The sequence below is a fragment of the Neolamprologus multifasciatus genome, chromosome 7, assembly GCF_963576455.1.
Source record: "Neolamprologus multifasciatus chromosome 7, fNeoMul1.2, whole genome shotgun sequence".
NCBI classification, from domain to species: domain Eukaryota; kingdom Metazoa; phylum Chordata; class Actinopteri; order Cichliformes; family Cichlidae; genus Neolamprologus; species Neolamprologus multifasciatus.
The window spans coordinates 31,416,696-31,560,874 of NC_140445.1; the positions used below are offsets into that span (position 1 = coordinate 31,416,696).

The 144,179-nt window shown below is 39.4% G+C and overlaps 2 protein-coding genes across 3 annotated transcripts; both read right to left on the minus strand.

Moving 5' to 3' along the window:
• Positions 1-1,211: 1,211 nt before the first annotated feature.
• On the minus strand, positions 1,212-118,967 carry LOC146514571 (leucine-rich repeat transmembrane neuronal protein 4). 2 transcript variants are annotated; one of them, XM_085165911.1, is made up of 3 exons: positions 118,110-118,967; positions 109,628-111,189; positions 1,212-10,097 (listed from the first exon to the last, which is right to left on the minus strand). In XM_085165911.1, the coding sequence occupies exons 1-3, from the start codon at positions 118,111-118,113 to the stop codon at positions 9,774-9,776; spliced, it is 1,890 nt and encodes a 629-aa protein (XP_085022037.1). In that variant the 5' UTR covers positions 118,114-118,967; the 3' UTR covers positions 1,212-9,773. The 2 variants fall into 2 exon arrangements, 1 of the variants encoding a protein (XP_085022037.1); XR_014875021.1 differs by lacking the exon at positions 1,212-10,097 and adding an exon at positions 77,618-87,243 and having other exon boundaries at positions 88,416-111,189; positions 118,110-118,966.
• LOC146514572 (uncharacterized) lies at positions 23,768-26,922 on the minus strand. The gene has a single exon (XM_085165930.1). It carries the CDS (start codon positions 25,992-25,994, stop codon positions 24,492-24,494), a length of 1,503 nt encoding a protein of 500 aa, XP_085022056.1. The 5' UTR covers positions 25,995-26,922; the 3' UTR covers positions 23,768-24,491.
• Positions 118,968-144,179: the final 25,212 nt, after the last annotated feature.

Consider the following 144,179-nt stretch of genomic DNA (forward strand, 5'->3'; position numbering starts at 1 on the left):
AGGGGAACAATTGTGACTGAATTTTGCTCAAGCTGAATCCAGACTGTGGCAGGACATAGAAAAGCCTTTGTAGGTTGTATGAGGACAAAACCTTTTACATCCCCGGGGAGCTCCATTACTTACAGTGGACGTAGGGCCAACAGCACCATAGAAATCTTTGAGAAAGAGCAAGAGTAAGTGTAAAGTGAGAGAGCGAGAGACATAGAGACATAGAAAAAAAGGGAGAGACTAAGCAAAAACAGTCCAAAGAAAGATCCTTTGAGTATCTCAAACCAATGAATTCTCCACTCTCCTCCAGTAGAGAGTTTTCAGGCCCACAGTACCATCACACTGCCTTAAAGGTCACTGAGAATCAGACACTGCATACTTACCAAGCCTCCTGACCTGGCCAATCAACCACCAGCCAAGAGCTTCTTTTTTTTTTCTTTTTTTTTTTTTACACAGACTGAGATCAGATGGGCTGTGTGCAATCAACTGAGAGAGACTGACCCCTCAGCCATGTCAGACCTTTTTTTTAACCTTTCAGTTAAGGCGGACCTTTGTTGTGGAGAAGCGGCTACCCTCAACGCAAAGGAAATTGGTCTTTTTTTATATGATGCTGTGCAAACATTGTGCAAAGTGTGCAAAGAAATACACATATTAATGTATACCATATCCTGAAAGAAAATATAACTCGTAAGGGCATTGGCATGGGACATTTGTTGGTGTCCTGAGGTCCTAGAAGTTGGCAGGAGTTATTTCATGTCATGTGAATGACAAAGTGAGATCTCTACAGAGCAGGCTTGTTGCATTCTTATTCTGAACTTGCTCAACTGGGTTTGGGTTTGGGTAATGTGAACAAGTTGCCATGAGTAGCGGCACTTGGCCTACAACAATGTTGAGATGGGTTCTGTATACCAAAGCAACATTTCCTATTACACTCTCTGTCCAGGCTTCTGGTGGAATTAAACATCTATTTGGTTAAAGCTTCACAATTTTGTTCAGGTAACCTTGATGACCTTGAATGTGCATCTTCAAATCTGTCGGTGTCTGAGGCTCAGAAGCAACAATTACCTAATTACCTTTGTGTGTGTGTCTGTTATGTAGGCATGGCCTGAAAGAAACTCTACAAATACATTTTGCTAAAAGGTTGCAGCACATAAATCCACTGGACTTTTCAGACACACAATCTATTAATCTGTGAATTGTGAATTCCCAGGAGAGACCCCCACACCTAATAATTAGCTGGGTTTTCATCATGACCCTCAGAAGAGCCTTGTAATTGATGAAAGTGCAGCTCCCATACATAGTATCTGGTTAGATGCTCTCATTAGACAATGTATTACAGGCCAAGGAATATTTCTGACTAGGGCTGGGTATCGTCACTGATTTCTAGAATCGATTCGATTCCGATTCACAAGGTCCTGAATCGATTCGATTCAAGATTCAATTTGATTCGATTCAATTTGATTTGAATCTGGGAAATTTTACCTCAGACAGTCAGAAATATTATAATTAAGATCAGTACATTTGCATATTTTTGTATCTATAAAAAGGAAGCTGACACTTTCCAGACTTGATCAAAGGTGTGAGCATCACAGCAGAGGCATTTGTGTAAAAGTAGCTGAAGATAAAACACAGAAAAACATGAAGGTGATTTTCCTGGCCTGGGATTTTATAAAAATATTCTGCAGTACATCAAAAATGAAAGAAAACCATTAATCAACATATGAACATTACCTCTGAAGTTACAGCGGTTTTATTAGAGACATGGCTAAGCGTTTTGCATTTTGCATAATTTTAAAAAGTTAAAATTTGTTCAGAAGCCTATTGAACGGCAGAAATTGGGCTTTCTTTTCGGAAGTAAGTAAAAGGGAAAAAAAACAGCGGCCGACAGCGCTGTAAATAACTGTTCTTGAAGTACTGTACACTGAGAAAGAGAGAGAGAGAGAGAGAGAGTTGTGCATGAAGTGTGATTTTATTGTGGTGGAAGCAAAACAGCAAAAGTAAGAGGGAGTCCTTGACGATGTTTATGTGAAGCTTAGTTTGGATCTTCTTTTGCTGCTGGTTCAGTCAATATTGTTTGGAGAGAGATAAAACAGCTTTAGAATCAGCGAAAAAAGGGTGTAAACACAAAGCGCGGACCCGCCGAAACATCAGAATCAGCGAGCTGTCGGCTTTCAGCCCTGACCGTGTCCATGCCGTCGGGTGAGAAAGGCGATATCTCACTGATTCTGATCCGCGGGTCTGCGCTTTGTGTTTACGTCTTTGTGCAAAAGCCGTGTACCTGCTCTCATTTACTGTTTTTAATGTTTGGTGGTTGTCAACATTTTGTGACGTTTCACCTGAGATTCTGGAATTTTGGGCAAAATACATTTATATAAAAAAATTGATTTTTGATTCTAATGAATCGATATCACGTTGTCCAAGCCAGAATCGATTTTAAGCGATGAATCGATTATTAAAACCCACCCCTAATTTTGACATACCAAGCCTTCATTCTGGGATCTTTGGTTTTGTCAAGATTATAACTGATGTGTTATTTTCCTGACTCAACCTAGTCATGGCCATTTTATGACATAGTACTTTAAACCAAGCATGATTGTGTCATGAACAAACAGAACTAGCAAGCTTTAGCTGTGTGTGCCCTCAAATCCAAGTGTGAACAGTAGCAACCCTGGGACATTACCTCAGTTGATTCCTGTGTTGAGGAACAGGATGAGCAGAAATCCTGACACTATGTTGGGCTAGCTTGACAGCTGACAAACCTGCTTGCCTCCTGAAGCCTAGAAGCTAACGAAGAGAGTGGAAAAGTGCAGTGACTTTTTTTTTTCTTTTACCAAAAAATGTAGCAGATCTGTTATCTACATCTATCAGCAATTAGTGAAGATTATAGTCATCTGAATGCAGGTCTAACTTTTGTGAAAAAATGCAGCGTAATTTCCTCTTGATGTTATACCAAAGGGTGTGCAATCATTGGAGGAGAAAAAGTAAAAGATAGCAAAACCCCATGTCCTGAAAACCACAGTGAGCTGGACTGTGAGTGGGCCTGTCATGTTCCTCCAAGGCAGTGATAGCATGATGTGTGCATCTGAACTGACAGCGGGCTGGAGCAAACGGATCTCCCATCTCTGTGACACTGGCAGTGCTCCTTTGCCACGGGTATTTGGTTCACTTTGAACATGTCAGCTGCATTCATCAAGTTGACTTTATGATCACTTGTACACCAACACAGTCTCTGAAAAGTTTGTAAAATAAACAGCAACTTTAAAATGTAGGTTGCTGACTTTGCATTGCTTAAAGGTATGCATACTGTTATACATCATGCTTTAAGTCAAACTTGAAGAATTTAGAAAACTTGATGCACAATTTATTTTGAACTATGTTATTTAATTTCTTACACCTAAAATTTGTGTCTCTTGTAAGCATCATTATCATATCAAACTGATGTAATAGTGTGCATGCATCTTCAGATACATGTACAAACACAATTACACATCCGCTGCCAAGATGTACACTGCGTGCTGCTGACTCTTGTTTGGGTCACATTACATCGCTGTACTTGTTCCATATTTGTCCACATTTAACTCTTCTATTGAAGGGGATTTTTTTTTTCATTTCTTCCTTGACATATTTTGTAGAACAAATGTCTTCTTTTACTAAAATTCTTAGTTTCTTGCTCTTGTGTTGACTCTTCACTAAGCTTAACAGTGAAGATACGACAGCTACGTTTTGGTAAGTACACCACTGATGAGCCTGCCACAAGCATTGTCTCTGCATCTTGACAGGTTTCAAAAAACACCAGTATGTTGTACACAAGGGATGACACACTTTGTGACAATCTCACACATCATGAGGGTATTGTCACCATGTGATCGCAGATCACAATGTGTCTCATATTGTTGTTATAGTCTGTTTTTATGGTAGTCTCTGTGAAGTGTGTTGCTATTTTGAGGAAACCCCAGGCTGCCAAAGCCTGCTGAGAGTCATTCTGTCCCCCCTCTTAGGACTCTGTGATTGCAATCCTGCATGTGGTGAAAAGTCCAGATTAGATTGATGTTTAGAAGTTTGAGTATGAATTTAAATTTCTTGCCAACTGAGATGAAAGATGGACACTGTTTTCTGGGGAAATCTTCACATTACAGGGAAACGTGTAATGTACGGATACTTACACGCTTCAAAGAAATAGCAGTTGTTTAAAAATGGGCCCCTTCCTAAAGAGTTAGGAGGAGTCACTGTAAAAAAATTAGAAACACACCTGAATCGATGAGAAATTTTTATTTTGCCATCAGTGTTTCCAGTGGATATTATCAACAATTTACATCAAAAACTGCAATAGTAAAGGTTCCAAGTACAGACGCCAGCCACGCAAGGCTCTCAGTTTTGCTCCTCTTGAAGGCCCGAAATTCTGTCTCTGCAGGCTGACTAGCACTGGCCATAACTGGTGAACTCTTGCTAATAGGTAAGACGGGTAAAGTAATCTATTAACTACAAACTACAATTGAATTATAAAAAGGACAACACAGTTTCCATCTTTAGATGTTTATTCATCATCAAAATTTTTACAAAACATTATCTGACAATAATATACTCAAATAAGAGCCATATTTTTGCGCTTGGACCAGGTCTCCACAAAAATGCTTTAGGTCTGATTACAGTAAAAAAGGAAATTAAAAAGAAAAAAAAAGAAAAAGAAAAAAAAATCAACAACAAACCGACTACCAAAGAAAACAATGCAGAGCATATTTACAACCTACAGAAGTTGAAGCTGTCTGCAGGATATGAATGAGGGGGAGACAGTGGGAATCAAAAGATTTGTATGAAAAGTATTTTAAGAGGCAACAAAAAAACATGGGAAAGGACTTGGGCCTGCAAGGAACACAAAGACTAATTATGATATTGCTTTCTTTCGAGCTCCTCCTTCTTGCTTTCTCATTGCACTGTTAACTGAAAGCAAAGAATGCAGCACATTTAAATAAAAAAACATGCTCTCTGCAGTGCCAACATTAAATCCAATTAGGTGTGTAAACGGGCTTTGTCAGACAAACGGAAAAGTGTGTTTCCCCAACAGAGGTTAATGATCATGTCTTCCTTTTCTGTGTCCCCGCTGACATGAGCAATGGTAGAAAAACAGAGTTAGGACAATGTAGGTCATAGGTTAAAGACTTCTTGTTAATGTAAAAGAGAATGGAACAATAACAATCAATGGGGACCGGGCTGGCCTGAACATCAGTAATGGTAATGCTGGTTCGGAGGAGGTAGAGGAGTAGGTGCTGCTATAGATACACAAACCCACACACACGCGTGCACACACAGAGGCCCTCTGGGTACATGCGGGGAAGCTAAATCGCTAGCAACACTTCCAGTCTCTCTTTTGCATCACAGAAGTTATTGATTCTGTATAAACACTGATGACAGAGTAACAATAACAGGAACGCAAATCTAGAAATTGCAAATGAGGAATATTACCATTTGTCTTTTTTTTTTTTCTTTCTTTATTTTAATTTTTTTTGTTTTTATCCTATTTTTGTTTTTGGAATGAGTGTGTGCTATATGGGAACGTCCCAGTGCTGCTTACTAGAAAGACACAAATATATGGCAGAGGAAGGAAAGCTACAAAGCCATGTCTGGCTTGGAATTAAATTTTCAAATCCATTTATCAGATAATGGATTAGAGTCCACTGTACTGTTTGATGAACTGGAATGGGGGTGTCAAACCCTGCTGTACCTATATTATCCTTTTATTAAGCACATGTGTCTTTTTATGTGTTTGTACATCTCCGTCTGTGATTGTTTCTCCAGCAAAGACTAAGAAGTGGATTACTGGTAACAGTGTAAATGATAATTCCTTTTCAGATAAAGTGCATCTTTGTATGAGCGCATGCATAATACATACAGTTCAGAGGATGCAAATATGTCGTAGCTTAATCTGTGTGCCATATGTGCCTCTACAGAGTACAGACTGGATGTGTGTTGCAAGTGTGAGAGCATGGCTGAAGCTGTTTGTGTCATTTCTTGCAGTGGAAACAAAGCTGCCCTGGAGCATTCAAAATATATCACAACGTTTTCCTTGTAACAGAATAAAATGTCCTCACACTTACCCATTTGTCCCTCTATGTTCTCCCTATTAAACAGTATCTCTGTCTACCCTTCTCTTCTCCCCTGCTTTTCCTGTCCCCTTGGAGATGTGCGTTTAGCTTTTCCTCTAAGCATAAACACTGAAATATAAAAGTTTTTTACTGCAGTTCTTCAGACCTTTATTCACCCCACCCAAAGCAAGAAGAAAAAAAGGCGAAATTTGAAAAAAAGAAAAAAAAAATTTTCCCAATGGGGAGTTGAGCCCGAACACAAAGAGTGACAGGGACTGGGGAACTCGGGTAGTATAAACCCATAAACAAACGAAGCAGAAGAGAAAACAAAGCCTACTGGCATTGCGGGGCTAGCACAGACGGTCCTGGAGTTCAGCTCAAACATGCATCATTAGCATGCACTGCTTGTGCTTCCAGCTCTCTGATGGCAAAATAAATGGACAAAAGACTGAATAATTACTGGCAGCAGAATTCAAACATTCCACTGAACATATCTGATTTTATCTGGGAGGTAGTCATGATCAATTGATCATTTATTAGTAGCTGATTTAATTGTGGATATACAAAGATGGTATTTGCATTTTCTAATTACACATGAGGGCAAGGAAGCTTTGATCTTTACGTTCAGACTGAAATCAACTATAATCACTGTTCTGAAACCTGCATTAATTAGTATGCGTAGGGTACTAGGCTTAACAGGAAACTATTAAAGGGAATGCCTGTCCCAGGTGTGAGTGCTCGACACAAACCTATTTCTCTATTTAACAGCCTACAGTGCCAGGGAATTCTACTTTAATCGAGACAAGGGCATGAATGGGTCAGCAAACAAGATGCTTTAAAAACAGTGAAGTTGTCCATGACATGTGCTGCCGGTTCTAGGGCACTCCGGACAGGAATTATCTCCCGTACTGTTTGTCTCTGGTTCAGTGCTCCTCCCTAAATGGGCACAGTTTCCTAAAATATCAGCATGCAGACAGAAATAGAACATTGTTAAACAGGTTCACCCGAGTCACCAAGCAGCAGACATGAAATTCAGGCCAAGGAGTTATCAGGGGTGATATACAGCAAGGCAGGACAATACATGGATAGAATTGAGAGAGCTCCCATTATAAAGACATTGGCACAGCTGCTATTACAAAGTAAACTCCACCATCACTATTAAGCAACCGCACTGAGCGAATCAACTGCTTTTTTTTTTTAAATGCAATGTCCTGTACATGAAGGGACCGAACCCTTCTTAGTTGTGATATCATGAAGCATTTCGGGTCAGTTGTTTTTTGTTTTTTGTTTTTTTGTTTTTTTTTGATAAAACATTTAACAAAATAATGGCACATTATAAAGAACATCCTTCACAAGTTAAACTCTTGGTATAAAGAAAAGCACACTTCTCCCCGAGTAGACCTTGAAATGGCTGATAGTGTTAAAATTCTTGAACAAGAGGAATGGATGTAACTAACAACACGTTATTTGATTACCCCCTGTGAGATGGCTTCTCCAACATGCCTGATGGCAGAACAGGAAATATGAATCTCTGTCAAGTTTGGCGCTTGAAGTACATCACAATAACAGGGCTCAGAATCTTCCCCTCTTCGCGTTATTGAGTAAAATGACTGGATTTGAGAAATAATGTCAGTAACATATTTTGTTTTTAATGGTAGAGTGGTAGAATAGTGACGGGAGCAGATAGAAAAATACTTATCATTGAAACAACGAGAGCATTACAGTAGGAACCTCCTCACCAAGTCATCTTAGTAATATATTCCCACTGGAAAGTGAATAAGGCTCCTCCTCTGTTCACAAGCAGTTTGTGTTTCAGAAGAAATTAAGTTCATACCTTTTTTTTTTCATCTTTAAAGACTCATTATTTACATCATAAATAAGTTCTATTTGATTTTGTCCTTTTATTCGTCTTATAGAATTTCTTGACATCATCTTTGAACACCTCAAAAATTTTCAAGCAAAAAAATATAATACCAAAACAAAATAAAACAAAAACAATGCATATTTGTTTGAATATGCATCATCTTTCTTGGGAAATGTTGCCCCCCTTGCAGTTTCATGTGTGGATCAATCAGTCTCTCTGTAGGAAGAGCAAGCGTAAGTTCCACAGCTCCCTAGAGTATGACCACTGACATGTAGGAAACTGGTGCACTGCTTGAGTTAAACTGAGGACATTGTTTGACAGGCCATGCAAGCCGTATCCGAAATCCTCAACAGCTCCATAAGTCAACGAGCAGCAGTGCTCAACACGGTGGCCAAAGGTTTACTGATTAGGAAAAAGAAAAAAAAAAAGAAAAAAAAGAAAACATTCCTTAATTTCGGCTCACTTTCTGGAAAAAATTGAGATGTCAGGCAATACCTCCTGTATAGTCTGTGGGATCATATGCAGGTCAAAGAGAAGTCAACGTGCTGGTTCAGCATGCCACCACTAGGCACCATTATTCTCTGTGGTGGAAGAGCACATGGCCTAAGCCTGGCCAACCCAGCAAGATGGTGCTCTTCAAGTAGTCCAGTTAATGAAAGTCAAAAATTGACTCAACAATGTTTCAAATGACTGTTTGGGGCAGTGAGAGTGGTTTGACCTAGACCTTTTCAATAATATGTACAATACATTTCATTCAAATGTTCTTATTTTAGTTTTTCTATGATTGCCTTTTTTTTTAAAGCATAGTGGATTATTCAGCTGGGATATAGTCATATACGGTACAATGACTTGTTGTTCATCTGTGTAAAGGGTCTTTATATATTTAATACATTTATGGAACATACAGTTTATGCTGCTTTGAATTATGTTTTTCATAGCAACACTAAGATCACAAGAACTGACTTGAGCTGACGTTGGGAGTGCCAGGTGTGATACCTCATTATGGTAAATACGTTCATAACCTTTCAACATGATGACCCCCTTGATTATTCTATTTCTTTAAGACAATTCTAGTCCATTCGAAATCATCAGGGGATCTAGTGGTAATTATAAATGTGAACTGGCAGAGGCTAGTTCAGTGGAACATCTGACATTTAAAAATCTCCTTAGTTAAAGTACCTTATGTGCAAAAAGAAAGAAAAAATATTAGTAAACTCTTTGGTTTAACATGCACATTAATGTAATTCAGTACAAAATATGACACTCAAAGAAACAAAATATTTATGTAATTAATGAAATTATATATGTTAACTTTCTTAATAGCTAGTGAGTAGAAATTGTAATGTTAATCACAGTAAGAAGCCTTCTGCTCTTCATATGCTCTATCTCTTCAATCTTTGATGTTACTGCCCTCACTTGTCGTGAATGAAAACTTTTGTTTATTGCACTTTCCCTTTCACTCCTGACTCAGAGTAAGCTGGCTGCTGCTCCTGTGAACAGATGCTGATATGGGATATGACAAAGATCAGATTTGGAAATAAGGTAATTCTTTGTGGCATATGCTGAATTAACCTCCCTTGAGTCAGGGACCCTTTTTTTCTATGAGTTGTTTTGGAAAAGAAAAACAAAATGATCAGCAAGAATGTCTCACCCTACTGTATATGGTTGAGACTGTGTGTTTCAGATGATAAATGCCTCCAGGCATAATTTGAAAATTTTGTCCTCTAGTTCACATACCGATGTTCTAAGAACAAGGCCCCACTGAATAACCAGCTCGCCTGCCCCTTCATTTCAAAGTCATGGTGAATGAGAGGCCCTTGCCCCACTTCTAACCATGCTCACTAGCGTCCAAATTTGAGTGTGCCAGTGCGCTCAGAAGTAGGAAAAGGACTGCTGCCGGGACCCTCAGTTGGTGGTCTGAGGGTCGATGGAGGAGAGCGAGGTCCTGGAACAGGGGCACCTATGCTGGCAGCAGAGGGCACTGCTGGCAGTGCCACTGTCTGTATAGTGCCTCTATCACATGGCCCAAGGTCCTCCAGGCCCTCCAGGCCCTGTGGGGGTCCCTCATAACCCATGTTTAGCCGCAAGGGTTGATGGGCCTGGCAGTAGTCTACAATAGGCTGTTCATAACGGTAGAAGGTCAGTGCACCCATTTGATGAGGGACCTGTTTGGTGAGAACAGAAGGGGTGATAGAGGTAGAAGACATATGGAATGATTACAGGAGAGTGGAAGAAACAAAGGAAAGAGAATGGAAGAAAAGAGAAAAAAAGAGAGAAAAATAATTAGCCATATAGCTTCAAAACAAATTCTTATTTATCTGTATCACAAAACAGGAAATGAAATTATATCTGTCAACTGAAATATTTCTCCTTTTATTAATCCTGGATATGACCTGCTTATGTTATTGGACCTTCAGCCAATGTAAGAATAAATCTTTTATGGCACTTCAAACATTTAAAAAAGGGTAGCTTTTATGAACACAAGTCACAACAGCCACAGCTGTTTAATTTTTGAATTTATATTACATACTTTTAAATGTTAAATTTTCTGAAGCATGTAATTTGTTACACTACATTTCATTGTGCCTGTGTGACTCAAAGCCTATAACTCTTTGTAATCATTCTCACATGGTGACCACCTGAGCCTGCACTTGACCAAAACCTACTGGCTACAAAGACTCTTTGAAACGTGTTCTACAACAACTGATGTTTATAGATGTAAGAAGCATCTTAAGTTAAGTCATAGAACGTTCCAAACCCACAAGTTGTAATGAATTGCTTATTGACTGTCACAAGAATAAGAAGCTCTGGATTTGTAGTGATAGACACATATCTATATAAGACAAAAAGCTGGGTGGTTTTGTGCTCAGCCTTTGGGAAAACATAGCTGGAGAACATAGGGTCTGTGATCTCTCTAGTGCCATGTCAATTGTGTCAGAGCCAGAAGCACTCATCACATTTGGCCATGTGTCTGGTCTTGTGTTCCCTCCACAAACCTTAACACAGTGCCAGACAAACAGATGAGACTCTTGCGACACTGTCTCCCTAACTTTAGCTCACACACGTATCACCAATTAAGAGTTTTCTAACAAGCCATGAAAACAGCAGCTTAGGATGGCAGCTGACCTGGATTAAACACCCCAGCCTGACAGAGCGAAAGATCATCAGATCTGTACACAGAGGCAATACGAAACACACAACTTTAGCTACATGATACCTCAACAACACGGAAGACATGAATAATACAACCCCTCTCTCTGAGGTGCTGGAAGCAGAGCAAGTGTCACAACTGTACTTTCATTCAGATTCTTGATGTTTTATTTTTAACTTGTACCAGTGATGGGAACCAGATCTTAAGAACATGATATAAACCTGTGCTTGACAAAAATTTACAGGAGGGAGACACTTCTTAAAAAAATCATCTTGGCACCGTCAGTTTAGAGTAAAAATACTACGACAATCTCCATGCAACTAAGAAAAAAATGTGGTTGCCTGGGGATTGCTATTACTTTTTTTTGGTGTTGGCAAGTACAACTAGCAACAATTAACAGATCCCCTGGTGGGATGTAACCTGTCTCCAAACAATTTTGATCCAGCTCAGTGTGACTGCAATCACTCTTAGACAAATTGGCAAAGGTTTGTAAATAATACTACTTGACAGTTGTGCCCTGGACTCGACTCAACTGGTTGTCATCAGACTGTATTCTAGGTTTTATTTTTGTAAATGCAAAGTTTCCAAGTACCTGTGTCATTTCACAGCTACATTGAAAATCTGCAAAAATAACATCACTACTTCTCAATTTCTCTTTCTATGTGAACTGAACTCTCAATGTCAGTAGTTAATACAAATTTCTATTCAATGTGAATTTCTGTGTATGCAAATGGCAACAGATTTGCAATTTTTGACAACTTAGCACAGTTAATTACCACATTATAACAAACATGCGCATGTGATCAATTGTAAACTGCTAGCAGACAGAGAGCAGGCAGAGTCTGTCATGTTGCTGTTCTACCACTGTTTTGATACTCTACAGTCACTCAACTATGTGCGAGTGGTCAAAGACCAGGTCCCCATCTTTGAAGCAACTGAAATAAAAACATTGCACACACTCACAGAAAATTGGTTGTTCCACAGTGTGCAACTACTGTTTTGTAGGACTGTAATACAGTAGAAGTCATACTGGGCAGGATAGATATTACAATTCAGGCAGACCAACCTGGTTATTATTATTATTATTATTATTATTATTATTATTATTATTATTATTATTATTATTATTATTATTATTATTATTGATGATGATGATGATGATGATGATGATAATAATAATAATAATAATAATAATAATAATAATAAGACAAAGAAGAAGAAGAAGAAGAAGTGACTGTGAAAAAACTAACGGTATGACACCTCAAATCATAATGCATTATGTAAACTGTATTGCTACCAATGCAGATTAAAATTATAATAACAACATAAAATAGAGTTTTGAATGACCAGGTCAGTAACTGTGTCTCCAATATGCATGTAAAAAATAGGCATCATTCTTGATGTAATGTCAGAGAAGAATTTGTTTTAGAAATGCAGGCTGAGAAGAAAAAAAAAAGAAAAACAGCGTGTTTGAGCGTGTGTGTGTGTGTGCGTGTGTGTGTGTTGTATGTGAGCAAAGGATTAGGGCATTCTGAGCCCCTCTGAAAATATTTACACCAGCTTTGTTTCAGATAAATAAATAAATACATACATACCTGAATACATACATATTTGGGCTTTACTATAATGCATTTGATGCAGTGGATCATTACAGTTAGCAACTGCAGAAAGTTGTAGTCACATTGAAATGTGAGTCCCTGTTTATCTGGTTTGGTAATGCTGTAGTTACCAATGTTTGTACATTCACAAAGTTTCATTTCCATAACACACTTTCCTTCCATTATGGTAGTAGACCAGTAGAACCACCTCCCCAGTGGGGCTGATTCATTACATTACAGGCACTCAGTGGATTACTAGCCTCATTCCCCTTTCACTTTAAACCCTTTCCCAACCTTGCTCGTTTAGAACACTTTTTAATGTGTGTGTGTGTGTTTCATATCTATCTATCTATCTATCTATCTATCTCTCTCTCTCTGTATATATATATATATATATATATATATATATATATATTAGGGGTGCAACAATACTCGTATCGATATTGAACCGTTCGATACAGTGCTTTCGGTTCGGTACGCATATGTATCGAACAATACAAAATTTTTAATTTATTTTATCAACTTTGCTTCTGACGATGCTGTCTGTGTTGAGCGCTCAGTGGATCTGCGCTCGACAGTGCAGCCTAGGCGGAGTAGTCGAACGCAGATTCACTGAGCACAGGGCAAGCTAGCGAGACAGAAGTTAAGCTCTCCTTGCAACATGGCAAATTGAACCTCCCCCACCCTCATTCAGATCTGGCGTTTGGAACCATTTTCATGTGACGTATGACCCTGAAGGTAAGCGCGTCATGGACAAAAGTAAAACAGTATGTCGGATGTGCCACGCAATGCTCAATTACATGGGTGGGAACTAGTGCGTTAGCACAGTTAGCTCGTTAATGTGTTGGCTGTCCAGCCCCACGCATGGGGCAATCCGCGGTAGCTCGTTAACAGAGATTTGCCGTGTTGTGGCGTTAACATCATTTCAACGAGATTAACGCTGACAGCACTAGTGGGAACACAACGAATATGACTGCACATTTACTCTGACATCATCCTAGTGCAAAGACAAGTGGAAGCAGACAAAAACAACAAACACGCATGCTGCAAACTTTACCCGAGTCATTTAGACAGCCGTTAGCACATGATTGTCCTTATGGGGACCTAATATGTTTAATATGCTGCTGAGAATATAGCCCAGAAGAAGTGTATAGTATAGCTTTTATTTTGGAAAGAGCCATTTCTCTGTAATAAACTCTCTTTTCCAAAGATGAGTGATTTCTCGATCAGATAGATTTTTTTTTTTACTTTGTTGTTTCAGCAACATTAAATTTAAAAACTGTACTTTTGAGTTAAAATATATATTTATAATTTTAATAAATGACAAATTAAAAAGGCATGAACATTTTTTTTTGTATCAAAAAAATATCGAACCGTGACACCAAAGTATCGAACCGAACCGAACTGTGAATTTTGTGTATCGTTGAACCCCTAATATATATAGTACCCTCACAAGGTCTGCTAGATGATGTTAATGCAGCACTATGGACGATACCTACAGCAACACAATACAATGCGGCAGCAGTGATCAGTGAGATACTTGGCTACAAGTTCAACAGCCACAAGGGGCAGTACCCTCCATGGAGAAGGAGGCTAGACACTAAGATCAAGGTAGCACGGAGGGAGGTTAGCCAATTGGAGTTGCAGAAAGATGCGATGAAGAAGGTGCCTAAGAAGTACAGGAAGCTGTCCATACCTGAGGCCTTGGAAACTGTCAAGCAACGACTCACAGCCTTGGCCAGCCGCTTGAAGAGGTACACCAGAGAGATCGAAGGAAGGAGAATAAACCAGCTGTTCTCCACAGAACCAGCCAAGGTGTACTCTCAGTGGCAGGGGAACAATATGAGAACAGTACAACCAAGGCTGGAGACGGAACAGTACTGAAAGAGCATATGGGAGAAGGACGCAACTCATGCTCAGTGGCTAGTGGATCTGAGGGCAGACCACAGCAACCTCCCTGAACAGGGTCCAGTAACCATCACAGTGGCAGATATCCAAGAAAGGGTCTCCAATATGAAGAGTTGGACAGCACCGGGCCCCGACATGGTTCACACCTACTGGCTAAAGAAGCTGACTGCACTCCACAAGCATCTGGCAGCACAAATAAACCACCTGCTAGTTGATGAGAGACACCCAGAATGGCTAACCAAAGGCTGGACAGTCCTAATCCTCAAGGATCCCTTAAGGGACTGGTCCCCTCTAGCTACCGACCAATAACCTGCCTCAGCACCACGTGGAAGCTCCTGTCAGGCATCATAGCAGCTAGGATGAACAGGCACATGGGTCAATACATGAGTGGGGCACAGGAAGGGATGGGCAAGAATACCAGAGGTGCAAAACACCAGCTACTGGTAGACCGAACAATCAGCCGAGGCTGCAAGACCAGACTGACCAACCTGTGCACTGCCTGGATTGATTACAAGAAGACCTATGACTCAATGCCCCACAGCTGGATACTGGAATGCCTATAATAATAATAATAATAATAATGGATTGGATTTATATAGCGCTTTTCAAGGCACCCAAAGCGCTTTACAATGCCACTATTCATTCACTCTCGCATTCACACACTGGTGGAGGCAAGCTACGGTTGTAGCCACAGCTGCCCTAGAACTATACAATATCAACAGGACCCTAAGAGCCTTCATTAGGGACTCAATGGAGATGTGGAGTACAACACTAGAGGCCAACTTCAAGCCCATAGCACAAGTCACCATCAAGTGCGGGATCTACCAAGGAGATGCTCTGTCCCCACTGCTGTTCTGCATAGGCCTTAACTCCCTCAGTGAGATCATTGACAAGACTGGCTACGGATACCGACTAAAGAATGGAACAGTTGTCAGCCACCTCCTGTACATCGATGTCATCAAGCTGTATGCCAAGAGTGAACAAAACATCGATTCACTGATCATTACCACCAGGATATACAGCAAAGATATCGGAATGTTATTCGGACTGGAGAAGTGTAGTCGGATGGTAACAAAGAGAGGGAAGGTAGTCAGAACTGAGGGATCGAACTACCAGAAAGCAACATGGCAGACATAGAGCACAGTTACAAGTACCTGGGGACCGAACAGGCAAATGGGAATCATTAGGAGGTCGCTAGAAAAGCTTCAACCACCAACCTACCTATTTATTAATCCCTAATTTCCTTCGGGATTAATAAAGTATTCTGATTCTGATTCTGATACCTGCAGAGGGTCAGGCAAGTCCTGAGGAGTCAGCTGAATGGTAAGAACAAGATCCGGGCTATCAACACTTATGCCCTGCCCGTGCTTATTATCCCAGCCGGGCTGGGATAAACTGGCCAAAGGAGGAGATAGAAGCCATTGACATCAAGACAAGAAAGCTCCTGACCATGCATGGAGGGTTTCACCCCAAGTCCACCACCCTGAGGCTGTATGCTAAGCGGAAGGAAGGAGGCCGGGGACTGCTGAGTGTCAGCACCACAATCCAGGATGAGACAACAAACATTCACAAATACATCACGAAGATGGCCCCAACTGACAGCGCGCTCAGTGAATACCTCAGGCAGCAGAAACCCAAGAAAGAGGAGGAGGGCGACAAACCATCATGGAAGGACAGGCCCCTGTACCACCGGCAGATAGCGGAGGTGGGACTTCCAGATACAGATGGACAAAATGGTGATGGCTAACCAACATAGTGGTGGTAAACAAACAGAAGAAGACGGCCGTAGTGATAGATGTAGCAGTTCCCAATGACAGCAACATCAGAAAGAAGGAACAAGAGAAGCTTGAGAAATACCAAGGGCTCAGAGAAGAGCTCGAGAAAATGTGGAGGGTGAAGGTAACAGTGGTCCCAGTGGTAATCGGAGCACTAGGTGTGGTGACCCCCAAACTAGGCGAGTGGCTCCAGCAGATCCCAGGAACAACATCGGAGATCTCAGGACCCTCAAGTTCCCAGGCCTCTGGTAGAGGACCCGAGCTTGAAGGATAGACCGCAGGGCCATCGGGGGGGATTTTGATAGATATAAGTATTCCATTTACCATTGAGACGTTTATTATTTTATCTTTTTTGATAATCAAAAGGAGTTTGATAAATGTTATTTTTATTTTATGTACTAAAAGTCCTTTGCAGTCAATTTACTGGCTTAAGTGAACAACCCATGGACATCACTAAATGCTGTTTCTTCCTTTCAGATGCCCTAGCACAACTTTGCTGTAGCCACCAGTTGTTTCTTGTTTGTGGGTCTCTTTATGTTCATTTTTGTGTTAGTAACTGAAAGACATTCTCTGTTGGATTTACATTAGGCGACTTCCTTGGTGATTCAAGAACCATTTCTTTTTCTTTGCATCAAGAAACTCTTGGATTCCATACATTAAATATGAGTAAAGAGTAGAAACCCGTACACTTCAGAAAATATTCTTCCCCTTCTCTGAGCAGTCAGTAAGTGTTCACTAGTTTTTACTGATGATCTATTTTATATGTCAAACGATTTCTTTTCCAGATCTGGGCAGGTTATTTTAGATTTAGATAAGATATTTCGTGGTAAAGTTCAGAGGAAGGTCAGTTCATCTTGTAACCAGGTTTGCAACTTGGAGTAAACCCTCTGTATTAACATTCATGATGGCTTTCTTGAAAATGGTCGTCACTTGGTGAGATGTGACAGTATGTTTTTTCTCCAAAAGGAAATAATTATGCAACTCTTTCCTTATCTTCTGTGAAGAAAAACAAATTAAAGGCTTCAGCTGGCCATAACTAGGGATGGGTACCGGTACCGGTTCTGACATAAACGGTAGTAACCAGACCGAAAAGCAGCGCACATTTCAGTGCTTTATTTCGGTGCTTTTTTTCCTGAGATGTCATACACTTTGGATTCTAGCCAATCATTTTACCTTTGCAAGCGTAGTAGGCGGGCCCAGGTATGTACGTTCTTTTAGAGTAGAGCTACAGATTAAAAATGCCCAAGGCAAAGCGATAAAAGTCTGGATGTACTTCACAGCAAAAGATGCAAACTCAGCAGCCTGCAACAAGTGCTTTAAGCTGATACTGTGCAAAAGAGGTAACTCCTCGAATCTGATAAAACACCTGGCGACATATAACATTTTGTTAAAAGCCGAGAAATGCGCTGTCTTTGATAGCTTGCTGCGAGACCTCACACCAGCACATCTACTGCGGGTGGGTTGCCTGTTATCGGACCCGGAGTTAGCAACATCCCCCAAAATCCCGAAGATGAGAGTCCTGGTCACCCTGGCCAAAAAGGCTAAAATGACCAAAGAAAAAGTGGAAAACAGCTAAACATGAGAAGTTTTTGGACAATGTGTGTGTTCTCCATTCTTTAAGCACCGGTTCGAGCACCGTTTAAGCACCGGCACCATTTCAAAAGTACCGGTTTGGTACTGGTATCGGATAAAACCTAAACGATACCCATCCCTAGCCATAACAATGCTTCTTAGTCAATTATCCAAATGAGGCACTACATATAAAACTTGTAATTCCTGTAATTCCTAAACATTTCATGCAATACTTTTGCTAAGCCTCTTGAATTAAAACTGAAAGTCTAATCTTTAATCACATCTTGATTGTTTGACTTAAAATCCACCATGCTGTTGTCCAAAATCAAAATGTGTCATTATCAATGTCTATGGAACATTCTTCCAAGTTATTACTTGCGGCACATGTAACACATGTAGCAAATTGGCCCAAAGTGCTCCCTGTTTCAGTTTTTGTGATAAAAAGAGCTATTTATATTCATGAATAATTCACCTATAAGAAAGGTATAGCTTACACAATAGAAATATTATCTTTTTTCTTTGTGCCTCCCAAATCAGTAATTCCTTAGACTCAATAGTCTGTTGACAGAAAAAAAATCATCAGTGTGTTAAACCTGACTTGTTTGACAAGCTATTTTTTTTAAATGGTAATTTTGTTATTGGATAACAATTTAAAGGGAAATACTATGCTACATATAAACTATGTGGATGCAAAAAAAAAAAGGTTTTCTAGTTAGAAAATAGCGGTGTAGTAGTAAAACTTGGTGTTTTGTATTATTTCATGCTAATTTACAAATCAACTCAATAGTGAGATGATTTATATTGCTCTATTTCAGCATAATTATAGTATACAACTGTGACTACCCACTTTTTAACATTTCAGTAAGTAGCATTCGGCTAGTTTGTTTGCATTTTATTCCATTTGCCTTTATATTTAGCTGCTATGCTCTATCTGTGACAGCAGGCTATCTCACTTAAAACCTGAGGACATAATTTATTTATTTAACCTTGAGTAGATATTCCAGTTGTGTGCCTGTGAAACACAGTAAATACAAAAAAAACAATATTTAATGCTTAATACATTGATGGTTTAGTTGTAGATCTTACATTTCAGCATGTTTCTGTTTAGAGTTATTTTCTGTGTTTTCAGTGCACCAGTACATTTAAAAAGAAAATCAACTAGTCAAGGACTTTTGAATGATCAATTTCAGCTTTTTCCTTATTCTTTTTTCCTTGTGTAGTCAGGTTTCTGTACAGTTGCTGTTTGACTTCCCAAACAATGTTGAGTCTAAAACAGCTTTGAAACTGGAACACATAAAGTTCCTTTGCTACAAGGTTAGATGTGTCTGCTGAAAAACAATGATGGAGATTATGTTGCTGATTACATGTGAGAGATTTTGTTTATGTAGGTCCACCTTTTATTGTATATGGTATACCGCGGCTTGTGCTTGTCAGAAGGTATTAGCATAAAGAAAAATGGATCTTCCCCACCATTACCTGCATGTGTTTCATCTGACAATGACTGGCATCCTGCCTCTTAGTGGATCTTTATCTCCATATGCTGGAACACAGCATAGAGTGACCTTAGATGAAAAAGCTTTAGCAGTTTCCTCACAGAGATTAAGCCATACAGTCCAGTGTCATATTTGAAAATCTTTTCTTTAATTGCCTTTGTGTTTGTGTTACATTTTTTTTTGCCAGTTTTAGCAACTGTGTGATATTCTGTTGTAATTTTCAAAGCTGTCCTTCAAATGAAGCTATTGTTATACTTTGTTGGGACATTTGTCAAATTAGCAATGCATCTCATGCCATAGCCACAGAATGTACAAACATGACTGTAAAACAGTAAAAACTTTCCTTCTGTAAACAATTAACTCTTATGTTAAATTATCACAACTGGTTTAATTTGTTACACGAAACAAAACCCATACATTTATTTTTCCAACATTTCAGTGCCTCTTAGAAGTTTTGTTTCTTTTTGCATTCATGCTTTTATGAGCAGCTAAGGAGGCAGTAACACTGCCATAGGCAGTCAATGTTAATGGCTCTGTGGGCTTAAGAAGCATTATGGTTCAAAAGTCTATCTCCGCCATACTCTTTGATCTTCTCAAGTCACTATATTGTGGCACATGGAAGCACAACAAAGTGAAGAGGAGGTGCTAAAGGCTCACACTAACATTTATATATACCTTTAAATACAAAATCATATATATATAAATTATATATATATATACAAAATTATACATATATACATGCATATATATATGTATATATATATATATATATACATATATATATGAATTTATATATAATTTTGACTGTAAAACATGATTTAACAGGTAGTCTTCATGCTGAAGAATGATCAATAAAACAAATCAAACAATAATTGTTTATTTTTTTAAAAAAAACTACAAATTTATTATCATCCCATATGGAAAAGAAATAGTAAAAACTAAAAAAAAAAAAAAAAACTTGCAAGGATGTGGCCTACTTCATATAGTGAATCATATAAGGCTTATATGATTTACTCATGAAAGTGGCCACTTTCTCATTACTTTCATATATTGTTTTAGTAAGTATCCAAAACATACAAGTTTCATTTATATAATTTTTCAAGGGATCTTATATCTGTTTTCACTCTTGTAGGCTTTTCATACAAGTTTCACACAAGACAGATACAAACTTTATAAGATTTATATACATCTTTTCCATATGGGATATTAGAGAAATGCTGCAGGTTACTTAAGACTGTATGTATGAAGACCAGAATGGTGGTTACCCTGTTTAACTGTTTTTATCACATACCAGGTCTAATCTAATTTACCCTGCACTTACTTTTGCAGGTATAATAGTCACAGTAGAAGAAGTAATATTTGTGGCGGTAACTGTAGTGGTAAAATGAAGAAAGAAAATAGTGAGATAAAACATTGTTTAATAGTGGTAAGCACACATTACCCAGTGAATATATGATGAATGTAAGGTGTGTAAATAAGTGTATAAAAATAATGCACATTAAGATGTATGTTTTTCATGTTTTGAAGAAAGTGATTGTCTGAAATGAAAAATAGCCAAACTCTAAAAACAGTTAACATTTCAAAACAAATAATCCACAGAATCTTCAATTTATGCTTTGTGAGTGAACACAACAAAATAGTTGCACACATGTTCTTTCGCATGTATGTCACAGGGCATCACCATGTGGGTAAATACATGTAGTTGCTCTGGTAAGTGTTGAAAGTCAGCAAAGATGTTGCTAGGCGGGCATCAACGACGCAGAGCCCACCAGTCAGGTTTCAGCAGAGCGGTGTGCATGGACGTGAAGCTAAACACCATCAGTTTGTTTTCAGACAGCATATCCCGAGAGGAAGACTTCCCAGTTGCTTGTCTCTTTATGTGTAGTAGTGTAGATCAGTAATGTTAACATTTATGGTAATTCATGTAATTGTCATGTATTGTGGTTCTTGGTCTGCAATATTCATACTGCATGTTGTCTCCCATACAAGTCAACATAAGTGCTGACCCTTAAGGATGCAAAGTTTTATAGTGGACCGCTGCATTGTAACAAAATTGTATCTTTATCAGTTCACCTGTCAGATAATGCTGTAACTTATCAGAGTATATATGTGTGAAAGAATTTCCCAAATCTGAGATATATAGACCATCTTATTGCATATTTAAGTGGAAGTGAAGATAATGTATTTTAAATATCAGCATGCAAAAGAAACTGTCTGTATGTGTTAGCTAATAAATGCCAACATCAAACTAAAATCTGTGAGCAGTTTAATCAAATGTTTACTGCAATTTAATATTGCCTTCGTAGTCAAAATGTGTACCTCATAGAATCCCATTGTCATTTTACTAACTATAAGATCTTCCACATCTTGGGATTCACAGTCTCACAGGACCACTGTAGTTTTAGAGGCATAAGGGATCAGTTAACTTTAGAGGCAGAACGTATAACCTTGACTTTCCCTCATAGAGCTGTGTGAGAAAATGAGCCCACATGTCCACATTTTAAGCTAATTGATTCTCTAAACAAGCCGTTAGCCTCCCACTAATTCCTTAATGACTGGAGGTCCCTTTATGTGCAGTGACTCTTGATTACAGGTCTCTGACACCACACACACACACACTTACAAATACATGCACAACTCTGCTCAGAAAACAGGAAGAACAGTACGGGAGAAATCTAGCGATAGACAGAGAAGGAGAGCGGGATGGAGGGCCCCTTCACGCACCAGTGAGTGCCCACTGTGGGCTCATCACAACATCCTCCCATTCTATGGTACATGCAGTAAAGGAGCTTCTGCAGACCACAGCAAATGGGCCATGAAATGTTACTCAATGCTCAACACGTTCCTCTGTCTGGTTTGTTTTCACACAAACATTTAGCACAATACACAATTACAACAACTAATTGAGTGTGTGTGTGTCTGTGTGTGTGTGTGTGTGGGGGGGGGGGGCTGAGTATCTCTCAAACAATGAAAATTACAGAGCTTGCATTGTCAGTTTTATATGCTAACTGTTAATTTTGGACTCTTGGGTTGCTTTATTTTTGTTGTTACAGATCAGGAATGCAGCGAACGATTATTGATTACTTTATGAGTATCATTATTATTACTCTATCAAATGGTAAAACTTGTTAATGACAAGGTTAAGTTCAGAATTCAAGAGCTGTCACCAACAATTTTTAACTGTCATAGCATAGATGGGCATTATAATTAGCAGACATTAAAAACTGCAGTGGATCATGATTATCATTTTTTTATTTATTTGTTGTTAGCACCAAAGAAAGTCACCTAACATACAGCTCACTGGTAAAAAGTAAATATGTGAACCATGATATAACACAAGACCAACAGCAGAAACCTTGTCAAGCTAAAGCCACATAGATCATTTTATTTTATGTCATCTATATACATGCAAATGCTCAAAGCTGTGACATGCTGATGCTATTTCATGGCCTAACAAGCAACCCTCAACTGCCTCCAGCACCATGTATACAGTAAATCTTCTGCACCCATTGAAGAGTGCCCGAACGCATATTAAGAAGGCAGAATGACAGGTTGTGTCAAAGGGGAACAATTTGTAGTTCCATTTCTACTGTCACATAATGAATTCAAAGTTCCCAAATCTCTTGGCTGGTGATGTCTTGCATTATGTGCTGCTTCCAGTCATGGTGGCACTGGCAGTGTGTCTGAGTAATGAGCATGACCCAACATAAATGCTGTGTGGCCAACTTGGCTCTTCACTGGGAGCGTCAGTCGCACTTTAATCAGTGATATTGGGGAGGAGTGTGCCTGGGAAGGTAGGCTGAAGCTTTTAAAGACCTGACTAATAAGACATGTCAAAGCAAGCTGGCCACCAGCCAGAACTGATATGCAGACCTTCCCTAACTGCTCCCGATCCTGCCTCGCTGCAAACAGCCTCAACTGCACTCGGACACAGATGGCCTTTTAACAAAGCTGGATACTCACTGATGCAAGCAAACAATGCAGTGCATCTCAAAGCAGCATGTGGCACCAGGATTAATCATTTTCTCTCTTTGTCTCTTAGCTTTGAGCAGAATTTTTATAGTTGTCTCACTATTAAGGTTAAAATCTTGTCAAAATCTTAAGCCGTTTCTCTTGTATTAGAGTTGTGGGTAGCAGTTACATTTTTTTTTAAATAAGCTACAACTTGATGTTGTTTACAGTGATAGAAATATTTGCTCAGCAATAAGAAAATAATGACCTTCCATGGCCTGCTTACACCTTGAGGACATTTTTTTCCTTCTTATCCCTGTAATGTGTTCATGTTTTGATGGAAAGTTGTGGTTGATAGGTTTGTAGCTTAAACCTATTCGCTGGAACGTTAAGGACAATTTGCTACACAGCAAAAAGCAAGACACAAGACACCAAAGTTCTTCGTGTTACTCATGCATGAGGGAGACCTGCCTGGAGCCAAGTGTCGTTCCACCACTTGACCTCCGTCAGACTCTCAGCCAGGTTCCCCATAGCACTCCTTTTATTGTGGTTACATGAATATGCATAGGGTCATTAACATATAACATCTTACATAGGTATACATGTGAACAAAGAATACTGTGTGTGTGTGTGTGTGTGTGTGTGTGTGTGTGTGTGTGTGTGTGTGTGTGTGTGTGTGTGTGTGTGTGTGTGGGGTCAGAGTGTGACCCCATAAATGACCTCCCTAAACCTACTGGTCTGGAAAGTCCAGCAGTTCATCTAAACAAAAGGCACTCAGACTAAAACAGATATAGCTACGTTTATCCTACCATAAAACAATAAAACAATGTACGACCTTTTCCCATGCTCCCAGGATGTCGGTGTAGATTCCAGAACACTCTGGAATGCGCACCAAGCCTTTGCAGCCTCCTAAAGATCACACATCCTATCACTACACAATTGATTATACATCTCTAAGCATATATGGTTAAATATTTCCTAATACAAATGACAATAATAAAATCTAACCCCATCATCACCACCCTGTATTGTCATTTTTTAAGGCTATACGGCGTATATATATATCTTCAGCTCTACACCACTTGTCAACATTTTCAGTGCAGGCTTCATTTCATACAAACATATTAGCCTTAACATCCATATCACTCTGCTGCAACAGTATGTAATTGGTAAAGGTGTTAGCAATCATTTTATTCACCATCGATCTTACACATGGCAAAATGCAACCTGTAAACAAGCAAAGCAACGCCAATAATGTAAGAATGGGAGTCAAAAACTTTAAGAACAAATTCCACCATGGTCCAGATGTCAACCAGGCTATCCAGCCTTTTGACACGTCTCCTCCTGATGTGTGGTCCGCCACATATTTCTGCAGAGCAGTTAAGTTCTGCAGTGCCTCATAGATGTCTCCTCCAGTCGTATATCCATCTGGGATAAACGTACAACACGTCTCTCCAATCAGCTTACACACTCCTCCTTGTGATGCTGTTATCAAGTCCAGGGTCAGCCTGTTCTGCAGTACCATCGTTCTGATGGCCTTTTGCTCCTCCGCTAAGACTGTTCCCAATGTCTTAGTGAGATTAATGTGTCGCAGTAGGGCATACCGGTTGATCTCCACATGATCCCGCACCTCTGCAACTCCGATGTTTGGGATCAAACTTTGGAAGAATTTAGCTCCTCCACTCCAAATGCGGAATTCTCGCGGCACTCCAGTGTCTACTGTCACTCCAAAAAAGTTCGGTGAGGCTATATCCACCTCACGCTTCCGTCGGTTGTTAGGGTGATGTTCAACTCTGTCCATGAAGAAGACATGATCCGATAACTTCACTAAAGCACACAATCCTCCCCATCCCTCAGGGAGTGATAGATAGGCTTTATGTCCACACAGAAAATACCAATCAGCCAAAACTCTTGTTCCTTTACTGCTCGGCACCGTCCTTGCACATCCTGTCCACTTCTGACTTTTTGCTTTTACTGGTATTCTGTAAGCCAGGTTGAACTTGCATTCAGTCCTCCTTAATGTCAAGTTCTCAGCACACTTCGCACTAGTCAAGCATTTCATACACCTGCTCTCATTCTCTGGAGGGCAGTAGGTGTATATGTATCCACATAAGCGAAGCGGCAGCTCCCCCACTGACAGTGATCCATTGTTCATCACACACAACGGCAGGTGAGCTGTGTTCAGCTTGTTCAGCAATATTATGTCTGACACTTGAGGCCAGGCCAATAAGTCAGTTTGCCCGGAACAATTCACGTTTAGAAGTGGCGACTTACTCCAGGTGATGTTCAGAGGTGTACTATAGTTGGCCTTGGACCAGAGGACTCTGTTGCCAGGATGAGTTGCTAAGCCCAACAGACACCAACTCCTGTCCTCTGGTATGCTGTACGGCCACAGTCCAGATGTATATGCCGATAACGGCATATGAGCACACACATAGCAGTCTGTCCTATTGTTCAAGTGAGCAGTTGTATTCATAAACTGCCACCAAAAGTTTGTAGAATAGCCATGAGGGTATTGGGTGTGGTTTCCTTGGACATACAGGGTCTCCACAGCTGACCAAGATGACATCAAAGCCATCACACTCAGCAGGGTAGACAACACTTTACCAGCCATTCTGATGAGTACCTGTGGCTCAGTTGATTTCTTCACCGGATTGAGACGAGGGGCCCTGGAGGCTTTCCCCCCCCTTTGTACCCGGTCTTCCTGCCACTTACTCCGAGCTGGCCTGGATGTGTGTCACCTTTTTGCAGTGGCTTTGGTGTATCCAGGTGGGTCGTTCTGCGATCTTCACAGCTGTTGGTGTTGTCAGCAGAGCCTGGTATGGTCCGTCCCACCGTGGCTTCGACCAGCACTTCCTCTTTATGACCTTTATCAGCACCCAGTCCCCTGGCTTCAGACGTTCTTCCTGTACAGAAACAGAATCATCTGGCAGATCATTTGCACTCATGACTTCTTTGCTTTTCAGCATTTTAATCATCCAGTCTGCTAGTGTGTTTTCTTCTTCTGCTTTATCATTATCATTACAAAACACTGGAACTCTAAATGGCCTGCCATATATTATTTCAAAAGGCGTTAGGCCATTATCAGTTGGCGTGATCCTCATATACATTTTCACTAGCTCAATGCAGTCTACCCATGTTCTGCCTGTTTCCTCCATTGTTTTCCTGAGTCTCAGCTTTACTGTGCCATTAGTCCTTTCAACCAGCCCTGCACTTTGTGGGTGGTATGAGCAGTGGTTTTTCAGCGTTATCCCCAGATGTTGTGACATTTTCTCAATTACTTCATTCACAAAATGAGGACCATTGTCACTGTAAATAGTTTGGGGGATCCCATGCTCTGGGATCACATTTTTGCATATCGCTTTAGCCACTGAAATAGCATCTGCTTTCTTAGTGGGGACAATTTCTACCCACTTTGAGAACGGGCACACGATTACCAGGCAGTACCTGTAGGTGTTACAGTTAGACAACTCAATGAAATCCATATGGATTACTTCAAATGGGTAGCTGGGTCTAGGAAACCTTCCTCTTTTAGGTCTGAGGTTCCCCTGAGCATTATGTTTACAACATATCAAACATGCTTTACAAAAATGTTTTGAATAAGCATTGAATCCCAGTGTGAAAAACTGCCGTTCGACTGCTGCTAACATCCCGGCTGTTGAGACATGGCAAAGCCCATGGCTCAAAATTGCAGCAGTCCTATATAAGTTTTTAGGCAATATGGGTTTATCACAAAGATAGTAGACATCACCTCGCAGGCTTGCTCCTTTAGTGAGCCACAGCTGCTTCTCAGCTGGAGGTGAGTGTGACTGCATGTCTGCTAACACATCATGTGTGATGGGCATAGTTTGCTCCTGAGATGCCAGAATATGAACCCCATGTGTTCCAAGGGCCGCTTCCTTTGCAATTTTATCTGCAAAGGCGTTGCCTAGTACAATGGGGTCAGTGCCACGTGTGTGTGCTGCACACTTACAAACCGCAACTTTACTAGGCAGTAAAACTGCTTTCAACAGGGCCTGCAAAAGTGTCGCATGCTCCACAGGTTTCCCTGTTGATGTTGTCATGCCTCGTCTTGACCACTGAGCGGCAAAGAAATGGAGTGTGGCGTATGCATACTGACTGTCTGTATATATAGTCACTACCTGCCCCTCAGCTGCTTTGCAGGCTTCCGTCAAAGCCACTATCTCAGCCGCTTGGGCAGACATGGAATGTGATAACTGCCCAGCACGGATGACCTGCACATCATCCACAACAGCAAAGCCCGTTTTAGTCTTTCCCTCTGCTGTTTTAAAACTGGAACCATCAACAAACCAAACCTTGCCCTCAGTGAGTGGTATGTCCGTTAAATCACTTCTAGGTTTACACTGTGTTTCTACATGCTCACTACACACATGTGGTGTACCCTCCTCTTCTGTGGGCAACAGTGTAGAGGGATTCAAAGTTGTACACCGCTTAATAGTTATGTGTGGCTGGGAGAGCAACAGTGACATTAAAGACAAGTGTCTTGCAGGTGACAAGAATGTCATTTTAGTCTGCAGCAATAAAACATCCACCTCATGTGGAACTAGCAGGGTCAAAGGGTGAAACAAAACAATTTCACCAGAACACTTTACGGCTTCAGCGGCTGCACACACAGAACGCACACAGTGAGGTAAGGCACAAGCCACTGGATCCAGCCTCTTAGAATAATAAGCTACTGGCTTCATTCCACCTCCACATTCTTGTGCTAACATGGATGTCATAAAATGCCCTTTACAGTCAACAGTTTGAACAAAAGGCTTGTTATAATCTGGAAGTCCCAGAACCGATGCTCCTGTCAGCATCTGTTTCAGCATGCACAGAGCTTGCTCCCCCTCAGGGGTCCAACTTAAACTTTCTGACATAGCTAAAGGTTTACTGTACATCATATCTAACAATGGCTGCGCAATTTCAGAGTAATGGGGCATCCACGATCGACAGAAATTTAGCAACCCTAGGAATTGCATCATGTGTTTCTTTGTCACTGGCCTAGGTGCTGCCAAGATAGCTGTTTTCCTCTCTGGATGTATGCTTTTCCCTGCTGCACTAAGCAGATGCCCTAAAAATTTCACTTCTGTCTTCACCCACTGTAGCTTTGAAAGTGAGGCCTTGTTTCCTGTCTCAGCTAAGTGAGTCAGCAATGCCAATGATATGTCTTTACAGTTCTTCTCTGAATTGGATGCAATTAAAATGTCATCGACATATACCAACATCTGTGAATGTGATGGAATCACAAAATCAGACAATTTGTAATATTCTGTGTGAAAATTGTAGGACTGTCACAAAAACCTTGCGGCAATCTGGTGTATGTGTATTTTTTGCCTTGATACGTGAAACCAAACCAGCCTTGTGAATTCTCATGTACTGGTATGGAGAAGAAAGCATTACTTAAATCTACCACAGTGAAGTGTGTCTTGTCTGGCTTAAGCTGATTTAACAAGGTGTGGGGGTCGGGGACGCATGGAGCTATACTCTCCACTGCCTGATTTACAGCTCTTAAATCTTGAATCATGCGCCACGACTGTGAATCAGCCTTTCTAACTGGGAAGATGGGTGTGTTACATACTGCTTGTGGAGCTTCAACTAGTATCCCTGCTTTAATCATATCCTCTATTACTGGTTTAATGCCTTCCACTGCATCAGGCTTCAAGGGATATTGTTTCACTCTTGGCCTAAAAGACGTTTTGGGCTTTATTACTACTGGACTCGCTGTTGTTATTAGCCCCACATCAGTCTTCCCAGTAGACCAGAGCTTCTCTGGGACCTGTTTAAGCTCCGGGTGATCTTTGACATCTATAACATATCATTCTGCTGTGTCATTCTCACCCCCCTTTAAATGTGTTTGAGGTGTAGTATGTGTCACCCATCCCAGCTTTTTACGAAAGATGCTGTGGTGCACGTCTGTCTCCCAACCCCCTCCAGCTTGCTGCCACATTCCAACACTCTCCCCCTGTCTCACCAAAGATGCTAAGTCTGTCCACTCAGCTGTGCCACTCTTTGTCAGTGAAATATGTGGTGTTTGCCCTGTAAAAAGTTGTTGTGCAGCTTCAGAAAGGATAACACTACATCCAGTCATGGTTTCACCATCAGTATATATTGCCTTTATGGTGATTCTCTGTGGCCCTAATTTCAGCACTTTATCTGTGTAGGCCTCATCAGGCCCAGGCATAGTCTTAAATCTCAGTGTGACATGCAAGTCTTCTGGTGGCTGTATGTCATGGTTAGTTGTCAACATTTCTTCAGCTGCAGCTAACAGTTTACAGTTTATTTGATCAGGTCTGGAGGCCGACAGGTCAAGTGTCCAGTAATAATGCAAATCCCCACTGTCCTCATGAACCATTGTCTCAGCAGTTTCTCCTTTTCCTGCAGCTATCATCCCAATGGATGTTGGAATTATTGAAATTCCAAGTTTCATCATCATATCTCTTCCCAAGAGGTTCACCGGACAAGTTGGGCACATTACAACTGAACTCTGAGCTGCCTCTCCTGTGGTAGGATCTCTAATCCACACTGGTTTAGAGATTCTATGCTGATTTAACTGACCATTTGCAGACTTCACATAAATTGTGCCATTTGAAGGATCAACTCCTGACACATGATCTTTTAAAACAGTTTTATCTGCACCTGAATCACACAGAAATTGAACAGTTTTGCCTTGCACAGTTAATGTGCGAACTGGTTTTACTTCTTTTCCTGACAGATTTAACAATACTTCAGTCAAATCTAGAGTCTGAAACACAGGCTGTTGTAAATTCTGGCAAGCTAAGGGATCATTTGTACATGTATGTGTATCAGCAGTGTCAACAGGTGCTAGTCATTTATTATAATAAGGGTTTCTTGGATCAGGGCGTTTATACTCTTCAGGCATGCGTTCAGGACACTCCCTTGCATGATGGCCCATTTCTCTACATTTATAGCATTTATCAAATCTCTTATCCCGTTTCTCTTTAGGGCCCCAATTTGTTCTACTTCTCTCACCTCCGCCTCTATTTCTTCCCCGTCTGAACTGTCCCTGGAAAAAGATTTCATCCACTAAGAAGGCAGCGGCCTCAGAGCTTTGTGACTTCTTTTTTTTATTTTTAATGACTTCCTGTGCATGGCGGGCCCAGTTCATGCATTCAACGGACCCGTCAGTGTTATGACTAACATTTTGTTTTCTGATGAAATCAGCAATGGGTGAATGAAAGCCATTCATCAAAGCATGTTTTAACTGCTGCTGATATGGGCTGGCCTTCTCTGCACTCTCTTCAAGGCCGCTATGTTCTTTGAAAACTTCCTCTAATCTCGCCCTGAACTCATGAACATCCTCTCCTGCTTTCTGAATGCATTGGGCGATTTTGTTGTAATCTACAGAAGCTTTAAAGGTATTTCTAAGACGCTCATAAACCCCATCAACTTGGCCTCTTAAATTTGCATGGCCATAGGGTAGGACGGTATTACCATCCCTCCCTGTGTAGGTGCCTCGCACCCGAGTCCAATTATATGTGAGACACTTCCTAAAAGTGGCTTCTGTTTCCTGACCGTTTAAGCGGTACGAGGAGCAGAGTTGCTTGTGTCGGGCGATAAATTCATCAACATTAGTCAACGGGTTTCCTAAACCTTTACATGCCTCTGCACATTCAGATTCAGTCCATGGCCTGTAAACACAAATAACACGGCTTTGGTCATTTTCAACACCAAAATGGGGGTTCGCGACCTCCACCATGGGAAAGGTATCATGCAAAGGGTAGGCAGGCATACCAGCTGCACTCGCCTCATCCCTTTTAGTTTTGGATCTAGTTCCATAAGGGCTTAAATATTTTGCTGCGGCATCCCCAAACTCCTGCCGTACTCTATCCTCCTCCTCTCTCTCTCTGTTCTCCTGCTCCTGCTTTTCTTCCTCCTCTCTGGCCTCTCTCTCCCTCTCTAATGCTGCTCTACGCTGTTGGTCCCTTAACGTCAGTACCACTGAAGTAGACCGCACCGTCTCATCTTCAGGTTTCACAACTAATGCCTGCAAAGCTGCTCTCTTCACGTTCGCTGCCTCCTGTCTTTTCTGCGCCTGCTCTAACCACAGTTTAGCGGACGCCAGTTGTAACTCTCCCTCCTGTTTCAATTTCCCTTTTGCACAAGCTGCCTTTACTGTCAACTGGTCTACTAACATTTGACATTGTCCTACAACCAATTTACCTTCAAAATCATATTTTTTGCGCCAATGTCCTAAATACTTTGCGCTGCCGGGAGCGAATTTCATCATAAACTTCTCGTCACCCTCTGACACACTCTTGGTTGCTTGGGAACCCATAATAACAACAGCTGCTGGCGTCACAGACCACGTGTTCTGTTCCGCACGCACTCACACAAACACACTCACACAACAACAACAAAAATTAGGCCTATCGTCTCAACGCAGTCTCACACAGTGGCTGCGTGCTTTGCCTCACACAGTGGCAAAGACTTGCATAGCAGTGATCACGCGCTTTATCGCACACAGTGATAAAGACCTCCAACGCAACCTCACACAGTGGATGCGTGCTTTGCCGCACACAGTGGCAAAGACTTCCAACGCAACCGCACACAGTGGATGCGTGCTTTGCCGCACACAGTGGCAAAGAATAGTCGCACACAGTGACTACACACTTTATCGCACACAGTGATAAAGACTTTAGAACTCAGCCTCACACAGTGGCTAAGAGTTTTCACATACCTACTTGGTGTTGCTTATTGTGAGTAGCATCAGTCCCGAATCCCATCAATCGTCATCCATCGAGGAGAAAAAAACAGACGGCTAATCCACCGGCCCGATGACGAATTCTCACGCCTCGGGACTTTGCTGCAGGACCTCTATAAGTCCTGGCTGACGTCAGTCTGTCGGTGTGTCTCTTTTCCCCTCGGTGAATGTCGACTCCAGGGCTCCGGCTCTCGAAGGACCAATTAATGATAGGTTTGTAGCTTAAACCTATTCGCTGGAACGTTAAGGACAATTTGCTACACAGCAAAAAGCAAGACACAAGACACCAAAGTTCTTCGTGTTACTCATGCATGAGGGAGACCTGCCTGGAGCCAAGTGTCGTTCCACCACTTGACCTCCGTCAGACTCTCAGCCAGGTTCCCCATAGCACTCCTTTTATTGTGGTTACATGAATATGCATAGGGTCATTAACATATAACATCTTACATAGGTATACATGTGAACAAAGAATACTGTGTGTGTGTGTGTGTGTGTGTGTGTGTGTGTGTGTGTGTGTGTGTGTGTGTGTGTGTGTGTGTGTGTGTGTGGGGTCAGAGTGTGACCCCATAAATGACCTCCCTAAACCTACTGGTCTGGAAAGTCCAGCAGTTCATCTAAACAAAAGGCACTCAGACTAAAACAGATATAGCTACGTTTATCCTACCATAAAACAATAAAACAATGTACGACCTTTTCCCATGCTCCCAGGATGTCGGTGTAGATTCCAGAACACTCTGGAATGCGCACCAAGCCTTTGCAGCCTCCTAAAGATCACACATCCTATCACTACACAATTGATTATACATCTCTAAGCATATATGGTTAAATATTTCCTAATACAAATGACAATAATAAAATCTAACCCCATCAGTGGTCATGGTTCTTAAGCATTTAGCTAGTTACTGAAGAGGAACGACCATAAATGGAAGAGCATTTTTTAAATGGTAGGTTCAACTGCAGCTCTTTAAAGAGCTCAACACATATATAAACACAATAACTTATTCTATGTAGTTTGTCCCAAAATGTGAAGGAAAATGAGAAGTTATCTTCAAGGATAAGGAAAGCTCATCAAGTGAGGTTTAATACTGGAATTTTAAATCTTATATATGGAAATATCGGGCAGGTTAGTGTGGGCTAAACTGGTTAATGATAAAGTGTAGAGTCATGGACTACGCTTGCTAGGTTACATTTGGGGTAATTATGATAGGCTCATTAAATGTACCTATCATAAGTACATTTTATAAAAAAAGCTAACAAAAAAATTATGTGTGTTATTTCTAAGTAATTATTTTACCCATCTTGGACTGCTAAATCTGATATTAAGGTTCCCTAATGTATGCAACTCCATACAGGGCACACACAATGCAATTACATGTCATAGCAAGTAACTTAAATCAGAGAAAAAACAATAACTTCTTTGCCAGTAATCATGATAGATATGGAAATGCTGAATTAGTGAAGAAGCGTATGTTTTCAATTGAATAGGTAATTAGCCGTAGGGCTTAAGTAATAGCAAGTCATTACAGGCAGTCCCTGAGGGGACAGTTTTGCATGCACTCGCAGCAGAGCAAATCTCTCAAGAGAAAGAGAGAACCTTTCTACTGAGAAACTCTGACCTGACAGTTCCTTTGAGAATACAAACTCTCTAGTCTCACATTTAATAAGAAACAGTACAAATGAAACTGAAATGTCATCTGGAATTGAAAGAATTTGTCACAAATAACCTCTTTGATCACGTCACCATTGTTTAACAGAAACAATGGTTTGGTGCTTGTTTCATCCCGCTCCATTTAATTTGACACACAAGAAAAATGGATCTGTATCTAACTGTGTTTGTATCTATATGCTTTAACATTATTAGAATAAATGGCAAGACTTTAATTGAGTTCCATAAATCACTTGTCCACATTCCTTACATCTTCACGTCCCACTTCATTCAGATTCTCCTTGAACCTTTCAAGCAGCAGCCAGGCTCACATGGTGTTATGTCAACACTATAGTTTTCTGTAGTGTATTACTACTTCCCTCTAGTTTATTGGTTCTATATTGTAATTTTTTTGTATTTTTGCCCATATATGAGGCTCAACATATTTGTCCTTTAGGTGGAAAATGTGTTTTTCCTTTTGTTTGTTTTTTCCTTTTAAATCAATCTGACTCAAACATCAAATTATAACTGTTGTGAGTTGAGACTGTAAATGATTTGAAAAAAAAAACAACAAAAAAAAACAACAAACAAACCCTACTTTACATGATTTAGACATGCTCTACCATGAAGCATCATAAGCAACTAAGAAGAGTTTTAGTTAATGATAGACTTCGACTTACATACATTATTTATATTTCAGCAGGTGGGCTCTGGCTGGTTGCTATTGCAATGTAATGTAATGTGTGTGTGTGAAAACAAGGCATTATGTGAAGCCCACATCAAAAAAAAAGTATTACAGTTATATTCTCACTTTCAGACCATAAAATGACTGTTGTACCACCTGAGGAATTTTTATGCAGGGCTGCTGCAGGATTTCATAGCACTACTCTTAACAGATGAGATGTTACACAACCAGAATAGGCTGGTCTAGGGGGAATCCAAACCTGACAGATTTTTTTTAACAACAAAATATCCCTGTCTGGTATACTTTGACCAGCAATCTGTCCAAGCCTAAAGCAATATGTTTCCATGCACTGTCAGGTTAGATGATACTGTATCTTGCTACAACCCTATGTCTCTGTGTTGACATTATTTTATTTATTTATTTTTCCTCTCATTTGTAAATTCCCCTTTTACTGTGCTGTTTTCTTGGTCTGTTCAAGTACATGATGCACACTGAAATCAATTTAACAATTATTTTGCTTATCTTTTTATTCAAACGGAGACACATTAAAAATGGTCCAAATTACTAAGTATTAAATTTCAAGTGTGTCTAAGTGTGACTAATCTGGTTATAGGAATCAAATGGTTCCATATCTAATTTCCATGTGACAAAGATACATGTATCCAACTATCTATTATTTTCCCTGCCTAACATTTATTGGATTGCTAAAAAAAATAAAATAAAATAAAATAAAACAAAACAAAAGCACGGCTTTATGGACTATTTCAAGTTTTAATATTCTCAATCCAAAAATGAACTCATTCAAGTTGTTTTACGGGGCACACATCAAAGAATGAAAACTTAGGACAAACACCTGCAAGAAGTGATGAGGTATATCCACAATACACCTACCTTGGCTTAACCTCTTATAAGATATTGATCTTGGTTTTGTGTTTTGTATGAATTCTTTATGACTATACTATACATAGTACATAGTTTCATGCTTCTGAGTGCACCAAAGGTCCAAGATGAGACTATTGCAGATATTTAACTGGGAGATAAGTAGTTCTCATGATTTAGTTTTCTGAACGCAAAGAAATTTAGGACAGATTGCAGACATAACAATAGCTCTGGTAAGCAGCATAAATATCAGTAGATGTAGTTGTAACACTTGGAAGCAATAAATAGTTTGGATGCAGTGTCTAGATGGTTTTTGGTGGTACTGTGAACACAGTTTTCCCAGCCAGCTGTGTCAGTCCAAACTAGATTGTCTGTAAGTCATGTTTTGTGGAAAGAGCTTTAGAAATAAATATTGCTTGCTTGCGAGCTTGCCATTTGTTTTTAGTTCATTTTGCTGATAGTAGCAGCAACTCTGCCAATGCACAAACAGACAATAATTCATCCAAATTGAAAATTCTCAAAATATTGTAGATTAATATACTATATAGGCATATATTGTAATGTGTCTGTTATAGAGGATTTCAAACTTACATTTTCTCTTCTAAACAACAAAATTTGGTTCTACTGACATTTAAAAGATTGGCAGATTGCCCAAGACAAACACAAAACTAGACTAAGCAGGCAGGTTTAATTTGTATCCTGGCATGTACCTCAACAGATTTTAAAACTAGCAGATGTAAAATAACTGTCCAGCTCTGCCCTGACAAACATTATCCACATCAGTTTTACTGTGCAAATCTGCATGAACAGGACTCATAAATAAACAGAGAGAGAAAGAGAGAGAGAGAGCTATGTGCTATACACCTTATGCACTGATTCTGTCCTTTGTATAATCAGTTATCTGCCCACAGTTATATTCCAGACAAATGTGTTGGCTTGTATTGTTTACACATATCAGGGGAAAGTAAAGCAATTAACCTTTTTGGTTTAAAATAGATGGATATTTATTATAGAGCTCCAGTTTCAGTTTAAGGAAGTACTGATAATTATTATCTTATATATTTTCCCTAATATCACAATCTATTCTGTATGCTGACTTATAAACCGGTATCAATAAAATACATATTTAGTTGAAAAAAATACAGTCAGAAGTTATGAAGGTCCGTTCTGGAATTTCAAAGCTCCAAAGTCTAATCTGCTACAAAAAATATACATAATGAACTGGACAGAATGTGTCAGATTCATGTCAGCTAGACATATCACTTTGTTTGAATCAGCCCCTTATCGAATGCCAGATACTGGCTCTATTTGATGTGCAGCCTGCTGGTGTACATGACATGCCGTCTACTGATGATGTTAAAAGAGACTTATCACATCTAAAACCCCCACAATGCAGCACATTGTGATATATGGATAAACAAAAGACTGGGGACACTTCTTCCAGCCTTACTAATGCATGTCAGTGTAGACATGAAAGCAGCCTGATAGCTTTTGCCTTTTTACTGCGTCTTTCCCAGGGTAATTGCAGTTTCATCTCTACTTTTAAAGCCCTGCCAGTCTGCCTGAACTAAATGACAGGCTAGTCTTAACTGAATTACAGAGAAGGGAGCCAAGAATCACCTTCCACTAACTTGCTTGCTAAGTGGTCTGATTGCATGGTCAAGTCCTGGGCATTGGTCAAGTCCAGGAATTGCCATGATTGTTTCCATGGCAATTCCTCCAGACACACGTTGATGTAAAATCCACTCTATTAATTCAAAGTTTTTTTCAATGGAGCGCAGTATTTATATGCATTCAAATCACCAAAGTGTTACACACATTGTGGAATCTGGATGATTAACCCTATTTTAAAATCACCAAAATGGTACTGAAAATGAAGAACACATTCTTGAAAAATAAATGCTAAAACAGTAGTGTTCATTTTGAATGCCTGGAAAGAAAATATGCAAAATTGTTAGGGATGTTTGTTATTGCCTTTTTTTTAATTGCAGTGTTATTTGTAGAATGGTGTTTGAAGTACACAAATTTGCCATCCTGGATTAGCTGTCATTATTACACTGTTTATGCATCGTAAGTCAGTGTAAATGTTAAAATATCACTTCGGTATGCTTTAACAGCAAGAGACTTCTGAAATGACTATAAGATATCAGGTCTTCATATTAAAAGAATCACCGTGTTAGGGGGTTTACGTTGAAAGTTTAATGAGCGCATTTTTCCTTAGAGATTGACAATGGAATAAAATATTTCTTGCATTATTCTTTTTCACATGATCAGCTGTTTAGTAAATAGTTAGTTTTGGACTGTGGATTTAAAATCATACTCATATGACTGAAATGCAGACTTTGAGCTTTAATCATGGGGTTGAAGTGGGGTCTTCTACTATCTGTTCAAGAATTACTGCCACTTTATACATATTAACTCATTTTCACCAGCTTGGAAGTAATTGGGCAATTGACTGACAACCAGTCCCATGGCCAGGGGAGGTCTTTCTCCTCATTATTCCATGCCAAATAGCTTTTCACTGGAACTCTTAGTATGATAACCAAAGTGAATTCCTTAGACTTCATGGCTTGATTTGTGCCCTGACATGCACTGTCAACTATAAGACAGTATATAGACAGGTGTGTACTTTTCAAAATAATGTCAAATAAGCTGTATTTACCACAGGTGGAAAGTTCTGACAGATAATGTATATGTATATACATATATGTATATAAGTATTCACAGCCATATATATGTTGCTGTTTTTTGTTTGTTTGTTTGTTTGTTTTTTAAGCTGAAGAATGACTTTACTTTTAGTTTTACTTTTTAATTGAACTTTGGAATAAGGCTGCAACATGAGAACATGTGGAACAAGTGAAGTGCTTTGAATGCTTTCTGGATACACTGTACAACAAGTTGTAAATCAGTGGTTACACTGAACAGGAAGTCCAGATAATCTGAAAAAAAGAAAAGCAATCTTTTGACAGATGAAACTAAGAGCAGACTGATGGGAAGACAAAAAAATATGGAGAAGGGCAGGAACAGCTCAAGATCTGAAGCATACATATCATCTGTCAAACATGGTGGAAGCAATATTGAGGGATAGGTATGGATGACTGCCAGTGGAACTGGGTCACTAGTGTTTACTGATGATCTTTCAGCTGATAGAAGTAGCAGGATGAAATCTGTAGTGTACATGGCTATAGTCTCTGCTCAGATTCAGCCTAGATTTAGCAAATACTGAAGAAAAGACCAGATTGGCCTTTACAGTGCAAGTGGATATAGGACCTAAAGCACAGTACAAAAGCAACCCGAATGTCTCAAGGTAAGGAAATTGGAAATTATCCAGTGGCCAAGTCAGTCACCTGATCTCAACCTAGTAGAGCAAACTATTTATTTACTGAAGGCAAAAATGAAGGCTTCTTATATTTAAGAAGGATTCTTATATTTAAAATTATGTGAGTTTATCCAATTTATTTTGAGTAATAGGGGACTATGTATAAAAATGGCGGTGATTTCTAAACCAGTTATGCCTAAACTCCTGCGTCTAAGGAGCTCGGAAAGAAAAAAGCGTCTGGACTTCTTAACGCCTACTCACATCCTGGGCCTTCTGACCTCAAGAAATCACATGACAGGGTGGGGCTATGTTTTACAATGAGTTCACCCTAAACCTTGGCTCATTGTGACCTACACCCGTTTTCACACCTTGGCTCGTGTGATTAGGTAGAAGATCATTGGAGGGTCCATTTCCCCTGTTGGGGGGACACTCCCATAGGGCTTAAATCTGGGACTCTCCACCATTTGACCTTAGAACTAAGGAGGATTCTCAGATGAGAGGGGAAACATCTTCAAGCAACTTAAAGAAGTCCAGACGCTTTTTTCTTTTCAAGCTCCTTAGACTACAATGACCTGGATGACTGAGAACCTTCACAGACTTAAACTCCTGGATTTATAACTAAATGTCTGCAGGTCACAACTGAAGTGTTTTTTATTTAAAATCCAGTCAGTGTAACTACCTCCAAGCAATTGACAAGTAAGTACTGTAAGACATCATGGAGATTTGGTATGTCACACTGCTATGTCACCTATTTGTGTATATACTATAATATGTTGCTGCCCTGTCATTAAAGTGCATTTATACATAAGAAAGACTTTGAGTTGATATTTTTGGTTTCTTGCCATGAAGCAATGTTTTTTGTTGGGGTTTTTTTGTCTTGTTTTTTGTTTGTTTTTATTATATCTGCATTTTATTATGCAGCACATAATTCACAAGGCTAGAGAAAATGAAGCTAAATTAGATCAGGAAACCAAAAAAACTGCAGATTAGAAAAGCATGCCAAAGGCAGCACAATTTAAATTTAAAATGGATTATTGTTGTAAAGGCCTTTGGGTATTCTTAGTAATTTTCTCATTTTTAGTTGTGTTTCTTTAGTCAGATGATAGCTAAAGAACCTCATAGCAGCATTTAACCATAGGTCACATCGTGTGGTCATTGGATGCATCATTCCAAGTCCAAAAACTGTTTTGAGATACAATAAACCACACGTGTTTTTATGCTTCATTCAGCACATAAAGGCAATTGGATATATATAAATAACCACAAACAAAATTTGAGTTGGAAGATGAGATTGAGATGCAGAGTAACACAAAGCAGAGTGACGATAGAACAAAAACACGAGGTAAGATAACAGAATAAGTACAAATTGGGAATGCTATAAAGAACAAGAGAAATGGAGGGAGAAGGAGAAGGGAGGGAGAACAAGAGGACACATGAGAATACAGTCGTGTGGCTACTGAGCCGCACCGCTCATGGCTGGGCTGTGGAACTCATTATTGATGTAGTAGAAAATTTGCGCTGACAGGAAACGAAGCTGCCAGCTGTCTCACCCCCACCACGCACACCCGTACACCCCTGTTATGACATTATCTCAGAAGGATGGCCAACAGTGGCATTGTATCCTATCACCCGAGTTGCCCCCTGGCATGTCAAGAGGAGATCTGGTCCCACTGTGGACATGGACACGTACACATGTATACATAAACAGAAGCTGTGACATGGAAAGTAATTTGAACATCATTTTGCAGAGAGATATGTAGAGTCCAGGATTGCTCTCTCTCTCTCTCTCTCTCACACACACAGATATATGTACACACACAACAATACTTGATAAATCTGAATTAGAACAACTTGCTCTGAAATGCAGGATGTGACGTGAAGCTATAACTGAAATGCTATTATTAATGTAGTGAGCTGAAGGAAGCAGAACTGGACATGAGGCACATAGAGAATTTGCTGTGTCTAATATGCTTAGTCCATAATGTTCCTCCAGTGCTCAATAAATATTGACTGTGAATTTCATGGTTGCAAAATTTTGCACACATAGAAAAAAAAGGCAAGGTGAAAGAAAATAGTAAGCGACATGCGTTTGGTTTAAGGCTGTTATATATATATATATATATATATATATATATATATATAGTATGCTTGAGAAACAAGTTTTGAGAAGGCTCTTATCTGTCTCAGAGTAGGAACATCCTGTTACACAAATTGAGTGTGGAAAAGCTTGAAGGTATATTGTGTAGCAACAAATGGGCACTGTTATAAACCCAACTTTCCCAGACTTGGTCCCTCTTCCTCAAGAAACAGTGAGAGATCGAGAAAGCAGAGGTGGTTGAGAAAGCAAGAGAATTAGGCTACATCCACACATACCCGGGTATTTTTGAAAACACAGATTTTTCTATGCGTTTGCACCTTTCGTCCAAATGTAAACGGCGTTTTCGGTCACTGAAAACTGAGATTTCTAAAAACTCCAGCCAGGGTGGATATTTTTGAAAACTCTGTTTTTGCATTTACGTGTGGACGAGGAAAACGGAGAAAACGCAGTGTCAAAGGTGTGCGCCTTTTTTGACGTCACACTGTGCGCCACGTTATTGTTTCGGTGAAATGAATTTCTACAATACTGTTACTGTTAATTTTACTCTCTGCAGTGTTTAAATGCTTACACATACACACACAGTTACTGCCTCTCCACACATATGACTCGGTTCTGCTTCTATGCGCCATCTTTGTTTACTCTTTCCCACCGAGGCTTATTGACTCCTAATTGGCCAACATTTCTACGCGGTTAGGAATATATTGCCACCTGTTGCTTTGGCATGTTCCTAACAGCGTTTTCCTTCATTTCTGCGTTTACATGTGGACGGGATTATTTTTTAAAACAAAGACGGAAAATCTCCGTTTTCAAAAATATCCGTGTACGTGTGGACGTAGTCTTAATGCTGAGGAAGCTGCACTGGTGAGAATAAATCACTGACTCAAAGACATACATTATATTTCTGAATGTTAAGACCAGTTACATTTTAAAGCACAAATAAATATGCCCATACCTCTGCACAAGCCATGAAGAAAGGTGCTAGATTACCATATTCTGTGTGAATTCAGGTGAAGTACACACTTCACCCTGTTCATTTTGGGCTCTGTGCTCTGTGTGCACTCGTGATATAGATAGCAGAGGAGGGAAAGACAGCGATCCAGACTGGTTTGCGGGTATCTGGAGTCCCATCCAGATACCCCGCACACCGTTATTGTTTACAGCCTAATGCTCAGAACATAGCAAACAAATATGTGATTTTGCTGAAAAATCAACACCACTCACTTCTGCTGTGTCATATATACTTATGTAAAGCAAAGAGTTCCAGTAAAGTCAAAAGAGAACATAATCCAGAACTACAGAACGAACTGAAAAAATGCGTGACACATGTAATACTACTGAGAATTCAACAGGAGGATCTAACAAAGGACAAAGCAAGAGGCAGTTCTATATATAAACAAGGGAAAGATGATACAGATAGACAAAGCTGGGAAAGGGCGAAGGTGAGACAATAAACAGGTGAAAACAATGTGGGCAGGTCAAAAAATTATAAAGCTGGGAAAATAAAAGAAAGCATAACTTCAGCTAGACAAAAGAGAAAACTAACTTTCAAAGTAAGTTGGGAATTAACCAAAAGACAAATGCCACTGAGGCACGAAGACTAAACTAAAGATGACAGAAACAGGGGAACATGAGAAAATGAAGAACACTGGAGATACTGGAGTAACATTTAATTAAAAACAGGATCCACAATGCATCTAACAAAAACAACAAAAAAAAGCAAGAGACAAGTTTCAATGTTTTTGAAGCTCAAAAACATCACGATAACCTGGGACCATAACATGTTCAGTCAGAAAAAACCAAAACAAAAAAATACAGTGGACTAAAAAAATAACCACAATGAATGTGTATATGACTCAGTGTCATACTGGGTTTTACAGTTTTCATTAAACATATCCAGGTGGTTTTGTAAAGCGGTTTTCTCCAGTCTAGCTACTAATGAAAATGAATACAGCGGGTCAGCCTCATGTAATTACTATAATAAACTATACTCAAAAGCACTGGTTGTCTACTTTAAGGAGCAGTAGGAAGCCTGAAAGTACCAATATAGGGCTACGTCCACACATACCCGGGTATTTTTGAAAACGCAGATTTTTCTATGCTTTTGCACCTTCTGTCCACACGTAAACTGCGTTTTCGGTCACTGAAAACTGAGATTTTTAAAAACTCCAGCCAGGGTGGATATTTTTGAAAACTCCGTTTTTGCATTTACGTGTGGATGAGAAAAACGGAGAAAATGCAGAAAACGCAGCATCAAAGGTGTGCGCCTTTTTTGATGTCACACTGTGCGCCACGTTATTGTTTCGGTAAAATGAATTTCTACAATACTGTTACTGTTACTTGTACTCTCTGCAGTGTTTAAATGCTTACATATACACACAGTTACTGTCCCTCCACACATACGACTCGGTTCTGCTTCTATGCACCAGCTTTGTTTGCTATTTCCCACCGAGGCTTCTAGACTTCTGATTGGCCAACATTTCTACATGGTTAGGAATATATCGCCACCTGTTGCTTTGGCATGTTCCTAGCAGCATTTTCCTTCATTTCTGCCTTTACATGTGGACGGGATTATTTTTTTAAAACGAAAACGGAAAATCTCTGTTTTCAAAAATACCCGTGTACGTGTGGACGTAGCCTAGATCATACAGGTCACATTGATAAACGCCAAGACACAACCAAACTTGACATTTAAGTACATAAAGACGGAAAAAACGCCTTGACACGCAGTAGGCAGCAGATTTGTTAAATCTAATGTTCTTAGTCAATAATGTTCCTTTAGAGCAGTCATTCTCAAACTGTGGTACGTATACCACTGATGGTACGTGGGCTCCCTCTGGTGGTATGCAGGAAGTCTCCAAAAAAAATGTTTACGATTAAATAATATACCATGTTCTGACTGAGGGATTTCTGAAAAATTAGAACGTACAGCTCTGCTATCACTTCCGATATAAATGAAGACAGAAAACTAAATAGCAGTGACATTTTCAGGGTTACTGACGTTGGGCTAGCTGGTATAAAATGATATGCGACGTGGTGGCTAGCGACACATCTATAGTTAGCATAATATAAACACATTGAAGCTGGAGGCTGAACGCTAACTTATTTACTTTCAATAAAAGTTAACCAAGGGTTCCCGATGGTTAGGGACAAATGCAATCGCACGACAGGATGCTGTAAATGGACCAAACTTCAGTCAGGAGAACAACTGAGGCAATCCATCCACAATACGAGGTTAGTCATTAATATACTGCTGCATGGGCTTGGTTGTAGTTACATCGTAAGGTCTTAAAAACTGAGCTTTAAAATGTGAGCGAGACCGACAGTGATCACCAAGGTTATTATCATTAACGAAAACTAACGAAATAACGAAAACTAGAAGTGAAAAAACATTTTCGTTAACGGAAATAAAAATAAAAACAAAAAAAGGAAAACTAACTAAAACTGGAATGAGTGTTCACAAAACTAACTAAAATTAACTGAATTTATAGCAAAAATGTGTTTAGTTTTCGTTGATGTGTGCGTGTCATACAATAGTCAAGGGTGAAAATGAAGTTTAGTTTCCAGATTTTTTTCTTGCTGTGTCTCATTATGCCAGCAGGTGGCAAGTACGTTAGTCGAGAATCATGTCAGGAAAAGTCGGGAGCCAGAGTCCAATTTGGGATTACTTTGAATATGACTGTGTTTTGGATAAAGCAAGTGTCTTGTAGTGGAAACAGACAAATTATGAGGGACATTTCTAAAGGGAAAAAAATCCCACAAACCTTAAAGTGCACTTGAAAAGCTCACACAAGAAGGCTAACCTAGCTTACCTTGAGAAGGTAAGGGAGCACACTCAACCCTCATCCCCAGAAAACAGAAGCTAACCCCAGGCAAGGCAGCGTGATGCATCCCGAGACAACAGGATGGGGATATCTACACAACTGTGTGAGTCAATTACCTTCAAAAGGTTTATCAATTCACTTGAACCAAAATTACGAACACCCGGTGCTGCAAGAGTTAATAGTCTCATTGGGGCCAAGATATACATTTTATAGTTGCCTAGTATCAATGGTTGTTCATCTGCCTTTATTTAAAGAACCCATAGGTGGGAATGTGAGTTGTCTGTCTCTGCGTGTTAGCCCTGCGACAGACAGGCGACCTGTCTAGGGTGCAGGGTATGGTAGCTGGAATAGCAACATACCCAAGGATAAGTAGAAGAGAATGACTGATATGATGAAACTGGGATTTTGTTACACTTAATTATTGCAAACACAACTAAAACTATAACTGAAACTAATCAAAACTAAACTAAAACTAAGGATTTTCAAAAAATAAAAACTAAACTAAACTAGCAAACATTTGGTAAAAACTAATTAAAACTGATATAAAATTGAAAATCTGAAGTCAAAACTAAATAAAAATAAAAACTAATGAAAATTGCAAAACTATTAAAACCCTGGTGATCACTGACTTTTTTTACTGGCTTGTTCAGATTAAATAGAACAAAATACAAACACAACAGCCTTAATAAAAGCAGAGTAGTTTGGACTCGGAAGCAGGGTACGTACATCATCACTTAAAGATTGGATATCCCACCTGCTGTGAATGTTTTAATGCAGTACAGTTGTTATTCTTGTCACATCCTGTTTATAACAGTTAAAATAAATGACACTCATATGAGAAATAAAATTGTCTTGTGTAAACTGTATATGGTGTTAAATAGGCCTATACTACTGTACTTTAATGGGTAAGGGTGGTACTTCCAGAGCCATATATTTTATGAGGTGGTACTCAATGTGAAAAGTTTGAGAACCACTGCTTTAGAGTTTAATAGATAATGTCATTCTGTGGTTGAAGTACTGAGACAAAGCGATTGAATATGTGTGCCATGCCGACACAAAGTACAAGCAATGTTAAGATCTTTAAGATCTTGCAACAAATTGTGGCTCACTCTGTTATGATGTTCAACAGATAAAGCAAAAATCTACAACCATTTCTACATCAATACAAGGTGAAACGAAGTGACAAAAATAGGTTTATAAATTTTAATAATATATAAGGAATATATTGGCCGAGTAAGGAATTATATGCACATAATAACACCACCTTGGATGGAGGGACAGCACACCATTTGTACATCTCCCTCCACCTTATGTTTTATGCACATACTAATGAGCTTCCTCATGCCGAGATAGTGAAGGTGATGTGTCTGTTTGTGGGCTGGCCTCATTAAAACAGAAAGAGAAGGACTTTTCTGGTAGTGCCTTGGCAGCTTCTGTTACATTCCTGCAAACACTTGCAGGTATAGCTGACATCTTGTAGAGCTGTAGCTACCACATAATGTGCCACATCTTGATTTCAGCTCTGCCCAGAACCAACATGCACTGCGGATTCAGTGGGCAAATTCGCTTCTGGGCCAAGAGACTTCACCCTACAGCTGAAGTTTGCATAGCCACATTTTTTTTTCTTAACAATTATACGTTATTAAGACCCAGAATGTGAAAAATTACACATTAATTTAATACTGTTCCTTGTAAAGAAATTGCTAATAAAACCTTTTTTCTCCACGTTTTTTTGTCGCTTTGACTACCACTGACTCATCAACCAAGGAGACGAGGAAGCGTTTTCTCATTAAAATTTCTCACTCCATCTACAATGTCATGTAGTGACTTTTCAAAATATCTTCACTGCACTGCCCAGTGAGACCTCAGAGTTATGCTCTTAAGTGCAAAATCTCGTCATCACTGAACGAGTGAAAGTAGTTGCTGACCTCTGTAGTGTGACTCCCTCTGGTACAATACAAGGCTGTCAGCCTGGCTTACACCAAAGGAAACACAGAGGCACACCATGAAACTCCACCGTGTAAACGCAGACGCAAGCACACACACACATACAGACACACACACACACACACACAGGTCCAGCTCATAACCTCAAGTTTTATATTTCATTGATGGGACTTGCAGTATATTGGCTGATGTGCATTTTTTTCAACCCCATTTTCAGATAGAAGCTATTTAAATGTGCTGAAAAGGTCTTAGCATAGTAATAAGTTCACTCAGATCTAAAGAAATAATTAAATGTATTTCTGTATTCATTTTCTAATTGAAGTCTATTATGTGGTAGACTATAATCAAGTTCCTTTGTTGGCACTGATACTGTAGATCTCTTTTTCTGTATATTACATTGTGCAGTTTAAAATGTAATCACTTTTATTATATCTGAATTATCCTTTTCAGAGGTGAATGTTGCATCAAATTTTATCACTAAATTAATCTTTGAAACTTTAATTAATTAGATGGTAAGACAGTTCTATGGTCAGGGCTAAAATATCTGAAGATGTATGAACTGCCACAGAATGTTGCACTTTCATTGTCCACAAAGAATGAAACAAAGGATGAAAGTAAAGTTTTGCCCCCATCTTTTTCTTTAGCAACATCAAGAAACAAACATTTTACGTAATTAAAATCTTGTTAGTTGAACATGTTCGTCTAATTGAAACCAAAATTAAGATTTTAGTGCCACTGTTGACATTCAATATGATTAGAATTAGTATGACTGAAAGAAATGTAGATTTATCCTCTAATGCCGTAAAATAACATGTGTGAGCCTCTTAATTGTTTTCAATTTTACAAAAGAGTTATTAGAATACCCTTACTAGCGTGTTTGTATTATATAAAACATTTTTTTCTTATGCCCTGTATCCTGTGTTCACTACATAAAAAAAAATCAGCCTCTTAAACGAAGGATAAAAAAACTAAAAGTTCTGCCTCCAAGTTCCACTAGCTATCCGAGGTCAGTAGGACTTTTTATTCACCTTGACAGGTCCCTTAACCACTTGATTTAGGGGCAACTACCTTACAGCCACCTCAACAATGGAATTACAGAACATGATCCAGTCGTGCTCATTATCCCCAGCTTACTCGTCTGCCAGACACCCCGGTCCTCATACACATTCGGACACACCAGGATCCTCCCCTAATGACTGATCTAACTCGCCATCATGTTGTGATGGGTTGACAGCACAGCTCCTCCAAGACATATGGTTGCAGATCTGATCAATGATCAGCCTATGACCGAGTGGGTTGTGGTGCCAGCTGCAATGTTTATCCTTGAACATAGTTTGCTATAGACAAATTTTGTTTAAACATGATTCCAACAGTGCAACGCCACTTGGATCAGATAGACCATTCTTCCAAATCATATCCCTCCAGATCTCACTTTTATTGTCCATTTGAGCACTGAAGTACGAGTAGAGCACTGAAGTCCCCAGATGGAGCATCTTTTTGCACACCACCCAGAAACGCCAAGAAGGCCAGGTTTCCTGATCTGTCATTAGGGAAACGCATCGTTCTTAGTAACAAATGAAGTCCAATAAGGTAGACTGTCATCTGCAAAACACATGATTTGTTCCCACTTCATTTGCTGAATCTGTGAAAAATGCAAAAGACAACATAGTCTGACCGCAATAAAATAGTATTTTTGCACAAGAAGGTGACTCGTAAAAAGTGGTTGGGTGAGAGATTTGGATATCTTGGTATGGAGTGCAGTGTATCTTTAGGGGGAAAAAAATGAGGAAACCGGACAAGTGAAGAAAAGATGTGGCAGGTCTACAAAACTTTCTACAGCAGTTGAACAGTATGCAATGGTTATGTCCTTAAAAAAGGGAACAAAGATCTAGCAAAAAATCTGTTAAAATTACTGTTCACCAATGCCTTGTCAGAAATGCTCTCATTGGAAGGATGGCTATCAAGAAGCCATTCTTAAGGATGGTAAACAGGCAGAAAAGGCTGAGCCAATTTACTAAATAATTTTACTGAAAATCAGTGGCAACAGGTCTCTGATAAATACAATTTTAAAATTTCAATTTTTTTTCAAGTCTTTGTCAGTCATTGTGAAATTTCTTTCAATATGAATGGAGGAAGTCAGGAGAGAGTCACGACTGTGCGCGTCTACAGCCATCTATATACCATGGTGGAGGCTCTGTCATGATTTGGGCTGCATTTCAGCCAGCGGATTTGAGCCAGTTTAACTGAATTTTGAAAGCAGAAAGACAGAGTCAGATCTACCATCTAATACTATCTAGAAAGTTTCTGTTTGACAATAACTTTATTTTTCAGCACGACAACTATCCCCAAAGCACTGCCACATCATCAAAAGCATACCTAGGTAGAAAAAAAACACAGTAAAACAGTATTAGTCATCAACTGGCCACCCCAGAGCCCTGACCTCATCATTCTTAAAGTATTGTGTGATCATCTGGAGAAAAAAATTAAACAAAAGGACCAACATCGAAAGAAGCGCTTTGGAAGGTCGTCCAAGAAGCCTGGAGAACTATTGATGAAAACTGCTTGAAGAAATTACAAAAAAAGCTTCAGAGTTGACTTATATTATCTAATAGTTTAAACTTGTTTGTGCTTTTGTTTTTAATCACTAGCTTTATTAAATTGCTGTGCATTTTCCTTGCAAGGCATAAATAAATAATGGCTTGATCAACACCTTTGCATAGCACTATAAATAAACAATCTTTCTAAATAGAATTACATTGGATGTTAATCATTCTGTTATTCGTCCCTATAGTTACAATGAGCAGTAACTGCTCAGATGTCACATTCCACACCAAAGTTAGAGTGTGGAGTATGAGTTCATAGTAATAATTCAAGTGCAATAATTGTTACAACAAAGGAAAACCAGCACAAATGTACTTTTCAATATTGGCCAGAGGGTTAATTAGAGTGTCACACTAAGAAAAAAATTATAATGCCAATATATACCTTTCAGTCACACTGTTTCTCTTTTGTACATACCAAAAACTGGCTAAGAGCATTGTTAAATCTGTCCCTTATCCTATATTTGTGTGTGTGTGTGTGTGTGCGTGTGTGTGTGTGTTTTATGTTCCCGTTTACCTGAACACATCAATAATTGCTTCAAATACTTTGAAAACAGAGAAACAAAAATAGAAAGAGTGAGCGGGAACTGTCGGGTTTCAGTTCTCTTGTATAAAGAAATCCTTCTCACTTTTTACCCCCCTGCTATTAGGCAAGATTCACATGGACCGTTTTTGCCTCTCTTTCAGTCCCACGATGCACAAGAGTGCATTCTGGAGGTCCAATGAATAAAAATGCCATGTCAACTAGGAAAGAAGAAAGAAAATCTCCACCCAGAGCTGTCAGTGATTTTCTCTTCTTGCCTTTACTATGGAAAGCTAGTAAAAAGTTCACCTTCCTCCCATAAATTGGCTGGGAGATTTATTTCTTCCCTGACATTCTCTCTGGAGATGCCACCAGGAACCTGGGCATCTGCTCTTTGGAGAGCGATGACAAGGCTATTGTTAGGTGTAGTCGAAAGCTATTCTCTTGTCTCATCCCCTCTGCCCCTTCTCCATTTCTTTTCCTTCTCCTTTCTTATAAAACCTGTCAAAAAGCAACAGCAGCCACTTACAAGGTAAAGGCCAACGCTCCCATCTGTCTCTTTCACCTTATTAATTTCAATATCATTCTGCTTTATCAAATTCAAAAACCTTTTAGACAATCCAGTCAAGTCACTGGTGTCCATTATGACAGATGGCAAATGTGACACTCCCTGAGGTTCAAACTGCTCTGAAGAGCGATTATCTTGCTCTACCTACCACCAGCCTTCTACTTTCTCATCCTTAATAAAAATTACATTTAGATCATATATAAGAGGGAAAATCAAGAATACGCAATAATCCCTTTATTTTGAAGGAATGCAGAGGCATAAGAGCCAGGCATTCACAGACTGAGCGACTATTGTCTTCAGGAATCTGGCTAACCAGGTCAAACTGAGATTGTTACTCCTCCAGGGCAGCTGAAACCTCTGGGAAGATGGTGTGGGTGTCGAGGCAACTGGGAGACACATACGCATGTTGGCATGGCCAGATTAGGAGAGTATGACAGGGCAGACCCCTAATCCATCATCTGGGAGATTACAGTAACATGACACAGTGCACCACCAAATCCCTTTAATCATCCAAATGTTCCATTCTCAGCCAATGGCAGTATTGGAAGAACAATAAGGGCTCAGGGGAGAGAAGCTGTCGCAGAATATTTTCTCTGGGGCCTTGCTGGCTTGCCTTATGACACTCACAAGCAGCTTAGTTTTCAGTAATATGGAAGAGCTTCTCTGGATGGGCCAAGTCAATTAAGACAGACCAGTGTTTTTATAAGTAGGAATGTTAAACAGACAGTGGATGTAAGGATGAGCAGACGATGCTTGTCTTTGATGTCCCGTGGGCTCTTGCAAATCCCTCTGTTGTAGGAAAGGGCAATTAGTCTGATGAAGTGGATGTGTCATCTGAGCCGATCTTATTACACCCTAAGAAAACAGACTGTCTCAATCATTTTTCTTCAAGAAAAGATATGGTTTGTGTGTTACTTCAAAGCAAGGGACTGTGTTTACTTTGTGTAAAAGGAAACAGGAACAACAGAAAGAAAAGGAAAAAAGATTTAGGACAAGTTTCAAACATGGTTGAGGAAATGTTGTAGGTGGTTTTAGTAAACAAATACTAAGTTAACGTTTTGATACCTGAAAAATATGCCACTGATGTACTATGGTTTCCTAATACATATATAGTTTCAAACATAGGTGGTGACAAGTTGTGGGCATTTTAGTAATTAAATGTTCATACTAATAAATACTAAGAGTTTTTAAGTTAAGTTTTGAAAATATGTGTTCATGAGATTTCCAGATCACTGCATTCTTGTTTTTCTTTTTTCTTGAAATTGGGGTTATTTATTCAAACGAAATCTCTTCTGACCTTCACCACTAGGACTGCTCTGACTGTGGGATCTTACTTTGAAAAATATGCAAAACGTACATTATCATGGGCTCTTTACTCTTATTCTTTCTCTAATATACAGTGTATATTCCTATAGATGACTTCTGAATAGAAGGTAACAAATACTGAGCAAATATATATTTTCTCCTCCCAGTTTTAGTGCTATTTCTGCATCTGTATAAAAATTAGGAATGAACTCTAGCCTCAATTGTTCATAAGTTGAAGGTTATCTCTAATTTAACACCCACGATCCACTCAGCTCTGTTACAAATCATATGAATCATCCTTTTTTAAAGCTGTAATGTACTGAACATGTCATAAGGTTAGCCAAATTAATGGCAAATGTTTGAATATTATTACTTGTACAAGTGATATATTTTTCACATACTCAGCCTTTGTTTGCAAGTTAATTAATGCTTTATTTTTTATCAAATAAATGCATTTGAAGATATTTTATGCCATGACAATGATCATCTGTTGTAAAATTTAACAAAAAGATTGTATTCTGTGTATTTATTCTGCATCCTTATGATTGCACATTATTTTTGTATCCATCCAACTTGTATCCATTTACATATCCAATTGTGTTAAAATAAAACTTTTATACTGTGTATGAATAGGTAATACAATTTTATTCAGTAGCTTGTCAGTTTCACACATGCACAGACGCATGGTTCAGGCAAGTTTGATCAGACTCAAAGAGGAGCCCTATTAATGAATCACCCAGCACTTTGAAGCTATGTTGCAGAAAAATAGCAGACAGACTTGTTTCTCAAAATTTTGGTGTACCCTGGCGGCATTAATTTGAAATGAGCATATACTATTTTTCAGAATGAAAGAACATTTCTCAAGTTCAACATTTGTTATGGTTTCCTACTGTTTTTAGAAAGTAAATAGTTTTAACTGACTTGAAAATCAGTGGATTCCATTTTAATTGGCAGTTTTCACAGTACCGCTACTTTTTCGGGTGGAAAATAAAAGCAGGAAACTCTAAATGCATGGTGAGTGTGACTGTTTAGCTCAAATCCGATTATTTTATTATTTCAAACCCATGTGCTTTTGTCTGACACAATATGGTTTGGTCATATTTAAAAGTTCATTGGCCTAATAGGCCATGTGTGGCACCATTGTAAATGTAAGTTGTCAGAAGTCTGTACTGGAGAGAAATGCATTCTCTCACTCTGGCTTTTGCAGCTATGTATATATATTTTTAAATGTACATAAAATCACATAAAATATCAGAGACGGATGATACCATCAGCTGCCTAATTACCCAAATGGCATTATGTGTTGTGCTGTATTACTGTGTTTAAAATATATCTAATAGTGATTCAATATGATAACAGATTAGTTTGCGGAATTATTATGTATTTATTTATAATTTATTTAAAATTCAGTTCAAGCTTATTCCTTTTTACTACAGATATCAAATATGTCTGGTTAGGACAATCTGTATCCACACAATTAACTGGTGCAATCTGAGGAAGAAAGTGTGAAAGGATCAGTGCTCAGTTTGTGATGGACTGGAAATACACTTTAAATTCTCCTTGAAATAATTTAGAGTTTGTTCTACAGGAGTATAAACTAGAACTGTGATACTGCATACTGGTATCTGACTGCTTTTTTTCTTTAATTTGGAGCTAACCACATAATAAACCCTAAAATAAAATCTACAAGTTTGGGTTTCAGATTAAGCAGGAATGAAAATAGATCTTGAACAACAAATGTTGGTAAAGTTATTAAGGAAGAACAAAGTCATCAGCAGTGAGGCATCCCGACCTGCTGAGAGAACCGAGCATGAACATCTGAGATAACATCATCCGGGGTCGCCTTGGATGGATTTCAAGCCAAAACATATTCAGATTACAACACATCACCATTTACCTCGCCTCTTCCCCATGTGTTTGTGCAAGAGAATGTGGTTATGTGGGCACATGTGAGAGTGTGGGTGTATGAGGGACAGAGAGGAGAAAGACAGATAGAGACAGAAGAAGAAAAACGTGAAAAGAGAGAGAAAGTTAAAGAAAACAACAAATACATGTATACCTTCTCCAGATGGTATGAAGCCATGGTTCCACATCTTTCCATAGAAATAACATGTAATGGCTAAGCAAACACAGACACACACATTCAGATAGATTAGATTAGATAGATGGATGGATGGATGGATGGATGGATGGATGGATGGATGGATGGATGGATGGATAGATAGATAGATAGATAGATAGATAGATAGATAGATAGATAGATAGATAGAATGTCAGTGTGTATATAAATGACCTGGTGGTAGTTTAAGTAATGGAGAATAGCTTGTGTGGGCCCTGCAGTGCCATGTGACAAGGGAGAATCTGCACACCTGTGCTCTCATCTGCTCCTCCGTGGGAGGACTGATATTAAGTCATTACTGCAGGCGCTGCCAGCATACTCCGATTGCGCACATGGCTGCCAGGGTGAGTGTGCTGCCATTGGATCATATAGGCTGTCTTTTTCATTTGTCCAGCCTCCTGAGCAAACAGTAACAAAAACAAAACTGCTGAGCACAAAATGTGCTGTGCCTTTAGTAAAGGAGGGGCCAAAGAACAGGATATGTGTGTTATGTTGTTACCGATTTAGTCTTCTTTTTCCTGCATTGATAAAGGGCCAGGTAAGGTAGGTTGATTTTCAAAAATACATAAACATTGCCCCTAAAATGTACACGGTGGAGCTTATTACAACAATGAACTGGATGCAATTAAAAAACGATGTAATCACTACTGCAAGGGAATCACACGTCACCTATCATACATATGACAAAAACCACCCAGTTAGTGTGAATGAAGAAAATAAAAGATACTGCTTTCAACAAATGTGTTGTATGTTAACTACCCAAAACACTGCACTGGAAGGCACATACACAACTGAAAAAACAAAAAAAACAAAAACTGAAACACACCAAGTACTAGCTGCCCTTAGGCTAACGATTTCAAGGATCATGATGACACCATGATGCCATACCTCTTCTCTCACTGATAGATTACACAATCATCCATTGAAAAGAAATCACTTTAGGGATTTCGCTTGAAAAATGTTTCACTGCAGGAAAAGACTTTGGGATACGGAAATGTTTTCAAGGGAGTTTTGTGAGTAACAACATACATTTAAAAAGGAGATTTAAAAGTGGGCATACACAAAGCGCTTCTGCTTTAACTTCCAGCCCCCCCTTTAGAGATGTGTTCCTTATGTTTACAGTAATTGCGTTCCCATTTCCAGGATTCAACCTCTGGCCATACACTGGTTTATTCCAACACGTTCTCACTTCCAAAGCTTAACATTTTACGTTAGGTGACAAATTGTCAACATATTACGTTTTTGGCTACCCACCACGTTCCTAAATGACGACCTCGAAAAAATGAGGAATCGCTTGGAAACACGCTATTTTACGTCATTAAAGTCCTGGTTAAGGTCAGGAATAAGGTTATGGTTAGGGCTAGGGATAAGGTTAGGTTTAGGGCTGGAATACAGGGCTGGAACGTCTATTACCGTGGGGCCATCATTACACTGGATTTCATCCATAACCCGGCGCGTACCATAACAACGCGGAAGGTCTCCTTACGCCTTGGGAGTGCAAATGGGCTATTTCTTCATGAGATGGACAGCAGTTTGGAAGAGATGAAAGAAAGAACATGATACATAAAGTAGGGGAAGAATTCCTAATAGAGATAAAAAGTAAACACAATCTCTTGCAATTTGACTATCAATCAGAGCACATGTCTCTGGGAGATGGGACCTAATTACAGCCCAAATGAACATTGACTGTTTTCTAATGGAATTATTCAGACAGCCGATGTTTGTATATGCCAGTCCTTCATTTGCTATTCTCATTCATTAAGACTGCACATTACACTTTGGTGGTCTTTGGCAAGCAATATTTTTTTGCATGATACAGAAGACCGATCATCCTCAAAGAGGACCACCCTGTTAACGTCCTCTTTTTTCTCTCTTTTCCCTGGATGGCTCTGACAGGATTGACCACCATTATTAACGGTCTGATGAGTTAGGCAGAGGATTATGTCTCTGTCTCCCACTCGTCGAGGAAACAGTCCTCAATGAGTGAGTTTTTGTCATAATGCGGCTGGGGTAACGGAGGGTATGCTTGTCCCATGGAGAAGGATTTAGGTGTGGAAAATGGGGTTGAAACTAGGTGCTGTGCAAGAGTAAGGGACATCTTAGTAGAGGATAGGGAAGCCAGAAGAGGAACTACGCAGTGTGAACATTAATGAGCTGAGGGATGCAAGTAGGAGTTCAAATCTGTAGACTTCTGTCACCATCACTGTAAATTGTTCTAGGAACCAAACCTGGAGAGAGATGGCAAGTTGTGGATATGCGCACAAATGACAGAAAAAGGGGAGAGGAAGCAACTGAAATACAATATCCCAGGCCTCATTTATGCTTTTAGACTCCCCGGGCCATTGCTGCCGACTGAGTATGTCTATTGTGCATACAGTATCTTCACTCTGAACAATGAACTACATTTGAGTTATTTCAGGATCAGTGGTATGGTTCAAGGTGGCTTCAGGCCATGCTTCACTAAGACTTTTGGGAACCATGTTCTTCCAGTTTCATCTCAGAGTCTTTAGTGGTGTATTTGGGCGTCAGGTTTTGCACACTGAGGAACACGACATCCGTGTTTGGTGTCGAAGGGGCTTTGTGAAGCTTGATGAAAATCATCATTAAAGTTGTATAGTGCTTCTTGACTGCCAACGACAATAACTTATGACATCTGTCTCAGTGTTTCATGTTGGCTGTCGCATGCAGTTAAGTGCCAGTTCTTGCAGTAATCACTGCAAAGATGGATTACTAGGGATTTTGGAAGCCACTCCTACATTGTTTGCTGTCATATGGCAGGAAGATTTAAATATTATGAATAGAAAGGTAACACTGTCAGCTTAGTAAGACATGGCAGAGTGTGGAGATACATTTCTGAACAGGCTATTTTCACACATTGTCAAATGATGCATAGACATGATATTTGAACATTCATGGTTTGTTATAATATTGCTTTCTAAGGAGAAAACAAGAGAAAAATATTTACAACTGAGTAGTTAACATATACAAAACAAGCAGAAGGCTTCACTGGTTAATATGCATTTTTTTTAAGTTACAAAAAATTGATGGTACCTCTGAGATCTTACAGATGGACTATTATTTATGTCACTCCTTCAATAGATGCTTCTCTCAAGTTCACCATGATTCTAAAGAAAGCTAGGCAGTCGCAGATGAAAGGCTTGGGTAGGGAGTGAAAAACATACCCAGAAACAGGAGTAACATACCCAGACTTTACTATGGGGAAAGGTAAATCTATTTACAGTGACAATGTCTTGGGAAATAGAAGGGGAAGTGAGCTGGGGGAAGAAAGACTTTAGGAAAGATTTCACCAATGTACAAGGCAAACCAACAAAACAAAGAACAAGGAATTGAGAGAACTTCAAAGTCTTCTGGTTGATTTTCAAAAAGAATTTCATTAACAGATTGTGGACTGAAGGACATAAAAAAATCACATGATGAAGCCAATTACAGCAAGAGCATTGGTAGTAATAAAATTAGCTTATACTCTATTGATAATATTAATCAAGCAGAGGCTCATATAGCAGTAATATGGCAGTGCATCAGTGAGAATATTCTGAGCTTTAAAAAAAACACAGAATTCAAATGCAGATGAAGCACATGAGAGCCATTTAGTAAAATTATTGGCACTATATAAAGAAAATGCCTAATGTTCACTGACTGAAATACAAATCATTTACCCTCCCCTAAAAATAATTAAAGACTGTCACATCCATGAAGACAAATGGTACAAAGAGATGATGCCAGGGTTATGGTCTGAAACAGCAGCGTGGCTGTGTTTTTCTCTCCGAGTCTGCAGCGTCTCAACCCTCTCGCACTCCATACTGACTTCACAGGCCAATATGTCTCATTTTAGCACCTTTCTGATGTGTTTCTGCAAGTGGTGTGGATATAGTAGAGCTGTCTTCTTCTGTTGGTTACACATCTTAACCCTTGCGTCTTGGTAAATTAGGGGGTTGAGAATGGCTGTATGCAATTTCACTATGTTGCACAGATAAGAACCAGGACAATCACAACTTCTACCATTTCCAATCTTGAAATGAAATGGTACCAGCTCTTCTGTGAAGCACCTATGCGAGAAGTGACTCTCTAGCATTTTGGCAGATGTCTTATTCAGAATCTATCAGCAAGTAATATCCCAGAGCAACTACAGTATATCTGATAACTGACGGTGCACAACCCCTCACTTCCTCCTCCATTTCCTGAGAGGAAACCTTCAAAGGGAGTACTGCAGAGCTGATAAAACTCAGACAACCTTTTATTTCCTTGGTAAAAGATTACCAGACCAAATAAACATTGTATAAATGGATGACTTTCTGTGGCACTGCAGCAGATGTGAAATTTCTTTGCTCACCTGGAAAGGAGAATTTGCATTGTTTTTTCAGGCAGTGCACGCCACAGTGAAAATAATGAGATGTGATGCATCCCACTGCCACATTTTCATGGCCAGCAACACACTTTTTACACTCCTGATAGTACCATAGCCAAGTGTAAAATTCAAACACAAGTAGCTACGAACAGAGACATCTATTGCACACCATGCTTTCAAGTACATGATACAGTGTGAACATTAACAGATTTAATATGTATCCACTTGAGTTGTCATTTCTGGCTGCTGCTGTTAACTATTCTTTGAGGGAGAGAGAAAGGTCTCTTGCAGAACAGATGACAGAGGTCTGTGTGCACAGTGCACAGGAAGCAATTTTAGATGAAAACCCACACAGGGCAAGGCGTTTTCTTTTTCTGTGTGCTACATTTCCCTTTGACATCTTAAAAGCCATTAGTTCAGCAATGCACACCAATGCTTTACACAATAGGACTTGAAATGCTGCCTTTTAGACATTATATGGGGGCAAACAATGGGGTACATGCATAGGGGAATGCACAGAAAAGACTGAAATAAATATAAAATAATCCAGAGTGAAATGACTAAGAAAAAAATCTTTAGAAACACAAAAAGCCTTGAGATTTGTCGTATCCAGCCAAATCCATTGTCTTTTACAAAAAAGAACATTGTGGGACAATATACCTCATGCAATCTGTAAACTATGATCACTGTGCTTATTTATTTATTTATTTTTTTACCCAACTACCTTTTAGAGAACTTTTATATGTAGACATCCTTACCATACCTTTGTGTGCTTATAATAATATAATAATTAAATAATTAAATGAATGAATGAATGATAAATAAAAACCGCTAGGAATTAAAAATGGGCAAAGTCAGGGATCAGACGTGCAGACATATTGTTGTTGGCAACAATAAGTATTCAGCACTAATTAAAAGATACTTAAATCATGAACCACTCTCATACTTTGAAATGAATAACTTTTGTTTATCTTATTTTCTGAATGTGTCTTTCTTCCTGCCTCTTTGTTGTGTGGGTATAAAAGGATGCCCCAGATAGGGATTACTACCATTACTAACATTTGTTTTTCCATTTACTGATACTGAGTGAGTCAACACAACAAGCGAAAACCAGGAAAGAACTTTGTTTTCTAAGTTTAAAGTGTGTAAACAGTTATGCAATATCAATTTCTGATTTCAAAACGGACCAATACAGATTTTTTAGTTTCATCCTGCAGAAGAAATCCAACAAACAATATTTACATCACATTTGGAGAAATCTTTAATACCTTTAATAATCTTGCGGTATCATTTTTGGTGATAGGAAGAAGACATTCTTGTTGCCATGGGCGTGTGTTTGGTGTGCAGAAATGTTAAAGTGGTTGGTACATTCAAGTAATGTCCATGTAAATGCCACAAACCAAGATTTTTCAGCAAAACAAAATAATGCTGTGGTGGATTACCTTTTGTACTTTTTGTACTACCATTCTTAGTCACTTTATTGTTCCTGATTGGATAGATACAATGCCCACAGATCAAAAGAAACACTATAAACAAGCTAAATAAGTGTGGAAGGCCCAGTATTGTATTGTCTAGTATAAGGCTGTTCTAAAAGCGTCCTGGAAAGTCTTCAGTGGATCCAAAACATCACAGTGAGAGTACTAATGGAGACTAGAAGGAGAAATCCCATTTCTTGCATATAAGCTTCTCTTTACTGGCTTCTTGTTACTGTCCAGAATTGAAATTAAAATCCTTCTAAACACACACAAGAATAATCAGGTTCAATCATATCTTAAAGACCTCATAGTGCCATATTATTCCAACAGAGCAAAGTTTTCAGCTATCAGGTGCCTCCCTTGTGGACCAAGTTCCCATCTTGGATTCAGGAAACAGACACTCTCTACTTTTAAGACTAAACTTTAAATTTTCATTTTAGATAATGATTACATTTAGGGCTACCATTCCTTAGTTAGACTGCTATAGGCTCAAGCTTCTAGAGGACTTTCCACAGTAAACTGCATTTCTTTTACCCTCCTCTTTTTTACTCCTCATGTGATTGTATCTCACTATTGCGTGTCATTAACCTTTGTGTTCTCTCTCGCATAGTGTGCCCTTGTCTCTGTGATCTCTCTTTTGTTAATCTTCTCTTTCCTCTCATCCTGCAACTGGTTGCAGCAGATGGCTACCAGGTCTCTTAATGTTATTGCTAGCCTAGCTGTGATTGCTAGGCTCTACCTTCACTATATAATTGCCTTGAGGTTGTTGTGAACTGGTGCTGCATAAATAAAATTAATTTGAATACTGTTTCTAAACATATGCATAAGAAATATCCTAAAAGCATCCTAAAAAAAAAAACCTAAATTTAATTAAAGGATATCCAAAGGATAGAGTAAACTTATAGCCATGTAAAAACATTACCACACATACCCATAGAGCAGGAGAAAGAACAATTTTTGGATTTGTCATTTATTTAATTTAGGATATGCTCAACGGAGCATTCAGCAGTGTTTTGACCAGGCAGCATCATTTGATCAACACTTAATGGCACTTAACACAATCGCTTCAAGACTGCCCTGCTTATTAAAAGTGGAACAGATGTTTTACAAAAAGCGATCTTGCAGTTTTAATTAGTCACTGACACTAAAATGCATTAGCACTAACAAACGGGGCCATCTGAAATATAGCCATGTAGAAAATGTAAGGAGAATCCATGGAATTACTAAGCCATAGGGAATAAAAGAAAACCACCACTGGAGGTTGTTAAAAGACTAAAATTGTGGGTGCTGTCACAAACAGTGATTTGACCATATACTCAGTCTGTCATCCGTGCGTTGAGCTGCAGTTAAGAAGATTCATAGCCAAATCTACACCACTGAAACATCTGGTGGTTTATCTATGGAATGGGGCCCATGCTGTGGGTGCGAAGAGCATCTCTAGGAAGGAAACAATCACCATCTCTCTCCCCATATGACCCTGTTTAACAGCACCATATTGCATTGGCAGTAATTCATTCAAACAGGTGTGCTCATGAGTCCAGTTTGAAACTCAAGAGTACAGATGGCTGCAGCTGAAAGAATAAAAAACAAGTATCATTAACTGCAGGATTGGAAACCTATAGCTCAATGAAAACAATTCCAGAAGCCCATGACACCACGAGGTGCCATACACTCAACACTATCAATTTACAGTTGAGAAACATTGACCGGTCTTATGCTTGACACTGAGACTTTATTCTAACCACAACGAATTCTGAGGGGATTTTCCAATAGATGTCTGCTGAGGCTATAATGCCAGTCCATCTACAGCAGCACACTCCAGCTCCCCTGAAAGCAATTCTCAATGCCATACACAACTCCATTCTCTGACTGATCCCCATTTTCACTGGTGCAGGAGTGTCTGCATCATACACACACATGTGCACACGCAAACAATGGGAGCACACAACTGATTGCCTTTTGTCCACCCCTGAAAGGCTGGCCACCTGGACCCTGCTCACCTTCAATAGGATTCATTATGGTGGCTGTGCACCCATACAGCTGCTGCTTAACACTAAAGACATGGATCTGTCTTTCTGCTTCCACTGCTGGCTCGCCTGTGCTCATACAGCTCCAAACCCTTCACCTTGTGTTGGCCTGTCATGCCACAAAAGGCCCCAGTATTCTTTCCGAGCACTAACTGCCTCGCCTCTTGTCTCTACTTCTGCCCCCAAGGTTACATCTTCAAGTAACATCACAACAATAGCCATCCCTCCTCGTCTAAAGATCCTTAGCTTGGTGTCTGTAAATTATATATGGCTGATATTAGCTGTCCCCCTTTAACAGTGACGGAAATAAATCCCCTGATAGAGATTACTGTGACATGTAACAGCTCTCAAGCAGTGTGGTTTAGAGGGTTTAACAAGGTCAAATGAGTGTGCTGGGATGGTTAGGGAATGAGGTGAACAGGGTTGCCATGGGAAGCAAGAGCGAAGGGTATGAGTTTGAGTTTTGTTGTCTGAATTTGTAAAAGCATGATGATGCATCATGAGCCTTTATAAACTCATAAACACCCCACCACAGGCAGTAAAGTCAGAGCGACAGGGGAACAACAGTAAATGCAGCATAACAGACTCTGGGGTTGTTGGCTGTCCTCATGTAAAAGCAAACATAATAGAAAGCTTTTAATAGGAAACGTCCCCACTTAAACATTAATCTACCAAAGCATAGCATTAACCAGATCTGGTAATGACTCGAAAATGGTCATGCTGAAGTCACATCATGAACAGGACAAAAGCTGCAAAGCCCCTCCCATGAGTTCACTCGGGTCACTCACTCACTCAGTTGATGTTTTGGTCATTGTCACTGAGTATGCCCCCCCTCCCCGCTTACAGGGATTAGAATACTTAAACTTGAGTGACAGAAGAGAAATACAGATTTGAATTTGCATTTTCTAATGTGGTGTAAATAGAAACGTACCTCGGCTCTCCTCCACAGTTTCTCTCTTTCCTTGTTACTCTGTCTCTCTTTTTTTGTGCACACGTTACCCAAAGAGATAGAAAGAAGCTCTGTCGTTTGTTTTTTTTTTACAGTTTCTTTAAACAAATCACTAGGACACCCTAAAATATTAAGAGTGTTTTCACAGGCCTTTCTAAGAAAACCATGCTTTTCACAGGCTTACTCAGACTAGCCTAAAGGAGGGATAAGGATGAAATAAATTAGTTTCCCCTTGTCGTCACACTGTCACTTCCTTTAAAATAAAGCTTATATTATTATTCATGAGTACACATTCACTTTTTGTATGTTATTTAAATGAATGAAACATGTCGAAATAAAAAAATAATAATAGTAAGTAAATCTACTGTATATATTTCTTCAAATATAGACATAAAAGCACAATATTCTAAAGACAGACAGATGCCAAGTTAAGATCAACTGTAAAGCAGCATAATAATAATACCCCCCCCCCCCCCCCCCCCAAAAAAACAAAAACAAAAAAACAAAACAAAACAAAACAAAACAAAAAACATTGCTGGAGTCTGAGTGTTTGCCGCTGTGTGTGTATTTTTCTCCAGAGTGAAGTCAAATTGATACTGTGTGTGTGTGTGTGTTTGATGGGGACTGTGATTGTATTTTCCTTTCTCCTGTCCCCTCAGGAGGTGACATGGTTGGTATTGTAATTCCACTCTCATTTCCTACGTTGCAGCGGCGACTGCAGACTTGTCACTCAGGAGGTGCAGAGAATGGGCCTGTCAGTCAGTCAAGGACCCATTACCAGAGCAATGTCTGAAAAGGCTGCATTTGCCCTTCTCCTTGTTAACATAACTAAGTTTTAACACTTTGTCCATCCGTGCACACCATGATTAGCGAAATGCACAACTTCAAGGAACAGAAAGCCTGATGGGGGTAAATAAGTACAAAAAAGGGTTCTTATTAGATTACATTGTCTTTCTCAAAAGACAATAGTGTAGAGAGAAAAATGTGAAAGTGCGGATAAAATTTAGAAAGTAAAAATAAAGCCCTGTGAGCAAAGTGACGACAGTTGTATTAAGATTTTGCCTAGTGATAAAATGAAAACAACATGTATATGAAAAGAATTAAATTAATGGCTTGTTGCATGGAACTATCTGAAAAATTCAGGGGAAATGTGTGACAAAATCAGTCACTTAAAAAAAACCCAACTTCACAGCTAATTGGATGGACCACCTGTCTATTGTTGTCTATCTCAGGTTAATAAACCTTATGAGGCAGTATGATAGTACCAACAAGAGAATCCAGAATTGGATTTTCCTGTGAAATCCAGAATTGAATTCAAAATCCTGCTCCTCACATACAAGCTCTTAAATCTCATCTCATCTCATCTTAATGACCTTATAGTACCATATCACCCTATTAGAGCACTTCGCTCTCACACTGCAGGCCTACTTGTTGTTCGTAGAGTATTTAAAAGTAGAATGGGAGGCAGAGCCTTCAGTTTTCAGGCCCCTCTTCTGTGGAACCAGCTTCCAGTTTGGATTCGGGAGACAGACACTATCTCTACTTTCAAGATTAGGCTTAAAACTTTCCTCTTTGCTTATAGTTTCCTCTAAAGGTTGTAGTTGGGGCTGGACCAGGTGACCCTGAATTCTGCCTTAGTTAACACAATAGGTGTATGTTGCTGGGGGATTCCCATGATACACTGAATATTTCTTCTTCAATCACCCTTCAGCTATGTGCTGATAGACCTCTCTGCACTGAATCATACTTGTTATTCTCTGTCTCTCTTCCACAGCATGTCTTTTATCCTGTCTTCCTTCTCTCACCCCAACCGGTCGCAGCAGATGGCCGCCCCTCCCTCAGCCTTTTTCTGCCGGAGGTTTCTTCCTGTTAAAAGGGAGTTTTTTTTCCCCACTGTCGTCAAAGTGCTTACCCATAGGGGGTCATTTGATTGTTGTGTTTTTCTCTGTATGTATTATTGTAGGATCTACCTTACAATATAAAGCGCCTTGAGGCGACTGTTGTTGTGATTTGACACTATAAATTAAATAAATTAATTAAATAAATTAATTAAATAAATAAATTAATTTAATTTAATTAATTTAATTAATTAATTTAATTAATTAATTACATTAATTAATTAAATAAAATTGAACGGAATTGATTTGAAAAACACAACAAGAAGCTGAAGCTGAGCAAATTTTTAAAGGTCAGTGGTTCTGGCTGTTTGGACCAGCTAGGCCCTATGATTCTTATCTAACAAATCGCAAGAAAATCCAGTTGTCTCACAAGATACAAGGACTGGTACTTATATAACATTTTTCTACTTTGTTTGACCACTTTCTTCACTTCACTCCACACTCACCCATTTACACAAATGCTTTTCTTTCTATGTCCAAGCATTGTTTAACCCAGCATTCACACAGTAACACTCTAAAGGGTACTTCCGGGGCTCCTCAGGCCTCTGTATCTCGTTCAAATATGGAGAGCAAACCATCAACCTCCCAAGTTCACTAACATAGCCTGAGCCATAGCTGCTCAAGGTAAGAATCACTGTGCAGTGTAAGACAATAATGGACTGTCCCCAGCAGACATATAAACAGCATAAAAACAATCCAAGATGAAAGTGTAAACCCATAAAATTATTTAACACTAGAGAATATTACTTTCAAGCAGAAAAGCCAGTAAGAAAAAAATTAAATAGTACTGAGTGGCATGAGCAAGGTACAGTGTGTGACAAGTAAAGTGGGAGATTATAAGGTATCTGCTCGCTCTAAACGAAACAGAAATCAAAGTTGGATACCATCCATCAAACAGTTATTAACAAGTGTGACATGAGAGGCAAAACCAACCCATGTACAACATAGCACAAAGCTAAATTCAAAAAATAACTGTGAAAAACATGATCTTAGATATAACAGAAACCTTAATCTGTTAGAGCCCTTTTCTGTTTCTTCATGGGTTCTGTTTGCATTTGTGTTGCTTAAAAAACTGCTATCACTCTGTCTGGAAACCCATTAAGTAACACAATGCCCTAAATTAGTCATATGCAACAGTATGTCATTAAACAACTAAAATCAGTTAAATGGTGGGTGTTTACAATTCATGACATAAACTCGTGTGAGCCGTGGGGAAAGTGGTTGTTTAGCATTGAAAGATGGTGAACAGTTTAAACAATTATTTTAATGGAATTGTTATGCAAAATAAGACAAAACAACACTTTTTTTTAGCACTAACTGCCAAACTGCTTGTTGAACAAAGCACACCAGTGTTAATTGCTCAAAAGGCCCAAATATTATGATTTCAGTACTGTACTGAAGGCAAGATGAATGTTGTTTCTGTGTGTCCTGGACTGAATGAGGCCACATGGTATGAAGTCCCAGTTTGTATGCTATACTGTAAAGTACAAACAAGCCAGTGTTGGGATGGAAAGAAGAAGAAGAAGAAAAAAATCAGGTATCAAGTGTGTATCTCCCAGGATCGTAGGAGACAAGATACAAACTAGCCTTTTTGAGGAGAAGCCTCAGGAGCCATTAGGTTGAAGAGCTGCAAAACACTTAACCCTTTCATCTGCTGGATCTCATTCATCGCCTCCATCCATTTTTGTATTCAGCTCCCATCTGTGGTTCCCTCCCTTCACATCATCTCTCCCTGGAGGGTTAGTCCCTCCTCTATTTCTCCTTTGTATGCTCTTTTCTTCTCTATTTCATTTTTCTCTCTTGTTCAATTTGTCACTGTAGCTCTGTCTTTCTATCTCCCCTTCTTTGCTGTTTCTAGCTCTCAGAGCAGCAGGCTCCATTGGGGACCAGTTATCGATTGATCTGAGTCAGCTATGTCCACTTTAATTCATTAAACTCCCGCTGTCAATGCTCATTGGACAATTCCAATAATGTAAAGGAACGAGGCAGAACCTATGCATAGGGGTTATGCATAGGGTTCAAATGAAAGCAATATAGAGCAAAAAGCACACTAGTGGAAGAATTAAAATAGATATGTTGAGGCATGGAAAGCAAATCTAATAACATTTATTTCTGACTTAAGGGGATAACAATAACTCAACTGAATAAAAAATGCATATGATAATTTTACATGCATCTTTCTGCTTGCACACATGCATTACAATTCACAACTACGCCATACAGATTAAAACAATGCATTCTTTTGTGGTGAAATTTAGTTAAAAATGTATTGAATGTATTATTATGCAAATGTGTCAGTGTTTTATGAGAGACTTTTAGTTGGATAGGCAAATCAAAAAGTAAGAAGAAGAAACAGAAGTATAAAAAAGCCAACATAAAGAGCACAGCAAAGCTAATCTGAGTGGATTTATCTTCAATCAGGATGATGCTCTGTTTTATCTCTTTCTTGCTTAAAAGGGCGAGTGGTATCACAACCACTCTGATCCCTCTCACAGGCTGCTCTTCCTGCTGTATGAAAAAGAATCTCAAGAAAATAGAAACAGAGCTGCCTACATGCAATCACATTACACACTTGTCAGCTTAAAAGGTCAACATATTAGTTTAGAGCAACTTGAAAGCTGCATTTTTAAGTCATCATGCTGACGCGCCACTCTTGTTTTCAATTGTGTGAAAACAAACCCCCAAAAAAGGACATGTTTTGCATTTTCAAGGAGTATCTGATGGTATTTACTATATTTCATTGTTTTTTGTCAAGGCAGTGTCAGCAGGAAAAAAACAACAACAAAAAGAAAAAACGCTGAACCATTCTGAGCTTCGCCTAGCTTCCACGCAGACATGTTTAACAGGCATTTTGACACAGGATGTGTCAGTGAGTAGAGTGTGACAGCAGCAATCCAAAGAGGGCATCACAGCAAGCCCTCATCCCTACTACTTCCAACACTCAAAATCAATAGCAGAAGCAGCCACAGTACGTGTGAACATTATGTATGACTCTACTTCCATCTGCATTGGTCAATACGAGGCAGCATTCATCTTTCTCCATTACTTTCCACAGATGAGTCCCCTTTGCCTGAAGTGCCACCTCTGGAGGCGACACATCTTGCTACACTCGATGCCTGACTAATATAAGCCCCGTGCTGTGCACACTGCATCTGCAATCTCACTGTTCTTTCCCAATCCACATTATCAGTGGGTTCTGTGCTTGACATGTGAGAATGTGAAGGCTCTCTTGTATTCACACTGCCCACCCTTGCTCTCTTGTGTGGACAGTAATGGCATTACAATGCAGGGAAGGATTTCACTGCTGGCTATGTCTGCCAGCTACTTAATTTACCATTTATAGATTTACTTTTGAAGTAATTTAATATCTAGAACACGTCCAGTAGTGTAGCTTTATATCTTTATAAAATGTAGACATGGGTTTTTATAAACCCAACATCGTTCTGTGTACACTAACATTAATACACACCTACAAATGATTTGTGCCTCCACCTCCCTCCATATACTTTGTACGCATGTGGCTGAGGATCTGTGAATGTGTGTGTTCAGCTACCCTGGAGGATGAAGCAGTGGTATTCAGCAACCCTTATTAAAATGCCAGTCTGGCCTAACAGAGTCAGGGAAGGCACAGGCGGCTGTCCTTGATTTTTCCCATCACCCTTCAACCCCATACACACATTCACATGCACTAAACTTTCACACCTATGCACTCACACACAACTCCCCCAGCATCCACTTTACAGAAGGCCAAGACCTGATGAACTATGTTGTCTTTTCTGTGTGCCCACTTCTGTCTCTCTATTGCTCTCTTTGTCATTGTCTCCCCCTCAGTACAAAACAAGGTGAAAAGCTTGCTAAAGGGAATTAATGGGCTTGTTAGATGCATTATATACAGTCTGCTGTGATTCCAACATACTTAATTTATATGATAAATGATTAATTCAATATACATTCATCACTGGTACCCCTTATCTGTCAAATCAGTGGCTTAGTTTACATCTACGCTAGTTCATGAAAAATTTAAACAAGCAACGGCATGCTCATATATAGACAACTGAAATTTTCATTAACAGATTTTGTTTATAGATGGGTGTTAAGAACTCCTTTAAGGGGAGCTACTTTTATTAAATGAAACAAAAAATAAATTCATTTGAGACATTTTCTATAAAGCTTTCGTGATGACTTTATTGATGAGCGTGGTGGCTATCCCTTTTCTCAACCATTTATATTATAGTTATCTTTATAACACATATAAATGCAAACAAGTGAAGTGTAACTAGGTGGCTTCCTCCATGCCATCAATTTCCATTTCAACAAATGACCTCTAATCCCAATTAATTAAAATAAGAATGAAAAATATAATGGGTGACTTCTCTTGGGATTATACTCTGTTGGCCTATATGCATATTTACAAAAGTTAAGCCAGAGAGGAGTACACTCTCTGGATTTATGCTTTCTAGAAAAAAAAAAGTTTTCCCAGTCTGGTGTTTAGTTTTTTCCTCAGTGACTGTTTGATTTTGCACACTCTTTGTAAAGAAGTCAGAGATACTAACAGATACTAAAATTGTCTTGACTGTACCTTAATTCCCAACAGCAGCTAAGATAACTGCCTTTTATCACACATATACAATTAAAATGTGTCCAAAAATGAAGTGCAATTTGTCATCTAAAATAAACAGATACATACATACATGAAAATACAGAATAAAAACACATAGTTTACATATACAAATATATTTTGCATTAAGTAAACAAAGAATTAAGTTAAAAATGTCTGAGCAAATACAAAGCATAATGCTAGCCCTTCGACAGCCGTTCTGCATTACATTCTGGCAGCCTATCTCTATTTGTCAAGATTGCACAGAGGAAGACAAGACCCTTTAAAGCACCACATCCTTTCACATAGAGTTCACCTTCATAGCCTAATGAACATGTTGAAATTTAATCAATTTTAATTTGCCTTCATATTAGGACAAGGGGTAAAATAAGAGAATTTACTACAAAGAAAATTGAAAAGAAAGGGCCCCCTGTTGGCTTCATGAATGTTCTCCATAAAATGAACAGGAAAGAAAGAAAGGGAGAAAGAAAGAAAAACAATTAGCTTTGGAGCTATAATCTCTATCTTAATGGATGGAGAGGTACTTAAATGGGAGTCTTAGCTTATCTTTCTTATTCAGTTCCTAAAGACAAAGAGGGAGAAAGTCTAAGTGACAGGAAGAGAGAGAGAGAGAGAGAGAGAGAGAGAGACAAAAAGAGAGAATCTAAAAGTAGACAGCAGGATTTTGATGGTGGTGACATTTTTATTTTACTCTATTCATATATATATTTATTTGTTTTTCCCCACAGGGTTACATTTTTTAAAGGATCCTCTCTCAGGAAAAACAAGGATTCTACAACAGACAGAATTTGACAGGAAACTGCCTATAACACTTAAACCACCCATTACAAAACATGACTTTAATTTGTGTGTGTGTATTTTTTTTCTTTTCTCCTGTGGTTGTCATTCTTTCACTACATGTTTTCTGCATCTCTTTACAAGATATCATTCATATGTGATGTTAATATTAACTCTCATTCTTGACAGAACTAATGGTAATGCTTTATAACAACCATGATTGATAATAGTTGTTACTAAGTAAATTCATCAACTTATTTTATTAAAGTGGAATTGCAAGCACTGTTCTGAGTTGGTGCGATCAGCTCCAGTGCCCGCAAGCCACACTAATGTGTGTGTAGTTAAATGCACTTTACTTCATGCACAACTTATCAATGATGCTGAGGCTGCTGCCTGCCTTCTTATAAATACCTTAAAAGTTTTTTTAAACATCATTTGCAACATTACAATAACCATAATACTTAAAACTCTAAACTTAAATTGTTTAAAAATAAGCTAACAAACCCAACCAATAAGTAACTAATAAGTACACATTAATTAGTTTTTCATTTAATCAAAATAAAAATAAATGAACCATCAGCTTATCATTTATTTATTTATTGTTCATCAAAATGCTCTGTAAACATGAGGACAAAATAAGCTAAAAAAAAAAAACACAATGTCACTCCTCTGTACATATACAGGTTTCAGATATAGTAGCATCGTTCTAATTAACAACTGGCCTAGTAATTCTACATTCTACAGTTCTGTCAATCAAGCTCCCTATTCCTCCAACACAAGCCATGGGCTTACCCTGGAAGGATATAAGACATTTTTGAGCACCCCACTTTACTTCTACATGGTAGCACCTCTCAATAGTATCCCTGCAAGGAATGCAAGTGGTACAAGTAATTGTTAAACCAGAGAGAATATCAAGCTTAATCCGCAGAGAGGCTGGGCTGCAGGTAGTAGTCTGTCACCTGCTATAAGGCAGGCTTTGTCACTGCAGAGTGTCAGCATGAATCCTCACTTGTGAGTCACATCCATCATGTGTAACTATCAGCCAGAGTCAGTGTCTCACCTCCTCCTGTTGCCAACTTCCTCTCCTGCCTTACTGCTTTTGGGAAGTTGGGAAGCGAAACCAAGTGCATGTAAGATGCATACAGTCTTGCAGGAGATTTCTCATAAAAAAATGGGGTTCTGCTGAAGCATATGTGTAGTAGCTTATTGCCATGATCTAGTCATTCAGCATATTTCTCTGCTCCATACATCTATCATGTTACTCTTTGCAAAAACTGAGTAAAAGGGCAAAGTAACTCCGTGGAACACAGTGGAAATGGATATAGTAATAACTTGATTTTAAGAAAGTTTGGAAATGACAAAACACGTATGAATTTTCTTTTTTTAAAGTGCATTTGAAGTAGAACGCATAAGATTTCATTACATAGTATTGCATGTTACATGTTACACTGAAGACATTAATTGCAAATAACTGGTAGCTACTTACTGTGTATTAGGCGACAGAAAGATTAAAGACAATACTAAAAACAATTCATACTCTCTTGTGCCTGTAAAACCAATTACTTCCTGAAGCTGTCATTTTTTTCCCCTCTTCAGTAGAAATGTAGCTCTGTTTCTGTGGCAACTCAATTTTAAAGCAGCAGTGCCCAGTGCAGACATTGCAGAATAAATGAAGGTTATGTAAGTCTGATGTCCAGAAATTATTGCAAATTGAAGACTGGTGGGCAGAAAACATACTAAACAAAACAAAACAGAAAAAAAGAAGAACCATCAAAACATCCTGATGACACATAATAAAAACAAAGTGGAAACAACTATACATGTGTCATAAAGTACAGTCACACTGTTTTACTCACTATGGACCCATATTTGATTTATCTTGGTGAGGGCTGTACCCTGATGACACCAAACTCCTCCTATACCCCGTCCTTCTTCTCCTCCCTCACCATCCCTTCTTTTTGTAGGAGTGAAGCAGTCCTCCCACACATCACACAACCCTCCCTCTCTTGCCCTGTTTGCTCCTCACCCACTGGTAAACATTTCATCATTCCTCAAGGAGAGCCATAAAACACAGTGGATATCAGTGGATGATGTGGTCGGAATCCACCTGCGCATAATTTTCTATTTAAAGGTGGAGCCTGAATAAATTGGTGCGCATTTAGCTACCAAAAAGAAGGAAAAAAAAACATTTTTTGCAAGCCTTTAATTTTAAAAGTAATACTGAATGTTCCCTGAAGCGAAAGAGAACAAGAGTTAGTGAAAGAGATGGAAGGAGAGAAAGGGAAATGCTATGTGGTTCTCTTGTTGCCTAGATACAGGAAAAATGATGGTCATCTCATCTTACTGGTATCTAATGCTTAAATTGAAATGCAATTCCCTGCAGAAACTGCTCACACAAGTGTACTTATCTGCTTTAGTTGTGGGATTACCTTCACATTTGTATCAGGTCTAAATGGTATGCCATCTATAATTAACTAATAAACTGTTGTGCTAAATACAGTATGCCTACAGTATCTTCATGTACTTTTATAAGGTGGTTATTGTTTATGAAGATAGAGTGCAAGATGCTTGTACAGATTAACACAACTTCCACAAACAAACAATCTACCCCCCCCCCCCCCCCCCAAGTCTCTCAATGGTACATATTTAGAGTGGGAGTCTTCTTGCATGCTGCTCTCACTCGTGTGTGAAGTGCTGATTTCTTGCTGCTGAGCCCAGAGGAGAAAGGAGCTCATTACAAACTCTGAAAGATTTACGAGCTATTACAGAATGACTCTAACTGTTCATTTACTTAGATGCTTTTATTTGTTTACTTCTGTATTAAAGCATGGGTTAACGGATTGAAAGAAAACATAATGAAGATTGCCGTTTCTCTCTGTGGGGGAAAGAGGACTGCTGTGTACCTCTGTACCTCGGGTTGTAAGGTAGTGGGATGTGGAGCCAGCATGACAGCTTTATGGTAGAAGTAAAGCTTTACTGAGAAAGGGAAATCATGTGCTAAGCAGTTAAATTAGCATCTAAAGTGGCCAGTCTTAATTTTTCAGTGTCAGATGAAAATGTCGAGAGTGATGAAGTATGTGGAATCTCTGTGGAATTGACTTCTTACCTGACTTACTTTGAATTACATCTTATTTGTTGGAAAGCTGGTCAGACATCTGTTTTGTAAGTGGAAACAAAATTGTACTGCAATTTCCTAAAAAAAATTTGAATACTGATAAACTGCTTTGTGAGTGTCCACAGGGAAGTTGAGTTTTATGTGCTATAATTGTTTCTCACTGATACAGAAACTTGCTTCAAACAGGTCTTGTGGGATACCCAATTGAGGACTTGGGTTGATTAGGTAGGTACAGTCTGAAGTCTGTGAGGACAGATTTAGTTGTGAAGAAAATTGGAAATAGGAAAAAAAACTGTATGGTACTAAATATGCTTCTTTTTTTAATATATTAACAATAACAGGAAAGAGAAGAAGTTTGAGAGAAATCATTGTCCAATACTAGCTACCAGTTACTCAGACAAGTTTTATTAGAAGTAAATGCTTTGACCTGTATTCCACTGTGAGTCAGATCATACCGCCGCAAGATTACCAGATGCTATTTAAAAAAAATCTACCCCCATCCAAAACCTATAAATATTAAAGATCCAAAAAACTAATCAACTTTGAGTTATTTTTAAGAACACACCCATTTTTTTCTTTGTGAAGAAAAAGTATAATATTTTGTCAACCTATATCTGGAAGCACTACAGAATGACTTCTCTAGTGGGAAAGCCTAGAAAATAAGACTTTATTGTGATACCCAAATACTGCAAACTGCTTTTATGATTGTTTTTCTTTAACTCACCCGTATTGGCAGATTTGAAACTATTCATTCAAAATTGCATTACAGTGATTAAATGCTAATAGTCACCCTAATAGCTCTGTTTCATGTCATCCAGTAGCTTGATAAGCAGCTTACAATGAAAGTTTATTTAAAAAAAAAAAAAAAAAAAAAAAAAAAAAAAAAAAAAACACAATCATATGATGAGGGGAAAACAAAATCAGACTTGAAAAAGTAAGCTGAAAACTGTAGAAAATGAACAGAGAAAAGGAAAAGCTGTAAGAAAGGAGAACGAGAGGGTAGAGAGAAATGTTATAACTCAGACCTGCTCTCTGGGGTAAGGTCTGTAAATTACAGTGAGATGTGGACAGCTTGTCAATGTTGAGTCCTGGGCCAGAGCCTCCTGAGCTACACCACACACACTCTTTTTTTATAAGCCTGCCTGCATACCTTCCTGTCTGTATGTCTGTCTGATATCAGTATGTCGCAACAAAAGCATATCCTTATATATTCATGCAGGTAACACCCACATATATCTACTGATGTAGAAAATTAGTTGTCAGGCGTTGTGTGGAGGCGAGGAAGAAGGAACCCAAATGCAGGACTCACAGGTAGGTGAAGACTGGTGAAGGTTTATTATAAGGAGTGGATGAACAGAGGGTGGACGGACACTGACTGGCTGGATCACTGAATGGCTGACTGAACTGAGAGAACACACGGGAAGGACAACATCACACGAACATCAATGACATGACAAGGGCTGAAGGGAAGAGAGGGCTTAAATACATGACTAGTAATGACAACGATTGGAGACAGGTGGGTGAACAAGCTGAACATAATGAACTAATGATAAATGGGAAGAGGACTGAACATAATGCACACAGACTAAGGCTAACACAATAAAACAGGAAGTGGAACAGGCAGTAGATAAACGGTGAACGTGAACTGAAAATACTGGGTCAACGACCCAGAAACCCTGACAGTACCCCCCCTTCAAAGGCCGGCACCCGATGGCCAAAAGAAAGAAAAACCAGAACAGGGCGGGCGGAGTGGGCCCAGGACGGAGGGACGGAGCCCAAAACAAAAAAACAAAAAAAAGACACTGGACTGACTGGACGGGAGGCGACTGGAGAACAGGACACTGAGCTACAGGGGACGACTGGACTGACTGGACGGGAGGCGACTGGACTGGAGGAGACTGAACTGACTGGACAGGGGACTGGACTGGAGGAGACTGAACTACAGGGGACTGGAGGGCAGGAGGCTGGACTGGAGCAGACTGGACTAGGAGTGTGAACTGATTGGACTGAGGAGGCTAATGGATAAACAGAGGTCGGTGAGGCTAATGGCTGAGCTGAGGTCGGTACGGCTAATGGCTGAGCTAAAGACTGAGCTAGTGAGGGGGATAAAGCTGCAGCTTGGGCTAGTAAGGCTGGTGCCTGAGCAGGGGACAGGTCAGCTAGCCTAACTAGAGATAGTGCTAGGGCATGGAAAGTTGAGTGAGGAGATGGACGGGCTGGCAAATTAGCAGGTGGACAGGTTAGCTCTTCCGTGCCTCCGGAGCGTGAGGGCGCTGGCTGGAGAGCCTCAGCCGAGCCTCTAGGGGGATCAGGTCGAATCCTGGCCGCCCTCAGCCTGGGCGCTGGGACAGGCGCGGGAGGTGGCTGGACACCAGTCACCCCCACCCGAGAAACAGGAACGGGTGTGGAGGTAGGCTGGGTCGCAGCTGCCCTCCTCCTGGGAGCTGGCACTGGTGTGGGTATAGGCTGACTGACGGGAGTGGAGATAATGACTGGGTGAGTGATACCGACAGGTTTGGGTGCATGAGTATTATTAACAGTGGCCGGAGCTGATGAAACCGGAACAGGCTGACAGGTGGACGAAGGAGCAGGCTCAGATAAAACAGTCCTAGAGTGAGCAGGCCTAGGGTTTCCACAGACACGGACTGTAACAGATTTATCGGAGATTGCTCTGGCCTTTCTGCCATCACCATTTACAGTCTTTAGTTGAACAGTCTTCGGAGGTTTTGAAGTGCGGGGATTGTCCTTAATGAATCCCAGCTCAGAGGGAGCAGAGCAGAAAAAGTCTTCCCAGTCCACATCGTTCTCTAGGAGGGAAACTCCCCATGAATCAGAAGTGAGTGTACTGTGCGTTTTAAGGGAGTAATCAGATGAAGGGTGTGGAAAACAGTCACTGGAACTCACCACCGGGAGTTGCTGAAAATGGTCCATATTATGGCGGCGTGTGCGCCGCTTTCTCCGGGAAGAGGAAGCGGCCGTGGTAAACAGCCTCCATTGAGCCGAGGTGGGAGGCGTAGCCGCTGTGCCGTGGCGAAGGTGGAGGTCCGGCGAATGAGGCGGCGGGTGTGTGAGCGAGGAGCGGAGCGGCGAGAGAGGGAGCGGCCGAAGCGCGGCATGAAACGTCCACTCTCCGCGGCAAATGCTCCGGGGCAGGTGAGGCAGCAGGTGGGGGAACGCGGCGTCTCCGAGGCCCGCCCAGAGCCAGGCGAGTCCTTTCTAAGACGTGCTCTCTCTCCGCGAAGAGCCGCTGTTTTCCCCTGAGCTCCTCTGCCCAACGGGAAAGCGCTGCCTCCCACCGCTCGTAGAGGTCCGAGTCCGCTGGGTTCCAATCGTGTCTTCGTGGCACGGGTGTCATTCAACGCACACAACGCCTGTCATTCTGTCAGGCGTTGTGTGGAGGCGAGGAAGAAGGAACCCAAATGCAGGACTCACAGGTAGGTGAAGACTGGTGAAGGTTTATTATAAGGAGTGGATGAACAGAGGGTGGACGGACACTGACTGGCTGGATCACTGAATGGCTGACTGAACTGAGAGAACACACGGGAAGGACAACATCACACGAACATCAATGACACGACAAGGGCTGAAGGGAAGAGAGGGCTTAAATACATGACTAGTAATGACAACGATTGGAGACAGGTGGGTGAACAGCTGAACATAATGAACTAATGATAAATGGGAAGAGGACTGACATAATGCACACAGACTAAGGCTAACACAATAAAACAGGAAGTGGAACAGGCAGTAGATAAACGGTGAACTTGAACTGAAAATACTGGGTCAACGACCCAGAAACCCTGACATTAGTTGGTCTATCCAAATTCCAAGTGTTGCAAAGGTTTTCCTGGCTCATCTGATTATGGTTCATCAAGCTGTTACCTTAATAGTCACAGCCATAGTTAAATCAAATGTGGTAATGCTTTAAAGTTTCCATAATTTGACTGTATAGACACATTCAAATGAGTGCTTCTTCTTGCAAAAATCAATTTTAAATCCAACCTCAGTGTAAGGGTTCAATGAGTGCCATTTTTTTCCATTCAGGCAGCTTACATTAAATCAATGGGATGACCTCAGCACAGACATTGTGTATCTACTGCAAATTGAAATGGATATTGGGCTTGGATCAGATATTGTTTATCAGCATTACTCATGTCGATATTTAAATAGATATTGAATTATCCTCTGATTCGGTGAGTTTTCAAAACATCTATTTAAGAATAAAAACATGGCAGTCCCAAGGCTACAACTGACGAGAACATTTATTACTTTTTCTGAAATGTTTTATTTCAATGTAACTTTTATTTATCTATCTATTTTTCTCACCTACAAAAGGCAACCAGCAGGGTTTGTGTATAAGAAGAGAATGAAGCAAACCTATAGAAGTGCAATCTGTTCCTCTTGGTCTCTGCTAATTAAAGTTAGAATGTGTTTAGTGGATGTAAAATAAATCACACTTTGCAATGTTATTTATACCAGTGAACACCTAAAATAGACTTTTTGCTTAATGCCCTTTGTGTGTGTGTGTGTGGGGGGGGGGGGGGGGGGGGGGGTATTAACACTTCTTCCTTCACTTCTGTCTTCAGTGCAGTGCAGAGTTGATAATTTACTAATCACCATTATGGAAAAATAATTGGAACATGTAATTTAATACATGGCTGAGTCTCCTACTGTGTTCAAAAAAAGACCATCAGGCCTTGCTGTTTTGCTGCAGGTATACATCTCTATTTGTTCAATAATTCATCAACTGAAATGCTTTATTTAGTAGAACCCTTCAGCTCCATCTAATTCTTACTTCTGCCTTTGGAGCTTGGAGACAGTATTTATAACTGCAACAAAAACTCCCTACACCCAAGGTGGCGGTGATGGCGACTCACAGCATCCACATGTTTATGGAAAAAAACAAAGTGAGAATTGACTATCCGAGTTCACACATTCTCTGCCAAAACATTCCAGCAGTATTCATTATTTCCAGGCTCAATAGAGAAAAAGCAGTGGTGGGCTGCTGCCCTGTCGTTTCTTCCAAAGCCAGCCATCAACCAGATGGAAGACAGTCAATTAGCCTGGCACCCCCCTCTCTCAGCAGGCTCCTAGTTCCCTTAGTGTCAATCAATGTAGATAGCTGTCAGTCTCAGAAAGAGTCAATGATGACAAAGAAAAAAAAATCCTGAAGAATCCCATAATACCCCTGCTGTGGCTCATGGCAGCGTGAATGATGGGAGATGCTGAATCAGAGTGTCTAAGGCCTGTTGGCGCCTTGCCTCAGCCAGCCTCCACCATTCTATGCCTGCGAGTCTGCTCTTATGCTCTTTTACAGTCAGCTTGTGTTGTTTTTTATGTGGTTCATTTTTTCCCAGCCCTGACACAGGCTTCCACACTGGCAGCCAGCTCCCTCAAAGAGGAGTTAGAGATGGATACCTGCTGGGTCAAGCTAAGCTCCTCCATCACCAGCCTGCTGTACCATAAAAGACCACAAAGGACACCCAGACCCCATAGCTGCCTCTCAGGGATCAGACTCTGTTGTTTTGACTAGCAAGAACAGGCAGGATACACAATTTCTGAAAAGTTGGAAAGACCACTCTGGCCAGAACTCACAGCAGATGAGTTCAAGCTCAAGTTCTCGTTAGAGAAATCACAGCAGGTGGATCTCTACATCAATGGGGAGCAGAACAATGAGCTCTAGCTCAAGACAAGGTATGTTTTTACTAGCCCAAGGGTATTCTTTTACTACACTGGCACTGTGTTTGCAATCATTGCCATGCTGAAAAATGAAGCTGTTGCCAATCAGACATTTTCCTCTTGATATTACATATTGGATCAAAATATGACAGTACTTTTCTGCATTCATTATTTTATAAATTTTGAAAAGATCTCCAACACCACTAGCTAAATGCAGTCCCAAATCTTGACTGAACCTCCACTGACTATAGCCACTTTTGTTACACGTCTCTCCCCTGACCTTCTTTTTACATTCTGATGAACAAAAAATTTTATTTTAATTTATCACTCCATAAGACCCGTTGGCACTAATTTTCAGTCCACAGCTTAAGTAATTGTAGCTTACTTCAGCACTTTCTTCCCATTTTCCTACCCTTCCTTCCTTCCTTCCTTCCTTCCCTACCACTGGGACCATTTCTGAAGAGGCTTTGGTGAACAGTAGATTGATCAACTGAAGGGCCATGAGATGCATCTCTCAAGTCCTGATGGATTATTTTCCTATTTCTTACGGATGCAATTTTCATATATTAAACGTATGACTTCTTCTGTCCTCTACTTGTTCAGTGTCCTCAGTGTTTTAAGGGAACATTGTAAACAATGCTGAGATATGCCAAATTATATAGGTAAACACTCTTTGGTGCAAACCTTGGCATTTTTCATATATTGAAGAATGAATGAAGAAACAGGAAGAAATGATTTGCTTGTTCAACAGGCTGGTAGTGACAAAGTAGCAACCTAAAATTTTTGCACAGTACTGTAAATAATTTTTTTATGTGGTCACAATTCAGTTATGTTTAGCGCCCCTGTTGATGAAAGTACCGTATTTTTACACCGGATTATAAGGCGCATTAAGCAAAACAAAACAGTCAGATAAGTCAAATTTTACTCAACTCATTCTTCTTGCTTCCTCCAATTCTATACCATTAATTCATTAATGTTGAATTCTCTTGCAGCTGCTCTATTCCCTTGTTATTGCAGTATATTAATGAATAACTTCGTATTGTGGATGGATTATTTCAGTTGTTCTCCTGACTGAAGTTTGGTCCATTTACAGCATCCTGCCATGCGATTGCATTTGCCCCTAACCATCGGGAACCCTCACGTTAACTTTTATCGAGTGGAAAAAATTTTGCATTCATCCTTCAGCTTCACTGTGTTTATGTTTATGCTAACATAGCTGTGTTGCTAGCGATCACATAGCACAGTCTTTATCAAACTGTGGTATGCGTACCACTAGTGGTACTTGGGCTCTCTCTGGTGGTACATGGGAAATCTCCAATTTATTTTAAGATTAAATAATATACTATTGTGGAGGTATGCAAAGATGACATGAGAGTCAACCAGAAAACGTATCCCCAAGCGTGAGTCCTCAATGAAGAGTAGCCTTTCCTTATCTTTCCTTGCAGTTGTCGCGGCCGCTACAGAGCACTGGCTGGCTTGTTTCCCTGGGCCTTAAAATTGCAAAGGTGACACGGCAATGGCAAAAACACCGCCCTTTTCTGCGATGCCGTCGGTGAGATGGGAACTCGCCTGGATGCCGAAAAACTGGTAGCCAGGAGAATGTGATCCATTTCTTCTGCGAGTGAGTGGTAATCCTTTGCGGCAAGCAGCGGGGAGTTGGTGATGCCAGTTCGCACAGGCAACTGTCGGAGGAAGACATAAGTGAAGAGGAATCCATTCCTAGCAAGGACAGCATGCTCTCCATGAGCTCAAGAGCAGTACCATCACCCAGTCCTGAGAGAGCGAGGAGTTTCTCAGCCTGCTCTGCATCAGAGAGGGAGTAGCACTGCAGCAGCAGCGCCTTTAGAGCGGTGTACTTCCCTTGGGTGGGGGTATCCCAGAGAAGCGTCATCACACGGGAGGTAGACAACGGATCCAGCGAGGACACCACATGATGGTATTTTGTGTCGTCGGCTGAAATGCCATGCCACGAACCATGAAGAAGGGTCGTGAAGCGAAAAATCCGGCAGCTTAACCGCCACAGGAAAAATTAAAACGTACAGCTCTGTCATCACTTCCGACATAAATGAAGACAGAAAACTAAACAGCAGTGGCGTTTGCAGGGTTACTAGCTAGTCCAACTTCAGTAACCCTACAAACACTGCTGTTTAGTTTTCTGTCTTCATTTATGTCGGAAGTGATAGCAGAGCTGTACATTTAAATTTTTTCCAAAATCTCTCAGTCAGAACATGGTATATCATGATTAGTTGGAAACTAGCGAACTAACTTCCTGCTAACTTCTAACTCTTAACTTAAATTTAATAAATTCTGTTTTCATGGATGCCTGGATGTTAAACTTAATTATCACACCAGGTAAAGCAGCAACCCTGATCATTTTATTAAAGATGAAAAAATTTAGACAAAGGAACTCTCAGTGATGCCGCGGTGTTTCGTTTGACTTTGGGACCTGAAGAACAGAGTTTTCGACCCAGATTAATCTGAGCCCGTGAGGCTCCTGACTACGGTAGCCATAATGCTCTGACAATCAATCAAGCAGTGTCGCTTCGTCGCTTACAAAAGTGGTACTAAAATATTTTGACAGATTTTTGAGCGTCGTGTACCATATAAAATCGGTTCGAGGTCAGTAAGCACAACCACAATTCATGCATAAGGTGCACTGTCAACGTTTGAGAAAATTAAAGGATTTTAAGTGCACCTTGTAGTGAGGAAAATACCGTAATAAGTTGGCCCTGTTGCTGAAAAAATAAAATATTTATTTTATTGTCATTATTGTCCTTTATTTGTGTGTGTGTGTGTGTGTGTGTGTGTGTGTGTGTCTGTGCTCGCGCGTGCGTGTGTGTGTGTTAAAAGAACCGAAATCTTTTGGTCCATTGTTCACCTCAGCCACTATGGACAGTGGCAGAAGGAAGAAATAAGAAAACCATAGAAACAACATCAGCTAAATGGCATATCAGCAAAATCTTTGCATAAGAAACATTTTTTTTTGTAAAAACAGTAGGGAGAGTAAGGTGAATGTGAATTGGGAGTAAGGGCTATTAAAAATGTCTGAAAGAGAGAGAGAGAAAGACAGATGCCACCACATTGCAAGTTACCATGCACCAATATGTCTTCCCATCAATTTATAGTTTGAAAACTGCAAATTTTGCTGTGTTTAGAAGAGGAAAAGTCAGCTGAACAACCTAATATGAGGACCTAATATGTTAGTAGCAGCATCACAAAATGTTAACTCACAAATTAACCTCAGATTTGTGAGTAAGTTTTTTTGTTGTTGTTGGGTTGTTGTTGTTTTTTTGCAATTCTAAAAGGATTTTAGAATTGCAGGTGAAAAGGGGGTGGGAGGGGATCCTTTTCATACAAGCGCTTATTAGATACATCAACTTTGTGCCTGTCATATGTGAGCAGTGTACCTTTCTATAGCACTAGGGACACAGGGCCTACACTGTTTACCTCACACCTTGCTAATGGCCATCTGTGGTCATTATAGCCCAACAGTGAGTCATAACAACGCTCCTGAATGGAGCCTCTGCTCCTCCAGGGCCAGTGGGTCTCTCCACAACACTACAGCTGCCACTGTTGCCACTGTTGTTGCTGTGTACTGTAGTTGTTATTGATGTTGATTCTCTCATTCTACCCCCTCAAACACATCATACTGACCCACCAGTATGCCTGCAGTCATGCAAGGCGTTGTTTATCTACCAGCAAGATGGTTGAGATATACACATACACAAGCCAAATATGGGCTCTCTAATGGAAGATCCTCTCACGCTGTTTCTCCTCAGAGAGTATATCCTTTTCATTCCAGTTCAATTCCTCGCTCTTACTCCACATCTCTTATGCTCAGCTCCTTCAATCTCTCTGCCCTCTCGCTAGTATATCAGTAGATGTCTGTGCCCCACTGGATTAGATCACCGTGGGTAAGCCCATAGTGGTGTTCCATCAGGCCCAAGAATGGTGGGACATTTCATGAAAAAACTAATGCACTGTAGGCAAAGGCCCAGCTGTGCCAGGACCGGGATATGTGGATTCAACTACTGCTGCCCCCGATAACACCCAAGCCATCCAAAAAAAAAAGGAAAAAAAGAAAAAAACACAAGCCATAAAGGGATGTAGGGGGAAATTTATCGGGCTGCAGCCTGGACCAATGGTGACTTTATCTATTTGTGTGCAGAGGTGGACAGCTACATTTCCACAGTGTGTGTCTACATGCCCCACTGTGTGAGGATGCATATATATGACTGTTTTTCACTATACATGCATGGATAATAGTGTCCAGTCATGTCTCAACATCAGTGCCTATACATGCATTTTTTCCTTGAAAGTTTGTTTATTTTATCAGCTCTTTTGCTCGGGTTGATGAGGTTACCAAATGGCAGCATGCATTTATTTTCCTTCCCACCAGTGGGCAGCTCCCAGCAGCCTTTCTACAAAGTCTAAAACCCAGCTGCCTCCCTGTGGCTTTCATAATTACACCACCCATCAGGACAAAGAGAGATGAGGAATACCAATGAGTAAAGAGAGTTAGAGTCCATGCTGCAACAACAGCGTGGACTCTAATTTATATATGTGTGGACAAAGCTTCGTCATGAGCAAGGAGCCAGCTCCAAAGATGAAACCACTCATGGGCAATGGAATACAACAGCTATTCCATACAAATACAATTACACACTATTCGGCAGTAGGAGGTAGACAAGGCAAAAGACCCCATGCAGAGAAAACTGGATGTCAAATAAAATTTTATAAACAGGACTATGTTTTTAAATCTCTTTTATACTGCACAGATTTCTAATTCCAGCTCCCAAATTGATAATTGTGGCATGTTGCCAGTTTTTGGCAGCTGAAAATACAAACAGATATTGTAATGCAAGATGACTGTAAGGATATATCTAATCAGTCATTTCAGTTCAGAGAGGAACTATATTCCAAGCAGAGGAAACCAGAAGAGAGTGATGAGGCGGCAATCATACAGAATGTCCATCTGAAGCTGCCAACTTTAAGCGCCAAGGCCTGTTGGGAGAATGAAAGACTCATCTGAAGTCTTAGACCATTATCTGGACGAGATTCTGTAACCTTAGGGCAAGATGTTCAGTAATAGGTCCATCCCAAAAGAAAATAGTAAGACAGATAGGAACGGAGATGTATAAAACTCATCAAAAAGAGAAATTTGAATCCCTTTTTGACAGAGGCGATACAGAGAACGAGTCCTGTGTTTTCATTGATAAATGGTTGCGGAGAGTGAGTGGGCATTGTGCCTCACTCTATCATCCAAACAACAGTATCTCTCTCAGGGAGTCCTTCCGTTTCCAAACCACCCCTACTGGCTGTGGCTTTGGACAGATTTGCCAAGCCTTCTCGCGTGTAGCCGCCAAACACAGAATTATCCATTGCCTGTCTGCTCTTTACCTCGTTTCCCTCTCTTCTTCCCCTTCCTATTTCTCTCCTTTAGTGGAATGAAGCCACTGACAGGCAGATGGGCAGATGGGGATCGACAGTGTTCTCTGGGCCGAAAGCTAATTGGGAGAGACTGGGAACGGATTTGGAACTGCTGAATGGTCCTGACATGATGAGAAAATCGATGCACACTTCCAGTGTATTTGCATCATGCTGAACTGAGAGACCACGGTCTAATGCTGTCTCTGCTGGTAGTCATTAAGAGTTTTGTTTCAACTCTGACCCCTCAATGTGACAACTCAGCTCAAGACTGATTGAAACGAGCGCATCAGTCCATGTGGGAGATGGGGCAATATACCCAGTGTTTCTGTCCATTTCTTATGACAGCCAAGTGCCTGGTATACTTGACTTACTACACTTACTGTAAAATGACCTTCTGGGCGTCTATCCATAACAACCATTAAAAAAAAGAACATGTCATAAAATCTTGACTTGGCAGTAGGGATGGGTACCGGTATCCGGTGCCATCATGGCACCGGTTCTGACATAAACGGTAGTAACCAGACCGAAAAGCAGCGCGCATTTCGGTGCTTTATTTCGGTGCTTTTTTTTCCTGAGCTGTGATACACTTTCTTCTTCCTTACATTTCTATTGGCGGTTGGCAAACAACTGAAAGGTGCATTACCGCCACCAACTGGTATGGAATGATACACTTTAGATTCTAGCCAATCATTTTACGTTTCGAGGATAGTAGGCGGGTCCAGGTACGTACGTTCTTTTAGAGCAGAGCTACAGATTAAAAATGCCCAAGGCAAAGCGGTCAAAAGTCTGGCTGTACTTCACAGCAAAAGATGCAAACTCAGCAGCCTGCAACAAGTGCTTTAAGCTGATACTGTCAAAGGAGGTCACACTTTAAATCCGATGAACCTAGCCCTGCCAGTGTAGCAGAAATGATGATGGCAGCAGCAGCCGTTCTTCTCTGCGTGAGTAGCTTAATGTTGTTCGTGTGTAATTTACGTTGAGTAAGCTAACCGCGTTATTAAATTAATGCATGTAACGTGAACTAGCAAACACCATCATAGCTACATGCGGATGTCTTCTTGTTTGATGGCAGATACTCCCTTCACCCTGGCCAAAAAGGCTAAAATGACCGAAGAAAAAGTGGAAAACAGCTAAACATGAGAGGTTTTTGGACAAAGTTTGTGTTTTTTCCATTGTTTAAGCACTGCTTCCAGCCCAGAGTGATGCCATATATGCCCTATACCTGCAGAAAAGACTAACATTGTTATCTTTTTACAAAAAAACAGCTGAACATGAGAGGTTTTTGGACCAATTTTGTGTTTTCCATTCTTTAAGCACCGGTTTGGGCACCGTTTAAGCACCTGCACCGTTTCAAAAGTACCGGTTTGGCACCGGTATCGGATAAAACCTAAACGATACCCATCCCTACTTGGCAGTCCAGTGTGTAGTTTTCTCCCTATGCCTGTGTCAGTTTTCTCTCACAGTCCAAACACATGTTTCTTAGCATTTCTTCTAAAAGCTGATCAGAACAGTAATCTCAGACACAGGTTCTTCCTGTATGGCTGGCTTAACAATAATAGTTAGTAAGAAAAAAAATAGCATAGGACGTTTGTAATTTTAAAAAAAATGGAATTCCTTTAATTGTGATAAATAGATAGAAACAGAAACTGATCAACAAAGTTTCAACAGCAAGGAGAAATAAAAGGCTATTTTTTTTATTTTTTTTTCAAATGGGTAATGCTTTGGCCTTACTTCAGCTTAACCTTGGTTGCCTTAGAAAGACTTAGAAAAACTTTCTTGGCAGAGAATATATTAATTACAAGTACATTTATTATCACAAATATCAGAGTATTGAAGTCTTGAAACAAATAAATCTGGTTAATTGGACACATTTTTAGAAACAATTTGTATAATTATAAAATCATCCTTTATAAGAATAGTGATGAATTTCTGCTGTCAAGATGTGAATCACATGTGATTAATAATAATAATAATAATAAATGGCTCATGTGTAAATGAGTGTGTCGCATATCACTGCTTGGTCTCAGTTATCTACAAGTTGCAAACATCTGAACAATGACTGCACCGAGAACCAAAAATTCTGATGAGTTACAGTTATAGGATGTGATTCATCATTGAGTTCATATGTCGTTGTAAATCTGTTGTAAATTGTGCACACGTGTGATATTCAAGAAAAATCTTCATCTTCAACAAAACACAATATATCTATGTAGCACATAATTTGCTTCACCGAAGGTGATATGGACCTCCGATATTACAGATGAAAACAACAACGGCGGTGCTGCAGGTCCGTTCATACTTTGAGAAAGAGTGTTGGGGGGAGAATGGAGAGTTTGAATCTGTGCTCAAGAAAAAAGCCCACCTGCAGTTTCTAAAATGAGAGATGGTGGAACATAGCATAAATGCAGTGCCTCAAAATCTGTAAGCCTACAGGGGACTGTCTTTCCCTGCATGGAGCAGATTGCCCTCATAATTTTCCAACTGTGAGACAATAGAAAAGTGGCCACTGATTTTCCTAGAACTCCTTTCTTCTTTTGTATCAGGTCTGATTGTATACTACCTAACAACATCTCAACAATACCTGCCACACAATAACCTGTGTTCTGTTTATTGGAGATCCAAAATGAATCTTTGCAATCACTGCCAGACAGTTTGTGATAGAAACTTGTCATAAATCTCATAAATTCTGACCCCACTCAAAGTGGCATATTCTCCTATTCTACACACACATATAGTAGTTCCTAACACATGTTGTTATAATACTTGTCCATGGAATGACCTGAAATGTATTGTCTCATAATTACAACTTAACAGTGTCAATTTTAGGCTACACAAAAACACAAATCTCCATCCTAATGAGAACATGTATGCAATCTCTATTTAAGTGTTTACATATGAACACAAAGCTGACACAACAAAAGCAGCCCAAAGAGATTTTTCAGTGATCGTCACAGTTTCAGGGTCTGGCTGCTGGGCTGGGGTCAGCATCACCATCAGCTTTATCAACACGCTGAGTTTTTGGCTAGCTGTGTGTATCATGCTGTGCAGATACTTCCAAAGAGCCAAAGTTGTGTGGGCAGCAGGGCCGTGCAGAGAGGTTTAAAGGGGCGGGTGCTCAAAGTTAAAAAGGGGCACATTGAGCCAGGCTGAATAACAACAACACACATTCATTAAGAATCTAATATGGGCAACAAGGCAAAGAGAACCTAGCCGATGTTTTACCTGATGGGTACAATGTTGCTGTTGAGGGGTTGCTGCTGATAGTGCTGGAGGGCAGGGCTGTGTTGATCTGAGACTGTAGACATTAAAAAGTCCATAGGAGAGATGGTAGCTGATTAAACAAGTGTCATGAGATAATAACAAAATACAAAGATTGGTGACAGCGCTTGGAACCATAAGGCAACAAAAAACTGTGAGAAATAAACTCGGCTCTGCCTGTGAATCACTCTTTGCTTCTCTTCTTCCTTCCATCCCATCATTTCATATATCACTCTCCACTTGCTGTCCATCTGAGAACAAGGCACAACTTGCTATTGCAATAAACTATAATTTAATTATCCACACTTAACAACTCTTGCACTTAATCTATAATAAAATGATGACAGAAAAATGTTATAGCACTGCCTTTAGTAGCCTCACACAGCTCTACTGTTTCCTCCTCATGTCCTTACTAGCCATGTCTGGACAATGTTATATCATGAGTAATAATTTAAAAAAATCCATATACATAAAACACACACATGCACGCACACACAGTGACGTTTTAGACCTTCTTCAGAATACTGTATATACTATGGGCATCATGGTGCTGATCCAGAATCCTTACATTATTATTTATTACTAGAGCTACAATAATTAAGCAATGAAGAGGGGGAAGTAATAAATATGAAATAATGTATTTATGATGATTCCATTTGTTTCACTCTCCACTCTGTGCAGGGGCAAAGCTTATTACATTTTTAAACTGTAGAGATACAATAATTTTACTGCTGTAAAATCCAAATTTTGTTTTATTTAAAACATAAATCTAATATAATCTGCTTCTTAATGTATGTTCTTTAAAATACAGCGTGTGTTTTTTAATATATTATAATTATAATAATGCATAATTATGTGGACATGCATATTAGACCATTTTTTAGTGAAATATAATCCCTCCAGAGAGGCAGGAAAAGCCCGGAAACTTTAAAACTAAATATGTTCTAAATACTTTAAAACTAAATATGTTCCATAAACGGTGACAGAGATACAGACCCATGACAGCCTTACACAGGTAGCCAGCAGCTATGACCAGCACTACTTGTGCAGTTAATAAAAGGACAGGTAATGTTTGTCGCGCTGTTGCACACGCAGCACGCTCGTTTGTTTCAGTTCGTCAGTTGCAACAAGACAACTTACCAACGTGTACATAATAAGCTAATACTCCTGTGTGCTATACACTACAGTTTACGCTGTACACCTACTTACTGGTTTTGTTGCATCAGTCTGTGTCTCTGAGTTAACTTGTGTTTCTCCTACAGCACCGCAAAAAATGCGCGTGCTCTTTGTGAGCTCGTTCCCGGCTCGTAACCAGCGCGTTCTGCCGTCAAGGGCGATCATTGGTTAAATGTGATCATGTGACTGATGCAAGCCAGATCCTTTTATTTAGCAAAACTGTGATTAATAGTTAAATATTATTGTTGAGGGGCACAGACAGGACTCCGCACGCACACACACATTAAAAAAATAAATAAATAATTTTTTTAAAAAAGTTGCCTCAACAAAGGGGCACTTTGGGCACCCATCAGGAAAGGGGCGGGTGCTCAAGCCCCTCTAGCCCCCCCCCCTCTGCACGTGCCTGGTGGGCAGCATAATCCAGTTGTTTCTGTCATGGACGCAGTTTGCACTTTACCATCACACTCATCTTTTTGTGCTGTGAAAATTAAAGCCATATCTGTTTCTCCGCAGATCTGTCTCTTTTTACATACAAATTAAAATCAACTGATTGTATCGCAAGTGCACAGGAAGAAGGCCTGTTTACTTGATTTTTTTTCTTTCTATCCACTTCGATAACTAAAGAGCATTGTAACCTAATTAATGTCATTATTGTAACTGTAATTACTGAATTTCTTAGAGGAAAACATTACATTATTACATTATTGAAAAATGTAATGTGAATAAACTTTGTAAATTATTTTGTAACACACCCAAAACTGCTCTTCATAATTGAAAAACCTAGATGTACAGTTACATTATAGGCTACTTTCTAAGGAAGGCGAGAGCCCTCTGGGGCATGAAACTGAGCTGCGTTACATTTTCCTCCTTATAGTATTTAGATGGTGAGACAAAGGTCAGAGTTGAACATCACAAACACTCACCAACATAGACTGCATCAATAGACACAGAAACATTTTGTGGCTTGGGTGAGCTGTTATATGTGCCCCAAGTAACGATAACTTTGAGCAGATGGGTTTAGGATGTGATTTCTTTTTTGCAACATTTTTAAATCACTCAGATGAACTCAGTTACGGCTGTGGGAGCATGCAGTCTCACCTTATCCAGAATCACACCTATGATACATTTGATCCTTGGGACTTTGTGGATTGTGGAGTAAATGTCATAAACATGATGGCTTGTTCTTATCTTTGTAGACAACATTGAGTTCTTAACCTGTGCAAAATTTGTTCTGTTGGACAAAATAAGATTTCCAGTGCCCCCTTTTTTCAGCCCTTAGCAAAAAGACCTGGCAAAATTGGAAGTGTCTAAGAATGTAAGACTGAAAACTTTGGCCAAGATGTTAAACAAAGATGTTAGCTATTAGAAGTATAACAGACTATAAGTTTACCCTCACTCCCATTGTTTTATGCGGAACAAGCATAGCGAAAAAATAAAAGGTGCAGAATCTCACAGCGACTGAGAGTTAGAGATGAAAGATACAATGCTGCTATTGCTGCAAGGACAGAACGAGTATCCCTTTCATTTATGGCATGGACGGAACAAGTGTCCCTCTCATTTATTGCTGTGTAGGGGGAGCAAGTGCTTGCATAAAGGTTTTATCCAAGGCAACAACTCAACATTAATCAGAACAAGGGGTAAAAATCTCCCAGTTGTCATGGAAACATCCACTGCCCTGGTAACATTGCCCTCATTGTGACAGGCACTTCTTTTACAACGACAGGTGAAATGAAAAACAGCCAAGTCTCATTCTCTGCCAGTCAGCCATTATATATGAACCCAGCTCTCCCCCTCTCTCTCTTATCCATTTCACATCTTTTATTTGTTGCTCCCATCTTAGGAAGACAAACCTCCACGTCTACCTTCTTTTTGCTCAAAGAAAGCCGACACAAACTCAGAAGTTGTTTATAGTGCGCAAACAGCTTGCTCCTGGGGTTGTGGTGTCCCAGAAAGCCTTGCAAATGAAGTGGGAGATTAGCTTTCTTAGATCCCCCCAACCCTTTTTTTTTAATTCCATTCCAAAGACAGAAGAAATGCATGCAAATGTGTGAATGTTGATGATCACTGTTTCTATGGATTTTTTTTCCTTCTGTGTAACAAACCATTTAAAGAGAATTACTGTAGTGTCTCGAAAGAAAATAAGGAATAGCAATTAGGTCAACAGGGGGTGTATATAGCTGATAGTGCTTACCCAGACGCTTGTTCAATATAGCCAGGGTATCTTTCTGCTACCTGCCTTAACTTAACATAACATTGTCAATGTATAGGCAGTGACACCAAAGTGGCTATCAAGTCAGTCAGTTAACATAGCATTTATCAATCTAGCCATCACATGAAAGGAATGGTGTTGGCAGGATCCAATAAATCATAAATATGGATTATATTGGTGACAGAATGTTTGATATTTCAATAAATAAATAAATAAAAATAAACCATTTAAGGAAAATATGAAGTGGAAAAACAGCACACATTGTGTAACAACACAGCTGCTGTAGACAGATCGGAGGTATGAGTCTTTAGAAAAAGAAGGAAAAAGCACTGTTCACTGGTATAATATTCAAACCAGGGTGTAAATGTGAGTGTGCTTTAAGCACTTAAGGTCAACAGTGCTACTATATACAGTATGAATAAAGTTTCTCCTAATGTTTTGCAGGGAAGGAAAGCTAGTGAAAAGGCTTACTGTGTAAGTTATCAAACTTACAAAAATCAAGACTTACAAAAATCAAAATTTGATGGATTATAATTGTTACAACTGGGCAAAGACAAATTAATTCTTAATAGAGCACACAAGGATGAAATTCAAGCAATAAATTAAGGAAACACAAGATTCTCAATACTCTCACTACACATTGAGGACTAATAAGGGGAATGGGACATGGAAGAGTAACAAGGTACATGTGAGTATAATCACGGGAAATGAGTGACAAGAAGTAAAACTAAATTAAGACACAAGGAAATAAAGACTAAAGACTATACACCCGGAAACAATAAATGAATAAATAAATGACCGAAATTGATAACTGATAACTCAGTTAAACTAAATAGTAACTAAACTAGCCTAATACCTAATACCAGTAGCAGTTTAAGATACGGGGCAGCATCGTGGTGGGGGGCGGCATCACGGGCACGGGTGAAAAAATAAAATTGCTCGTACTCATGCTGTCCCGACGTCATGCCAGCGCATATTGTGAATGGCACAGGCACCGATCGGTTTTCTATCTACATACAGTACAGAATATAGAGAGACGAGACGACGAGGCTCCAGTTACAGCAGTGCAAGTAAACAAACAATAAATACAAGAAGAGTAAGAAAATAAATATACACTTTAGGACTCGGGGTAAAGGGATCAATAACAATTTAAAATTTACAGTTTGATGATTTAAAGTCTCACACACAAGCCGTCGAAAGGGGAGGGGGGGGCCCTGCTGCTTCCAAATAGAGCACATTTCATTTATAATGTTGTAAATCCAAGTCCATTATGTATTCATGATTTGAATCCTGGGTTGTGTGAAATTTCAGAAAAGCACCTTAGACAAAGTGAATCTGTGAACTAAGGTGTAGGTGTGTTAGATCATGTTGTGGTGACCTTCGAGTTGGGGGATTTGTGTTCATACTGGAGTGCAAAATTAAAACCAATGGAAGATGGACAAGAAAAGTTCAAAGCCATCAGGTCCTCATTCTCAAGAGAAAAGAAGAGGAGGAGAAATGAGCAAAAGATACAGGTAAGCAGATGTGTCATTGGATAATGGCAGGTCATCCTGAAACAATCAGAATCAGAATTCTTTATTAATCCCTAAGGAAATTATGTGGGTTACAGTTGCTCCAAGAAGAAATGGTAAAAATAGTAACAGTAACAGACTAAACTCCAAAACAATACATTATGTTACAGATTTTAATATTAATTAGTCATTGTCAGTTGTTGATTTGTCCTGTTCTCATTGTATGACAAATTATGATGGCTGTTTGGTAGCCGTTTGCATACAATGCATACTCTCTCTCTCTTCATATGAGTGTGTGTGTGTATACAACAGTTTTATGTTAATGTACAATCCTTAATGTTTTGTCTGTCTGTGTGTGTGTGTGTGGGGGGGGGGGGGGGGGGGGGCGCCAGAGGGAGTGTTCGCCCAGGGCGCCAAACAGGCTAGGACCGCCACTGCCTAATACTACACTAACCTAATAAAAACTGGCACCGCTGAATACCAGATGGAGCAAGAGAATTAAAAAAAAAAAAAAAACACGAGAAACTAATAAATTGAACAGTATGATGGACAAAAGGAAATCTCTAAATGAACCCCAAAATACAGAGTAAAAATCAGGAAACAGAATTCCTAAAAGAACAAACTTAAAAAATTAAAACCTACACAAAGCCATAACAAAACCTGCAGCTTATGATTTGGGTAAAAATAAGTTTTAGTTTTTATTCTTTTACATGTCCTTTAATGAAGAGTCACATGAGAAGTTGCATCTAAATATCTATATTTATGCCTGATGTTCATCAAGGAAAGGCAAACTATTAAAATTTTTAATGGTTACATTTAAATACTTTACCCCCCTGCTCTCTGTAGTCCGAGGTCCAAATAATCTTCCAGGAGTGGTGTCACTATTTTCTGGAGAAAACAGCATTGGTTCATCAAACTGGTCAATGGGTGGTTATTTCATAGCTGCTGATCTCTAATTTGAGTATTATCCGCTTAGGAGAAAGTTAAGTCTGCAATATAAGTTGTCATGGCTATGTATCCAGGTAAGAGGTGAACGCCTTCATAATAGGATTAACCCTGAAGTTAGCTGGATAAGCTCAAATCCAGTTAACAGTACAGGCCACTAGTGAACAACATTTACAGTATACTGAGAATAGTATTTGACTTATAATCAGTTTAAAAGCCTGAACAAGAAAAATAAAAGCACCATACAAAGAAACACTAAATAAAAAACAGCCTCAAGTGAAATTAAATTTCAAGCCACTGAAGAGGAATATATACCGCTTAAAAAATAAAATAACATCTTTTTAATAAAAGTTGGGTTACTCCTGATGCACGACAATGCCTTATATGGTGAAAATATGAAAGGAGTTCCTGGAGGATGAAGGAATTGATACCACTGACAGGCCTCCATGGTCTTATGACCTAAAAACTAAAAGAACACGTCTGGGATATTATGTTTCGGTCCATCTGATGTGATTGTTACATGAAGAAAAAATACACTGACCGACTGTATTCTTCAGTTTCTCATATCACACTGTATCAGACCACATTAAGTCACATCCCATCTACATTGTTAATTTAAATCTTCAACTATTTCAGTCTGTCAAAATCAAAAATGAAAAGAAAAAATGTGTCTGTAACTCTAACCATAATCTTGACCTGTGTGTGTGTAAGGTATAACATAAACTAAACTAAAAATAAGTAACTTTACAGAACAATGAAAGGAAACAGATTTGATATATTTTGAAGAACTAAAATTCAAAATAACTTCTTAAAAAGAACATCAAGAAATGAACTCAGTTTATATTGGCATAGCTGGAAATCAAAATAGATGTACTTGTGTCACATATTAAACTTACATGCTTCATTTAGTATGTTTCTAAAGCACTGGCTGGATCTATAAAACCAAAGATTTGCTAAAGTAACTTATATTTTCTCTTGTTAAACTTACTGTCTAGTGACAGTAGTGGATTACTAAAGATCTGTAGCACTACTAGTGATACAGAAGTGTCCTAATTACATCAGCGTATTCCTTTAAAAGAAACAAGCTAGTGTAATTACTACATTTGGGTCTCTCTCTTTTAGACTTTGTTAATTCTTTTAACCCAGCAGAGGTGTACACTTCCTTGGTCAAGTTTCGGAAGGCAGGTGTGGTCCTGCATAACATGTATTACACAGATTAGGCCTTAAGTAGATCAGTTCATTCTGGAAAGTCCACTGTTAACTGCAGCAAGGGAACTGTTTAGTGTTCAAGTGTCTACTTGTGGGTATTAACCAAACCTCATATGGAAAGTAGGCCATGCAAATGATGCCGAGCAGGCCTCTGGAAAGAGAAGGCTATAGAAAGACACGGATAGAACCAAAAACCCACACAGAAAAAATGGGCCACACTAAACTACTTAAAAATAAAATGAAATAACATAAGAAAAAACACACCAAAAATATTCCTCAAAGAGAAGATACAAAGCCAATGTGAACAAGAAATGTGGGAGAAAAAAAACTGTAAACTGGAGCAGACTCAGAATAAACAGATTTATGCTCACTGCTCAAGGAGTGTAATGGTTAAGCCTGCAGACTGCAGTGTAGTGGTGACTCACTACATACACCAGTTAGAGCACAGAGCCTTGAAAGCTCCAAGATCTCAGGCCCACACAGCCTTGGAGTAACCTGGTATTAGAGACGAGGGTAAGGAGCGAGAGGCTCACCAAGCTGTTACACAAACCATCAAAAGCTAATAACAACTGTGTTTTCCACATTTTTCTAAAGAGGGATCACCCTATCCACTGGTTTCCCAAAGACGAAACTACACCCAGTATGCAGCATAATATTTCTAAATTAGACATGTTAAACTACATTGTTGAAAATGTTCATATCAGTAATAAACCTGTTTGTTTCCACTTTAAATTTAAAGAAAGATTGTGCCATCCAAAATAAGCTGCAGGATTTTAAATCTAATCTGAAAAAGAAGTTCATAGCAAAATGCCAGCCAAAGCCTCATCTAATATGGTGACTAAGGTTTGACATTTTAAGCGTTATTATGAGGAGGGCATGAAAGTAAAGGGTAGTAGTCTGCATACAAACTATCTCCTCCTAACTGTTAAATATATATATAACTGTCCTAACTGTTATATATATATTGAACTGAATTGATGCCAGATGACACCATATAATGGTGTCCTAGGGAATCCTCTCCCAGATTTGGATCATGGCATCACTGAGCTCAAACTGAGGAAAAACCTGGTGGCTTCATAAATAATGTATTTTTGGGCATTGTTTTTGTTTTGTTTTGTTTTTCTTTTTTAGTCATTTTCAGTCCAGTCCTTATACCTGACCATCAATCTTAACTTTAAGTAATTATTCTCTGCCTGTTGCAAAAACACATAATTTCTTGCCGCTGGTTTAGTTAATCTACAAAAACAGATAAAGATAATTTGGCAATATATTTATGCCTGTCAAAACTTTTTAAAATAAATTTGGTTCTTTGTTAGTTTAAGGTGTTAACGAGAGAGATGTTTACAGGTCTACAGCCATTTATAAAACACAGTGAAGGATTGGTTTGGGGGTGTATTTCAATTTTGAATGTAGAAAAGAACCATCAGATTTTGCCCTGCCATGCAATACCATGGCCATCACTCATCAATTGGCCTCCCTAGAGCCTGCACCTCAATATTTTTTAAAAAGTGTGAGCTCACTTTAACAAAGAACAAAAGACAGCCAACATCCAAAGAAAAGCTTTGGAATGTCCTTTTACAAGTCTGGGGAAAATTCTACTGCATGTTGCAATAAATTTGTGCAATTTGATGTTTCCCTATTCTGTCTTCCTCTCAGTTGATGTATATATATCTATATATATCTATATATAGATATATAAATATATATGCACATTTGTGTGTATACACCTTTGAGAATGACGAGAAAGAGGGATGGTTTGGGGGAATAACTATTAAAGACATGGAGAGAGTGAGAAAGTAAAAACTGGCAAGTGGTGGAAGTGCCGCAGGGATGCAAGATGACCTTGATACACAAATAGTCCATCTTTACTTGTGAAAAAAAGGAATTTGATGAAAATCCCTTAAGATATGTATCACCTTATGGTCCACTGTTAGTAAGGTAGTTCTGTTTCAGATAATTTTCACCTTTAAATCATTCGTTTTTTCATGTGTTTTCTTTTGAACCTGATGGAAATGTGGGAACGGAACTGACTATGACACATGTGCACTATTAACAAAAACCTCATTAACTTGAACTTGAATTGCTTTTAGGAGTACAGTACAGTGTATAGTAAGTTGTGAAGCAAAACTGAGAGACAGTTGAAGGGACTGATGTCTCTTTATAGCTACTGCATACCATATCTGGTTCTAATCATTTCAGCAAACAGATTTTTTTCCCCCACTTATCCAGCAGAAAGAGCTCAATAGTAGCATAGATATGGATATGATAATTTGTTAAACCTGTTTTAAATTGAATATTGAGCACAGTTCTAAGATTGAATTTAGTTTCCACAAACTCCTGTGTAATATATTTGCCTCTTGCCAGTTGTATATTCTTCAATAACTATAGTCTCCAGTGTTTAATTCTTACATGTGGACAGGTGGTGTACAATTGGAAGGCAAAAATTTGAAAAAGTAAATGATATTGTACTAAGAATAACAACATCAACAACAACACCAATAATAACAATAATAATACAACTAATAATAATATTAATAAAGCCAAGAAGAAGAAGAAGACAAAAAACTCTAGTCAACTGCTTAAAAACAGGAACATTTTCAGTTTTATCAAATCAAAAAAATCCAGTTAATCGATTACTGGTGCTTTGTTAATGAAGAATATGGTAAATCAAAATGACCAAAATAAATAGTTTAAAGTTGTTTAGGTTAATTAGATACATCAATGTATAAATTTTGCTTTGTTGGTAAAAACAAAAACAAAAACGGATAACATAATTATACAGCTCATTATAAAACCAGCATAGTGCATGAGAATGTCAACAGTTAGTCTTGATCAGTATTCACAGCACAGTCATTTTGAATGGTCATTGCCACTAATGGAATAACTGCCTCATTATTCTGGGCACAGAGCGAGTGGGCTGGTTTTCCTTGCCCAGCGTCATTAAAGTCAGCCTCTTTGGTTACAGTTACAGCCATATTCAATTTTCCAACCAAGCTGGAGGGATGCATCCAGTGCTTCTCTGTGCCAGTGTTTGCAGATTAGGGTTGTGATCTGCAAGCAGGAGGTGCATTGTTTGGGCCATTGTCCCAGTCATCCAGTGACCACCTGCATTGTGAGGCACTGCATACATCAGTACAAGGTGTGCAGGCAATCTCTGCCGCATACAGCTGTCAATTTGTATGGTCCTCTAGTGGCGACACAGGCAACAGCAGAGACAACCATAGCTTTGCCTAAGCTGCACTCTGCAACACCATGTGCTTGCTTATCACCTCGGAACATACTGCCATTCGATGAAGCCTAAAAATATGGTAAAACAGACAGACCAAGAGACAGCAGGAGAAAGTGACAGAGAAATGTAGATGCTGCAAAAAGAATAGACAGCTTATGAGGAAAAAAAGAAAAGCAAAGGAGGAAAGGAAGCATCAGAAGATTGGTAAGTGCGTCATGGATGGGAGAGGGACTAATTAAGGAAGGCTGGATTAATTAGGCTTCCAGTCTGCCTCCCTCTCATACTCCCACCGAGCTTCATGCCAGCTCAGGCCCCAAACCAACTCCCAAAAGCAAGGCCTTGTATTGTTCCACAGATTTCCCATTCATTCAAGGGAATGTATGTTTTCACTGTCAGTAAAGACCACCATGGGGCTTAAAAATACCCTGGATATGTGGTACATTACACTAAGCACCTAAAAAAAGGACAGAAATAATCTGTAACAATAATTTTACTTGCATATCTACATAAAATGTGTTGGAAGCCACATTTGGTTACCTTAAATTTCAGACAAGACAACATATCTTAATTAAGCCCCCAGACACACACAAGTCCAATTGGCAAGTGGCTGCTGGAGGTTGAAAGTTGCTAGGTGAAATTGGAAAGAGGGTACTGCACCAAAAACCACCTTGTGATTGCTTTGGCCACTAGGGGATTACCACATTCAACTATAGTTTACATGTAAGAAATTGAAAATATATAGCATTTGCCTTCAAAATAAAAGTTGTGCCTCACAACTGCAGCAAATAGTGGTTTTTATTGCTCTTTTCACACTTTCACTACTGTTCGGGGAGCATTTGGTGTGTGTTTGCATAAACATCACCATCCTCTATGCAAACTGTAGGCAACAATGGCAATCTGTTAGTGACCAAAGTAACTGCAAGGAAGTGTTTTGTGTATGACTGTATAAGAGCTTGTGATAAATTTCACCTTGTAACTGCAAGCAATCTCTAGTAACCATTTGGTGAATGCACATTTTTCCCAAGTGACTTGTTGTTGCGATGAGGTCACTGACCACTGGCTTGTGGAAGTGGGCCCAAAAAGATGTGTCCTGTAATTTGCAACTATACCACATGTTTAATATTTGTATTAATATTAATGTTGTATGAATAAAATATCTAATAATACTATTTGTATATTTTATATGTATTTATATTTTTACACTCTTTAGAAATTTAATATCTTTGGAGATTCTCTTTAATCACCCTTCAATCATCATCTAATAACATATCTGCAGTAGGTGGCACTCATAGGGCTCATGCTTTCTGTGGAAGAAGAGTCATATGATCTTGACCAGTAACTGACCAGTCATATGACCAGTCATATGACCAATTATTTTTTTAATAATTGGATGCAGCTCAGAGAATGAAAAACTAAAACAGTTTCTTAAAGATCAATTCAATTAAATTCTTGATTAAAATCCATAAGATTCTCCCCTGTGTAAAGATAGAGTTGTGATATGATAATTCTGTTAATTTCTGTTAAGGTATTACTGGTCAGTTGTTGCTAACATTGAACTTTTTCATGTGACCAAGCTTGCACATATATATTTAACCCAGGATTTCCCAATCTATGTTTCACACAGATGCATGTTCTTGCACACAGATTATAGTGAGCCTTTGTAGCCTAGTGCCACCCAATACCAATGACATTCCCTTCCTTTTAACTGGCCTTAAACTTCACAAGGCCAGTTCCACAAGGAGATGTGGAGCTCCTGCTTCATGTGTCCTCTTATTTTTAATTAACACATGTTCTTGTTGCATGCAGAACATACAAAGGTTGATTAATTTTTCCTAAGATAAACACACATACAAACACATTTCCTTCTGTTCTTAAGAGATTTAGCTATACTGCATAATACAGTATACTATAGATTATGTGTTGTTTTATCACCCCTTTGGAGATATGCGTTGACTTCACATGCTCTATTTGCAGAGGACAAAAAGCAGACTCACAAATAGATAGAAGTCTTTACATGGCTACTGGTCCTAAGAGAACTTTCGCATGTTGTGCTCATCTTTTTTCTTCTCCCATTCACCTATTTGGCACATTGAATTAATTTAACACCTGCTACTCATGATATTGAACTAATGTACAAAGTGCTAAAAGTAAGCACAAAGTTCACTATCCAAAGTCAATGAAAATCATAGGTGTGACGGGTGCGTGTGTGTGTGTGTCTCTCTCTCTCTCTCTGTCTCTCTCTCAGTGTATGTGTTTGCAGCAATACATGTCTTGATGTTACCCCTACATTCCAAACTCCTTGATGTTGATGACAGAGAAACCCTCTTCAAGACAGAATGTAATTAAAATCTGCCTTTAGCTTTCCTTCACATCACATCCTTGGCTCCTTCTAGGATGGAATATGATGGGATGAATATTTATTGTGGGTCTTGTCTCTGAAGGGCTGCATGGAGAGGCTTGAGTAAAACAAAGTAGGGAAAAAAGCTGGTTTTGCCATTTCTGGCCTGATTGACGCTCCAGCTTGCAGCAAGTAATTCATTCTTAGAGGGAGGCACAAGTACCCCGCTCCTTCTCCCAGCACAAGTTTATGATAATCCTAATAAATTATGATACGCTGCACAGACATTAAAAACTGTGATTGGCACTAAATCAAACACGCTGTGCCTCTCAGGTCAGAGAGAGCTGAGTTAGTGTGTGTGTGTGTGTGTGTGTGTGCCCTGCTCCCCCTTCCAACTATCAATTTTTCTATGTCCTTAAATCCTACATCACTCCTCGTCCACCTACCGATTTCTCTCTCTTCTCTCTTTTTGTCTAGTCCTGTCTTTGGCTTGACTTGTAATTTTCCATTGCTTTTCTGTGCCCTTTCAGTAGCACACCTTTCTTTGCAGCTGACTTGATAAATCTAGGTGACAGTGTAAAATGTTCCACTGGAAAAGAAAAAAAAGTCTGAGAAATAGAGTACGGCCCTCAGTACCCTGGGAGTGTGTGTTATTGTACCTTCTTCGTATTTGTCATGATTCCCTGCACTGCTCTGTATGTACCTTTATCCTTTCTGCAGCTGATTTAATTCATGGTTGAATGGATAACCAGATTGACACTCACTACTTTAATCTTAGTCAAACACTCATGTGCACTCTGCAGATTATTCTACCTTCATCAGCTATAGCGGTCATAGGTCCAAAACATCAATTTGTTGACGCAAATCTGGTTAGCATGATGTTGATTACTGCCCCGTGCTGGCCCTTATTGTGAGGAAATTGAAAAAAAAAATCTTCCACCTGCCTTGATTAAAAAGAGTGAGCAAAAAATAAAAATAAAAAATTGCTTAACTGTCTAATTTGCAGGTATTTCATCACTAGAAAAAATGTGGGAATGTAAAATTTCATTAGCATGGGTCAAGTACACAACTACTTCTGTAATGGTTCTCTCCTCCGAAAATAGCACTGCTAAAAGTTGATTATGTCACAAGCGAGAAGCTGATCAGACAGATAGTTGGATTTAGATTTATATATATATCGTATGCATAAGTTCAATAAGGAAGAGAATCACTCATCTGCTTGCTTTCCTGGGTGTTCAGCTGCTTTTCTGTTGTTTACATGTCTACCGCTTTCCCACGCTGTCAATTATAATACTGACATCATTACAAGCCTCAGTCTTCATCATCACCAACACCAGCCTAAATATGTTAATTTCTCTACCTCGATAAATCATGTTCAATTCTTCCAAGTGATCTCGCGGATGCCATTATCTACTACAGACACATAGCTTAGGTGGATTTTTCTAATCATCATCATCATCATCAACATCACCATCATCATTACCTGTGATCATTATAACATTTGAATTGACATTTGAATACAGGCTGGGGCGGTGGTTCCTAAGTAGCGTTAGCAGCTTCATGGCACAATCAATCTTTAACATATTCATTGTTGGTTTTGTCAATAAGGTGCTTTTATTACCTTGCTAATGTGATCGATAAGAGGGACCATTATATTTTACAGTCCTGCTGTTTACTGCAGAACATGACCTCAAACTACATGACATTTCATATGTTGACAATGCTGTACTGTAACGAAGCTTTTGGATGGACTTTGTGTAATGGGAGCAATGTTCTCTCGTTGTCATTTGTTTTTCATAAATGCCTTGATTTGGATTGGGACCTATTAAATCTCCCTATTAAAGACAAGAGGCAAAGCAGTGCAAAGAATTACATATCAGTAGGTGGGAGTCAGTAGCCTACACTGGGAAAGAGAAATCAATACATATTAGCATGTTCACTATTGAAACATTTGGATAAAAACTCCTGATTTCATCTGGGGCTCCTAAATTGCTAAAACTGGTACTGGATGACGCTCTTTTTGTGTTTACATGACTTTCTTTACTGCTTAGAAATTTGGGGTCAGAATACAAAAGTGAAGCAGTTCAAGAACAGAAGTGCTCACTCATGAGAGGTGGACATTTTCATGCAGTAGAAGACAACTTGATTCAGGATTAAGCAGTAAGACCACAGTGTGGGAAGCTGGAGGATGACAGAGACAGGTAATTAGCTAAAAATAATATGTGCTTGACACAGCAGAGAAAAAGTCTTTAAAAGGAAATAGGAGACACAACAGAATGAAACCTCAGAGAATAGCATAGATGAAGGTTACTTTTGTATGTCGACATGTGTGGATGCAACACATGCAGGCAGCCTTCTCAACCACCTACATACTGGAGAAGGATCAGACTTGAAAGGGAGAAGAAATTTCATTAGATTTCCACATCACTATATTTCAGCCACCCACACCCCTTCATGTACATTTTTTATGTAATGTACAGCATAAAAAAACAGCAGTACATCACAGAAGCATCAGGAATTTGATGTCTGATTGCTTTTGCTACCTTGTTACATTTTTGATGGTCTGGTGCAACAGGTAGAAATGGAATTGCACTTACATGTGCACATGCCCTTTGATTTAAATTATGCATGTAACATGATTTGAGTGAACTGAATTTGAAAATGACAAAAAGTTAAATGTTCAAGTGTTCAATTTTTTATGTATTTATTTATTTGTTTGTTTATTTTGATTTATTTATTTATTTATTTGGGGGGGGGGGTGATCATCATTAAGCAATCATTTGAATCATATATAAACAATGTTTAATTAGTCTTTTGGTGAGAATATTGTCCTAATAATTGTAGTCACTTCTCTACGTCTCTCTAATTGCACCCACTTTTTCCAAACTGCTTATCTAATTTAGGGTTGTGAGTGGGGGTGCTGGAGTCTGTCCCAGCTGCCTCAGGGCAAAAGGCAGGGTACATCCTGGACAGGTTTCAAGTCAATCTGAGCCAACACAGAGAGAGACAATCATTCACGCTTACATTCATACCTGGTCACCCATCCATCCATCCATGTATGGTCACTTTAGAATAGCCAGTTAACCTGCCATGTATGTCTCTACACTATGGGAGAAGGCCTGCATAGTCAGAAAGAACATAAAATCATTTCAATCTCAGTTAAACAAAAAATCAAAAAAAAAATCCAACTTTGCAATGCAAATTCTGTTCCAAAGTGCCCTTTAATATAATAAGAAAATGGCCACTTTCCTAAGTGCATTGAAAGTTTGACATGGCCACATGGGGTTAGGTTGGGTCTTGTACTGGACTTACTTTATTATCTTCAAAAAAAGAAAGAAAAGTTTAGAGATCACTGATCAGAGGATGGACAGCTGTCGGTGGACAAAGGCCTGTGTGTCTTTGTGGACACGCGCCTGCCAATCTAGCTGTCAGGTCTGGATGACTGCCTGATTTCTCTGGCTTTCTAACTGCTTCTCCTGTCTGCCTGTCGATTGCTCCATCATGCTGAATGTTCTTCTCTGCCAGGTTCACTTGCCCACCTGTCTTACTCCACTTCAACTCAGAGAGCCTGCCTGTTCTTTTTGCCTGTTGAACTTGCTGGACTTTAATACTGTCATCACCAGAGAAAGCAGTGGAGAGACAAGATGTTTGGTTACAATAGCTTTACCCCATCATTGGTTGCAGGTTGAAATTATTGGGATGAATATTCTTACCACATCCATTCAAACTGAATAATGAGCTTATGTTTCATTGCATTGCTCATAGGTAGGTATAAAAGCACTACACAACAATACAAATATTTACTAAGAAGTACAACAAAAATACCCAGAAAGACACTGACATTTAATGGATGCACAGACCTGTGTTATTTTTTTATACTCTTACTGCAATATGCTCTCAACCCACACCACACTAAAAAGATAAAGTTTCTACCCTCTCTTTTTATTATAGCAGTTAGTTAATTGGGATGAACTGTAATATCATATAACAACTCTTTCAAGAAGTATGGAATTGAGACTTTTGTTCCTTGAAAGATGCAGTTTTAATTCCAAGTAATATTCTTGACACCAGGTCCCTAGAAACCTATTAACACAAACTATATAACTGACTTTGGAAAGCTAAAATATTTTCATCTGACAGCAACGTTATGCTACGATGACGGCCTAATTATAATTGACTTATTGTCAATTCATTAAATAGGACATATTTTTCCACCAAGAGCGAACTAGCCTGCATAACTTCTGCAGAAGTGCTTGTTTGAATGTACACTGTTTTGAAGAAGAAAAGAAAAGAAAAGAAAAGAAAAGAAAAGAAAAGAAAAGAAAAGAAAAGAAAAGAAAAGAAAAAGTAATTAAATATGCCCATCACAGAGTTGGCTTGGATGCTTTTTATTTCTTCATTTTAAAGCATTTTCAGCCTGAACAGATGTTGGTGCTGGTACTTAGGGGTCTACTTACATGCAGATCCATGGATGAGTCATCTTCATTTTCATATTACCTGACCCTAACTGATTTACAAAAAAAAAAAAAAAAAAAACAGAAAAAAAAAGATTTGAATTGAATTGCTAACAGGCAAAGTGGTTTGGGGTTTTGGGGCAGTTAAACCTAACTGAAAATGATACTATTGATTAGAATTTTAGATTGATTTTTTTTTTGCTTGTTTTTTGTTTTTTACAAGTTGTTTGTATAGTGAAATCCCAAAATAAGTGTATCTACAATATCTCACTTCTTTCGGTCCTATACTGTATCTGACATACAGTCATACTATAATACATACCAGTGTGACGGTTAGTAGATAGGAGTTTAACTGTATATAGTCAAACTAATGATTGATTGATCTTGTTAATGTAGAGGTCTTAGAAACTACAGCATGAAATGGAAATATGGAAAAAGGGAGAAAAAGTGTTTTCAAAGTGTTTTACAATATTATAAATACAAATTAGATTTATGTTAATTGATGCATTTCTGTAGCAACTGAACTGTTTCTTTAATATGAATAGTTATCGACATTGCATGTTTTGGGCTCAGAAACAGTATGTGCATGTATTGGATAATAGTTACAAACTTTAGAAACAATTTTTTAAATTGATGTAACTGAAAATAAACATTGGTAATTTTGGGATGTGATATTACTTGTTCTCTTCTAAGTAAATTGGCTGGACTTTATAAAGCAGGCCATTTTTCAACCACAGAGGAGTGAGGTGATGGTGTGGGGGATGGTGGTGTCAATAGCAGAGGATAGTAGCTGGTAAAACATGCAAGAGACTTCTGTAAAACAAATGAGCTCTGCTATGATAAATGGCTTTGAAAGTGAACAGACCAGTAGGAGGAAAATAATAATAATTGCCGTGCAAGAGGGCACAAAGCAAGTACATCAGATCCAAATTGTAAAAGATTTTTTGATGAGTTTCACAAAAAGAAGAAAAGATAACAAAGGCAATGTATCAGGAAGCTTAGCATTAATGATGCACTTGGGTTGCTTTGTAAAAATTGTGAGGAAAAGAAAAGTGGCTTGCCTCTTTTCCAGGTAATGTAATTGCTATATTGGTGATCTAACACCCTCATTAAGCATGGATCAAACAGCAGCGGAGAAAGCAGCAGCATGGAACCAGAGTGTGAAACAGACAGGATTAGTGGATGAGAGAGATGTTCTCTCACGCGCAGTGCATGTTTGAAGTCTCCCACATGGCTAATTGTAGACTGAAGACACTAGCATTGAGAAGTTCAGCCTCCCCACTGAATCACAGATAGCTCACTTGCCCTTGGCTAGCCTCCCAGTGTTTGTGTTGATTTTTTCTGAGCAATTAACAATCTGACACCATGACCTCAGACTGACAAGAGAGGGAAAGAAAACAGGGAAGGTACTTCTTCCATTTCAGTGCAGGATCTATTAGGACTTTAACCTCTGAAATGTTGACATATTCTAAAGAAAAAAAAACATTTAATTTTGCAGCTTTTTAGTATGCTCTTTAAGACTCAAATATTCCACAGAACACCAGCTATAAAAATATTATAACCATATTACAGTGATTATTATAAAGTTCTAGAATCCAGTGCATATAATTAACATGTGTCTAGTATTGATTTAACTCTCGGTTAATCCTATATAATTGGCTACAGATGTTAGATAGTTGCCCTGTAAGAGGCTGACGACTTGTCCAGGGTGTACTCCAAGTTTAGGCCAATGACAGCTGGTATAGGCTCCAGCCCCCTGCAACCCTAAATTGAAAAGCAGCTAAGGAAATGGTTGAATGATGGATATGGTTGTGCTTCACTATTCCTCAGGTCTGGACTATATTTTTTTTGTTTGGTTGTTTTTTTTGTTTTTGTACTTTATCACAGTTGTTGTATGAATTATGAATTATGTGTTCTTAATGACTAAATGGATGTCAGATTATTAATTTTCTTTTACGTAACCGATTGTTTAAAACAGCTGATAATAATTATTAATAAATAGATTTAAAATATTTTCAAAAGATGTAAATATCATAGTAGATAAAGTAAAGAAGTAGATATCATATAATTTTTTTTAATTTGTATTTTTTTTAATTGTCAAATATGTCTGGGCAAAACAGAATAGTAATGCAGTGACAATTAGCCAGGGTGACATTATAGTAAGTGGGTGACTGTAGTTTGGAAAAGGTCACTAGAAGTATCAGAAGAAGGGATGAGGAGGGTGAGTCAAAAGGGCATGTAGCACTCCTGCTAGCAGGAATTAGTTTCAGAAATTGCTAAGAAAGGGAATGCATAAGGTGTGCTCGTGGTATAATGAAAATCTGTATCTAAGAACAACTTTGTGTACCGTGCAAAAAATGTACATATATGTTGTTTATTTGTGATTTTCGATGGGTCAGCAATGCAGAAAAAACTGGCCAGATCTTGATCGAAGTTAAAAGGCATGTTAGACACTAAAAGCAGAGTGAGCCACTGCCAAGATTAGTGCTGCCATGGACGTAATCCACCACGTATGGTCTGTAAACCTATTGATTTGGAGATGCCATACTCATGATGACTACTAAATATGATAAGCTACCAGTGAATCTGATGGAGAACCCTGGAATATTATGCATGATACTATATAATACTATACTCAAACAGTAGTGACTTCTCAATCACGCCCTAAACCATACTGTGCTTCATCCTCTATTCTGTTTTACAAAATAAACACACACAATTAATACCATACTCATCTGGGAATTTTTACTTAAATGATCAATCAAGTGAGAAGTACATAGAATGATAGCATGGAACTCTAATAGAGTAATATGATATCGAACCTCTTATTAGCACTTTAAGGCACTTTCATATTGATTTTTTTTATGTTAATACATTATCCATTTTTATATACATTCTCAGAGTGCAGCTAGAATGGAGGTGCTCAAAGTATGTTGGAAAATTGCTATTGCACCATCTTCAGGCAATTCACTAAAAAAGCTCCTAAGCTCCAATTCGTGTCAAGTGGACCTGGAAAATGATAAAGGACAATCATGTGAAGAGGTCCTTGGTTACTATATAGTGATGGAATAGAATCAACTATATAACAGAAATGTTAAGAATAAAACAGGAGGAATAAGGAATGCCCCCACACAGGAAGGATGAACAGACATGAATTGCTATATCCTCAAGCCAGAAAAGAGGAATTGAGGCTGCAAGGTGGGCAGAGTGCAGCTGTGCTGCTGTGTTCAGGCAAGTGATTTATGTCTATGCAAAGGCAACGAAATGTAGAAACAAGATTGGAGCACATTCTGAGATGAACTTAGGACTTTGTGGATGGCTGACTGATAGTTCCTGTCTCCACTCAACAATGTTCTAAGATAGCCCAAATAGATAAGGCTGAAGGGAAGGCATTTTAAGTATAGCTTAAAATTGTTTAAACAAACAGTTCAAAATATTTTAAGGAATATAGCTGCAGATAAAAAAGCTGAAAAAGCCTGGGGCCAAAATGGTATAATTTGACAGTAACTGTTCCCTATAGGTGTGGCAAGTTAATTAGGAGAATCTAGAATGCCGCAGCAATAGGCACTGAGTAAGGTTTGAATGGAATATAATTAAATAAATGCACCAGTAAACACTGGAAATGATCACAACAAGGAGTCTATACTGTTACATATGCTACCTCTTTACATACCCAGCTTGAATGAGATATTTATCTGCATGTTCTAAATCAATTTTTATTGAACAATTTTGACATATAGTTAATATTTTTTAAGTAACTAGTATTTAAATTACACAAAGCAGCCACAATAAAACCAAACTACATGAGATCCAAAACAACTCTATAATAAATGTTAACTCTTTAAACTGAGTATTTCAGTTTGGGTTGAAACCGCAAAATCACGCAATTCAAATAAATACATGTAATAAGATATAATAAATTAAAAAATAATCAGGTCAAAGTCAATATTAATCAGTATTATAGAATGAAATGTGTCAAGGGGAGGTCAGGGACAGCAACAACATAGCAGCTGCTCTTCTTGTAATCAAACCACCGAGAACTACCTGCAAGAATTACATGTTACCAAGTGACCTGCATCCAGGGAAGCCAGATAATCAGTAAAATAAATGAAAAAGATTGTGCATGATCAAGCCCATTTACTTAAAGTTGAAAACTCTGTATAGAGTTATTCAATCAGACACAACCTGCAACCCACTGAGTAAAAATATTATTCAATGGAAGTGCCAAGAAAAAGAAAAAAAGGGCACATATGTCACAGCGTAAATCATTAACCATATGTTAAAAATGCCGGGTTAAACAGTCTTTAAAAATACTGCATATTTCAAAGGAAGCTTTGCTTCTGAAGAGAAATAAAAAGAAGTTTAACCAAGAATGATACTATGTGTTAGGTACTCAAGAGTGTTGAAGCTACAAGCAAAAGGAGATGACCAGCATTCCCATACTATTAGTCTGTAAATACTGTTTTGAAGAAATTCACTTGCCCGTGTAAAAGAAAATTCAAAGGATTCTCACTCCTGTTGGAACTATCAAAGGCTGTTTTTAGTGTGTGTGTGTGTGTTTGCGTGTCATTTTTTTTTCATTGCCTGTGTTAACTGAAGTGTGAAGTATGCATATGGTTTATGCATGACTAATCAATTAAGTAAGGGAGTAAACAAGTGAGTAACTTCAACAACTCAATAAGAAAGGAAGGTGGAAAACAGAAGTTCTCTTTGGGGACAATAAGGATTAAGTATTTTCTACCAACTTCTCAAGTCATACAAAAATGTGAAGTCACCAACTCAAGGAAAGCTCTCTTCAGTGACAAGAGTCTCTATTAGCATTCACATCCGGTGTCCATAAGTGAATCTTCCCACCATTCAGCTATTCTCTATTCACAATACTTCTCATCAAAAACCGAATAATGGTAGAGCAAACACACAAAGCAGAAAGTCTGTGATATGCAAGCAAACAACTATCTAAACACGTAGTAATGTCTAACCACAAACAGCGTATCTTAATCTCAAGATTACGAGGAACAGGGTATGTAATCAGTCTCATTTATCTGTATTTCTGTACCATTCTGTGGCAAAACAAACATTTGCACCTCAGCAGAGATTATGGCTTAAGCAAATACACAAACAACCATGTGAAAGCAAGAGATATCTTCTTATACACACAGTAATGCTGAAGCCATCTCTTTTCATTCAGTAATAATCCATGGGAATACAGTATTTACCAAACCTACTGGGTTAGGTTAAGTAATCAAGTACAAGACTAATTTTTATTAAAGCAATGCAAATAATTACCTCTGGTCGCATCATTGTGGACCGAGTTTTATTTTAGGAGTAGTGGCGGTGGTGTGGGTCATACCTCGCATTCTCGAGAGCCTGAAATGGTATAGGTGCAGGGTCCGGTCCCATTGACAAGCACATCCATGGCCTCAGAATTGGTGGGTTTGTAGTCCACATAGTACTCCTGCAGGGGAGAGCTCAGTGTGCGCTCCGTCTCTCTAGTTTTCTTGCGACGTTTGCGAGCTGCTGCCGAATGCTCCTGCAGTTGCTTGACACTGCTAGGATAGCGCTTCCATGATACATATGTTACTAACAGGATCACCGCAACAGAAAGAAAAAGGGCAACACTTCCAGCCACAATCTTGTGGAAAGACACAGGCTCCAAGTCTTGCTCTGGGGGTAGTGCTACAGGTGGAGTAACTGCTGAAGACGTAGGACCCCTAAGAGATCCCTCATCTCTCTTTCCAGAATCAGTGGGTGAAGCAAGGATAGCTGGGCGATGCTCAGTTTGGGCAGGGACACTAGATGGGTTTGGAGGAATACTCACTGTGAGTGGTGTTGCTTGGTTTGATTTACAAACACCAAAAGCTTCAACTGCATCCATCACTTTTTCACCCTGGGCTTTCTTCGGGGAGGCGCAAATCATGGTGGTTTCCTTTGCCCCTCTAAAGTTTCTTAACCAGGCCACCAATGGGCAGATGGCAGGGCCACAATCCCATACATTCCCAGCTAAGCTAATCATAGTCAAAGAGATCCAGGCATCAACTACCTCCTGGGAAACATTGGTTAGCTTGTTGGAATCCAAGTTGAGTGTTTGCAGGTTGGGTAAGCATTGGTAAACTGCAGCATCTACTTCTGTCAGCTCATTCCCCGACAGATCCAGTTTCTGGATGGAGACCCAGGTCCAGGTCAGGCCCTGGTTCATAGAGCGAATCCGATTCCACTGCAGGTAAAGAGCCCGCAGATTGTAGAGGCGAGGAAAGTGAGAAAAATTGATCTTTGAGAACTGGTTATGCTCCAGATGCAGCTCAGTGAGTTTGACTAGGCCAGAAAATGCATTTCGAGTGATACTGCGCAGACGGTTGTAGCCCAAATCTAGGAACTCGAGATTTCTGCAATCTTGGAACAGACGCATTGGAATAATTTTAAGAGAGTTTGAGCGTATGTGAAGGCTGAGAAGCTTCCGTAGGCCCTGGAATTGTCCAGGTTGCAAGGCTTGCAGTTTATTATACGAAAGGTCCAAATTACGCAAATTAGGGACAGGGTGGAATGTGGTGTTGTGGAGAGATGTGATCTTATTGGAACTCAGGATCAGTTCTTTAAGTCTGCGGACCCCCTGGAAGGCCATTGCATCCACAGATGCAATGTAATTATGGTCCAAATAGAGCCAGATGAGGTGGTTGAGTCCTACAAACTGGCCTGCACGAAGACTGGCGAGGCTGTTGTATCGTAAAGAAAGGCCCTCACAGCCTCCTGAGAGGTTCTTGGGGACATCACGAAAGGCGCTTGACTCACAGTAAACAATTTTTCCATCACAGCGACAACTCTTGGGGCACTGGCGCTCACTTAGAGATGGATTTGCTGCCAGCCACACCTGCATCAGGAGTTGGACCACTAGCCAGCGACGCCGCAGAGCAGAGCCTATAGTGAGGGAAGGGAGAAGGACAAAACAAAATGGAAAAGAAAAAACAAAAAAAAAGGGGGGGGGGGGGGTTATAAAGAAAAGATTTAATACAAATTCAAAAACATTTAAGCCATATTTTTTAATTAATTTTATAAACAAATTTTTTTTTTCTTTTTTGTATGAGTGAACAGAAAATGTATTTATTCACACCCAGACATGGCTTTTTACCCACAAACAGGGGCCACAATCTTAGCAGTTTTAGCAGCAACTTCTGATGAAGTGTCCTCAGGTAAACATCAAGTGCTGTACCTGCACTTATACATTTGGATGACTATTTTTACTTATGAAGTCAGTATACTAATACAAAAACTGAACTTTTTGATCTCCATAATAAACACGGGAATTGTTGTGGATGCATCTGAAGGAAAAGTCCCTCACAGTACAGCATATATTATTATAACATATTTGAAAAGCTTAAAACCAACTTCACCAAACAAGAAAGTCAGGACAAAGCATAAGTGCTGTTAAGGATGAAGGATCCATTTCCTTAGCCACTCATCTGATTTACAATTATGCAAAAACAACCTCAGATGAACAATTACACTAAATGTTATTTCTTTAAAAGCCTAAATGCTATGCAGACTACATGCAGTGGGGAAAAGTTTGCTCTTACTGATTCCATAGATTTCAAGAGGGTAAATTGCTTAATTGATTGATTAATTGATATGCATTGTAATTTTCCTACCAAATATGTGCATAGCTGATAAAAAATGTGCAAGTTTGGGGTTTCCGAATTTTGCCTACGGACATTACAATATGCAGACTGGAGAAACCCGACCACTGACCTTTGGATTAGTGGATATTCAACTCAAACCTTTAACCTTCTCCAATGATGTAGGAAATATTTTCGTAGCACATTTTTGGTCCATTACTACAAGTTATTTATCACATAAATGCCACAGTTTGCCTGTGTATTGTTGCTGACCGTGTGCATTCCTTTATGGCTGCAATTTTCTATCATCGACAGACTACTTGCAGCTTAATAGTGTGAACCATGTCATGACCAAAAGTCATTTCACTTCAATGGCTGACAGTGAGTTAAATGGATTTCAATGGCCTTTCCAATCAGCAAATTATAATCCAGTAGAATACACCTTTGGGGTGTGGTACAATAGGAGATTCAGGGCTGAATGTGGATGTGCAAATCTGGATTTTATGACACAACAATATCACCGTGGTACACAATCTCAAATCAACAATTATTTTAATGGACCCCCACCTTCTAATCTATTTTCAGGATTATTATCTTAGCTTTTACTATGAGATTAAAATCTGAAAAACAAATAGAGAAGAGAAAAGGAAAAAATTTAACCTTTCAACCAAAGAATAATTTAAGAATGCACTGCCTTAAAATCTACTTTTGTTAGAGATTCCATCATCAATAAGTGATATAAAGAAATGTTATTTACTTATATAGCAAAGTTGACATCAGTTAGTTTTTATGTCAGTGCCTCTGCAAGTTTACAGTGAATACCCACTGAAAATCAATGTTGAGAGAAGAAACTTTACACAATCATATCTTTATCTGCATTTATATTCCATTGTCCTATAAGCAGTCATTGTACTAAATGCAAGAACAGATAAGTCATGAAAGGGAGCCCGCAAAGAACAAATTAACATTCAAGAGCTTATGGTTGTGTATGCAATCCTGGAGGCATTTCAATTTAAACTCCAGACATTTCATTTTTAACCAAACAGAGCAGTACAGATTTTGTATGAATCATCACTTCTGCTTTCCACAGGTCCAAATATAAAAATCTGAATAAACCCCATGGGAACACACAGCTCATCTGGGGTGTAGAAAACAACCACCTGAAATCCAAATGTATGTGTGGAGAACGTCATGGCCCGCATGTGAATGATGCATAGAATTGTTAGTTTCTTAAAGAGTCGGGTATTGTGAATGCACAGAATTCATGGTTTTGGGGTTACATTTTTTGTTTTAAAAACTAGTTCAAAAGGGGAAAAAATGATTAAGTCCCTGTGATATCATTCCTTGTTCTGTGATATGACCGAGTTCTTTCCAGTACAAACATTCCCCTTTACAGAGCCAATAATGATCTGTTGTTAAGATACATTGATTTTCTCTTTGGGGAGGTAGTATGAGGGAATTCACTTCTTTGTGTTACTCAGGGCAAGATCATCAAGTGTGGACTTGATGACAATCATCACAATGAAAGAGGTTATTATGTCAAAACGGAAGTTGTCCATGGTTTTAAAATGTAGAATATGTCTATATGGCAGAGATATGTTAAAACATGGAAGACTTTGGGGATAGCTTTGGTGTGTTGGTGATTTAAATTTTGCTGGGTTTTTTTTTTGTAATCATAACAGGATTTGTCATAAATGAGTGTCTGACATAAAGTGGCTGAGAGGCATCATGTAGCATATGGTATCTAACATAGCCATTTTGCTCTTTGCCAAGCATCTGCCGATCCCATATGGGTATGGTATGTGTATTTGTCTGTGTCTAAGAGTGTGATGGATAGAGACACACTTATTGTTTGTTTTCAGAAGAATCTTTCATCATTTTTTACAGATGGAGGGAACCATAGAACACTGCAGATAATTTGTGCTGGCTATTGATTATACTAGCACATACATCAATCATGTTTCTTCATCTTGGATCTTACTATTGTGATATTTAAACATAAATATTGCAGAGAGAGAAAGACGATGATCACAACATGCAGTATTTCTAAATGCAGACAATTTGGTTTTTGCTTTAACATTTGTGAACGCAATTTTCACTTGTCATTACTGTCATGCCTCAGAGGCAAACAGAAAAAAAAGACTGGTAAAGTAAATAGACAAGTACTGATGTACAAGAATAATCATGTGTGATGTTTCATGTGCATTCAAAGGTATTTTAATAGACAACAATTTAGACTCGGAGGTTATTGAATCTATGTTTTCTAAATCTTGCATTTAACCATAAAGAAGCAACCCCCACTGTTTTCCTCTCTCATGTGCATAATATGTTTACTTTATTAGAAGAGTCGTCTCTTAAAGACTAAAGCTGCCTCACACAACACCCTTTTCCCCTTACTGACACTGTATGTGGTTTAATGAGAGCTCTATGCTCTAATGCCTCTGTAAGTCATCTCCTTCCTCACTACTCATCTAATCATATTCACAAAGGAGCACAAGTCACCCGTTCAGGTGTCACTCAAAGGATTGGTGTTTCTTTTACATCTAACCTGATGTTCCCCTCACTATTACTGTTCTTCTGCTGCATCAAGATGAACAATTTCTCCTTTATATTCCATTGTGTTTAAAATATGCTGGTTTCACATGCCCTTGAACCCTCAGCACCATAAGAATGTATTTATAATGCGCCGTCCATTTTATGTATGTGGTCAAAATCATCCTCTCAGCCCTTCTCACTTCCCTGCTTGATTTCCATTTTCACTTCCTAGCCATGTTTTCTTTTCTTTTTTTTTCTTGCTTGTGTTGAGAGTCACCATTTATGATGAACATTGTTCTTGGACAGAGTTTATTGTTCTTTATAATGTATAGATCTGCGCTTATCATTTTTCTCCGTCACTCTGAGCAGTTTTATCTCAAAATCTAATGAAGATGGATATGTCGCAGTTAAAGTTTGTCCAAAGGCATGTGTGTAATGCTTAGTTATGTAGCAGACAGCCCTGCTGTCCTCAGCACGAGAAGATAGCTATTTCTGCCTCTCAACCCTAACACATAGAGAGAGTAAGTGCACTTTACTGCTGACCTAAAATAAAACCAAATGTAGCTTAATAACTTGGCAAATGGACTCACTAACTGGTGCACTTTGAGTGCACACAAGTGGTTCATTGCTATTTGCTGCCTGTCATTGACAAAACTGCAACCAGACTAAGTTTTGACTGTGCACAGAGACTGGGGAGTAGCCTAAAACATAAGGAAGGACATCCCCAAATCAGCCTAAGCCATCCTATTAGTCTCCAATTATCTTTGAGATGATAGCAAGGCCTGCCAAGTTGGACTCATTTTAACAGTTGTTGGAAAACATTGTGTCCTTGTAAGCCTGCCTTGTGTTTGTTAGAAACCAAGTAGAAAAGCACTGGGGGGGGAGTATCGTCAAGAATACCGTGTGCAAACAAGCACACATAGATATGCGTATATACTGAGACAAATAGACCAAAAGAGAGAGAGAGAAGGAGAAAGAGAGAAACAATGTTTTGTTTTTGCCCCTTGTCTGATTCCTGATTTCCCTTGGTGGCAATAGTTCCATGAAGGTAGTCAGAGAATAAGTAATCAGTGCACTCTACTCACTGCAGTGCAGTGGAATAAGTCTCTGGCCATATCAAATTCCTCTCTGAACTCCCTAAAGTGCTTTTCATTATGGTTACTGTAACAACACAACATATTGCTGCAAGTAACAGCATGTAACCAAAATTCTTGTGGTTGCAGTGATATTTTGAGGGCAGCAAAAAACTAGTAATACAATTTCTGTTTTAAGTTCAATACAAATTTGCCTGTAGCCTCATATAACACTGTGCTTTCTATCATCTTTTATGTCATCTTAACATAGCTTGTATAGCTTAATTGACAACCAAAGAAGGAAAAAAACAAACAAAAAACCAAGCTCCACACATTATATTTTCAACCCATTACTCCAGTAAGGTTCCTTAACATGCTTGTTATTTGTTACTATTAACCTAATTCAGCAGTAGAAAATATACCTTTTTGCACTAATTTAGCTTCCTTAATATCATCTATAATAGTTCTTTGTTTGATGTACCTAGGAGCACTTAGCTCTGTAGACTGGCATTCTCACATCAAAACATTTTTTTCTCTCTTTTCCAGTTGAAACTTTGTGCAGCAGCTGTTTTAAGTGCCATCTTCATAAACAATCAGACTGAACCACATGGGGTCTGTAACTTTCTTTTCATTTCTGTTTCAAATTTGGCTTGTGAAACAAAACAATCATGGCTGACTTTGTGTGACAATTGTCTACAGTTCTAAGCACAAGAACTATCACAAGCTGTAGTCAACCAATGCCTTCCATAAACAGGTATTGATATTGATACTAGATGTCAGATCAAAAGTTCATTCTGGCATTGAATTTTTTCCTTTTTCCTTTTTAAAGAACTGCTGCCCTCAAGGGCCTATTTAGCCTCTCTGTTTACCTGGTTCACCTGAAGTGCACAGGTCCAACAAATGTCATCTGTTGCTACACTAGATTACTACTTGGAACTTGAAATCAAAGACTAAAATATTACACAAACTAACAGCTAAACAATTGTATTTCTTGTTTATAAGGACAGCTGTCTTTTTTTCTTTTTTTTGTTTTTGTTAACAGAGCTCTAGATAACCATATGCAAAAGGTTATCTAGAGCTCCTTAACCTATCTTAAACCCATGCAATTCCATCTCAAGCGGTGGCTTTTAGCTGTCCCTACCCCACTGTTCCCTTTCCAAAAGTAGATCTCTAATGATATGGTCCATAAAACATAAGTACATTGCATGCTGTTAATGAAGAGCATCCCAGTCAGCTAGACTGGTGGATGAGTGAGACTACAGCGCCATGCAATCATCAAATAATAGTGGGCAAAAGCATGCTATGTGGTTGACACTTTGTACAAGAATTTCTGAATTTCTGAAATTCATTATTAAATTAACAAAAAAGGAAATAAAACAGATTTATTCAATTAGTACATCAGTACATCTAATGCACAATGCCTCTGAGCTCCTGCAGCCTTTGTGTGCTCTTGTAGAATATATCAATGTGGTGCAGTACCCTACTGTGGGTTGATATATCATGTGGTCTCACAATTAATGGAACAGCCTCACCAGTAATCTTTTTCATCTGTATGTTAGTTAAGAATATGGACTTTGCCTGCTTCCGATAATAACATCAGGCAGAGGAAATGCACTAATGGCATTTGAGGAATTGTAGTGGGGTGGAAAAGAATGCAAAAATCTAACTGTTAAATTCCAAGAAATGGACAAATGGAATAGGAAAGAGTGGGTGGTGGGTATGGTTTATGAGCTTGTAACTGTGCGCAGGCATAAGGGGAAAAAGAACAGGGAAAATGGTCAATTCTAATCAGAAGTGAGAACAAGATGCGGAAACATATATGACTGTGTGTTAGTGAAGAGGGGGAGACAACACACACACTCTCTCTCTCACACACACACACACAAATACATAGTAGGCTACTGATACAAAGACATACAGCCATATGCCCAATTTGGAGATTCCCTCTTCATGGCAGGTTCACAATACCGGTTATCTGAATGGTTTGCAAGGAAAAGTCAGCAAGACCGGATGGACTCTGATTAGAAGAGTTTTGGGGAGCAGTGACTGCGACTGGACAATGGGCTCCATGCATACAGATCAGACAAAAATGATTATGCAGGACCACGCTTTATAAAGTTGACTGTCTTCCAACATTTAGCGTGATTAGCATTCCGGTCCATGTCAATGAGCCAGCCACTCTAACTAGTAAGGAAAACAATGGACAGTCATCACTAGGGCAAACATGTTTAATTACTTTGTTCTGATTACTGCACCGAATCTGTTATCGAACAGTGTTGAAAAATACGAATTAACTATTATTAGTCTGTAATAAGCCACACCGTCAGGAAATGGAGGAAAAGCACACTGCAGCTCTGCGACTAACAGGCAACAGCACGGGTTTCAACCACATTCCACAAGCTTCACGAACCACTTAATGAACGGCACTATAACGCTTATTGGATGTTAACAGGCTGCATTTGAAAAGGCATGCGTTTTTAAACATCAGATTCAGAGCAGGTTTATTCTGGAACAAAAGAAGAAGATAATTGTGGTCTGTATTAAGAGGAAGGAGAAAAATGAGTGTATTTCACATTAACTTACGCTATCGAAAAGATTGAGGCATAAACAAACTTACCCATATCCGCTTATCTGTTAGCTCCAGCCTACAGGTTTTAACGGCTTCTAGTGCGCGACATCCGAGTCCGCATGACGCGCTCTCCACAGTCAGGTATCGTTCTAATCCACTAGCCCTGTCTCTCCGCGCAGCCGCCGATTCCAAAGCGCACCTGCCCTTTACTCTCCCGGACCTGGGTGCACTATCTGGTTTAGTTCTGCATCTCTAACCGTGCAAATCAGCCGGGGCGAATGTCATTTACTTCCAACTCCGAAATAAAGGGATAAAAATCCGGGTTCAGAATTCCTTATCCATCTCTTCGCTGCAAAGGATCACTCTCTCTTTTTCAAGTAACAGCCAGAAAGAGTACTGCATTAGGTGCAGATAATAGCGAAGCCACATCCGAGTAAGTCATGTCAGTCTTACACATGCAGATTTTGCGAATATCCGGGTAAAAAAAACAAAAACAAAAAAACTTCACAATTATAGTGACGGTGTGCAAAACAAAATGCGGGATGTAATGTTCCAGTAGACTCAGCCAGCCCCCAGATTCCTAATAAACCTCTGCGTCTCTGTTCTCAGAGATGCTCAGTACGATCCGCGCATAGCGCGCAGGAAAGTAAGGCGAGGATATCCCCAAGTCGTTGTAAACGCTGTCAGCGGGTATCACGAGATAGTCAAATCTTCAAATATCCACCTTTTTGTAAACCTTTGATTCTCGTTGTTGCTCGGTTTGAAATGCAGCATGACGCTGTTGTTAATCACGACTACATGTCAAAGCAACTTTGTCAGGCAGAATCGGAATGCCCTCTTCTGGTGAGAGAACGATTCAGGAGCTCGTCCAATGTCGTCACGATCATGCTTTGGTGGTATGATTTTTTTTTTTTTTTACTATTATTACTTATGAAAGCCAGTTTACACTGATAGTTTGCACTGCTAGATAATAACTAAATGGAATGAACTTTAGTATTCGTGTTTCATGTATGTGAGTTTTGGACAATATTCAGAAATGGTTGTTGGTTAGCACTTTGCTTTAGTTGTTTGAATTATGCTTGAGATTATTTCTAGGGTGCTTATTAAGTTTGTGATACGAAGCTAAGAAACGCAAGTATCCTATACATATGTGCATGACTATGAGAGAATGGGCACGTTGCAAAGGCAGCTCTAATATATTCCCATACAGAGGATCTATGCAAACTGCTGAATGATGCTGTCCATGGTGCTGAATTTAAAGATTGTTATTTTGTTGCTGACTGACGCCTTTCCAGAACTTTCAGGACTAAACTCTTTTATCTCAGTTTACATGCAAAATTATTAATATTATTATTGTTTTATTTTTGCTTAATATGTTACAGAAAACATGTCACCCCAAAATACCAGAATTCTTAAATACCACTGCATTTTCAATAATTTGCATTGAAAATGCAGTGGTATTTAACTCACATCGTCTCCCTCTGCATGACCCCGGTGGCCTTTTAAAGCTTTTGTGTGTTTAAGAAAGAAATGGCCAGCTGAATTTTTAATGTCCATTGCATCTGCTCTGGGTTACTAATATATGGTTGCCCTTTTTTCAGACATAGCTCCATTCTTATACTGACATCAACTGCTTTAGTAAGTATTCTGACCCCAATTTTCTTTTGCACACTGCATTATCGATTCATTTTTACTTGAATGAATAACATGTTTTCATATAAATTTCCACCTATTAACCCATGGCGCACTAACATATTTTTGGGGAGATTTTACATTTTTAAAAAATACCATACATTTTTAATATCAAGATTTTGACAAACGTTCTTGGCCACCTACACATTGCACATACAGGAACTGCTTGACCATGGAAAACATTTAGCATTTGTGACCAAGTTGCTAAATACTAAATACTAATACTTTCACTTTACAATAATACCACTTACCAGAAATAATACAACTAATACCAGTTAATGGTTGAACATCTAGGAGGAATTTTGCAAACTGACTGCAACGCTGCAAGCTCTTTAGAATGTTTACAAATGTTAGACAGCATGGCTTTCTACTTTTGTCTTTAGAGTGTATGTTTTGAACTTTAATTCAGACCATCTTTATTTGTTCTAAAACACAACACTGCTTTTAGAAGTTAGTGGTGATGTGTTAAGAGTGTCTGTGACAAACTGTAAATTCCAGTGGCACCTCTGTTCCTGTTTCTTTGCTGTAACCCTTTTCTGTGAATTTGAAATATGTCATGACCCCTACCCACAGTGTTTCATGTGTCAGTTAGATATTTGAAAAGGATCCACTTTTCCAATTTGTAGTGCAAGACAAAATTAAGTTTAACTCTTTATTGACATTGCACAGTCATGTGTTGTACAAAGAAATTGTAGTACTGTCTCACATCAGTGCTAAAAAGGTTCAGCAAAACACAATAAACAAGTAGCATATATACAGAATACAATATACAGAGATGAAGAAGTCATGCAGATTTAATTGTGTTTAGACAAAAGGGCACTGTCATAAAGATTTGGAAAGAAATAGTCAAATCTTACTTTTACCAGTTTATTCCAACTATCATGGCTGGAATTAATCAGTGAAATTGAGATTTATTGTGCCAAATTCAGATTTATTGCTATGCTCTACACCTGTTTTCAGGATATCGCTTAACATTTCCAGACAACCTCCAATACCATCTTAAAATTAAGCATCTTGCACTGTGGTTCGGCCGCTGTATCTGCGCCCATGCAATTTGGCTGATGACTTTACTTCTGGATTCAGTTCAACAAGCAGAGGCCATTCTGCTGACGGTGCTGAAACAATTAATACCCTGTGAAGTTATGGAGATACAGGCTGTGCCAGCCCATAGGCTACAGCTGTGATTTCTCTTCTAAAGAACTATAACTGTTAAGTTTAAGTTTACCTTTTTACTCTGCCAATTAATCACTTGTTTATTTATGTACCTATTGGATAGATAGTATTTGACAAGTAAAAAAGATGCAAAAACAGAAGAAGAAACATGAATTAGCTGCTTGGACAGAAACTATATCTTATGCTTTGTTTTCATGTAAAATACTTTTTATTTTTGTTTTGACAATATACAGCCAAGTGTAACTGTTCACTGCCATGGGAAATTGTGTCAACCTAGAACAAAATGTAGCTTTAAAGATAAAATTTACCAAAACATTCAGCCATGGCTGTAACTATGTTTGTTGCCCAGCAACATTCACACTGAACAATTTTTCAGGTTGTTAAGTGTCAAGGTGATTTCAATAGCACTGCTTTTTGAGCTCCCTCACTATTATCCTTCACATTCTAAAGAAATGCATTTATCACCCTCTTTTGAGATTAGCATTATCCACATAACATTATAAAAATACAGCAGGATCTCAGTGTTCTAGTGTGAAATATTCAGTTTAATGCAATTGTATACTGTACACATTCTAGTGATATTTGACACAGGAAATGACTTGTCTTGTAAATGAGCGAATGCCAGATGCAGAGGTAATCTTTATTGCCTGAAAGCTGTCTGTAAGCCTATAAGTTAATCTGTTGGAAAACAAAATAATACAGAAATATGTGTACATGCTTATCTTATACTTAGTTTGACTGACATGGTACTTATATAATTCTACAATAATTCAATACTAAATGTTTAAAAGAAAGCTATTTTGCAGGGATTTGAATATAAGATGGATTAAATGACTGTGGATGGTTTGGTGACCTACCTGTAAAAAAAAAAACTTGTGCACTGTGTTCTTTGTAAGTGATTCTGACAACAGAAGATATTTTCAGGCTCTCTCCAGGGTGAGAGACAGCGCCGTCCTGTCCTTCCCATGTTCACATTAGACTGGGACTTGTTCTCTAGTGTTCTTTTCTTTTTCCATTTCCTCTGATCTTAAGCCTGGCAGAATCGTCTTAGCCTGCCTCAAGGCAATTTTCAACCTGACACTGAGTTTCTCAGGTTCACCTATGAATGTGAATCCTCAAACAAATATCCAGGGACAGCTTATATGGTGAACACTGAGCCTTTTGAAAATAAATGTTTTTATTGTAGCCCCATATTTAAAAAAAATGTTTTTGGTACAAAGAATATTACATTGCCAAGGTTGCCACAGCAGATGTTGAAAATCTCTGTTTTGCAGGTTGTTTCCATTAACCTTTACCCCAAGCTGGCTTCCAATCTGGAGTGCTGTGTTTCACACACTGCAGTTCAGGTTGGAGCTGACATGTTTGGGCTTGAACATACATGATACCAGACATATGTAAAGTGTTTGAAGCATGTAAACAAGCAGGATAAAAGGCTTCTATTTGTATTGCCTGCACAAGGATAGATAGAGTTTACATGTTGTGCTAATGTTCTTATCTTCTTATGGTTATTAGACTGCATCAGTGGTGGAGCATGTTCCAGCCTACTGACTATATACAAAATCCTCTATATATCCTGGCCAACCATTTTCCAATTCCTGGCTCTGTCTTTTTGAAATGCATGTACATTTTATCCACCACATATAGGCATTCATATGGTACTACTAATTGGGAGGCTGGTGGTTTGATCCCATGTCCACATGATAAAGAGTCCCCAGGCAAGATATTGAGCCTCAAATTGCCCTTAATGCAGCCATTGTGTGTTTGTGAGTGTGTGTGTGTGTGTGTGTGTGTGTGTGTGTGTGTGTGTGTGTGTGTGTGTGTGTAATAGAAAAAAAGTGCTTAAAGCGCACAGAAAAAAGTGCTTTATGAAGGCGAGTGTGAATAGGTGAATGCGGCTTGTAGTGTAAAAGTGTTTTGAGTGCTCAGTAAGAGTAGAAAAGTGCTATGTAAATACAAATCCATTTGCCTTTAATATCTGTACAAAATGAACATTCATTACCAGTGAACATGAAAATGAACATTACATTTTTTTTGTTCTATTACTATTAATATTTTTGGGCTGTGTAAGTAACTTGTTACAAAAAATGTGATTTAATTTTCAATTATGACTGTTGAAATCATAATGACTTTCTGGTTATTAGCTTCTGCATTTTTCTTTGTAAAATTAGGTCATTAATATCAGTTTTTAGAAAATGTTCACATTCACATTTTTCAAAAATGCAAATATAGCTTGGCAAGTAAAAAAAAAAAAAAAAAAAAAACTATGCCGGCTGCTGTTGTGTTCCATGTTCTTCTAAGACTTTTAAATTGCAAAGGATGAACTCTGACTAGTCCAAAAATGTAAAGCATACCTGATCATAACTGAAAAGGAAGTGTCTGCATAAGCATTCACATGTTTATTGATTTTAAAAATTCTGATTATTTACACTTTTAAATCAATTTACCTTAACAGTACTTTCACACACAAAAAATAATTGCACGGTGCTGTACCAGACGTGACAACAAAGAAAATTTTGCTGATTAGACACACTACAGCTTTGCACTGTTTCAGTGTTTCTCTCCAGATTTTGTTCCCTCAAATGTTGGATTCCATGCCTACTTCATGTGTTTTGTCTTGGCAAAGATGTGAGAGATAAGAGGTGGGCATCTGTGTATGGCAGTGCCTTGCCATCTGTCAACTGCCCATGGGGTCTCTGTGGACATAAGCTCACATGGGTAGAACATGGGTAGGCAAAGAGAGTCTCCAGTAATAAAAGAAAATATGAGAAAAGAAAGAATTAGAAAGATAAGAAAAAGAAATACAAAATTCAATATAAATTCAATTGTGCAGAGAAGATAAATGTACACAAATTACCCAAGTTTACTTTTGCAAGTACACCATATGTTGTGAATTTTGTAGCCATGATTTCCTCAATACCGACAACCTTTTTACAACTATGTGGGGTCAAAAGCAAAGACACAAGGGTGTCTTTTAATGCTCTGAGAGGAGGAAAAATTTACATAATGTGAGATGATAAGGATCAATAAACCCAGCGGATCAATGAGGTCCAATTACAGGCCACTGGAGTTTCTTATCTGCTTCAGTTTAACTTTGTGCTGCCTGTGGTCCTCCACTTTCATTAAATCCCCAGTGTGATTAGGCTGGCTGATTGGCACAAGTTGAAGATTATCGCAGAATAGGATCACTGTTTGCCTGCTTACTTTTGTGTTCAAAGACACAAGAAAAGCATCCTCAAGGACACATTTTATGTTAGTGATAAATAGTGCTCCTGTTTCTGTAGAGGCCATATCATTAAGCCATTATTATATTGTATCTCATTATTTTCTGTAATTCCATCAATGTTAATGAATCTTTTTTTACTTTTGACCTTTTGAACTCTGTGGATAACTGTAACAGAAAAAGATTATTATGTTTTTTTGGTTTCTCCTCATCTTGCAGGTTTTGAGGACTACACCTTTTTTAAAGTGCATTCACCTGTGACAGAGCCAAAGCCATTGAAGGTTACAGCCAGGAGACACATTGGGGAAAAACTGGCTTTTTTTTTTTTTCTCAAAACATGTACACACACAAACACCTCTACGGATTTCCTGAATAGTCCAAAACACTTTTTTATGCTTCTCTTCTCTTCATCTACATTTGTTATTCTAGGACTTGTGCACTGTAGAGTCATTTTTATTGTCTGATGCTTCCCATTTGACTTTCATCTGAGCTGAATGAATAGTACTTGACAGTTGACGGAAAAAAAATCTTTTCATCCTTTCCACCAACTTTATTGTTGACTTATGGATTACAGACTCAGTGCGAGCATCTCTTTGGTGAAGATGAAGTAGACAGTGTGTCCTGCACATGGTGTTTATCGTGTCATGGTGACACTGTAGTAGAACACAGATTAGTAAGCTTCACAAGAGCGCTTACATGTGACTCAGCATGTTTGGCCAATTACTCACCATGCTACCCGTTCCCTTGACACACCCACTTTGTGCCACATTCCAACAGCAGTGGTAGATCGTCTGACTCCGTCCCCTTATCCCGCTCTCTCCCCTCATTCTTCTATTTTTGGCATCAGACATTCTGGGCACGTAGGTCTCAGCACAATGTAAATTATTCAGCCTGGCTTGCCAGAGGCTGGGAGCAAATCATAAATCGCAGATGGTCTCAGGCTATTTCATACGGGTGACTGTGGTTAAACACCAATGCACAGAATCATTTTCAAACCCACACAAATATAAGGTTTCATTACTTGTAGCTCAGTGAGAGAGTATTTGATTTTGAACTCACACAGCGTGGCCTTTTTGTTGTATTCAAATTTGCACTGTGTGCTTGTAGCATGTTACACGTGGAAAACCTTTGATTTTTGGCTTGACTTCAAATAAGATTTCTGCAGAGGTTACTTAACCATCAGGGAATGCAGAATATGTAAGAGTTTTCCGAATGGCTTTGTTGCTTTTTTACCTTTATAGGACATCAACAAAAAGCTTTACCACAATATTCACACATGCTGTTTCTTACGTCTATACAGTGAGGGAAATGGTTAAAAATGACGATACAAACCGAAAAAAAACCTAATTCCCACTACTTCAACATTCACCATTTAATTGTCCATGAAAGATTTTTTTCTTGTCTTCTCTTTTTTTTTTCAGATGATAATAATTGTAGCTCTACTTGGAAAAGTAGAGCCAGACAAAGTAGTCTACCCAACAAGATCTGAAGACATAGTAGCATTCAAATTTGTGGGCTAAACAAATTCTTTCTTTCTTAAAAAATATAAAGCTATCTGAAACGAGTCGGTAGCTGAGTTTTATGGAATGCAAAAGAACTAAAAGAATTAAGAATGCATCATGTCCTTTCCAATTTCATTTTTTTTCTTAAGGAACACATATACCTTGTCTTCAAAGTCTGCTCTTTGCTGGCATCTAATAACTGGCACCTCAGAGAATTGGCAAGCACATTATAATGAGGTATTTTGAAATGTGTTACTATAGCTGGAAGCAACAAAAATGAAAAAGAAAGCTTTTCTCTGTGTTTTCCTCTTCCTAACTTGTAACATGTCAGGCTGATGCAGCATGTAGTAGCACTTCTCCCCTGTTTTGTTTGTTGAGTTCTTTGACAGTCTGAGGAAGGCCATGAAAAATGGCCGAAGGAAGCCGGTCTGGTGTCAGGCACAGATGCCAGAGCGAGGAGGTGCTCAGTAGGGCAGCACCATGTTTAGTGAGGCAGTTTGCTGTTTAATTACACACTGTGGGAGTCACCTTGCTCAGACCTCTGAGATCACAGGCTTAGGCCAAGGGCACAGCATACTGGCTTTTATGACCTAGATTTGGATGACATGGGGATAAATACCATAGATACACAAAGACAAGGCGCATAAAACAGCTTAGCATACTTTAAACAAATCATTAACTTAAATTACCCTAGGTGATGTCAAAACCTCATCTTCACATTAAACCTGCAAAATTCTTTAAAACAAGCTGTAAAGGCATCAGTAATATTGTGTTACGTTTAAAGGTAATGACCAACAAATGTCTGTTTGCACATTTAAAAGAGCATTTTCCCATTTTAGAATCAAATTGTTATGTATAGCAAATGTGCCCATAATACAGTCTGACTTCGACACTGCCTCATCAGTGTTTGTGTGTGTGGGTGTGTTATGTTCTAAGGCATGTCAAATACTAAGTCCACTAAGATAATACTGGCATGTTTCTTGATTCACATTTCATTTACTGCAAGTGTGCCCATAGTTTAACAAGGAAACATAACCAGAATATTTTTTTTCACAAAATTAGCCCATATCTCAACAAGAGTATTTATTCAGACATATATTTGTATGAATTATTCTTTCAGCGATACACTGTTGTTTTCCAGTGTATTGACTCGCCACAAAGGCATGTCCTAGGAGGAGGAGGAAAGGAAATCATTAAAGGAAATCATTGAACCAATAGTAAGACTATAAGGTACAGCAGTTCCCCCCCTGGAGCCCATCACAGCATTGTACACTCGCATTATGGCCTAACATCTCAGAATTATATGATTAATCTAGCTGTTAAATTCACAGATTACAGTACATCCAAGGAATAATATCTTTCCTAAAAAAAAAGAGTCATATATGCTTCCATATGAGCACTGTTCGATGGAAGATGTGTTTCCACACAACAAAACACAAATAAAACAAATTAAAAAAGAAAATACAGCTGGTGGAGTGTTTGGTATTTTCTGCTTTAGTTCTCATTCCTCTTTCTCTCCAGTTCATATAATCACAGCATCACTGCAAGGACATGCGGCGACATAAAGTTCCTTTCCTGACAAACCTTAAATTGATGTTCTACAATCTGACAATGATCACTGTGGTAGCAGACTATGAAGGTGCCTTTAAAGAGAGTGGCTACAGTGAAAAAGCATTGTCACATGGAGCCCAGCTACCACTATAATCTTGCATTTTATATTTAGTTAATTTTAGAAAGTATTAGAAAGTATATACAAGTATTGTAAAAATATTTTATTTCACAGGAAACTGTGCAGAGTTGTGAAAACAAAACAAAAAGCACATTTGTGGAGTTGTTGTGGCACCATAGGACCTACTCAAAGTTTTATGGTGTTACAGGAGCTGAGCTCCTCAACATCCCACCATCTCTAAGAAGAAGCCCAGACTCCCTTCAGACAAAATTCATTTCTGATATTTTTCACAATTCCATTTTATTTTCAGTCACTACCATATGTTTGTGACCATACATGAGCTCTGGAACATAGATCAACCTATTAATCAGCACCTTCAGGGTCAGCTCTCTCTTCACCACAGCAAATTGGCAGTGTGTCCACATTGCTGGAAATGCCACACCAGTCCAGTCAGTGTCACTCTACCACTTCATTCTCCCCTCACTCATGCCAAGACACAGAGATACTAAAACGTCTGCAATTGGGGCAGCAACTCATCCTTGACCTGGAGTGGGCATGCCACCCTTTTCTAGCTTATAACAATGGCCTCAGACAATAGTGGGACTAATTCTCATTCCACGTGATTCACACTTAGCTGTAAATTGCCCCACTATGTTCATGCTAATCTATGTTCCAGACCTCTATGGCCCCACAATCCCAAGACCACTGAACCTTCTACCATCCACACTCTGGCTGCACCTACAAATTCTGTTCATAAATTATGAGATTATGAGACTAACCATTGGACCAGTTCCTCCTGCCCAGTCTGGCTTACTGTTCTCACTATGACTGTACAGAAACCAGAAATTATTAAAAACAACTAAAGCTAATCAGACACAACAGGCAGTTATATCACCCAATTTGCCTCATGCTATGGTGGTTGTCAGGGCATGCTGGCATGTTACAGGACAAGCAAACAGGTGCTACCTTCCTATCTGTGATTCATGAGGAAAGATAACACCTCTGTGGAGTAGATCTTACAGCTGTGCACTGGAGAGTCAGCAGGTGGAATTTTCCTCACTTCCAGGAGGGTCATTGCTGCTCAGATTGGGGCTTGTAATGGAGCAGTATCAGCCCTCCTTTTCATGTGTGGCATGATCAGGGCATGCCCTAGTTCTTTCAGGTACAGTACAGTGACATCTCTAGTGTTCAGATAACTTCCAGTCTGGCAAGCTCGTATCCAGATGATGGAGGAACACAGTGTGTTACTTTAATGCACGAATCATGGCAAATGTTAAGTGAACAAATAGTTCATAGGTATAGGTGGAATTGGGTCCTACCTTTAGCAAATATTTGAAAGAAAGTCAAGAAAGAAAGTCTATTCCACAATCAGAAACATGTGCACAGATCACAGACTATGAGATAATAACTTTTCGATTTTAACTATTGTTATGTATTTACTAATAATTACATGTTTACCTTGATACTCAATTGAACCCCTTTTCATTTTGCACTCATAGTCACATGTGGCTCATTTGTTTTGGAGAATTCACTTTGGGAGCACTTCTCAATTTTTTTTTCTTAACACATCATCCACACTCACTCCATCCCTGTTCATGCTAATTTCCACTAATGATTAGTCAAGGATAAAGAAACGATGGGGCTTTTCACACGTTGCTAACAAGTCGAATGCTCTTACCCCACAAAGATTAAGGGCAAGCTCTTTTGTGCACTCTGGAGTGAAGCCCAATAAATCCTCATTGATGTTCCAGCAGTGTAATTATCACAGGACCCAGAGGCAGAGATCAAATCAGTGAGTGCTATTGACAGTGTAGCTTGATACAAACAGGTATGTTAGATAGGGCCACCAGAGAAACCACTGTGGGGTTTATCAGTTTGACATATCAGTCCTTGATACCTTTAAAATCTCACTCCTCTCTTTTATCTGTCTCTGTAGGGTTTTGGCATATCCATTGTGGCCAATTGAAATGAATGATCTATACATGTGGAAGAGATATCATGTGTACAGCAATCCACAGAGACATGGTTAGTTGAGAATACAAGAATGGTGGCTATCCAGGGAAACATATTGCTGGTAAAGTAGGTGCATACTAAAGTTCCACATTAACAGAAATATGGATTTCATCTGATGCAAGAAACTTGCAAGTATAAAACTGTCACCCATCAAGCAATTGAATGTATTTGTTTGCTCTTATTTTCCTGAAAAGTAAATTTATTCTTTTTTTTGATTGTTTTTTTTTTATTATTTTACTCTACATTTGATGCTGTCATACAACATATAACATAATATCAGCTGTTATTTTAATACTGTAGAATATTTATAAAAACAGCAAAAATGGATGACTGCTTACCACACAAATCCCAGCTTGATGGGGTTTGCCGCTGTGGAAGAAGAGGAAAACAAGATAATCTTTGAATGGCATGAAGCATTGAGGGGTTGGAGAGGCAGAGAAAGATAAACAGCCAGAGAAAAAGAAAAAAGGGAGACAGAGAGCAATAGAGAGAGTGAGATTCAATTCTTTCCTCGTCTCATTCTTGGGATGTGTGGGGTGTCTGCTCTGTATGCATTTCCGTGCCTCCAGAAGGACCAGTGTTTGTATGCACACACTGATGATTTTGACAGCTAGGCTGTATCAGCAAAACAAGGCCTTATAAATTGCACTGGTTTAGATGCTCCGTGCAAGTATTGACTGTTAATATCTTGGCTCGGCCTCTGTGGAATAGCACAAGAACAAAACAGACACATAGAAATATCGGCTATCTCAGAAAAACACTGTAATTCTACAGGAGACATGCCGTATATGTGAATATGCTTGAATGCAACAAGCACGCACACATACATACAAATAATATATACCTTAACACCTTGTGGATACAACACTTTTCATAATGTACAGTATATGTTCATACATACTGCATACCCAAGTACTTGTGTTTGTTTGAAAGGCTTTGTGTTGCTGAATGTAAAATATTAAATTGAATACAAATTACCACATTTTCACCATATTTGCACATTCACCAAGGCTTCACACTTTGCAAAACAGGAAAACCTTAGGGAATGCTTAATAATATGCTTTTTTTGGGTGATTGGCTAATCCACTTATGCAGTGCTTGTAAATTCACAATACCAAAATCAATCATTATTAAAAGGGAAACACAACAACTATTCAGGCAAAAATGCATCTTAGAAACGAATGTATTTTTCGTCATTGTGATTGTATGCTACGAAGATCTAAGCACTAAACCATGTTTACTACTTCCTCAGCCTTTGACAATGTAGAAGCTGATCAGATAAATAATTTCTATAGTAGTCACAGTGTTTACAAAGTAAATATAAAGTCTTTGCTTGGCTTTCCTCTCACCTCAGTCACTCAAGGCAGATGGCAGCCCTCCTTTAGCTAGGATCTGCTGCGGGTCTCTTTCTGTCAGAAAGGAGTTTTTAACCAGACTGTCATCATACACTAGGTTAGGGCCAGTCATTGGCTTTCTCTCTAAGCTACCACAGGGTTTTATCTTATTGTTGTTGTGAACTGGTGCAAACTGAATTGAATGTGACACAATTATTTTCCCACTTATAAAAGTTATTGGCTATTTTTCTTTCAATAGCATAACATAAGCAACATTATTAATACCACCAACAACAACAACACCAAGAAGAAGAAGAAGAAGAAGAAGAAGAAGAGGCTCTTTCTGGGTAGCTGCATACACAAGACCTGTCAGCAGGGAACGTAATGAAAATCTCAGTGACATTAATGTATTCACCTTTAAATCCAGTAACAGATACTTTTAAGACCAAGTCAAGTTGAGAGGCTGCAGATCCAGTCCATGTTGTGGGGATCACAGCATTTCAAGACATCTATTAATTCTCATTAATGGGATTCTCACAGGCTTAGGACTAAGGATGATCGCTTCTAGAGGATGTTGCTCTCTATCTGCAGCCAGCTTGGCCAACCAATGAGTGGATGATGAAGCAAGAATATTGCCAAGGCAGTTCATCAGAGGCTTGGCCAACATTTGAAATTTGTTATTATTAGACAGAAATACTTCATGGAGTTCTTTTCATTAAGAAAATTTGTTGTGTTACTGCAGGTTGGCTTGATTTAATTTTGAATTCTATTGGCATGGTCTCCAAACACACTGATACGATTCTGTAAACTCTTAACATCCCTTCTTTCTGTTTCAATGTAGCTATCTAAATTGGCCCTGTCTTTAGTTTCTGAATATAGTGATTTTAAAGCAGAGGAAATACAGTTTGTGCCCAATTTTTGTGCATAGTCTCCCAAAGCTGGCCATTAATTTTCATTAAGTGCTGTCAGTAAGGACCATTAACCAGGCAAGAGAATAATCACCTCCCAGGAGTGGTGACCCGTTTATGGCACAGTTAAGGGTTAACTGAAACAACCCACCTTAGATGTACCAACATAAGACTTGCAGTACAAAACACAGTAAACATTTAGTTAAGAACCTTTTTTCAAGATAAAATAAAACTCTGAAAAATAAATGAATAAGTTAAAAAAAAAAGCTGAAAAAATTAGCACCATGCTTGTTAGCACCATGCTTCCACATGCTTGACATTGTGGAAAATTTACATGTTCAGAATATAATTCTCTGACAAACAAATGGATCATAGATTTAAGTCTTACAAAGGTTAATATGTTGACTGTATGTAGCATTATGTGAATTTGAAAAATGTGTCACTATTTAAACTATTTAACACTTAACCGTGTTGGCACATGCCAACACCTAAAAGCCTGACCTTAATCTACTGGATCAGAGGATTATCTCCTGTATTTCACACTACCACAAGGATTAAATTAAGCATTATTTGACCTTTTTTGTGTCAAATATATATTTTCATTGTGTCATAGTCCAGGCTGAGTGTTAGGTTGTGACTAATGTTTTTGCGTTCCTGCTCATGATTCCAGGTTCCACCCTGCTGGGCGGAGGGAGGATGACGACACACCTGTGTCACCACCAGATTGTCTATTACCCTTTTGTGGGAAATTAGTGCTCATTTTGCAACGTGGTTGTTCAGCCGTTCTTTGTGTTAACTTTGGAATCTCTGTCTCCAGTTGTCCAAACTCTAGGCTAAGTATCCGCATCTTACCTGTTTCCTTACGTGGTTTCTCACCTGGTTCTTTGACGAATATCTTACACTCACCTGCCTGCGCTTCTACTCATCACCATTCTCCAGTGTCTGGAATAGTGTTGGGTCGTTCGCGAACGAAATGGCTCTTAGAGCCGGCTCTTTGAAGTGAACGACGCGAGCCGGCTCCTTATTGGGAGCCGTGAGGTGTTTTTTTTTTCTTTCTCTCACCCTCTCTCTCGCCCTTTTTTCCGCTGAACTCCGCACGCGCGGCCTGTACTTTGCGCTGGGCAGAGGGGGGAGGGGCGTTAGTTACACTCGCAGCAGCACAGGAACAGAGCCAGAGAGAAAGAGAGTGAGGGACAACAACGTCACATTAGAAAGTAGTGATGGGATTTCCGGCTCTTTTTAGAGATCCGGCTCTTTCAGCTCGGCTCACTAAAAAGAGCCGGCTCTTTCGGCTCCAAACCGGCTCTTCAGGTTGTTTTGTTGCTTTAATTATTTAATCATTAACAATAATATAAAATTATACAGAAAAGGAATTACTAATGTTAAAAAAGTGGTTTTATTTATATGTTTATATATGGCCCCTAGAGACAAAGCACGTACAAACTCTAAAGCATATACAAACTCCAAAAAGCACATACAAACTCCAAAACACATTTCTAGTGTTTACTGAACTTCCAAAAGAGAGCTACCCAGATCACTTAAATTACACAATTGAAAGCATGTGTGTATTGTTTGTGTATTTATAGACAAGCACTCATATTTATTCAAATAATTTAAAAAAAAAAGTTCATTTACCTGTTACTACCACACACCAAATCCGGTTGTTGATACTTCCTGGCTTGTGTAGCCACTAGGAAACAAAAGCTCAACACTGCGCCCTAGCATCCTGGAGCACTTCTGTTGTCTTTTGTACGTAATTCTGAGTTTGTACGTGCTTCTGAGTTTTTACGTGTTTTGGAGTTTGTACATGCTTAGGAGTTTGTACGTATTTTGGAGTTTGTACGTGCTTTGTCTCTAAGGGCCACCATAAATATACTTTATTTATTCACTCCACATAAAATGTAATAAATAAATCATATAATACAAAAAACAACTATTTACATTTTAATTTTTTAACTATTTAAATTTTCAGCTTTCTCCTTTTAAACAAATTTGCAAACCACAACACAATTAAATATAAAATAAATATTAAAACAAAAAGAAGACGCACATTCTCTGTCATATGGGCCTGCATGATTTCTGAATCCTTTATCATCTGCAACTGAAAATAGTGGATGATTACTACTACCCTTTAAAGCCGGTAGTAGCGGACACGCTCCATTTTGCGTAACTATTTTTAAATTCCGGTAGCACTGCAACCACGTGAGCTAGCGCAATCATTTTTTTTGCATATGAAACTGGAGGAGTTGTACTTACATCTTATGCCATCAGCTTGTCCTAGGTCACAGTTTCCTTCCACATATAGCTTTGCAAAAACTGCATAAAAAAGCACTTGCAGCAACAAAAACATAATATTCCAGAAACACGCTTTGCCGATCCGATCAGCTGTTCATAACACTTCCTACGTCCATCAGCGTGAACTATCGCATGTCCGCCATGACCTGCCCGAAACCGGAAGTGACGTCATTTTGCGGAAATGTAGTCTTTCTGTGTCGTTTCTGGGATGCTTAGGACTCATATTGCACTACTGGAAATAGTTTATTTTGATGCATATGCTGCTTTTTTGCAAATTTGCACTATAATATTTATTTTCATTTTTCCTGCAGTATATGAAAATTGGTGTATTTCAAAAATAAAACTATGAAGACACTCAAAATAAATTTCCTGTGGTGGGAAACTAGTTTGTTTCGGCGGGGGACATTGAGTCCGAATGGACCATGTTCAGCGCCTCCATTGCCGAAGCTGCTGCATTGAGCTGCGGCCGCAAGGTGGTTGGTGCCTGCCGTGGTGGTAATCCCCGAACCAAATGGTGGACACCAGAGGTGAAGGGAGCCACCAGGCTGAAGAAGGAGTCCTATCGGGCTTGGTTAGCCTGTGGGACTCCGGAGGCAGCCGACAGGTATCGACAGGCCAAGCGGAATGCGGCTCGGGCAGTGGCTGAAGCAAAAACTCGGGTGTGGGAGGAGTTCGGAGAGGCCATGGAAAAAGACTTTCGGACTGCCTCGAAGAGGTTCTGGCAAACCGTCAGGCGTCTCAGGAGGGGAAAGCGGTGCTCTACCTGCACTGTGTATAGTGCTGGCGGAGCGCTGCTGACGTCGACTGAGAAAATTGTCAGGCGGTGGAAGGAATACTTCGAGGACCTCCTTAATCCCACTGACGCGTCTTCCGAGGAGGAAGCAGAGTCTGGGGATGAGGGGAATGACCCGCCAATTTCCGGGGGCGAGGTCACTGAGGCAGTTAAACAACTCCTTGGTGGCAGAGCCCCTGGTGTTGATGAGGTCCGCCCCGAGTTCCTGAAGGCTCTGGACGTTGTAGGGCTGTCCTGGTTGACACGCCTCTGCAATGTTGCGTGGAGATCAGGGGCAGTACCCGTGGATTGGCAGACCGGGGTGGTGGTCCCCATCTTTAAGAAGGGGGACCGGAGGGTGTGTTCCAACTACAGGGGGATCACACTCCTCAGCCTCCCCGGGAAAGTCTATGCCAGGGTGCTGGAAAGGAGAGTTCGTCCGCTAGTCGAACCTCTGATGCAGGAGGAACAATGCGGTTTTCGTCCTGGTCGCGGAACACTGGACCAGCTCTTCATCCTCTCGAGGATACTTGAGGGTGCATGGGAGTTTGCCCAACCAGTCTACATGTGTTTTGTGGACTTGGAGAAGGCATTCGACCGTGTCCCTCGGGGTGTCCTGTGGGAGGTGTTGCGGGAGTATGGGGTGTCTGGCCCATTGCTACGGGCCATTCGATCCCTATACAACCGTTGCAAGAGCTTGGTTCGCATTGCCGGCAATAAGTCGGACTCGTTCCCGGTGGGTGATGGGCTCCGCCAGGGCTGCCCTTTGTCACCGGTTCTGTTCATAATTTTTATGGACAGGATTTATAGGCGCAGCCAAGTGGCGGAGGGCTTTCGCTTTGGTGGCCTCAGGATCTCATCTCTGATTTTTGCGGATGATGTGGTTCTGTTGGCTTCATCGGGTGAGGGCCTCCAGCTAGCACTGGAGCGGTTCGCAGCCGAGTGTGAAGCAGCGGGAATGAGGATCAGCACCTCCAAATCTGAGGCCATGGTTCTCAGCCGGAAAAGGGTGGAGTGCCCACTCCGGGTCGGGGATGAGGTCTTGCCCCAAGTGGAGGAGTTTAAGTATCTCGGGGTCTTGTTCGCGAGTGATGGGAGAAGGGAGCCGGAGATCGACAGACGGATTGGGGCTGCAGCTGCAGTAATGCAGACGCTGCACCGGTCCGTCGTGGTGAAGAGGGAGCTGAGTGTAAAAGCGAAGCTCTCAATTTACCGGTCGATCTACGTCCCTACCCTCACCTATGGCCACGAGCTGTGGGTAGTGACCGAAAGGACGAGATCGCGGATACAAGCGGCGGAAATGAGCTTCCTCCGAAGGGTGGCTGGCATCTCCCTTAGAGATAGGGTGAGAAGTTCGGCCATCCGGGAGGGGCTCAGAGTAGAGCCGCTGCTGCTCCACGTCGAAAGGAGCCAGCTGAGGTGGTTTGGGCATCTGACAAGGATGCCCCCTGGGCGCCTCCTGGGTGAGGTGTTCCAGGCATGTCCCACCGGGAGGAGGCCCCGGGGCAGACCCAGGACACGCTGGAGAGATTATATCTCTCGGCTGGCCTGGGAACGCCTTGGTGTTCCCCCGGATGAGCTGGAGGAGGTGGCTGGGGAGAGGGAGGTCTGGGCCTCTTTGCTTAGGCTGCTGCCCCCGCGACCCGGCCCCGGATAAAGCGGATGAAGATGGATGGATGGATGGATGGGAAATTAGTTTGTGCAACTTTTTTGTATTTACAGTTTTGAGGGATAAGCCTCTTAAATTTCTCTAACTAGAAATATATGTTAAAAAAACAAAAACGATTTTCAATTTTTTTGTAGTTTATTGCATTTTTTTGCAATTTATGTTATCACTATGCACTTAATGCAGACATATTATTAAAATTTGGGCTATAATGGTTGTACTGATGTATATCAACTCAAAATGCTCCCAAAAATGGCACTACATCATGTAAAAATATAATATAAGCTCTGGCGGGCTTAGTTCTATGGTAGGTCTTAAAGGGTTAATTTGTCAATTATTAAATTTTCATGGCACATTCTGCACCACATCTCTGTGCGTTCATCATTTGTTTGAAGCCAGCTCACCTCCTGCAACCACTTTTCCGAGAATACGCGCTTCTTTTGTGGTTCGGACTCCTTCTGACATTTCTTTGGAGGTGGAGGAACACCAAAGTAATTGCTTAAAGGAGCTTCTTCGACATCTTTAAGAGTTCTAAACAAATGTCTGTCCTCCTCCAGAAAATCTTATGTACGCAAACACGCATTGCAACTTCTTATCTTGTGCGCGTTCTTTATTTTGACAGCGAATGCGCACCTGCGGACCACTTATGTGCAGCCCTGGTTATTTAACTCGTCATATTGCAGCCACAGAAATTCTTTTGTCCATGAAACCATAAAGCTGCACTTTCTTTTTGCCTTATAGTCTGATTTGTCATAACTTTTCCGTTTTGTGGTAAGCTTTTCTTTGGCTATCACTTCTTCACGCTGACCTGTCTTATTTGGCTGAGCAGAACTAAAATATATATCCTGCTGCTTTTGCACACGCACTCACATAACGCCCAGCGATTCTCTGCGCGATCAACCTCTCACATGTTTAAGCTTACTGCGGGAGATTTCACTTGTCATGTTTGCATAGTAAGCTAACGATTGATAAGATGATGTCAGAGGAATTGGTGCGCAAATTATCATCACTCACCATTCAGTGCTGTCGCTCTCTATACACAGTTCGCGCGATTGCAAAGTGAAAGCAAAAAACAAGCGCAAATTCAAACGCGATTTCAATATGTCACATATTGACAGTGGCTCACCGATGCCAATGACATAATTACCCAGCTACATTTCCGAAAGAATGCAAAAGCATTGACATATATTTTTCCTTCCTACGATAGGCCGACGGGCAGGGCAGGGCAGCCCAACTGGAAAAATCGCTAGCCCCGGGACGTCTGGCTAATGATTTTGCGAGCCCTGTATCTGATTGAGGAATCACTCATCTTTGGAAAAGAGAGTTTATTACAGAGAAATGGCTCTTTCCAAAATAAAAGCTATACTATACGCTTCTTCTGGACTATATTCTCAGCAGCATATTAAACATATCAGGTCCCCATAAGGAGAATCATGTGCTAACGGCTGTCTAAATGACTTGGGTAAAGTTTGTAGCATGCGTGCTTGTTGTTTTTGTCTGCTTCCACTTGTCTTTGCACTAGGATGATGTCAGCGTAAATGTGCAGTCGTATTCGTTGTGTTCCCGATAGTGCTGTCAGCGTAAAACTCGTTGAAATGACGTTAACGCCACAACACGGCAAATCTCCGTTAACGAGCTACCGCGGATCACCCCGTGCATGGGGCTGGACGGCCAACACGTTAACGAGCTCACTGCGCTAACACACTGGTTCCCACCCATGTAATTGAGCATTGCTGGCACATCCAACATACTGTTTTACTTTAGTCCATGACGCGCTTACCTTCAGGGTCATACGTCACATGAAAACCAAAATAGTTCCAAACGCCAGATCTGAATGAGGGTGGGGGAGGTTCAATTTGCCATGTTGCAAGGAGAGCTTAGCTTCTGTCTCGCTAGCTTGCCCTGCGCTCAGTGAATCTGCGTTCGACTACTCCGCCTAGGCTGCACTGTCGAGCGCAGATCCACTGAGCGCTCAACACAGACAGCATCGTCAGAAGGAAAGTTGATAAAATAAATTAAAAATTTTGTATTGTGCGATACATATGCGTACCGAACCGAAAGCACTGTATCGAACGGTTCAATATCGATACGAGTATCGTTGCACCCCTAATATATATATATATATATATATATTTACTTACAATAAATGAAGTGACATTTAGTCCCCTGCAATGTCCTCTGCCTATGGTGCACCATAGCATTCATTGAGCCTATCCCACATACTGTAGCTCTCAGTCCGTTTGCTGGTTGGTTCGCATACACAGATCGTATTGATTGATTGATTGATTGATCATACTTTATTCATCCCGAGGGAAATTGGATTAAGGTAAGGACTCAGCTGAACAGCTAGCATGTTCAGCTACCTAGCCATTTCACAAGGAGGTCAAGTTATTCACTTGGTGAGCGGTTAAGGCCCCTGATGATATTTATAAACGTTGCTTTCCAGGCTCTATAGCATTCAGGACGGTCATTGAAGTGAATGAGCCCTGTAGACACCAGTTCGCATCGAGCCATAAATCTAACAAGGTCTGACATGTTCTGCTCCATTTCTAGTGGAGTGTACAGTGGGCCCCTTTCCTGGTATGTGGTCTCCTGTGGGTGACTGAAGTTGTCTGGGGTTGTAATATAGGCGGTGCCGGTGTAGCCACTGTCCAGAGGCTGTTGTGCATAATTGACTGTTGGCTCTTGTTTAGGGGTGTAGGTATCACTTTGCTCTGCTTTGCCTGGGAAATGTTCCTTTAGATTTGCTACTGTAGGTGTGGTTCATGTTTGGATGTGTGGTACTGCAACTGACTTGGGGCTTGGTTGAGTATGTATATCAGATCTTGGCGTAAAGATCCTAGGGTAAGAGTCTATGGTCGGTGAATGCTGAGGGAGCTTCATCTCTGTGTTATCATTGGAGGTTTCTAGAATGGGTGTGGTTTGGCTGTCATGTGTGGCACCCTTCACATATTCCCTTGTGCGCCTTACTGGGTCATCAGCAGGAACGTCTATTTCACTAAGAGTCTCGTTATTATCCTTAATCGCTGCAGCTTCCAAAACTTCTTACTCTATGACTGGGTGCATAGAGAGTAAGTCAAAAGATGCCTCAGGAACTTCTCTGTATGCAAACGGCAGAAAAGACAGCCATCCCCATCTTTGTATGTGATGATATGTATTTCTGCAACATGCTCTTGAGGGTCTGGTAGAACCTTCCCGCCAGGCGATCAGTCTGTGGTTGGTTAGGTGATATCATGGTTGCTGAGATGCCCAGCTGGTTTTGGAGGATTTGTATCAACTTGGAGGTAAAACTGGTTCCCCGGACTATCAGAATTTCATCTGGTATCATCTGGAGAAAAGCTGTACCAGTACATGCACAACAGTGGGAGATGTGAAGGAAAGCTTCAGAAAATTGTGTAGCATAGACACACACAACCAAGATATACTGACGATGATATTGCTCTTCATGTGGCTGTCATTGTGGAATAGAACAGAGTCGACAGGAAGTGGCTCGAGTAGACCTTGATCTGACTTGGGAGCAGGCATGTTTTCTGGCATGTGAGACATATAAGACAATGAGCCTCTGTACAAGTCTAGTAAAAATGTGAAGTCATCCGCAACACCCTCTTCAGATTTTTTGGCGACCAAGGTAACCAGCCTAGGTGAAGGTATATGTAGTTTTTTATTGTTTAAAGTGCCTAGAACATTTCAAGATGATTTCACCTTGGTCAAGTCATCTTGGTATTCATGTATATATATCCTGTCAGATGTTTTAAACCAATAGGCATCATAGATAAAAAAAAAAAAAAAGTATGTATGATGTGTACGAAATGTAAGAAATATGTGATTATAAATAAATGATTAGATTTTCATTTTTTTTAATCTAGAAATTTAGTGCCTTCACATAAAAAACTATACAACTTAGCCACTTACTGTGGGACTCTCTGTCACTTTATCTGTGGATTAGAGGATAAAAACAGTGAGTAGTTTGTCAACAGTTCAAAATTTGAAATATGTGAGTGGGTGGAGAGTGGCAGAAGATGGCTTCTTTTTTGCCTATCACCAGATTCTTCTATGGGTCTGAGCAGATGTGCCATGCCGGAGCTGTTTTTCTTAACTTGGGAAAAGGAATTTGACGTTCTGCACAGGAAAGTCCTGAGCTTGCCAAACACACAAACATGCACCATCCATACACACACAAACCAACCACCATAGCTTGTTGTGTTGTAAATCATTGGCCTCTCTCTGGTCTATTAAGATATGGAAAGCGCCACATGGGATTTATACAGTCAATCTATTTTACTAGTCTTTGGTGTCAGTGCTGCCATCAGGTTTGTTCCTTAAATGCCTTATCAGTTAAATGCAGCTGTTATCCTATGTATTCAACCAGAAATGTGAATGTGACTTCAGTATGAATAGAAAGCTATGTCTGCTATATAGCATTCCTACAGGTATAACATTTATACATTATGATTATATATATAATATATATATTATATATATAATATTATATATATATATATATATATATATATATATATATATATATATATATATATATATATATATATTATCTTGAATTAGTTGTAAAAATAACGATAAAAGTCATGCATCTTTTTTTAGATATGAAAAAATGATAATGTATGTATTTCCAATTTCTCTTTTCCTTTTTATTTTATTTTTAACTTTTGTCACTATATCTGTCACATCTGTGAATATGAACTGTGTTGAAAATAGATATAGGTTTTATATCACAAGGTAAATATATAATGCATTAATATATGCAGAAATAATATAATATAATATTATACATTTTGTTGATGTTAGCATATTTATCTAATGAATGTAAATTAAAATTGTTCATCTCTCATTTACACAGAAGGATGTTCTTTTTTTAACAAATCTGATCTTTTAACAGTCTTTACTAAGATAATTTAGTGAACTCGTTGTTTTTATTCTCTTGGAAAGCTGCTGCATCCCACTGCAGCATTAGTGATAGATATTGTGTTGTTAAGGCAGAAAACCTATCACATAGTTAAATATAATAGTATTACTATACTAAGGGTAATGATTCTATTACTAATCCAAATGCCAGTGTTATTGCTTGAACAGCTGTTGTACTCCACGGTTTTGTATTTGTACTCGTACAGGTTCTCAGTTTAACTGAGTAAATCCAGTAAACCCCAAGTGAGCTCCCAGATTACTTTAAACTCAAGATTGGGCCTATGTAAACACTTCTGCATACAAAGACTAAGAGTAAACTTACATAAAGAGATAAATGTCTGTGCCAATTTCACTCAATATAAACATCAATAAATAAAAAGCTCTATAAATTTGGCAAATATTAAGCCCCACTTTCTGCTGGTACCATCTCCTTTGCTTTAGAATATCCATCTGTTCTTTTTCATAATACGATTTGGAATAAAAATCAAATTATAAACCATACTAGACTTTTCACTGTGTGCTTCATGGATTTCAAAGGGGAGCACTTCACAAAATCTTGCATACATCATTGATCCAACAAATAATGTCCCCATGTCTGCATTTCATTTCTTGTCCTCTGCTGGCTGCTCTGGCCAAAACAGCTTTATTGAAGCATGACATTACAGTTTGCTGGATACTCACTCTGCCCGGCTTATACAAGGTCTGGTACTGTTCACTGTTTTAGGACATTTTTTACACATCCTGAAGAAGGCCGTCCATCCACCCATCCAAACTTTTTCTACTGCTTATCTGGGATTGGTTCATGAGCCACCAGCCTAAGCAGAGAAGTCCAATCCCCCCTTTCCTCAGCCAACTCCTCCAGCACATTCAGGGGAACACCAAGGCATTCCCAGACCACAAAGAAATATAATCTCTCCAGAATGTTTTGGGTCTGTTCGGTGCCTGTACATGGTAGGACATACGCAGAACACAGTGCTCAGGAGGCACTCTAGTCAGATACCCAAAACACATCAACCCTGTATCTAAGAAAGTCCAGACACCCTTCAGAGGAAGCTCATTTCTACTGCTTTCATTCACACTCTCTAATTTCTTTGCTTACTAACCAAAGCTCATGATCAAAGATAAAGGGAGGAACATACACAGACCAGTAAATTGACAGCTTCACGTTTACCCCAGCTCTCTCTTCACCCCAATGGATTGATACAGTTTCTACACCACTGCAGGCACCACACCAACTTGTCTGTCAATCTCCCACTCCCTCCTCCACACATTCTTTAAACTCTATTTCAGCTGAAAAATATGGCCTCAAACTTGGAAATGTTAATTCTCTTTCCCCCTGACTCACACTTGCCTGTTAACCACTCCAGTGTGAATTGGAGGCCAAAAACGCCACCAGAACCACATCATCTACAAAAAGCGGAGACAAGATCCTTTGACCACCAAAGTGGAAGCCTTCTGCCACTTCTCTCTGCCTAGAAATTCTGTCCATAAAAATTATGAACAGAATGGGTGACAAAGGGCAGCTCTGGCAAAGTTCAACACCCACCACGAATGAGTCCAACTTACTGCCAAAAATGCAGACCAAGCTCTCTCTGCAGCTTTAAAGGGACTGAATGGCTTGCAGAAATGGTCCAGATACCTCAGAAATCTCACAGGTTCCCTTTAGGTACATGGTTGAATACTTCTTCAAGTCCCCAAAGCCCATGTAGGCTGATTGGGCAAACTCCCCCACAATTAATTTGAGGGTGTGTGTCCAGACAGCTAATGTGTGTTAAATCTATGTAGTTGCCTGTCTGTCACAGGGCTAACACAAAAAAATCACACCTTTAGTCGATTTAGATTCACCACTTAACCTAACCCCAGTTAGTTTAGCATTTTCCTTAAGAAAAAAGACACAGGAATGCATGTCCTATTTCTTCATCTTCTTGCCACTGTGGTCACTTTACATCCATCTAATCATGTCACTTGCATCTTTTTCTATCAAACCAAACATCTACATATCCTAATTTACAACATCCATAAATCATCTCTGTGGGGTTTTTTTTTGTTTGTTTGTTTGTTTGCTTGGTTTCATTTTTGCTTTTCCTCCTGCCTGGTAACTCCATATTAAACATCCTTTGACTAGTATATACTAGAGATGGACCGATCCGATATTACGTATCGGTATCAGTCCGATACTGACGTAAATTACTGGATCGAATATCGGAGAGAAATGTAATCCGATCCATTAAATATCAAAAAAGCACCACACAAAACTTGCCACACGCCGTAACTCGGCTCATAAATGTAGCACGTCGGAGCAGTCTGCATCACATGTTAGAGCGGCTGTGTGTATTTGTAGCCTTGCTACCAAACCGGCATTTCATCTCCGAGGAAGTTATTCCAGAGAGAAGTAAAGCAAGTGTGTAAGTTCATCTCTGAATGTTTGTAAAGCATTCCCACGTTAAGTTTAACAACCGATTTATGGAGCGACTGCCTCTCCCCTTCCCTCTCCTGCTGCTACTTCAATCATGAAACTGATAAATGATCAGCTGATCGGCTTTTCTGTCGCAACTCCGTCTCTCTTGTTTGTTTATTGCCCACTTCTCACCAGAAAGAGGAAACCAGCAGATAAACAACAGCAGCACGTTTAACCTTGATAAGCTGTTAGAATTTATTTAATATTACTTTCTACACCAGGATCCTTTTCTGTGTAGATGACGGCTGGTAACTGTGCAGGGGTGGATCTAGCAAAGTTTAGCCAGGGGGGCCGATAGGGCATGAACAGGGAAAAGGGGGCACAAAGACATACTTTTCTTTCTTATTCTCATTTAAAATGTCTAACTTTTAATAAATAATTATCTGAATCGTACACCCAAAGTTTTAATCTTATGTAAAATGTATAGAAGTCCATTACTGTATATAGTAACTGTTAAGTCTAATGTACCCTAGTAAGCTATAGTACTTTTTCC

Coding starts and splice junctions, on each gene's coding strand:
- LOC146514572 (XM_085165930.1), bottom strand. CDS start 25,994: ATGGCTGGTAAAGTGTTGTCTACCCTGCTGAGTGTGATGGCTTTGATG.
- LOC146514571 (XM_085165911.1), bottom strand. Junction 10,098..109,627: donor CAGGCTCTCGAGAATGCGAG/GTATGACCCACA, acceptor CTCACCAAACAG/GTCCCTCATCAAATGGGTGC.